At 33.8% G+C, this 144,179-nt stretch overlaps 1 protein-coding gene across 2 annotated transcripts; it reads right to left on the bottom strand.

The window, feature by feature from the left end:
• Positions 1 to 60,929: 60,929 nt before the first annotated feature.
• LOC149580166 (metal tolerance protein 5-like) lies at positions 60,930 to 111,499 on the bottom strand. Of its 2 annotated transcripts, XM_089812991.1 has the most exons (7): positions 111,240 to 111,499; positions 110,940 to 111,121; positions 104,089 to 104,198; positions 103,726 to 103,971; positions 63,250 to 63,330; positions 62,322 to 62,555; positions 60,930 to 61,586 (listed from the first exon to the last, which is right to left on the bottom strand). In XM_089812991.1, exons 2-7 carry the CDS (start codon positions 111,100 to 111,102, stop codon positions 61,239 to 61,241), a joined length of 1,182 nt encoding a protein of 393 aa, XP_089669117.1. In that variant the 5' UTR covers positions 111,103 to 111,121; positions 111,240 to 111,499; the 3' UTR covers positions 60,930 to 61,238. The 2 variants fall into 2 exon arrangements, with proteins under 2 accessions (XP_089669117.1, XP_089669109.1); XM_089812983.1 differs by lacking the exon at positions 111,240 to 111,499 and having other exon boundaries at positions 110,940 to 111,235.
• Between the last annotated feature and the right edge of the window lie 32,680 nt (positions 111,500 to 144,179).

The raw sequence follows: 144,179 nt of genomic DNA, 5'->3' as shown, positions 1-144,179 counted from the left end.
TTAACCAACAATGCAACACCATCCCATGTTAATGAGCGACCATTTTTTTGAGACTATTCAATCCATACTATCATCCAATCAAGATTGTTTGCAATATACAAGTGTGGTGCATCCCACTCACAACCAACTATAAAGAAGAAAATTACACCAGTTAGAAATAACTTATATATATATATATATATATATATATATATATATATATATTGATGATGGATAAGAATTATTAAATTACAAAAAGAAACTTATAATTACCTCTCACCCTCCTCAATCTACCTCTCCCTATCAAGTACTCCCCTTTGAATTTGTCATTACAGTTGGGATCCCACATGTGATCTACATGGATATCTACTATAAACTTTGGAATATATTCACTAATGTACACCATGGTCTAGTATATCATATATCCCTCTATCATAGAACCCTTAGGATGTGCTCTCTGTCAAACCAAGCCCTTCATAAATTTTAAGTGTCTCTCAACCATCCACATTGATCTATCTTGTACAGGTCCACACAATTCAATCTCCTCAACTTGATGTATGAGGTAGTGTTCTTGAGCATTGAAAAATGTTGGAGGTAAACACTTTTGCATTTCACACATAAGCTATGAAATTTTTCTCTTCCAATATTTTATATCTTTTTTATCAATTTATTTAGATGATAACCACCTAAAAGAGATTCAACACATAAAAACACATAAACTAGATTTCAAATAAAATTATACAATAGATTTCAGATAAAAAGCTATAAATCTAAGAAAAAACACTTCTAGCCTCATGTATTTTCCAAGATCATATATAACTTGTTTAATACTATTGTCAAACTATTGTGGAAGGGATAGAGGTAGGACGAACTACAATCATTAAAAAATGATCATTTCAATATATTATTAAATAATGCAATTGGTACTACATTCAATCTTACAAATATATTATATATAGAGAACATGACTTACCTTGACGAAGGTATGCCAATCATATGTTTTCAACCCTAGCCCAAAATCACCTTTCTTTGATAGAAGAGTGCTTATATTTGCAACAAATCCTGTTGGAAATTTTTCTATTTTTATGACTTATTTTAATGCATCACTTTGTTGCTCCGTTTACAACCAAGGAATGACACTTGTATTTATGCAGCCTCCATTGCTATTTGATTCAATGAAAACTTTTAGTGCATGATTGGATTCATGAATGTTAGTACAAATTTTGGCAATTTTTTCTTTAGCATGCCTTCCATCTAACATTTTTCATAGTGTCTCTATTACATTCTTTCCAATATGCATAGCATCAAACAAATGCGCGATTGGGAGATCCTTGTAGTATGGTAACCTACTAAATTGAGTAGGATAACTTTTCATTCCTCTAGGAAGTTGGTCATTGATGCCTTGACAACCTTCATGAGCATCAATTACAACTTTAGTAAATATAAGACAATATCAAAATAAAAATTTTAAACTTCAGACGACAAATTGGACATTACCTCAACGATTTAGTCGATCGTATTCCAACTTCCATAAATGAGGTGTCATTCTTCATGGCCTTGATGATGTCTCTTCTTTCCCATTTAAAATATATTTTTTGGCAATTCGATACATATGATTATTGTGGAGAAAGTGTCTAAACTCATCAAAAACCTACTTTCTTAAACTTCTTGAATGACAAGATTTCATCTTTGGACCACAAACTAGACATGCAAATTTTTCCTTTATCTAAAGACCTAAAAGATCATGTATAATTGGGTCATGTACAATTATCATGCACAAATTAAGCATTTGATAGTAATGTGTAAACACTATAATAGACCAAAAATATGTGATCTTAACAATATAACATATGGCAAAAATGAGTTAGCCCAAGGGCATCATGTATTGTCTATACAAGCATTACATGGAATTGAAATTGTCGATGTCCTATCCGTCTAGAGATGTCATACATAGTGATGCCATTCCATAACTTCAACAACTCATCAATTAGGGGCTCAATATACACATTCATATCTTTAACTTGGTATTTACCTAGAAATTTAATGAACATAAACATTACATAATTATTATGACCATTTTCATGCACTCTTTATAAATTAATTTAGATAACTATAAAATGAAAACATACCTAGCACAATCATTGATAGCATTATGTGCTCCCTCTTTATGGACATCCAAGGAGGAATCTTATTGTTAATAACAAAAATAGGCCACACTGAGTAAACAGATCTCATATCTCCATATGAATTGACACCATCTGCCACCAATGAAAGCTTCAGATTACGAGGTTCTTCTTTAAAGTGTGACCATGTTTCTTCTATCTCTTTAAATGTAGAACCATCGGCAGGCATTTGCATAATGTCATCTTGACTTCCATTGCGTGCATGGTAATTCATAAATTGTGCCAAGCTAGCACACTTGAATAACCATTGAAGATGTAGAATAATGGGAATGTACCGAAGAACCTTGTGAGGCACTTTTTTTTTATTTGATCTAATTGATATCTACTAACATGACAATCAAGGCATTCTATTGCAAATTCATATTGCTTATGATATAGAATGTGATCATTGGGACATGCATGTATTGTCTGATACTTCATTCCAACTTGATCCATAATGTTAGATAATTCTCAGTATAAATGAGAAAAAATGTTTGATGGTCATTACAAAAACTCACTAATCAACCTACAACAAAAAATATGCATTGTTAATATAATGAATAGTAATTGTATGCTAACATTGAAGATGACAAAAATGACATACCTTAGCATACACGAAATTGCTACATTGGATATACCATTCATAACCTTTAAGTTCACCAACAACACTATAGTCAAGAGTAGAGTTGTTTGGGAGACTTCATATAAGGGCTCATGTGCCTTCTCAAGTAAAGGTATATCAAGACCATCTTCATCATCATTATTAGATTCACTAGTACCATCATTATGAGCCTCTTCATCACCTATTGCAATAACATCTTCTTCAATCATGTCCTTTAGCACATTATCATCTTTTTCCATGGGAGTGTTATCCTCAGCTTAGATATTCACACCTCCATGTTCCTCTAGTAGGAAATCCACATTTAGCAATGGACAAAAATCATGGCCCCCTTCAACATGACCATGTTTCCTACAATGACTCTGGGCTATTGTGATTTGAATTCTTCAATTCTTTAAGCCCTTACACTTTTTGCGAGGACAATAACATTTATCAAGTTTTCTTCAAAACTAAGCCCACAATGTAGCCATTGCCTCATTATTTTGTTTTGAGTTCATATTGTTAGGCGTGGTCTTTCTTTGCAGGAAAATATACCTGCAAATAAATTGAACATGTAGTTAATGTTTATATCTGCACATATGGAAATTGTTCATTAATGTTTTCAAATGTAACTAAAATGATCCTATAATTTCTAGAAGGCCTAGATGTTTGCAAAATGTGGATTTATAGACAATGTATCTTAGTTATTTACAAAATGTCTCAAAGAGATGTCACAAGGTGAAAATTACTTAGGTGCTAACAGCAGCATGTCATGACTAATCCTAATAGTGATGACTAATGTGATTAATGCATCAACTAATGAAGATGACTAAAAGATTGAAACATATTAATGCAATCTTCAATCAAGAACATGTGAGCTCAAAAGATGGGTAAATTTCAAAAACTCATGAGCCTAAGATCATTACAATTTCAGCCATGAAATAATTGTAATTGAAATTTGCTGACAAATAGGCCTGAGTGGGTTGGCCTAAGGGTCAAAAGAAGAATTCAGATTTTACTTAATTACAAATAAATTAGCTTATGCAAGTTTGGCCTCATGATGGTTGTACAATTTTAAAAAACTTAATCCTTAGACCATTTGGGCCTAACATAAAGGGACATGAATTTAGGACTCAAATGTCTATAAAGGTTGGATGTTGAAATTCTTTGGAACATCCAAAACAATTCCATAAGCATATAAGAATAGCAGATTGTCAAGTTTCACCTTGGAGGATGATTTTGGAAAAGAAATTAGAGATCAAGATATCTAAACTCAAATGGATTTAGTATTAAACTTAGAGTTTATAAAGGAATATTATATTTGGAGGGTTCAAATGCTTGTAGATCTGAGTTTAGAAATGCAGCATTTTGTTACAAGCAACAAGGTAAGTGTTGATAAATATTTTGTGGGAATCCATAAATGAGAAATGAGCTATTAGATATCTTCTTTAAGGAGAAAACAAACTGGATGAATTTTGTGATTAAGTGTTCTAATTGAAATTCTCATTTTGTCTAGAAACCATAGAATACAAATTGTATTTAAAGAATATATATTATACTCATAGAAATCATCTAAGTAGGATATCTTCATTGGATTTTACTTCTTAGCATTTTGATTTTAGATGAAATATAAAACCCAAATGTTTGACAAGTGGTGTTGTCTTGTAGTTTAAAGATGTCGAGAGCTAAAGGTGGAATTATTTCAAGGTAGGAAAGAAAGCTCCAATAATTCCTCTTTAGAATTGCAGCTAGAGTCCTAAGCATTCCAATCCAAATGATTGTGTATCAATAAGATTTAACACAAAATAATCCTAAGAACATTAAGTAAGTTAAGCTGAAACATATAAGAAAATGAATACATGTTCCTACAATCGAATAATGATTATCCAAGATTCACTAGTTCTGGGTCAATCAAGACTAAAATATAGATGAGCATAAACTTTGAACATGAACTATTTTGGAATTTTTCTTAAGGTCGATCCTTCCAATGTTTTAGACTATGTCTAGTGAAAGGGGATGTTCTAGGCATAGGGATAGGACATCCTCCTTCTTGCCCCTAGGGGATGTCTCCTAGGAATCATCCTCATTGGGAAATCCCAAGGGGATGCAAGCCCATCCCCAACATCCCCGTGCTATCTCAGAGATGTCCTAAAGTCCCCTGCAGCAAAAAACTTTCAACATGAAAAAAAGGAAAACTTTAAAATTTTATCAAAAAAACCCATGTTCCCATACCCTCTTAAAGCTAAGCAGCAAAGTTTCTTGGTATTTCAAGGTTTGAGCTATGAATCCCCATCAAAGTTTTACTAAACATGCAAGCATTTAAGGGTAAGCTCATGCTAGTGACCTCAAACCTCAAGTCTCAAGAACAAATAACTCTAGGCACTGACACTCAAATTTTCTAGTTAATGATATGCAAATCCTTAGTAAAGCTCGTGAGAATAAAAGCTTGAAGTTTCAAAAGTTCAAATTTTTCAATTCTCTTAGAAATTTAATTGTTTGATTCTCTTTGACCATGGATTATTTTATCAAAAGACCTATCTTTGTTTCCATGAAGAATTGGATTTTAAAAATAGGTTAGAACTCAAAGGAAAATATTGTAAAATACATCAAATTCCTCGCATTTTAGTCCAAATGCACTAGATCCTTATGTTGAATCTCAACTTGTATATAAATGCCAAAAATAAATTCTAAAAGCATTCACAAAACTTAAAATACAGCCAAGCATACTCCCAAAAATTTCAAGGAGGTGTTATCCATAATCAAAACAAATTCATCAAATCTTGCAGAGTCTTCATAGGTATTAGTTTCCCTCTGCATGGATTGATATAATCCCTGCAACAATACAATTATGAGATTTTTGAAAATCAACAATTTACTTGTATTACCACCAAAACAATTATCTTCTTGTCACTCCCAAGATTCAAAATTCAAACATCAATAGCATTGTTCATCTTCCTAATGTATCCCATTATGCATTTCAATTTGCTAGCATGCATAGAAGTATTCACTGAATACCATCTTGCAAAAAATTTTGACTAGATTGATCAAAATTTACAAAGTAAAATAAAAAATAATATTTAAAATTTAAAATCAAAGAATTTCTTGTTAGTCATATTAATTTTTAAGATGAAATCCCACAAAAGCATGCAAAACTAGTTTATAAAATTCAAGAACATGTTCTCAAGATGTAATCAACAAATAAAGATCCTCTAGCCATTACTTTCAATTAACATCTATTATAGTAAAATGATCAACCATCGTCCAATTTCACAATAACCTCAACTCACCATATAGTGAATCACAACAACATTCCAAGAATCAGAAGAAAGCCAAGCATGTAGACTCTCACAGAATAATTTGATAAGTGAAAGGAATGGAACATGGTTTTCATCAAAGGGGATTACTTCAACTCGACCATGAAAGTACCCTAGATCATAAGTTTCTTCTACACAAAGATTATAAACCTATAAACAATACTATAGTCAAAAATCTTAAACAGAATCTGAAAAATCAACTAGCCTGCCTCAGATTCTATCAAGTAATCAATCAAAAACACAACAAATTTCCACAAGACTCTGCTATTGGAGTGAAACTAAATAGTTCCAATATAAGGAATCCCTAATCATCCTTTGAAACCTCTTGTTTACCTGGAAATTTTATCCTTTTCATTTTCACATAAGGTATTTTTTATATTTACAAGAACTCTTCCACTCATATCAAATTTACACAAAGAAAAAAAAATGTAGGTATAATCGATCTGTTTCCGCAATAAATAAAAATGTTCTTTGCATACTTCTCTATAATTGCCCTTGGAATTCTATCTCTTTATTTCATATTAATCTGAAAACCTTTAATCACTCGTTGAGGACTCCGTTCCACTTTAATTTCCATCTATTACGCATCATAGAGGAGGATAATCAACAATTAGGTCACATTGTGTTGTGGGCAGCCTACTGTGAAATTCCATGCATATTAGCATTCCTTTAGAAGAAATCAAGTGAGATTCATTAGTACTCCTGATCAAAAGAGTCAACAATTATGAATATAACATCAAGGTCCACACAAAAGTTGATGTCTAAGCTCCAGGTTTTAGAATTTTATGCATTCTCAATTAATCCTACTGTTCATATTTAATTTCAACTTCTTAGGTTTAAAATCAGGCACTTGAATTCATCACAATCCCTTGGACTATGTGGATATTGAAAATATTCATCTTGAATGAAAGTATCTCCATATTTAAATTAAAAGTTAGAAAGAATTTTCTCAATCATAGTTTTAAAAATTAGAAATAATAAAGTTCTTGAAAGGATAAAGAAATAATCACCTATTATTGATCCCATTCTAGCTTAGCTGATTTACTATCCACATCAGTCTCTTTTCCAATTATTTGCAAAGGTGCATCAAGTTGAGGGGGTTCTTGAGTCATAACACATCAAATGCATTACATCTTAGTCATAGCTTATTACAAAATTTAAATTACACTAAGGGCATCTGGTTTAACAAAAAGTTCATGTTGTAGGCATCTAGATGGTGCTCAGTTCAAATGTTCTTCAATAATTCAAAACTAATTTAAAAAATTGCCACATATTTTATCCTAAATTTCACCATCTCCGTAAAATTATAAATAAAATCAAAAATTTCAATCATTGTTTATGATGTCATTGGTCATAAGGCTCATAATAAGTTTATGGCAAATGATTATAATCAAATGCACCATAAGTAGCATTCAATTCTTTTACCCTTTCCAGTTCATCAAATTTAGAAACCTAATAAGATAGGAGCATGTTCAATAATTGGAATTATTTTGTGAAGGAAATCTTAGTGAATTGGTTGTTTAACATCTAAAATGAAGAATGGTGGTACACTATATGAAAAGATTCTAGAACAAATAATGATAAACAATTTTTAGAGTTACTATCATTTTACTGATCTGTTATACTTATACATACGTGTCAACTATACACCTTGATATCATTCCATGGTTATATAGTTTGGTTAGTCCTAGACCTAATAATATGTACGTAGTTAGAACATGCACATAGATATATCTTTTCAAATATTAATAGACAGTAGGATATGTTCAAATTTGGTGGATGAACTACATCATTTGGCAATTTCTCGATGAATATAAATAAGAATATTTTTGACAAGCATATAATTTCTCTATAAAACTTCAACAAGTAGGTATCTTGTTAATCATAGACCACCACTATTTTGTGAAGAGCAGATTTAGCTATAAGATATAGAACAGCCCTGAAATTGTAGACTCTAAGCCTTAATTGTGTAATAAATTTGTTTGTTCAATCTTGTTTGAATTTGAATAGCCTTTTTTTTTTTTTTTTAGTTTTTTCATGGTTCAAAGTCATCTCAACTTGGTTGTCAACATATTAATGATAATAAAGTAATTTCTACATGACCTATTAACTCCCTATGAATGATTGCTACTACTTCAATGGGCCCTAAGTTCCTTTCTACAATACAATCAATGTTTAGTTTATTCTAATCTATTAGACAAGAAGTTCATGACATTGAACCTAAACTATGAATATTGGCAACTTATAGTGGAAAGGGAGATTCAAACTGCATGCTTTCAAAATAATCTTAAGACTTTTGGATGGCAAAGAGTTTTCACATATTCTTCCATTTACTCCCTACAAAGAGTCCAGAGGAGAAATTCTGTTAACATTTTTTTAATATATAGAAAATATTTGTATTAACTTAAAAGATCATTAAAAGATCAAGTGGAGAAAACCCTTAGAGATGACAGAGGGCTGATTACAAGCCCTGGAGGCCAAATTTATGTCAAATAGTCAAACTACTAGACACTATGTTGTAGAATATTCTCCCAAAAAAATGAAAAAGGCAGTACTACACATAATGTATAAAGAAGAGATTATATCACAATCATATTTGTTTATTAAGCAAAAAGACATAACGTCTTGGAAAGTCAGAAGATATTGTGAATTGCTACAATGTCTTTCCCTATAGTTGAACTAGTAGGGGTCTCTTGATTCCATATAAATTTAGGTTGGATTATCCACAGTTTCCATGAAGCATGTGTCGTTGGATGATGACAGTAAGATACTCATTAAAGGATGCTAATTTGAAGTTATTTTCTCTTTTGTTGTTGGACACCTTTGTTTTCTCTATTGGATATATCAGCACTGAGAATGCATTCTACAAAATTAGCTCTATTTTGAGCAATCTCATAATCATGACTCAAAATGGATAAATATTCTTGTTTATGCAAGTAGCTAATTATGCCCTTTGATTGTTTTTAATTCTTGTAATTTTTGAATTAACAACTTGTGATTGTCCTAATTGAGGGGCCGGTACTTGTATTAGGCCTCCATGACACTAATTAAGCCATTTTTGTTAGAAAGAACCATGTCAATAGTTTCCTTAGATAGGGAAGATGCATTAGCAGGCTAGATATCAGGGATTTTGGTTGATGTCCTTGATATAAGTAGGAAAAGCACACTCAGTGTGTGAGGAAAGTTCACAAGGATCACATTTGAGCCTATCTTCATAAAACATGAAGGAAAAGTGTGTGGAAAGGGTCCATCCAAGGAGGGTTGATAATTCTATAAGTGGTAAAATGGGAGGCAAGAGTGACAAGACTGGGGCATACAATGTTTTTTCACTTATTAAATCAGTAGGGCTTGAAACCCTTAGAGGCCACACAATCAAGGAACTTAGCCTATTGGTTAAAGGAGTAAAAGTAAAGTTGTCATAAGAAGTAATCTTATTCTTACCATTATTAACACTGATAGTCTTGTTCAAATCCTCCTGATAAGGATCAGCAATACAAAAGAGAGTCTTGGTGTATCTGATTTTCTTCTTCAAAATAATAGTCACCTCGATATGGAAGACATAAAATTTAGAGGCACAAAAATCATTATGATAGGGACTAAAAATCTGTAACACTCAATAGTCACCTTTCCATCATTGGTAGGCATATGAGAGTTTGTTTTAGCAGAAGCAATTGTAGGACAACAACTTGATCTATCTTCCTATTTTTGATATTAAGTTTTACATGCTAGTGTTGGAATACAAACACTTGCTATCAAAAGATTGTATGTCTAAATTTACCAATCTCTCTAGCAGTCTAGAACTCCTACCCTCCATATAGGGGATTAAATTAAATTCCAACTAGCCATGTGAGAATCTAGAGTTCTTTCTAAATTTCCCACATTTATGATACAAGAACAAGGTAATACAAACTCCCAACAGTTTTGTAAAAGGACACAAATAGTCAAAGCCCTTATTATATTGCCTATCCTAAATTAAATTTCTTAGCTAATAATAAGTGGCATTCAAATACACTTGTGTGCTAACATAAGAATTAATATAGAGCTCATCATTGTGGTCAATTACAATCCATCTTTCACTGAGATCCATGATATCAAGGTGGATGGGAAGTTGGATCCTACAAGCAAAGTGATTGTGGCAATAAGAGAAAGAATTCTCAAAATCTTATGAATTTATGAGGTGATTGAATTAGAAAATCTGTGCATTAAACATACATAGGGTGAGTTTAAATTGCTTTTAAAATAGACAAATTTTATGGCAAACACCACATTATCATGCCATTTGAAGAGGGGTAAACATGTATGCCTGGAGCTAGATATCCAAGGCTTCACATCCTTTTTGAAAGGTATTGAGTTTGAATTTGAACAAAGTGAGGACTTTGCAAGTGAGTCTAAAAAAATGCAAGAACTAAGTTTAGATCCACATAAGAGTCGATAGCTCATTTATGTGGTCACTTTCAATCTGTCCTTTGGTTCATCTAGTGTGGTCATCGTGTACCATTTTTTTACCTAATGCTGTGGAAGGTGAACCAATTTACCTAGCAATTACGAGCCATATTGAAACATCTTTGATGGTGGTTTCAAAGCCCCAAAAGCGAAACAAATGCATTCCTAATAGATGATCTTGGTGGCCATAAACTACAAGGTGGTTGATTCTTACCTCCTTTCTCCTCTCCTATTGACCTAGCGCCAAACTCCCACCCGCTATAGTCGTGCATGCAAAAAAAAATGAACACTACCTTGCCCTTTTTTATTATCACGTCATATGTTCAGAAGGTCAAAATTTTGACTATCAATTTAAAAAATTGTCAAAATTTTGACAATATTGGGCCCATTTTTTTAAAAAAATGAATTTAACAACCCAAATAGGCCTTTGGTCAAAAATGGGGGCCTAATGTACTAGCATGTGTATTGTGTGGGAGACAGCTGCTAGGGAGATTGGTTTAATGGTAAAATTTGAAATCACATTTCAATGTAGACTTAATTTTGTTCTAATATTTACAAACACACTATTGGTGATGGTGATTCTAATTTTAGTAATGAAATGACCATTTTGTTGTAAAGAACAATTATGATCATGGAGACTAAATATTTTATAATTTTGTATATAAACGATGAGAAAATTTTACTAATTTGAAAAGTATATTATTGTATATAACATTTTTATGTTTATATCCATTCATTTATAAAATCTTGAAATTAATTAATTTCATTGGATAAAATAGAATTAAAATTTTTATTTTCTTTACTAATAAGTTGAAATAATTAACCAAATCCATTCATTTATAAATTTTTATTTTTTTTTTTGAATCATTAAATGGCCAAGGCCATGATATTATATTATTCATAATAAAATAATTACAATAGCATTCCACCATTCAAACAGGGACTGGTAGGAAAGAATGGGGAAAGAAAATCTCTAATCTAGCCAGGGACCTCAGTCCTATATTATTATAGAATAAAAGGGGCATACCCTAGTCAAAAAATTCTAATTTTCCCTTACATTAGAAATATTTGATTAATAGATAATCAGATACATCACTCTGTGAAGCCACCAATCCAAGGATTCCAATATTTCCTTTTAATTATCCAAAGAAACCAAATGCGCTCAACCCTATCTAACTATCTTGCAATCAAACTGGTTAATAATAAATATTAAGAGAGAAATCCTTCAAAGGCAAGTTTGTGCTTAAATCGTAATAAAATAATAAAGATATCAACATAAGATGCAAAAAAAAATCTCTTCTATAAATCCAAATCATAAAACTAAAATAGCTAGAAATAATGAGGGTGAGGTGGTTTTTCTTTTCTCCATCTATAAGGGTCAGCACTCTAATAATTTGATGGAGGCATTGGCCATTAAGTCTGCTGTTGAGAGAGGATGCTCTTTAGGCTGGAAGAAGATCATTTGTGAGTCAGATTCTCAGATTGTAGTTGATATGCTAAATAACCAGAGGTTAGAGAATGTTAATTGGGAGCTAGCCTCTTTGGTTAGACAGATTTTATATCTGTGTTCTGCCTTGGAGTCTATCTCCTTTCGTCATATTCCTCATGAATGGAATCATGTGGCAGATTGTTTGGCAAAGTAGGCTTCAGAAAATGTGGATAGGTGGGATATTAGTGGTAGGGATGGATTACCCCCTAATTATTGTGGGATTATTGACCAGCTGTTATTGGAGGATAGGCATATGTAGTGCTTATGTGGGCCTTAGGCCTTTACTTTGTAATCTAAAGTTGATTGAATAAATTTTTACCCCTTTTAAAAAAAAAAAAAAACTCAAAATGCCTAACCAAACATGACATTAAAAAGTGAATTAAAGCCAAAATTCAAGATCATGTCAATCACAAAGCCAAAATATGGCTTTAGATGTGAATGCTCACTTCCAACAAGCAAGACTGGACATATTCATCACTAGTTCCTTTTACCATTCTCTGGCCAACACCACACAACTCCAAGTCCAACTTTCAAAACCAACACAAAGATGCCTTACTAAATAGAAATAGTAACATAATAAGTGTAGAAACTAGATAGTAGCAGGGTGATGAAAGCATAAACTAGAGACCATCTAGGGATAGAGGCAAATAGTCGAACGCAATTACATTAAGTACAATACATTATAAATTCCACTAATTAGGTCGAACACGTGTGAGTAACATGTGAAGTACTTTGTTATGAAAATCTCATTGCAACCATCCCTCTTTTTCTTCAAAATTCGGATTGACCATAAACAAACAAAGTACCTTCCTTTAACCAAAATCACAAGAAGATCATTTCATTTTAAAAATGTTGAAATAAATTAATTTCTTATTAATTTCATTGACTAAAATAGAATTAAAAATTTTATTTTCTTTACAATAAGTTGAAATAATTAACCAAATATAATAATATATTAAAATAAATAAAATATATTAAAATAGAAATTTAACTGTGTTCGAATTCCAATTTTGTACAACCAAACAAGGGAGTAACACATTCCCAATTAAATAATAGGCAGACCAAACAAGAATGGGATTACTCTTTTCCATTCCCATTCCTCATTTCCATTCCTATTCCACATTTGCATTCTAATTTTCTATCCCTATTCTTGCAACCAAATGAGCCCTAAGTTTTGCAAATTACACTAGATTTTTGCACGAGATTTCATCTTCTTATGCGAGCTTGCACATTTTCACGTGAGGAATCACATTCTCATGCGAGAAAGCTCAAAATGACCCACAAAATAACCACCTTGTGGGTGTTTTGTGCAAGAGATAGGTATTACTGTTGGTCTAATTTTTTACATATTAATTTTTCTTAGAATCATGGTGAAAAAATCAGATGTGAGTTCTTTTGTTAGGTCCTAGGGTTTCAGGTTTTGGTCTCATATTTTTTATATCTTTTAAAAAAATTTGTAAAACCCTAGGTCTTGCCTTTTAAATTTTATCTTGGTGCGAAAGTTTTTCTTTTTAAAAAGGATAAGCGAATATTATCTTCTCGCCTACTTTGAGGTCTTTGTTGAGTCCTTTTGAAAAGGGTTTTATCATGTCATTGGATCTTATTTGAATCTATGGTTGTCGCATATTCTCTATAGAAAGATGCTCAAAGATTATGCATAGTGAGGTAGCGACCATTGAAGAACTATGTGTGATACTAAAAAGTGAAGTCCAACACTAAGAAATGTGTTAACATGAAGACATTATGACCACATACTATGTCCCAGGCTTTTCAGTTTTAAGAAGAAACGCATGTGAAAAAACTCGCAAATGGGGTCATCAAAGTTCAAGTTTCTCTAGCAATTCGCTAAGTCGCTATCAAAAAATCCATGCGACTTGTTGGTGGCGACATAGCAAGTGCTCGAATTTTGCAAAAGGCAGTGTTCTTTTAAAGGTTGATGTGACCACAAAAATTCCCATGTAGACTTGTAAATATGCACGACCACCTTTACTGACACCAATATTAATTGGTGAAGTTTCAATCAATGTATCGTTGTTTTTCATCACCAAAATTGTGAATCCGTCAAAGGTCACTATATCACTAGCTAGGAAAACACCAATTTTCTAGTAGTGACATAGCGAGGGCCCAGTCATTGTAAAAGACATCATTCTTTTAAAATATGAAATGATTTTGAGGATCCCAAGGAAAATATTGTGCAAGATTTGCTTTTATTTTTGTGCAAGTTGTGTCACTCATAGTTTCATTTCTCGGCGTCAGTTTTGATGGTTACCAGAAAGTTGCTATATCGCTAGCTCGATAGTTGGTAATTTTGCCAATAGCAATGTAGCGACTGGCTGGAAGGTTGTGATGTAACAGAAAATCCTCAAAGGTGGGCCCCGAATGAGTGACTTGACAAAGCTGAGCTATGCAGAGAAAATGACATAGTGGTATCCTACTGAGCATCTATGAGTTGGAAATTTTGAATTCATCAGAACTTGCTATATTGCTAGCCAAATAGTTAGTAATTTTGTTGGTAGCGATGTAGTGACCTGCTTGAAAGTAACAAACACGAAAAGGCCAAGGATGTGTGATGTCACTAAATTTTTAAAACAATATATATATATGTGATTACATGTTAAACCAACTCAGCGCTAGTGGTAACCTGGACCCACTCGCCATGTATAAAACATGCAAAGAATTTTGATCATTAGATCAAACTAGAATCAACAGTCCTCGCTATCTCACTATGGAAAGTTGCAAGTTATTTACTCTATGCGACATAACGAGTATGGGACCCACCATTCTTCAAGTTACTTTGTACAGTTTCTCTACCTTTGATTTGGTCTTGGATCAATGATGCTCATTAACTCACTATGGAAAGATGTGTGAAGATTATGTATAGCAACTTAGAAAATGAGGGACCCACCATTGTTCTCTTAAAAGATGTTTCAAATATCTGCCACATGATCAAAGCAAAATCAATGGTTGTCGCATACTTGCTATAGCAAGATGCTTGAAAGTTATGCATAGCGAGGTAGCGACTTGATGACACATGTCCCCAGTCATCAATGGGCCCAAGATGAAATGCTAGCATTGAAGGAAAGATACAGATGGAGGTAGTTTATTGGTTTGACTACCAACGTGCTAAGAAGAAAAGTGAGTCAACCTAGTTCTCATTCCTGGATCATAGGATTTTTCAAGGATCAACAACACAAATTTAAAAGGAAGTGCGGTGCCACTCTATTTTTCTGTTCTGTGCATTTATGATGAATGAAAGCTTCGCATGTAGGAGAAATAGAGTATAATACAGGAGATTTACATTAGTTCTAGTCCCATGCAAACAAAGATTTCACATTTTTTGAGCACAAGAACCTGTTGATCATATTTTGTTGGGCCTGGTACGAACATGAACTAATTCCTCATCTATTCAAGAGTAATTGCAGAGGTTCAGAGAAGAACAAGTTTGGCAAATCAAGTAAGTACTCATATTTCAACCTCTGTAGCATTCTAGTTCCTATTATTACGATCAAGATGCCTCCTAAGAAAGCATTTTCTGGACAAGTTAATTACATGGATAGGAATGTTCATGACAATCTGTTAGAATTACTCCCAGAATCCACCACTGAACTTCCACAAGTTAAAAAATTGATTTCCTTAAACCTTAGGCTTAAAATTGTTGATGGCTTATATGACAAAGGGAACTGGGTTAGGGATGCAACAACTACACAAACTAGTCTTGTCTTGTTTAAAAAGTGGTTTTCAGAAAGGAATTTGTTTGCCCCGCATGCTAATGTCTGGAATTTTGATTTGGGAACGCTAGTAGTACCAAGTGTTTTCCTGGATTATGATTTTCTTAAAGCCATTTCCAAGAATTATGACCAAGCTATTAGGGTGGTGAGAAGAAATGATGGTGTGCCTCTGATCTCAATTAGTCCTGAAGAAATTAGAGAGGTTTTTCACCTAGAACCATTGTCAGATTACCATGTGCCAATCAATTTGCCAAAATTAGAAAATAAATACAAAGCAAAGAAGGATGTGATTAGGAGAGGTGCACTGAGGGCACATATTGGTACAATAGGAACTCTGCCAGTAATTACTATAGCCTCTAAAGAACCTTTTAAGAAGAGTCTTTTCACTTCCCAGGCTGTAGAGATATATAGGACCCTGTGTTGTGTTTTTGGTGAAGATGAGCAGGATTTCATACCCATTGGCCTTATGTATATGATGGTTCAAATTGTTTCTTTTGGTGTAGATGTTATCTTTGATTTTGCCTCCTTTTTTATTGAAGAAATTCATACTAGTTTAGTTGGAATTGCAAAAGGGAAGATAGAGAAAACTTTTGGACACTATTCTCTACTGATGCACATGTTCTTGTTCAAAGGGGTGACTTATTTTGGTAAAGAGATGGATTTGAACGGAGAAGAGAATAGGGAAGCACTACCAGTCCAGTTGTGGAGTGTAGATATGACATGGGATGCAAATAATGCCAATTTTGTCAAATTTGATAGGTATTTTGCTTCTAAATTGAGATGTATCATATTAAGAGACAATCCCAAAATCCCTAAGGTATTAATGGACCTCCTCATACCTATGGACAAACCCCATAACTTGAAAGTTTCACACAATTGGGGAGATATCATTCCTTACCCTATTTCTGCGATTTTCAGAATCTATGGGTTTAAAGGGAGTCCTCATGTCTTGCCTTACCAAGTACCTTTGAAGGTAGGAATGGCTGAAGTTTTGTGGCAGTTAGGAGGAGTAGAAGAAATGTTTCTATTGAAAAGGCAATCAGGGTCAATTTTCCCTACCTACATAGTGGCTCATCAGTTTGTGATTACCAAAGGGGGTTGGCTCTTTTTGCATAAAATTTTGGATCAGTATATGATGGTTGTCTCTCATCCCTATTTTTGTGATTCTAAGGGATTTTTTAATTAGACCTTGAGGCATAGAATTAAGCTGGGATAGGTTAAACATGATTCATATTTTATAGAGGACATTATAAAGAATGAATTCTCATTGCAGGAATAGGAAACTAAGAAGGAAAAATGGAGAGTTTATTCCTGAGTCTTAGAATTCATTCATTGTTTTGATCATAAATATAGTCCTTTAGATAATGCTAATATAGAGGCTAGCAAAATAAATAAGCTCATGATGTAGTGCCTCTCGTGTTTACAGTCTGTACCTTGTCTATTTTTTATTCAAGAGATACTTGATACTCTTTTGATATTTGTGTCTTGAGACGACCTGAGGGTCGAATGTTATATTTTAATTTTTGTACCATAGATGCTTTATTGCTATGTTGTTCAGTTTATCATATTTGCATGTTGATGCTATTTTGAGATGATAGTAGATCTATGATATCTAATTATCTAGTTATACGATGTATTGGTCACATCTGTGATTTTTGTGATGTGATGGACCTTATGCTTTGGTTAGTTACTTCATTCTTTCCTTTTATGATTAATGTGAACGTGAGTGGTGTAAATGGATTAATGAGTTATTTGACGCTTTAATTGCTTTGGCTATTATGTTATATGCAATTGCACTTGATCGTGTGTTTTAGTGTGCAGGAATTATATCCCTGGTAGTGGCCTATGCAGTTAGTGATCCAGCTGTTCATATTTTGCCAATGTCGCTCCTATATGGTCGACGTATCCTTATTTAGTTGTTTTATGTTAAAAACTTTCGGTGATTAGTAATTCCGAACTCATTGCATTATGTAATTAGACTAGTGAACATGTCTGTGCATTTAGAAGTTCGCATTTGTCGCGAAAGTGTTAAGTGATTTTCTATAATTTTGGGTTTTCAGGTTTTAAATCATTTTGGATTTAATTTCTGGCAGCTTTGCCTTAGGTGAATTTCCATTACAGATAATAACCTATTTTTGTTTGGGTTGTTTCGAAGTTTAATTACTCCAGCTAGCTATTTCCATAATGAACTATTCACTCAAAAATGAATAAATATTAGAAAAGTGAATTCATTATTGACTTCTCACATTTTGGAAAATTGAATTCGGAGAGCAAATTTGGAAATCCTCTTCTGAAGGATTATTTTTTTGCTTGTTGTGGGAGTTGTGAGTGTGGGATCTTTGCAAGGTTGGTCTCGTTGGATTCAACTCGAGGAGTTCTCACTTTGTCGTCAATTTTAGCAGTTTCGGTGAAGTATTTATTTTATTCTATGGGTTTCAGTTTCGGCCCATTTTGCTGTCAAGTAGGGCCTTCCCGTTTTAATTTTTTGCTCTATTTTTGCTTCTGTTTCTTGTAACATTATGTTAGGAGGCAGTGAACTAGTGTTCCCCTCTGTTTCTGTGTGCTAATTCTGTCCGGTTGGTCGAGTATGATCGTTTTACCTATTTTTGAAATGGGGGTTTGGGTTTTTGGGCCGTTATGCTGGCCATTTTTGCATATGGTGTCCTTTTTCAATTATTTTTGGATTTTTGAGGTTTTTGAACCCAAAGGCCAAATGGGTTTTAATTTTGGAATTTTTCCAAAATTTTAGATTTTTACCTCGTTTTGTGCACTGCCCTATTTTCTTGATTCTCAGCACATTGTGGTTCGTGGACCTGGATGATCTATTTGGATACCAGTCGGAACACTTTTGCATCTTTTGTTGCATTGGGATGCATGTAGCATCCGTCATCCCGATTATGTTTTCGGTTGATTGACTTTTATTTGCATTCTCATCCTGTCCTTGTGTATGATCTCTGTGATGGTGGTGTGCCACACACATGTATATTGTCGGTGACCTACGAGGCCCAATCTTCTGTGGTACTTTCAAAAGTTGTGATCATTGGGGTTGGGTTGGGATTTTGCATGCCTACGAGCACTCATCGTTGGATGAGCATGGGTAGGGTAGGGTAGCATATGGAGGGGGCTTCTATCTCGTAGCCTGGTGACCTTAGTCCCATAGGGTTGGAAAATGAAGTTTTAAGTAAGTGATAATTAAATAAACATTGGGTGGTAATAACATTAAAGAAAATGAAATGGTACTTTTGTGTATTGGCCTTATGTTGAGGGAGTTGAGCTACATAGTGTATTGGCCTTCTGTTGAGGGAGTTGAGCTACACAGATCCGAGCTTGGGCTTTCGATGCCAAGCAACTCTCCATGATCTCAGTCCCTACATAGTATCCCATAGAGGTGTCTAACCAGGACCTATAGTTTATGCATTGTCTATGTCTTGGATTCAATCATCATGTTGCTTGGCATGTGTGTTAGCCATGGTTGTTGTTTTGTGTGTGTGTGGTTGGATCATTATATCCATCAGCATGGTGGGTGTGGACCTATAGGTGCCACATGGTTGGGAGGCATAGCTACCTTCACCACTGCTAGGGACCAGTGTATAGAGATGATCTATTGTTCTAGCATGATCATTGTTGGATGTATCGCTTGGTACTTCGATTTGCAGAGTATGCTTTTTAGTGATTTATGCTTTCATTGGGATTTTTTTCCCATGTTTACATGATGTTGGTTTTATGCATTCCTTATTATGATGTTTAGCATTTAGTAGATGATGTTATTTGATTACAAGGTTATCTTATGCTTTCTACTAGCATGTTAGATTTCATTTACTTATATTGTAGCATGTTTAGTAGTGATGTCCCTATCACAACAGCATCGATGATCTAATCAGTGGCTTGGGATGTTACACACGGTGGACGGCTAGGGCCCACGATGGTCTTATGATGCCATTGATGGTTGGGAGGAACCGCGTACTTGTGGTTGTTTTGTTCATTGCGATGTTATTGCAGTTGTGGTGATGTTTCTTTTCTATATTGTTCCTTTTCTATTTGTTAGATGTTAGATTCTATTTTCTATATTTCAGTTACTCACAACTGGTTCGAGTGTTCTAGCCTCGAAAGGTGGATCTAGTACTCCCCGATGTGGAGGTTATTTTGTTAGTTTTTCCCTATTTTTGAGTTTGGTAGTGTTTTTTTTTTGTATGGGCGACATTTTTTTAGCAATGTGCGATATTTAAAAAGTGTTGCACACCCATACAAAATGTATCATACAATTTTGTAAAGTGTCGCACACCTCTTTGAGAAGTGTCACATGACACTTTCCAGTATCTCATGCCTCTTAGAGTTGTGTCGCGTGACATTGTTAAAGTGTCACATGCCTTAAGGAAAAGAAACACCCAGTCCCTAAAAGTGTCGCACTCCTTCTTAAGAAATGTCATGCAACACTTTTCTATGCTGCATTAAAGTATTGCACAGTTTTTGTAAAAACCTGTGCAGGTGGATAGCAGGCACTTTTTGTCATGATCCAAACTTTTTAAGAGTTGATCTAGACACCCTTTTGGGCGTTCTTCCACCTTATATTGTTGCATTTTGATTTTTGATGGTTTTTCTTGAAATTTAGCTTTTGGGTTTCTGTTTTAGTCCTTCGGGGTTTAAAATATATCATTTAAGTATATGTTGACATATATTTAAGATATATTTTAATATATGCGACGATTCTTTTGAGATGGGTTTCAAACCTCTACGGGCTAAGATTAAGATTCTAGGAAATTTTAGGGCTTCAGATTTCAGACTTAGCCAATTTTTGAGAGTCTATTTTGGTCTTTTAGCTTGGTCGATCCCTTATGTTTTCTTGCTTGTGTTTTGGTTAGTGGTGACGTTTGGAGATCCATTGGGTGTCAGGATGGTCGTTAAGTCTTCCGTTGTGATCTGTATGATCTATAAGTCCTTCTTATACTTAAGATATATTTTAATATATGCGACGATTCTTTTGAGATGGGTTTCAAACCTCTACGGGCTAAGATTAAGATTCTAGGAAATTTCAGGGCTTCAGATTTTAGACTTAGCCAATTTTTGAGAGTCTATTTTGGTCTTTTAGCTTGGTCGATCTCTTATGTTTTCTTGCTTGTGTTTTGGTTAGTGGTGACGTTTGGAGATCCATTGGGTTTCAGGATGGTCGTTAAGTCTTCCGTTGTGATCTGTATGATCTATGTATGTTGTTGTCATGTGCACTTACACTTGTTTTTAAAAAAGAAAAAATTTGGCTTGTTTTCATCCTTGTTTCCAAGGATCTTCGGGCGGGGCATTACACATGAGAAACTTCCCTAAAATAATGGAAGCTATGAATGAGAAGAAATGATTTTTTATTGATTCTTATCCTTATAAGGCTAGAGAATTCATGAGGAGGTTGGCTTTCACTCCTAATATAGGAGCTGGTCAAATAATTGTACAAAAGAAGCCTAGTTACACTATAATTCAAAATAAAAGGGCTCTTGTAGATAAGGGCAAGAAAATAATGGGATCCACCAGTACAGCCCTAGAGGAGAGACCTGATGAACCTAGTCCTAAGAGGCAGAAGGTAATGAAAGAAGAGAGACCTCAAGTTGAGGAATATTCACCCACTCAATCCCCTTTGAGGATTGGAGAAGAACAGCTCACAGGTGAGCAAATTGAGCAGATGGGATCACAGGGAGGTATTTTTATTACTCAAGTGGAATTAGATGAGGGCAACCCTCTAGAACCTCTCCTTCCAAGTTTGGACATGAAAATAGCTGACTATAGAGGTAGGGAATTGGACCCTGTGTTAGAATAGGCAAGTCATAAATTTTTGGTTGATGATAACTTTGTGAAATCTAGGGCTTTTCAGCAATTTGCATGGAGGGAAAACATGAATATTTTTGAGGAAAGATGTAAAAGGTTGAAAACAGAGCATCTAGAAATGGATGAAGTTTCCATCCAGAACCAAACAAAAGAAGAAATGATAAAAGAATTTTAGAATATAAAACCTGAGGATGGAAGGAAAATGGTGAAGGCATCTAACATTTTATTGTTACCAAATTGGGATATTGTTGATGCCTTAGTTTTCATTTATATTTCAAACAAACTGCTTTGCAAGATCAAAATAAAGAGGACTTTCAAGGCATTGCATTCATTGAAGATCAAGTTGCATTGGTCAGTTGGACATTGAGAAGGGGATCTAGAGCCACATCATCACAACCAAATGAGTCTAGATTGATGGGAAGCATAATTGTGATAAGAGTTGCTGATACCTCACATGTGCAAGTAGCACACTGGAATGTGGATTCTTCCAAGTTTCTTTTGGCCACTGCTAAGAAGGAGGAACATGCTATGTTTGAGTTACTGAATAAATATGAAATAGTTCTTGAGGCCTATAATAAGGAGGTAAAAAGGAGAATTGAGCTTCAAGACAAGCTAATGGGGAAGTCCACTAAGCCAAGAATAACATACCCCCATCCTCCAGTGGAACCTTTTAAATCCACCCCCCTTGTAGAAATACCATACATACCTCACAGGCTAGAATATTACATAGCTGAGGATTTTGAAGAAGAGAAAAGCAAGCTATGGGCCTTACATGTAGAGTTAAATATGCAATATGAGGATAAGCTTAGAAAGGCTCTAATGTATTTAGTAGATAAAATTGAATGGCCCTTATTGTATGATCAGTTGGCAAGAGTAAGAAGTATATGGGAGGAACTAAAACCCCATGATGAAACCCTTAAGCCTATTATTAATAAGTGGGGAAAAAGGGAGAAAGAAATCACCCGTTTATGTTATTCAGTTGTAAGGTCTTCCCATGACCGTATTGAAAAAATGTATGATGTTGCTAATGACCTGTCAAATTTTGATAACAGGAGAATTGCTCTGCAACTAAAAATTGTTTCTTATTTAAGTAGATACAAGAATCAAAAATTTGATTTTTTTCCTTGTGCCTTGGATAGAAAGAATAAATCGAAAAATAAGGATGAATGGAGTAAAGAATTGGATGACCTTTTTTGCATAAGGATAAATAAAGTTATAAACAAGAAGGGGCATGCTTGGTGGGCCATCACGATAGAAGAATTGGTTAAAGTACAATTTTTTTTAATTCTTTGAGACAATAGTTTGTTGGTCTTCAAAATGAGGCTTAGTACATATTAAAAAAGCAAGATGATATCCTGCAATTCAGCTAGCCTGATGATGCACAGTTTAACACTTGGATAGTAGATATTCCTTTTGATGAGTAGTTAGAAGAAGGCGATATAGATGATGACAAGGACCTAAAAGGTGAGGTGTAGATCATTGACACATCAGCACCAGATCTAAAAAAAGAAGGTGAAAAATAAATATTGCCTGCTCAAGGTGAAAGCAGTGAAAACTCGCAAGAAAAATTGATTTGGAGGCATCACAAAATAACCCTTCATTGGCCAGTTTGGTAGCCACGTATTCTAAAGATCTAGAATAGTGAGGGACAAATCAAAAGTTGATGATTTGTAGCAATAACAAAAATGGGCCTACCCAAAGAAATTTTGATGTGCTTGGCATTCTATTGTGCTCGTTTTTATCTCTTGTATGGTGTTTTGTTTCTTGTTTGGAAGGACACTTTTCTATCACAATTTCCCTTTGCTTGTTGCAACTCATGTTATATAAATGAGTTTTCAAGGCATTGTGCTGGTCTGAAACTTGTAGAATTTTTTGTTTTCTTTCAAGAAAAGTACATTTAGTCAATCCAATAGTATGTGGTTGTTTTGAGTTTTCTTCCAATGGTACTCTCTGATAACATATTGAAATGACAAAAAAAAAAATTGTTATGGGCTTTCAATTGATTTCTATTGGTCATTGTATTAGTCATCTGAAAAGATAATACAAAGGGGTATTTACACTATATTTGTGTCATCAATTTCTGTCTCCATTTTAAGGGTTGTCTACTTTGAAGTTATTTTAAATAATTTTTAATTTGGCTAAATGCAATCTGGATAGGTTGTCTATTGATTTCACTATTGCTTTTAATTCAAGGAATTATAGAAATGCTTCAATGAATCAGCAGGGTTTGTGAGTTTATAAAAGGATACTTCGTAAGAATGGAAATGAGTGATTACAATTGATTAATTCATTTACAAGTTATTTGAATTATATCTCCTACCAATAGTTAATTTTCTACCCAATGGATAAGGCACAGGTCACATAAGTCAAAAGTGAGTAAGGGTGAATTTTGCTGCTACATATCAAATCATTTTTTAAAAAATCAAAACCATTTCATTCCATTTTGTTCAAAGTTACAAATTTTGGTTACCACTTGTTTGCATATAGTTTTTTGAGTCTTAGATAGCCACTAATTCCAAAAATACTTGTAAACCATAGGAGATTTATAACCATATCTGCTTATAGGGGATGTGTATAGATTTGAGAAACTTTTTAGAGAAAATTGATGAACTGTATATGTGCCTGAGGGTAAAAGATGAGAATCAGAATGAAACTAAGATAATTTCATACCATAGTTTGCATTAGAATCATCCCTAGGTATACTTGCCTTGGTTAAGAAGAGCCTAAAGAGTAGAAAACCATTTTTTATTTTGTTGAACTTGGGTCAAAGTGGTTTATTTGTGTAATTGCTACTAGGAATTGGCTAATCCTTATATTGTGTGAGTAATTTCACTGTGATATTGAGCATTTTGTTCCTCAGTAGTTTCAAACACCAACATCTTCCACGTGAAAAAACCCACAATACCCCACAATGAAGTCCTGGCTTGGTACTTCTTCACATGAAAGGAGATTGGGGTCACATAAGGAACGACATCCTCGCACGAGATTTGATGGTGCAAATTTTTTTAAAACCCTAAAAACATGCTAAAATGACTTGAAATGCATGAAATTTGAATTACATAACAAGATTATCAATGAGTCACTGGAGGTATGTAGTCTTCCAGTCAGTTATGTCGCTTGGATCACTCAAATCAATGCATACACATAGGGACAACCATCTTTCTCCTCAGAGCTCTCTTCTTCACAAAAGACAAAAGCACAAATGAATTGAAAATGACCCTTTAGGCCCTTATATAGGTTTTGACCTAATTTTTCAAAGTGCTCTGATTAGCGTGAAAATTTCCCTTGGCTAATTTGGTTGCTCTAAACCCATTTATGGGATCCGATTTGAAATCTGACACAATTAAATAGCTAAAAATCACATTTTAAAATTTTGGGATTGATGCTATAGAATGCTAGTGTAGTCCATTTTTCTAATACTTTTCTTATCTTTGTGAATATTTTCAAATAACATTTTCTTGAAATTTTTAACAATTTCTAGAAAAAGTCAACCCTAGTCAACTTTGGTCAACCAAAGTCAAACTTGGTCTTTTGGGACCTCAAAATCACTCTTAATCGACTTCAAATTTTCTTCAAATCTTTTTTATCTCTTCTATATTCTTCTAATCCTCATATTTCTTTAGTATCTCTCAATATATTGTTCTGGTGTGTCATCTTTCGATTTCACTCTCAAAGGGGACAAAATGATTACATCATTAAAACTTTCAAAACTAACTTCAACTCAATCTAAATCTTATGTCCTCATCACTCAGGGCATCTCATTACTCAGGGCATCTTGTTCTCTCTATCTTATCTTTTGATCAACTGATCAATCTTATAACAATCCTTATCAGAGTTTGATGGACAGGTATCAAGATAGTCTAACCCTAACTCCTAAGGATCAAGCCTCATTTTGGGGGTGATTCTACAACTCATGATAGGTCTTTCTATCTCTTTTTATGGACCAGTATTTGGGTGTTCTATTTGGACTCTGGGGGATTAATCTCCATTCTAGAGATAATTTCAAATTCTTGCTAAGGATTAAGCTTCATTCTAGAGATGATTGTACCTCTTGCTGAGAACTAAGCTTCATTTGGAGATAATTCTAAGCTCTTTCTTTCAATCACTATTCAATGGACAGGTATCGAGACAGTCTAACCATGATACTGAGGATTAAGCATCATTCTAGGGATAACTTTATGAATTGTGATTAATCTTGTCATCTTCTAATGAATAGGTACTGGGATAGTCTAACCCCAACTCTTGAGAATTGAGTCTCATTCTAGGAACAATTCTGTGAAGTTTGACAATCTTTGTTCTATCAATCTTGGTATCTAGGTTTTCTATCTAGATTCCCTAAGGTTAAGATTTGTTCTAGAGATAACCTTAAAAAGTTTATCAATCTCAATATCTAGGTGTTCTATCTAGATTCCCTATGGTTAAGCTTTGTGCTGGAGATAACCTTAAAAAACTTATCAATATAGGTATCTAGGTGTTCTATCTAGATTCTCTAAAGTTAAGCTTTGTTCTAGAGCTAACCTTTAAAATCTTATAAATTGGTCTCTATATCATCAATTTTAGAACCAATCTCATATCTTGATCTATGCTTAATACTTTTGATTTCTTTGAATCGAATGTGCTGCTCACACATTCTTTCAAAGAGGGGCAAATGTAATAACCCAAAATTGGCACATAGCCATGCCAAACCAATTCTATTATATTTAATCAATCCTAAGTCCTATTTTACAAGGCAATTCTAATTCTGATAATCTCTACTCAACCTAAGTGTCAAATGTAGAAAATCATTAATCTATATTAATCACTTTAATTAATTCCTGAATATTCATTGAATTGGTTAAATCAACCTTTTAATTGAATTAATTTAATTAAAGTCCTAGTACTTTAATTCAATTAAATTCAGCCTTTTATCTAATATACATGAAGAATTAAATATATTTGATTTAATTAAATATCCTCATTCTAATTGTTGAATTTAATTATTCAATTTAGAATACTCAACTATGAGGTCATATTTAATTTCTTTAAATCAAATATCTTCTCCAATATTCTCTCTTCAGTTCAGAAATGGAAACTCTGAGTGGATTGAAATCAAAAAATGAATTAAATCAATTAACTCCTTATTCCACTCAAAAGCAAATCAGTTAACTCCCTTTTCATAAGGAAATTTTCCATTCTAACTGATTCTTCTTCAAATTTTAGTCTAACTGATTCTTCTTCAAATTTTAGTCATTCATTTAATTTGATCTCAACCATTGATCAAGTTCCAAGATTCTATTTAAGAAGCCCTCAATCCTTATTATAGGTGTTAACAATTGATTTGCATTGAACTTATGCTAAATTGTTGACTCAAGAATTCTCACATTCTTATCTTACATTTTCATATTACTTTAATATAGATTAATATGCATACATATAGATTGATGTAGGAGCATCTTGGATTTACTTGGTGACTACTTTGGAGTTCATTCAGCTCGGCATCGTCTAGGGAGCTCGGCATGGTCTATGCAGCTTGGCATGGTCTTGGGAGCTTGGCATGGTCTATGGAACTCGGCATGGTCTAGGGAACTCAGCATGGTCTATGGAGCTTGGCATGGTTTGGAATCTAGGCATGGTCTTTGGTTGCCCGGCATGGTCTTTAGAACTTGACATGGTCTTTGGTTGCTTGTAATGCCCCACAAAGAGATCCAAATAATTAACCTAAAGTTTTACTAAGTTTGGTAGCATTTTATATATTTTTTAAACATGAAAATAAATCCATTTACATCATTCACATGATAGTGGAAGCATTATCATCAATTCAAGTAAACATAACATACATAACAAGTTACATTCTTTAAAGATCCCTTAACATTGAATCACATCTAACATAACTAATTATGTTTCCATCTAATACTACATCCACATAATAATGAAAAGTCCAACGTTCTTAAATTACATTTTCAAATGCTCAATCATCCACTGCACATGTCACAGGGTATGAAAGGCTTAAAAGAATAAACATCCGTTTAAATAAACTACATCATCATACTAACTCTAATCCATGATGCAATAACATAAATGAAACCACAAATCATACATGATACATCATCATAGGAGATATAAACATTCATCATAAAAGATAACCATATATCATCAAATATAATTAACTAAGTGCACGGTTCCTCCCAACTGTAAATAGCATCATTAGACCATCATGGATCCTAGCCATCCCTCCATGCGTAACATCCCAAAGCACCGAAGAGATCATCGAATATTAACATAGTAGGAATGTCACTCCTAAAACATCCTACATCATATGCAAAAAGAAATCTAACATGCAAGTAAAGCATAAGATAACATCATCTAACATACGCAAATCATCAATGTAAGAAACATACCAGTATATACATCCATCATAAGGTATATCATCTATCATAATGATCCAAGAACAGAATGAAGATAAATACCAACCAAGAATGCTCCAACGATGGTGTCTCGGACGGATCTCAAATGGTAAGAGTGAAAAAGCACTACCACCTGACCGCGTGGAACCTAAATGGTCCACTCCCACCATGCTGAGGAGATAATCTCAAGTCCCAAATAGGCTATCCAACTCACATAGCATAAAACTCTATAATTCAAGGAATCCTAAAAGTATACTACTCAAGGTTCCAATCACAAAAACTGACATCTAATGCCCAGAGGCACACAATGACATGTAGGAAACCTACTATGCAAGCAAAAAAGTTTCATCGCATATATCATGTAGAAGTTACCCTGGCAGTTAGTTTACAACTCCACGACTCCCTACTGATCCTCATGTGGCCACTAGTATCCTCTCATACTGACAAGGCATACTATGGAATGCAAAGTCGCAACCAAGTGTTCTCTCTACCCCCATCCTAGTATGTACAAGCACTCGAGGCATGGGCGAGAACATCAACAATTATCTTTTTAGGTTCATTTAATTCCCATTTAGTGTAAATGTTATCACTTATTAACAAAACTTACAATCAGTTACCCTAGCAGCCACTTAGGGCCCCGGCCCCCATTGCAAGCCACTTCTGGACACTACAAGTAGATAACCTACCCTAAGCTCATAGAATCATAAAATCACCCCAGTCCTATACAAGTGACTGGAAAGAAATACCAAAAGATAATCCACAATAAGAATCATCAAATATCCACAATAAAAGCATCAAATCTCCATGAGCATCTGAAAAGCATCCATAGATAATCATGACCACAACAGTTCTCTATTGGCAACTGAAGGTATCACTAATAATCAAAAGTATGTATTGGTTCTCAATAACCAAAATATATCTCAAAATCATATTGATCAAAGACTCCAAAATGGTTGAGTCAAAACATGTCACAACATGACATCATCAAGAAAATAAGTCAACACTTCAGTCCCATCATGGCAACTGAAAAGTAATCCAAGGATAACTGATCGATGACTCAAAAATGGTTAAGTCAAGTGTCTCAGATACACATACATCTCAGCTTCACACAGGAAGACTGATGAGCAATAACAATAAGTAAATACAAACATCTCATAGAGCATGCCATCACATTACCATGGTTGGGTTTAGAAAGATCGAGATCAAATAACATCAACATGCCATCACAATCATAACCCCCAAGCCTCTAGTAGACATCCTATAACTGGTCAACACCAGTCAACCCAAAAACCCAAAACAAGAAGCATAGAGAAAAAGTAATGCAAACATATGTTTGAGTTTACTAAATTACATAGTTGAATTGAGTATGGAGGTTTTAGTTTCTGTTTGCAAGTATACTACAAGTATATAAGATTTATCATTTGACCTACAAGTCAACCTGTTTATTCCCTCGATAACATTATCCTTCCATTATTTAAATTTACTTTCTAAGAATAACTTAAGGGTAAATACTTACTCATTAAAGCATTTGACACTTAATAAAATCATTCACTTTATTTTGCTAAGATCAATGTTATTAATTCAACTTTTCGACATAATCAAAGGATCATTATTCATTTAAATATAAGAAAGCCAGTTATCAATCTTTGAATAAGAAGATTATAACTTTATTAAAATGATCAATTAAATCAATCAATTAACATCAGTACACAATCCATGACCCTATATCATTTAATTAAAACTCAATTAAATATTGCTAAATCTTAAGTCTCTTAATTTAATCATTAAAATAATTAAATCATCACTAATAACCATTAAAATATCTAAAGTCATTATTCAAGTCATTAGAATAAGACTTATCAACTTCGATGTAGATAATTCACATCTTCACTAGAAGGATCGATATTAGCATATCAATTAAAACTTTATTACATATCTTAATTATTAATTAAATTTAATTAACTCTAATTAATTAATTTAATTAATAATTACATAACCATACCAACAACCCAATAAATATCAGTTGATTAATAACTAACTATAATTCAGTACAGAAATATTCATATTCATAGTTCAATAATAATAGCTTGTTAATATTTAATAACAAGCTATATTGGGAATCTTATTAATAAATCTATAATGACCACATTCGTCACTCTTTTCAATGAATCAAAATTCATATTAATGATAAGCATTTAGACCATTATGCTATTATTTGTTAATAATTTATTAGACCCAACAAACATTAATAGATAATAAACTCATCAAAACTATAAATAATCGATCTAGAGAACCTTCCATAAACCTCATTAGTTAATATTTAACTAGCTCTTAACACGGTTAAGGTATATCAATAAGTTATTTAATAATACATAACGTATTAATAATAACATAACAATTCAAATTATAGCAATGTTATTAAATGTTAAAATATTGACAATGACCCCTTGTCAATTAAATCTTAATCCAATATCATTTAAAGTTCTTAATTTACATTGTTATAATAATCATCATTAAACATCTTTACATGATATAAATTACCATCTCTTAATTATTTAATATATATTAAATAGTATTTAATATATATTAAATAGTATTTAATATATATTAAATAGTATTTAATATATATTAAATAGTATTTAATATACATTAAATAAAATTAATATTAAATACTATAAATTCTATACAAACTAAATTACATATAAATTAAACTTTATAAACATATGTATTAAACTTTGGTTAAGAATTCACGTTTTCTAAAATAAACCTAAAAACAAATTCGATTTTTTTTTTTTCCAAATTATAAAATGGCATGAGACAAGTGTTTTGGGCGATTAATAATTCGTTGTTTCACATACATATGAAACATATACGTTTTTTTGTAAAAATGTAATCAAATTTTAAAACAACTCAAAATGCAATTTAAAGATCGTTGCAGGCCTTCGCTATTACGAGGTCTGCTTGATTGCAAGTACCCTGCGATGATGCAGGTACTCTACAATCATGCAGACCTACGCCATCAATGTCGTCAAAAAAAAAGGACGGGGTGCGAAGGGTATACATCCCGTCGACCCAAAGTAATATATATACAAACATTTTTTTTTTAATAAACACCACTCAAAAGCGAATTTGCATTTCTCAAAAGCGATTTCGCATTTTCAAATAATCCAATTCGGATTTTATATATATAATTACCACTGCGATTAAAAATAAGTGTTTCAATAAATATATGTATGTATGTATGTATGTATGTATGTATGTATGTATGTATGTATGTATGTATGTATGTATATATGTATGTATATATATGTATATATATATATACACAGAGATTTATTAAGCACTGCGACATTTTTTTAATAATAAACATATATATATGTATGTATGTATGTACGTATGTATGTATGTATGCATGTATGTATGCAGATTCATATATTTAAAAAGAGGACATATAGCCTTTAAACAAAAAGGACTTTCTAAATCATAAGAATTTTCCTTTTAGATAATGGTTCTCTAAATTTACTCATTAATTCCATCTAATAGGTTTGACTATAAATTTTGAAACCCTTTTTTAATCTATTTCTCAATTCGTTTCTAATTCGGACCCAAGCCCAATTTAGATCTAGTTCCTTCCTAAATTGAAACTAGGGTTTTTCTATTGTTTTCTTTGCAACCAAATAACATACATATCTAGATTCCAATTTCAAGATTAAGGATTCATTCATGGAGTATATTCAGACACATATAATAGACACGATGAAGACAGGAAGAGAAAGAGTGCAAATAAAATATGCGAAAATCACAAGTGCACCTGGACACTAATGCTAATTTTCCATGCCTCAGAAGTCCATAGAAAATCCCTTCCTTCTCCAACATTCGCAATTCCTCCAAGATCCAAGCCAACCGAAATCCACAAGTGACTAGAAGTGCTTGTAGAAGCATATGAGCATGTAGAAGCATATGAGCTTCTCAAATGCATGTAAGCTTTGAAGCTTGATCAAACACACTAGGAGAGCCTCTATTTAAAGGCCTCTAAGATGCATCTAGAATTTCTCTAGAAACAACTAGAAGATAAGCATGACAACTAAGCATGAGTCTACTCCAACCTTCTAGATGAGTCATAAGGTTGTAGACACCAGGTGCTCAAATAATATGCTAACTCCTAAGTGTAGACAACGTGTGCATACTTAGAGTGCAAACTTCTGTGTTGTCTACATAACAACTCCCGAGAATTTGCAAACTCCCAAATATTAAAATAATGCACATTAATTAATTTAATATTCACTTTACTCTTTTCAATTTAATTTATTAATTTTTAAATCTTATGCACTCACTTTAATAACTCCACTTGTTTAATCTTAATATATTTATATTTAATCACATGCACACATCATGCAATCTAGAATCTTTTAATAATTTTAATATCTTTTCCACTTTTACATTTTTTTTTTAACTTAATTGATAAATAAATATTATCACATTCCAACTTTAAAATTATAACTTTTATCTTCAAATTTAATTATTTTATTTAATTAATTTCCCGATTAATTAAATAAAATAAATATTAAAATATCATATTAATTTTCTATTAAATTAAACCATTAATTAGGCTTAATTAATAGAAAATACACTAAAAATTCATAAAGGTAAAATACAAAAACCCACTACAGCAAAACACATACAAAATCAAACCAAAGGGGTTAATATCATGAGTCACGTCATTCGACATATTCGGAGCGTACTCAACTCAGATACTTGTCCTAATTTCCAATTAGGACAAATGGCTTAAAGGGTTGGGATTTGGACTTGAGAATTTATCTCCTCTCTTACCATTGAGATAATGTGATAGGGTACGCTCATCCTGGCAATTTAGGGAAGTCGATACCTGGTACTTGCAACCTGCATAAAAACCATGCATGTACATACAATATATATATATGCTAAGCTAAATAGGCAATGGTAGGAACTGGTGCATCGTGTAGATCTCGACTAGCAAGTGACTATGACTCCCTTCGTTAACCACATCAAAAATGCCATATAGAAAGAAAACAAGCACGCACACCATACACATGCAAGTATGGGGTAAGTATCCATAAGAAAACACATATGATAATAAATCATCTTACTAATTATCATTAATAACTATAAACACTATAATAATCATCATACATACATGAAATATAAAGTACCAAGTAATCACATCATATATCAATTGAATCTGAAACAATATCTGATAATCTCAAAACAGTGCTGCTAACCATCAACATAAAACTAGTCCAAAAAGAGTTCGACAGTGATAGCAAAAATGCGAACTAGGGGCAGGCACTACATTGCTCGACATGGTCTAAGAATTTGGTGTCTATTTCAGGCTGTATAACTAATTTTCAACATTGATTTAAAGGATGAAACTTTCAAATAATTAAGAGGGCCTAGACTTCTACCTATGGTTCGAAGCTCAAGTTCTAATTCATTCAGAGCAAGGAGATATCGCAATTTTACTAAGACATCAATTTTGAAAATTTAATTGTTGTAGGAGGCCGACTTTGGCATTTAATTTATGTATTTTGTGTTTTGGGCTGACTTGTGGCTTAGATTGGTATAATTAGGGGTTTTGGGGAAGTATTTAGTCATTATTCATTCACTCAAAAGAGGAGTGGGTGTGGGAAGTAGCTGAAGAGCAATTTTTCCTGAGTCTATGAATAGAGCACCGAATGTGAGGCAGTTTACAGTAGGATTGTGATGGAGTTGTGAATGTGTGGATAGAGTGTTGAATGTGAGGTAGTTTACACTTGGATGAAGTTGGAGTAGAGCTCGTAGTTGTGGCTTGGAAAATAAGGAGATAGCTTGGTGGGCTTGCGAGCACAAGTTGAGATCTCCCTTGTGGGTTTCTACCAGAGTGTGGATCTAGACTAGCTAGTGTTTGGGATTGGATCTTGTAGAACTATTACTTGCTTTGTATTTGGCCATAACCAGGAAGGCCTTACAGCCTGACACATTGCATGTAATCAATTATATTTTATGAATATATGATTATTATCTAGTAGCAGATCTTGCATTGTTATTGCTTCCTGTTATTATGTTTTCACTGTGTGGTTTTATTGCACTGCATCATAGATTAATTGTTCTTTCTTATTTCTAGATTATTACTTGCATCTCATTTAGCTATACAAAATCCTTCATTCTAGATGTTTGGTTGCTAGCTTCTTAGTCTGAGAGCAAGAGCATAATCATTCTAGTTAGGATGCAACAAATCAACCTGTTGATTATTTTGGATGAACAGTCCAATGTTCATTCCAAGATGATTCTCCAAATAAGGATCATGTTGAAGTGTGTGTGAATATAGAGGCCCACATGTGCAAACTTAAGGAGTTCCCCAAGTTTATCTTGTTTTAAATTTTTCAAATATGATACACTAGACAACGATGATAGAAATAAAATTGAGGAGGCTATGGTAGAAATGATCTCAAATTTCAAACTAGCTCCTAGTGAAATAGAGAAGAAGATACCTCAAGACTTATATCATAGATTGAACATAAGATGGGAATAGGAAGAGAAGGAAGAGAAAAAGATAAAGACTGACACATTAGTCAAAGTAATGCCTGACTTATCCCAGGAGCAAAAGGATGCATTTTTGAAAAAACATAGGAGTGGATTTGTTCAAAAATATAGAACATTTTTTATCTTACTAATTAAAGAGGAAGTTGTACAACAACAAAGTGGATTTATATGGAAGAAAAATTTTGGGCTAACACCAAAGACAAGAGTAACAGACACTGTAAACATTGAACATGATTACAATAGTGGAGAAAGATCAAGTGTGTCAAGTCTGCAAGACAACATGTCCACTATGCATGCCAACACCCTTGACACTCTAGAGGTTGAGCAATCAAGGCTCACAGATGTAGAGGTAGATGGTGAGGAGAAGGAAACAAGTGCAAATATTAAGATTGTTCCAACATCTTGCATTGAAGAAGGAAAAGAATCAAATGAAGCTAAATTTAGTGTAACTATTGTTCTCTCGAGGATAGATGCACAAGCAAGACCAAGTGGTGACACCTATTCACCAACTCTCAAGGTAGTGTCAAGCAAAAACACTTCTTCACCTAGTAGAAAGAGGAAAGTAATAAAAGATGTTTCACTAGATATTGTTTAGTAGTATGGATGAAATCATTAAGATGCCACAATTGGACCTAGAAAATCTCACCTTGGAGCAAACTATTTTGTTGCAAGAATTTTTACCAAAGAAGAAAAGGAAAGAAGAGCTCCGAAAAGAGCACAAGTATAACTAGGTACTACATGATGCCAAGCATATTATTGTTGATTCTTTTAGCATTCAGAATTTTGATGAAGACTCACCAATCATCAACTAGCTTGTAACTATAGTTGATCAAATGAATACTAGAAATGTGGAATTAAATGAGAAGTTAATGGATTGGTCTACAAGAAGATTTAAAACCAAGGTTGTGGACAAAGTTTCCATGACCATTTTCAAGAAAAAAGAGCAACTACATGAGAAATTACATGTTATGATTGAATTAATTCAAAAGGTACAACATTTGTACACAATTTTTTCAAATGTGCCAAGATTCACTCACAATGATCAAGCATAAATAAATCAAATTCAAGCTAAGATGAAGAGATCCAACAGTATTATTTCTGAGTCAATAGAATCAAGCATCGATCATTTCAACAATTTACTAAATGGTCAAGGTACACCGGCTGAGCTTCAAGTAGCAGACATCAACATGAGATCCAAATTGATCTCTATTTAGGAAATGATGATACCTCATTTGGAGTTCATGCAAAGATGATGCAAGGAGGGAAAGAAGAACTAGGGACAAAGGCACACCCATCAATTGAAACCAACCTTTCAAAGTTAACACAATGAAAGAAAACACACAAAGAGAACAACACCACAGAGAGAGAGAGAGAGAGAGAGAGAGAGAGAGAGAGAGAGAGAGAGAGAGAGAGAGAGAGAGAGAGAGAGAGAGAGAGAGAGAGAGAGAGAACTATACTCTTTTATTGATTCATCAAATGATCAGCATACATGCCCAGCTATAAGGCCTTTTGGGTTATAGCTAGATACAAATACATTCAAGATCCAAGATCTAGCTTCAAATTTGCACTCCCAACACATATGCAATAGAATTTCTTAGTCCTCTAAAATCTCTAAGTTCTACTCCCAAAACCATTGCCTAACTCTAAGCCAAAACACCTTATTTATGCTTGCCAAAATGGCTTACAGAAGATTCTAGAACATCACAAAACATAAAAGCCAACTCTAAAATAGTCTTCACATATCCCAAGACAAAATATTATCATAAATGTCATGATTGAAATTAATCCTACAAGTCAACTCACATCAAAAATGCAAAAAACTTGTCCAAAATGCTAACACTTAGCATTAATAGGAACACTTAGCACATGAAGGATCACTCAGAATATGAAAGATCACTCGACACATGAAGGATAGCTTGATGAAAACTACAAAGTGAGATAGAATAACACACTAACTTGAGTTTTCAAATGACATGGGATAACTTCAACTTGGCAGATACTGCAAAATTACTAGTATTCAACAATTGTTGCAACTCGGTAATGACTATAACTCATAAACAACTGATAGAATGAACACAAATGAGTAGGATAACATGTCAACCTAGGATGCTCTTGCATCAGACAACTAGCATAGAAAGAAATGATTCTCCTGAATCATTGAGATGTCACAACTTGAGTTGAATCGAACTCAGACTGAGAAATCCATATAGCATCTTCAATAGGTTTGTTCTTCTACTTCACCAAATATTCATAATAGTCTTTTCCTCTTGTTCTTTTACCAACTCTCTAATCCAATATTTGTTCAACCTCTTCAATCTACTTCTTAAAATAATCATCAGGTACAACAACTTCATCATTTGACTTGATCCGGTGGACAATCTTAGTGAAATTTGAAGTGTCTTCAAATCTCCAAATTTTTGCACCATTAGAAAGATCTCAGCATCCTGATTCTAACGCAACTTGAACGGAGCGGAAAGGAGTTCATTTGTGCAAGTTATGCGTGGTCAAAGTTTTGGTCAACAGGCAAACCAGAGGGCTAGATAGGAGGCAAAATCAGACCATCTCGAAAGTGGTCAACAATGGATTTCAAAATAAAGAGCTTGATGAGAGCTTTCCAATGGTATTTTTTTCATAAAAAATGGAGCTTGTATGAAGAAGTTACGGCAGTTTGAATTTTGGAGGTAAAAGTGTCATTTGAATTTTGGTGACATCATCATAATGTCATGGGGCAGTTTTAAAAAGAATAAAATAAAAAGTGTTTTAATGAGATTTGAACCTGTGACCTTTACTTCCAAGCCCAAAGGTGGCAGCCATTGCAGCACATGTGACTTTTAAGATATGGTTGCACAAAATTTTATATAACTTAAATGATGTCGCAAGCCCTCATAAAAAAGAAGGCCGTCGGTGGGTTTGGAACCCCCGACCAGTGGCCAGCCTAAAATTGAGCCTGTCGTTGCGCTATTTGCATAACTAAAGATATAAAAGTGAGATATTTTATTTAAACCTTATCGTGAGAACCGTCCACTTTAGAAAATAGTTAATTTGTTATGGGTAGTTCCCATTTTTAAACCCCAATTTGTTATAGCCGAATCTTGTAAAATGGCTAAGGGGTATTTTCAGAGGGTAAGGTCCTAAAAATAAAATAATTTGTTTTAGCCTATTATAGGCTAATTTCATGTATAAAAAGGGGGTTTAGGAAACTCTTAGGATATTCAGGTGGTGAGAATAGGAGAATGTTTAAGAGATTTTTGAAGACTATTCTGCACGTCGAGGGCATGCTATGCTGATGTGTTTAAGGGAATAATCTTGGTGCATTTGTAATTTATTTTGAAGATTAATTGGATCGGTCATACTCTATTGGAGCCGACTCAGAGATGTAGTCACGTTTGTGGCGAACTCCGAAATCAAACTCTGTTTGCATCTTCTTATCTTCTCTCTCAATTCTGTTTCTCATCTTAAGTTTTGATTTCATTGATAGTAAATGAATTAAGACTTTTGCTAAGTTGTGATTTATTTAATTTGATTTTATTAAGCATTCATTACTGCAAATAGTCTAGATCCGTTCATCAGATCAAGTGGTACCAGAGCCCAGTTGACTATTATTGCAATTATTTTCTTGAATGCTAACAAGATCCAGGATTAAGAAGGGTGAAGGCAAGCTTGAAGAATTTAATCCTGAGATCGGGAAGCAAAGAACATTTCCAAAGATATCTATTTCTGGAATGGAGGTTCCTGATGAGATTAGTGAGCAGGAATTCCGAAGAGCATTCCTCGAGATGAAGGCTAAGGTGGACATTCTTTTTCAGGAGAGGCAAGAGCAGAAAGAACGTGAAGACAAGAAAGGGAAACATAATGGAGATGGTGACAAGAAACCAGATCCACCCTCTTCTTCTTCTCCTCCCTCTTCTCCTTCTTCTCCATCTTCTCCTCATTCTACTTCTTCTAATCCTTTCAAGAGTGGGTATAAGCCTAAGATCAAACTGGATGTAAAATTTGACTTGCCTAAGTATTGTGGTGAACTTAATGCTGAAAAATTGGATGATTGGATTCAACAAGTAGAAGTCTACTGTAGAGTCCAGAACCTATTAGATGATGTTGATAGGATTCAATTAGCTACTCTTAGGTTAGGGGGTACAGCTTTAACCTGGTGGGAGAGTAAGACTAAGGCAGAAGTTTCATAGCATGGTAGAGTCAGTTTAACTTGGGCAGAGTTTGTTAATGCTCTTAAGAAGCAGTTTTATCCCCTAGGACACATGCAATAGTTAATGATGAACTGGCAAATGTTTAGGCAAGGGAAAGGGCAAACTGTACAAGAGTACACCCATGAATTTAGGAAAAGAGCTATTTCTTTGAATGTTCCTTTGTACACCTAGGATACTTTGTTGAAGTACATAGAAGGTCTTCATTCCTACCTTAGACATTCTATTTTGGTATTAAACCCTTGTAATTTGGATGAAGTGTCAGTTCAAGCTACGCACTTAGAGTCAAGGGGTAAAGGATATTTTATTGATAGGTTTGATGATGATAACTCTGTAAAGAAATCTTCTAAGAATGCAGAGATAGAGAAAGGAAAGAAGGCAGCTATAGTTAAGAAGGATGAGAAACTTTCTTGCACTCATTGTGACAGGAAGGGTCATGATGAAGAACATTGTTGGAAGTTGCATCCCAAATTGAAGCCTAAGTGGGCTCAAAGACAGAATCAGAAAAAAAAAGGTAAGGAGAAAGCCACAAATGTTGTTATGGATCTTGGTTCAGATTCAAATGATGAGACTAAGATAACAGCTATGGGTGTAAAAGGTAAAGCTCCTATCTCTGGTGTTTATGTTCATAGTTGCGCTTCTTCATCTAAAGTTAATGATTTCCCTGAAGATAAAAAAAGGAATGAGTTGTTTCATTTAAGGGTTGTTTCTAAGAACACTAAAATTAATGCACTCATAGATAGTGGTTCTCAAGTGAACTTGATTTCTGAAAGTGTTGTAAGAAACTTGGGATTAAAAACTACATTACATAAGAAACCTTATCCACTAGGCTGGATTTGTGAAAATGATAAGTTGCAAGTAACAAGACAATGCACCTTAAGATTCACAATCACTAGTAAGTTTGTGGATGAAGTACAATTTGATGTTGTTCCATTGGATATCTGTGGGATAGTGCTTGGTAGCCCTTATCTTTATGATCGAAAAGCAATTTTCTACAAAGAAAAGAATCATTATCACTTATTTAAAGATGGCATTCAGTATATTGTACATTCTCACAAGATTAAGACTGATCATTCTTTTGCAAATACAGAGCAGTTAAAGAGGGTAATTAATGCAAGTAAAGAGTTAACTCTTATGTCTATCAGTACAGGTGGTTCTACACTTGAACTTGGAGTAGCTAACCAGGGTCAGATGTTGCAGGATGCACCTGCAGTACAACATGAGGGAATGATGATTGAAAGCATTGATGGTTCCTTGGGTAAAGATGTTCCTATTGTTAAGGATCGATATATTGTTGACTTATTCATTTTCATTTCTGCATTATTGTTTAGCTTGATGCTAGTCAATGTTTGTTGGTTAGTGGCTACGGCAACTGATGTAGATGCTTATGGAAGTGATAGAATAATGTTTATGATCAACAATGTTGTTGTAGTCTTCATTGTGCTTGTGAGCCAGGTATTCAAATGTACAGATGATACAGGACAAGTGGGGAGGCCAAGTTCTCACTTTATGTCAGAATAAATGTCACTTTTGGAGGTCCAAAAGGTCTTCAGTGGGGAGGCTTGATCCGGTGGACAATCTTAGTGAAATTTGAAGTGTCTTCAAATCTCCAAATTTTTGCACCATTAGAAAGATCTTAGCATCCTGATTCTAACGCAACTTGAACGGAGCGGAAAGGAGTCCGTTTGTGCAAGTTATGCATGGTCAAAGTTTTGGTCAACAGGCAAACCAGAGGGCTAGATAGGAGGCAAAATTAGACCATCTCGAAAGTGGTCAACAATGGATTTCAAAATAAAGAGCTTGATGAGAGCTTTCCAATGGTATTTTTTTCATAAAAAACGGAGCTCGTATGAAGAAGTTACAGAAGTTTGAATTTTGGAGGTAGAAGTGTCATTTGAATTTTGGTGACGTCATCATAACGTCATGGGGCAGTTTTAAAAAGAATAAAATAAAAACGGATTTTAATGAGATTCGAACCTGTGACTTTTACTTCCAAGCCCAAAGGTGGCAACCGTTGCACCACATGTGACTTTTAAGATATGGTTGCACGAAATTTTATATAACTTAAATGATGCCGCAAGCCCTCATAAAAAAGAAGGCCGCCAGTGAGTTTGGAACCCCCGACCAGCAGCCAGCCTAAAATTGAGCCTGCCGTTGCGCTATTTGCATAACTAAAGATATAAAAGCGAGATATTTTATTTAAACCTTATCGTGAGAACCGTCCACTTTAGAAAATAGTTAATTTGTTATGGGTAGTTCCCATTTTTAAACCCCAATTTGTTATAGCCGAATCTTGTAAAATGGCTAAGGGGTATTTTTAGAGGGTAAGGTCCTAAAAATAAAATAATTTGTTTTAGCCTATTATAGGCTAATTTCATGTATAAAAAGGGGGTTTAGGAAACTCTTAGGATATTCAGGTGGTGAGAATAGGAGAATGTTTAAGAGATTTTTGAAGACTATTCTGCACGTCGATGGCATGCTATGCTGATGTGTTTAAAGGAATAATCTTGGTGCATTTGTAATTTATTTTGGAGATTAATCGGATCGGTCGTACTCTATTGGAGCCGACCCAAAGACGTAGTCACGTTTGTGGCAAACTCTGAAATCAAACTCTGTTTGCATCTTCTTATCTTCTCTTTCAATTCTGTTTCTCATCTTAAGTTTTGATTTCATTGATAGTAAATGAATTAAAACTTCCGCTAAGTTGTGATTTATTTAATTTGATTTTATTAAGCATTCATTACTGCAAATAGTCTAGATCCATTCATTAGATCATGACTCGTGATACTTATATAGATCAAAAATATTGAATATAGAAGATATATCCATGCCATTAGGTAACTCAAATTCATAAGCAACTCCACTACCAAAATTCTTCAAGATCTTACAAGTTCCAAACTTCTTCATCTTCAACTTACTGTATGTTCCAACTGGAAATCTTCCTTTCTTCAAATGTACCATCACCTCATCACCAACTGCAAAAACATGATGTCTTATAGACTTATCAGCATTCTCCTTGTACTTCTGATTACTTTGTTCCAACTCTAACTTCACTTCCTTATGCAAAGACTCCATAAAATCAAAAAATTCTTCTTTTGCAGCACTTCTTTTCTCTTCACCAACATCATCCTTTAAATTTGATACTCCTCTAGGCTTCATTCCAGTAACAATCCCAAAAGGTGTTTTTCCTGCACTTCTATTCACATAATTATTATATGCAAACATAGCTTGTGCTAATACCATTTCCTTCATCTCTAACTAAGCATCTCAACAAATTACCCAAGCTTATATTCAAAACCTCTATCTATCCATTAGCCTATGGATGGAATATAGAACTAAACTTCAACTTAGTACCCATCTTCTTCCACAAAGTTCTCCAAAAATAACCAACAAATTTATTGTCTCTATTAGAAATAATACTTCTTGGTAATCCATGCAATCCAACAATCTCTTTGAAGAAAATTTGAGCAACATGCTTAGCATCTAATGTCTTCTTACATGGTATAAAATGAGTCATTTTAGAAAATCTATCTACAACAAAAAATATAGAGTCATACCCCTTTGTTGTCTTAGGGAATCCAAGAACAAAATCCATACCAAATTCACTCCAAGGTTTATTAGGAATAAAAATAGGTGTATACAATCCAATATTATAACTTACTCCTTTTGCAACTTGACAAACTCCACAACTCTTCACAAACTTCTAAACATCCATATACATCTATGGCCAATAATACTTCTCCTTCAGCAAGCTTAATGTCTTATCAATTCCAAAATGTCTAGTTGATACACCACTATGATTTTCCTTAATCAAATTAACTCTCATAGAAATTCTAGGGATACACAATTGAATACCTTTGAACAACATACCTTCTTGAATAAAATATTTACCATACTTACTCGTGTGATCTGTTAGATTTGGTGCTATGCACTCTCTCCATGCCTTAGAAAAATCAAGATCAGTATCATGCAACTCTTTCATCTCATAACAACCAAGAACTTCAACCTTCATTTCAATCAACAAAGAACATCTTTTGCTCAATGCATCAGCAACTCTATTACTAACTCCACTCTCATGCTTAATCACAAATGTAAAACTCTACAAATACTCAACCCACTTCACATGTCTTTGATTCAATTTTTGTTGACTTCCCAAGTATTGTAAAGCTTTATGATCAGTATAAAACACAAACTCCTTAGAAATCAAATAATGTCTCCACTTCTCCAAAGCTTGAATAATAACATAAAACTCTTGACCATAGAAAAAAAACTTCCTTTTAGCATCATTCAACTTCTCACTAAAGAAAGCAACAAGTTTACCTTCTAGACTTAATACAACTCCTATTGCACTACCACTTGCATCACATTCAACTTGAAATACCTTATTGAAATCAAGCAAAGCTAATATAGGTAACTCAACAACCTTTTTTTTTGATGTCTCAAAACTCTTCTCAACTCCATATGTCTACTTGAATTCCTTTTTATCTCCTCTCATTATCTAAGTCATAGCATTACAAACAGCACTGAAATTCTTTATAAACTTCATGTAAAAACTAGCCAAACTATGAAATGATCTTACCTCACCCATATTCTCAGGTGTAGGCCATTCCAAAAAAAATTTAACCTTCTTAGGATCCATTCTCAAGCCATCAGTTGAAATAAAAAATTCCAAATACACAATATCTTCTTGCATAAAATAACACTTTTTCTGATTAATCATCAACTTCTTCTCTTTCAATCCCTGCAGTACTTGTCTAACATGCTCAAGATGTTCTTCCTTAGTCTTATTGAATATCAGAAGATCATCCAAATAAATAATCACAAACTTACCCAAAAATATTTTCATAACTTCATTCGTCAACCTCATAAAAGTACTAGGTACATTAGTCAAACTAAAAGGCATAACCAACCATTCATACAAACCATCTTTTATCTTGAAAGTAGTCTTCCATTCATCACCTTCTATGATTATGATTTGATGATAGCCACTCTTCAAATCAATCTTGGTAAAATACTTTGCTCCACTCCAATAATCCATTATGCCATCCATCCTCAGCATAGGAAACCTATATTTCACTATGATCTTGTTAATAGCTCTGGAATCAGTATACATCCTCCATTCTCCTTTCTTCTTAGGTGCTAATATAGTAGGTACAACACATGGACTCAAACTTTCTCTGATCAAAACTTTCTATAGTAATTCATACACTTGTCTATTAAGTTCTTCATTCTCTATATGTGTCAATCTATATGGTGCTTTGTTCAACAAACTAGCTCTAGGAATTAGATCCATACAATGACTTATACTTCTTACTGGAGGTAAACTATCAGGAATATCCTCAACAAAAATATCCTTATACTCATTTAACAATTGTGTAATTTCTACTGGTACTTGGTCAATCTCACCAGTTTTTGCTATCACTCGGCCATTACCAATTTTTTTTGCTTGGTCATTACTACCAATACTCGGTCCTCTAGGAACTATAGCAAAACAAACTTGATTCTTCTTCACTTCTTTTTCAAATCGCTTTCCATTAACCATGCAAATTCTCATAGTGGTACACTTAACCTCATCTGGACTTTCAATCAAAGGTAGTAATATTTGCTTCTTCCCATTCACCCAAAGGGTATACTGATTTTATCTTCTATCATGTACAACATATCTATCATATTGCCAAGGTCTACCCAACAAAATATGACAAAAATCCATAAGCATAATATCACACAACACTTCATCAAAGTAATATCTAATCTTGAACTTCAAAATGCATTTCTCACTTACCAATATCTTATGCTCATCTTTGATCCATGAAACATGATAGAGTTTGGGATGCTTCATCCTTTGCAACTACAACTTTGTAACCAGCTCTCTTGATGCCAAATTTTTAGAACTTCCACTATCAATGATCACCTTGTAGCATTTTTCAGCCATCTTACATCCGGTCATGAAAAGGCTTCTTCTAAAGATAAGTTCCTCATCACTTCCCTTATTACATAAGGTTCTTCTCACCATTAAATTTTCTCCAACCTTAGGTCCACTTGATGAACTCTCAATGTCTCCTTGAGTTATAGCATTTCTATTACCTTGCCCACTTTTAGATGATCTACATTCAAAAGATATATGCCCTTCTTTACCACATATGGAACAATTACCATGGAAACCACCTCTAGAATAAGAATTACCTCTTCCTCAATAAGAACCAGAACCTCCTCAGTATAAACTACCACCTTTTCACTTGGTCTTGTCTTCGTCATTATTCTTTCATTTAGATTTGCCCTTATCTTGTACAGAACTGTCAGCTCTACTACTTTCACCATAAGATCTTCCTCTGCCTCTCTGGAATATACCACCTCTACCTCTTTGTCTTTGTTCATACTTCTTTGTCAAGATCTCCTTAGCTTTCAATGCATATTGATATGATTTTTCCACACTTTTCAATTTCAAAAAACATATCTCATCTTGAATTTCAAATCGCAATCCATTTAGATATCTTGCAATTTTCTCAATGTCATCATCCGCATGTCTAGATTTGATGTCCAATCTATAGAATTTCTTAGTATACTCTTTCAGAGTCATGTCTCTTTGTCTCAAATTTTGCATCTTTCTCAACAAGCTAACTCGGTAATCAGTAGGAAGGAATTTGTTCTTTACCTTATTCATCATCTTTGGCGAAGTCTTGATCTTCTCCTTTCCTCTCCTTGTCTGTCAATTTGTAAATGCTCCCACCATAGTGAAGCATGACCTTTCAACCTATTAACTACAAGTTTCACCTTCCTATTATCAAGAGTATTTTCATACTCAAAAAACTTCTCCATATCAGAGAGCCAATCCAACACAATATTGGTGTCTAATTTTTCATCATAAGGAACAATTTCTATAGTAGGCTTTGAATGTGCCCTAGACAATACACTTAGCAATCTTTCCTCATCTTGATCTTTCTCAGGTTTTAGATTAGGGTTTGGTGCTACTAATTTATCATCACTCACATCCTTAAGATGTGCTCCTCTCTTATGGGTTATCTCTATAGCATCTAATCTGGTTTCAATCTATCTCAATGTATCCAATATGGCATTATCGACATTTCTTCTACTTTGAACCATCTTTTAAAAATAGGTTCTTGCAAGATCGTAACCCTCTACAAGTTATAGGTCAAATCCTCAAATCTGAAACCCTACAACCAAATCTAAATCAGGGTTCTACACAATCCAATCTCCACAAGGACAAACCTTATAAGGCTTTGATACCACCTAATGCAAGGAGGGTGAGAAGAACTAGGGCCAAAGGCACACCCAACAATCCAAACCAACCTTGTAGAGTTAACACAATGGAAGAAAACACACAAAGAGAATAGCACCAGAGAGAGAGAGAGAGAGAGAGAGAGAGAGAGAGAGAGAGAACAATATTCTTTTTATTGATTCATCAAATAATCAAAAGACATGCCCAGCTATAAGGCCTTCTAGGTAACAGGTAGATACAAATACATTCAAGATCCAAGGTCCAGCTTCAAATTCACACTCCTAGACACATATGTGACAAACTTTCTTAGTCCTCCAAAATCTCTAAGTTCTACTCCCAAAACCATTGCCTAACTCTAAGCCAAAACACCCTATGTATGCTTGCCAAAATGGCTTACAAAAGATTCTAGAACATTACAAAACATAAAGGCCAACCCTAAAATGGTTTGCACAAATCCTAAGACAAGATCTTATCATAAATATCATGATTAGAATTAATCTCACAAATTGGATCCCATAAAAAATGCATAAAACTCATCCAAAATGCTGACACTCAGCATCAATAGGAACACTCGGCAAATGAAAGATCACTCAGCACATGAAGGATAGCTTGGCACACCATGCAAAGTGAGATGGGATAACATGCTAACTTAAGTGTTAACATAACGTGGGATAACTTCAACTCGACAGTTGTTAACCTTGGAGAGTTTCTTGGCAACAAATATTGTGTTATGTGTTTTATTTTCATGCACATGATTGACCATATTTATGTGTTATAGCAGATTCACATTATAAGTTTTACATGCACAAGTTATTGATAGGTATGAAAGAATTGATGAAAATTTCAAATGTTTAAGATTTTGATTCAACCCCACCTGCCCCCCTCTCCCAATATCTTGTTTATATCATGTTTGGACTTCCATTAGTCTATAGTCATACCCACCTCAAACATAACTATACACAAAAAATCAAACACATCTATAATCAAACATAATACTACCTCTAAAGTCCATGATCAATAGAATCTAAGTGCCCACAAAACTAGTAAAAAGAGGAAAGTAGCCCTATTTTTATATTAAAAAAATAAATCCTAAAGGAATTGATAAACTAATCATACTGAAGCTCAACTTTAGTATACAGAACCCTATCGACTCATCTATATACAAATCTCATTTCGAACAATTATAAGAAGATCAAAACCCTATATCAGATATACCTAAAGGTCTACTAGACCCCCACCAAACACACGCCTCCTTCAGCCCCTGAGATTAATCAAGCAGACTCAAAAATTTTGTACCCAAGCTAACTATGAGGGATTAACAGCGAAAGCTCTATTGTATATTTGGAACTAACCAAGCCTTAAAAAAATACTAAACAATTCATAAGAAGGATCGGTAGAGAATGATATTAAAGAGGCTTAATCATCATAATAAGTTTATAGATATAGTTGACATGGAATAACAACTAGGATAAATAGAAGATGACTAGAAAATAAGAAAATCAATACAAATATATGAATATAAACCTATGAATATAAAAGAAAAAGAAAAGCATACATAAGACACACACACACACGCACGCACGTACATGCAGTACATGTACATATACATATATATGTGTGTGTATGTATATATTTGAATATATGTGCATGTGTGTATATATATACATACACACATATATTATATACATGTGTATATAATATATGTGTGTGTATGTGTATGTAGTAGATACACATATGTATAGTATGTGTGTATGTGTGAATATATATACACACACATATACATATATATACATACACATACATATACACACACATATATACATATATATTTACATACACATACATAGACACACACATGTATGTGCATGTACACATACATATATGTGTGTGTATATGTATATACACACACACACATATATGTGTATGTGTACATGTACATATACATATACATATATATGTGTGTGTAAGCATGTGCATCTATATATGTATGTGTGTGTGTACACACACACACACACACACACACACACACACACACACACACGTATGTATGTTTGTATATGTGTAAGTTTATGCCAACAGACATTCTATACAATGGTCATACAAATCTCAATTCAAGCATAGGAATATGTCAAAAAAGATTTTCCATTAGCAAAAGAAATGTGAGCAGTTACAAAAAATAGACCCAAAAAAATAGGCCTAAAAATAAGGCACAAAATAATAGGACTCCAAAAATAGGCACATTTTTTTTAAATATTCAAATATGAAACATTTTTTTCTTTGTTAAAATATTTTTGCATGCATGCTCATGTTTATTTTTTTAAGGAGAGTGGGTGAATTTAAAACAACTTTGGGGGGGTATGAGGAGCCTCTAACAAGTTATAAAATAGAGGCTCCTCATTTTATTTTTATTTATTGTTTATGCATGGAGGAAGAGATGGAGAGTTTTGGAGAAGTAGATTAGAGTTTTTGAAGAGTAGAGTAATGTTTTGGAGTAAGTTTTTTGCAAGTGATATTTTTTTTAAAAAAATTATTTAAATTTAATTATTAATTTACATTTACATTTAGTTGTGTATTTAAATTTAGATGTAGATTTAATTTCAAAATTAATTGTAATTTTGTACTTTGATTTAGATTTCAATTCCAATTAGTCTAATTTAGATTTCAAATTACATTCAAAATCTATTTGATTTATATGCTTGATAATACTTCTTATTTGCATGTTTTTATATAACATGTTTCAAATTAGTTTTAGATTGTGCATGTTTCATATTAGTTTTAGATTTCTCAAATTTTAAATTAGTTTTAGTTTGCATATTTTAGATTTTGATGTTTTACAATACTTTTACATATTTTTTCAAAAATATTTATAATTGCATGTTTCATATTTAATCTTATCATTAATATGGATGAAAACATGGGAATGTTAATAAAAAAATTTAAAGTTAATGATTTGTTTGAAATATAATAATCATATATTTAGTTTATATTTTGATATAATTTAATTAGTTTGGGTGTATTTTATTAAGTGTTTATATATATATATATATATATATATATATATATATATATATATATATATATATATATATATATATATATATATAAAGTTAATGATATATATAAAGTTAATGATTTGTTTGAAATAGAATAACCATATATTTTACCCGATAGGCTATTTGTGAGAACTTTGTTCCAGAAATTAAATTTTTGATGGAAAATTTGCAAGAGTTTCGCCGAAAAATTAAAAATTCTTCCCATTAATTATTTATCGGCCAGTTTTTATCTCTCTCCACTTTTAACTCTTGTTTGGATATTTATTAGTTGTTATCTCCACTTTTAACTATTATTTTTCTTTTTCTATTTATTAGTTGTGATCTCCACATTAGCTCATGTTATGATCTATTTTATGTAATTTATTTAGTCAATAGAATATTTATTAGACATATTATTTTTTTGTATTTCTCTAATTAATTTTTTATAATAGATTTTTTGATGGGTTTTTAATTTTTTTTTTTTTTTTTCATATTTGATAAATTTAATTTAAATAAATAATATTTATTAATCCATTTAAAAGATTTTAATAAATATTCTATTATTTAAATTAAAAATTATTAATAATCTAATTTATTCACATAAGATTATAATTTAAATATTCACTTTTAACTATTTATTTTTTCTTATTTATTTAAAAAATAATTACTTGTGATCTCCACTTTTTTTTAAAATATTTTTTTGATCAGTAAACGACCGAAGCTTAGATCAATTATTATTTGTTGGAATTAATTATTATTATGTGTTAAGTGAAGTTAGATTCGAACCCAAGACCTCCCACATGAGAGGCTCGCAAGCTACCGTTGCATTGTAGACTTTTACCTTAGTTGTGATCTCCACATTAGATTATGTTGTGATCTCTATTTATTAAACTTTTGATTTTTAAATTGATTTAGGTTTTAGTTTTTAAATAACTTTAAATAACTTTTTTATATTAGTTTAGTTTTTTTTTTTAATATTATTTTTTCAGTTTCTATAATTTATTTAGTCAATAGAATATTTGTTAGAGATGTCGTTATTTTTCATATTATTATTTTTGTACTTCTCTTATTAATTTTTTGTAATAATTTTTTTGATGGTTTTTTTTTAATGATTTATTTTTCATATTTGATAAATTGAATTTAATTGTAAAATATTGAAATTATTGAACACGTTTCTTAAGCAATATTCAAATTTCTTAAATATTGTAAATTTTATATCTATCTTTTAATCTTCAACTTTTTAATTTTTATATTTTCATTTTTAAAAAAACTTATATTTACATTAGTTAATGTTCATTCTACATTTTTCTCTTAAATATCATCTCCTATCGATGCACTCATTGCTTGTACAAAAACATGCGACTTCTAGTTTAGCCGATAGGCTATTTGTGGAAACTTTGTTCCCATAAATTAAATTTTTGACGAAAAATTTGCAAGAGTTTGGCCAAAAAATTGAAAATCCTTCCTCTTAATTATTTACCGGCCAATTTTTATCTCCCTCCACTTTTAACTCTTGTTTTGATATTTATTAGTTGTTGTCTTCACTTTTAACTATTGTTTTTCTTTTTCTATTTATTAGTTGTAATCTCCACATTAGCTCATGTTGTGATCTATTCAATTAACTTTTGATTTTTAAAATTGATTTAGATTTTAGTTTTTAAATTATTTTAATTTATTTTTTATATTAGTTTAATATTTTCTTTAAATATTATTTTTTATTTTCTATAATTTATTTAGTCAATAGAATATTTATTAGACATATTTATTTTTTGCATAGAGTTTTTTTATGGATTTTTTAAATAATTTATTTTTCAAATTTGATAAATTTAATTTAAATAAATAATATTCATTAATCTTAAAAGATTTTAGTAAATATTATGTTATTTAAATTAAAAATTATTAATAATTTAATTTTTTCACATAAGATTATAATTTAAATATCCACTTTTAACTATTTTTTTATTTTCTTATTTATTTAAAATTTAATTACTTGTGGTCTCCACATTAGATTATGTTGTGATCTCTATTTATTAAACTTTTAATTTTTTAAATTGATTTAAGTTTTAATTCTTAAATTACTTTAAATTAATTTTTTATATTAGTTTAATTTTTTCTTTAAATATTATTTTTTCAGTTTCTATAATTTATTTAGTCAATAGAATATTTGTTCGAGATGTCGCTATTTTTCATATTATTATTTTTGTATTTCTCTTATCAATTTTTCATAATAATTTTTTTGATGGTTTATTTTTTTAAATGATTTTTTTTCATATTTGATAAATTGAATTTGATTGTAAAATATTGAAATTGTTGAACACATTTCTTAAGCAATATTCAAATTTCCTAAATATTGTAAATTTTATATCTACATTTTAATCTTTAAATTTTTTATTTTTTTATTTTAATTTTAAAAAAACTTATATTTATATTATTTAATGTTCATTCTACATTTTTTTCTTAAATCTCATCTCCTATTAGAGCACTCGTTGCATGTACAAAAGCATGTGACTGCTAGTTAGTTTATATTTTGATATAATTTAATTAGATTGAATGTGTATTTTATTAAATATTTTTTGGTGTGTATATGTATATGTATATGTATATGTATATGTATATGTATATATATATATATATATATATATATATATATATATATATATATATATATGTTTGATAAGTGGCAAATGATATGTTTCAAATATCACAATATAAATATTCCATTTAAAACAATTTTATTTTTATTTTAGCTTATTTTGAGCACTATTCATTTCAAAATATATATGCTAATTACTAAAAAAAATTATTCTAATTATTTGTAATTAAATATTATAAAGTTTGAGAAAACTTAACATTGTCATTTGACTATGTTGAAGAAATTGAAATAATACACATGATGGAAGATGTTGCAAAATATATGTATGACACTATACAAAATTTGGTGTCGACAATTTGTCAAAAGCATTAATGCAACACACAAATGCTTCTAGATGTTGAAACGTCAAAACATGTGCCCTAGAAAAGATAAAATACATTACATAACGTTTTTGAAATAAGATTTAAAAAACGCCAAAAAAGATCTCAAACATCTATCATGGGATGACAAAATTGCATGGAAAAACTCCAGGATAAATGCAAGCTTCAGTTGACACGAGGTCAAACTCTGAAACAAGTTTAAAATATCACAATTCAAGCTCGTTCTAGGAATTCAAACTTGTGCTATTGAAAATGAAACTAGCAAAACAGAAGGAAATTCACGTATTGGTTTGTCTAAAACATTTTACAAGTTAAAATATATAAAACTTCTATTAAGTTTCCATACAATTGATGCAATTATTCTTTTACAAACACAAGAATCTAAAGAAAGATTTTACTTGTAATGATAAGTACAAAATCAAATGATAAGCACAAAATCAGAAACAAATAATTTTATCCTTTTTATATTTTTTTGATGAATAGGTCATTTCTACTATATAAATAATTTAAATTATACCATTCACAAAAAAATTAAAGAATATGAAATTATTTGACAAGAGCCCTCATAGTTCAAGCTTTAGAAACCAAACAACATCAAAGCAAATCTAGTGCTAGCAAAAAGAGGAGGATCAAAGTCATCCCATTTACCTCCTAATCATTTACTCCACATCTTTCTTTTTCTTTATTCTCTTTCCTTAAGGGCCTGTTTGGTGAGCGGAATAGGAATACGTATTCTGAAATAGAATGTATTCTTGTTCTCCGTTTGGTTCAGTCAATATTTGATGGGAATTCGCGGACCTGAAAATTTATGTTTTTTAAAATAAATAAAAACGGAATAAGAATACGTATTCCAATAACACCTATTTGGGTGGAATTGCAAAACCCTATTTTTTGGCCAAAATTGGAATACGTATTCTTATTTTACTTCATATTCCAATCTTATTTTGGTGCATCCAAACAAAGAATTCAAAATTTTTGAAATACGTATTCCTATTCCACTCGCCAAACGGATCCTAAAGAAAAAATTGTCAAAGCCATCCACACAACTCCCTGAAGTTAGTGGGCTAGATAGAAGGAAGTGCCAATGTCATTTAATATGTATAACTTATGTTTTGGGTTTGAGTGATGACATAACAAGTCTATAACTTTTTCAAATGACATGTTTCAAGTCAATACTAGCATTTTGGACTTAAAAAGAAACATAGTAAAATATATAACTTGGCAAAAAGATATTTAAGTTGCGTTAGGAGTTTACAATAATACTTCGTAAGTTTTTCATGAAACTTAATCTTTATTTCCTGTTTTGGAAACTAACAAGTTGTAATGAAAAAATAGAGGTTAACTGTAATGACTATAAAAAGACCCTCAAAATGACTTTAAAATACCAACTCAAAATAAAAACTTAACCAAACATAAGACGCCTAGCCAAAATCAGATCTTAAAATTCTCTTACAAATGCAAGTAATAAAAACTTGCCACTTCTACTTATAATAACAATTATTTTCATTTTTCATAAAATCCATTTCTCAGGTTTGACTCCCATCTGAGATTAAGAGTGGGGACTGCAGACTATGGATCCTCCAGGTGCTTGGTCTCACCTCTGCCCATCCCTTCCTGGACCCCTATCCAAGGTAAGGCAGGGCGTAGCAAGAGAAAAAAAAAACAGTTGCTTCGAATTATAGGCCAGATATCCTACATTGAAGAAAAACTTGCAGCCTCTGGATTCGAAAGTAAAACCAACTTTTAGACGTGAAACTTGACAAAAATTTAGGGGAATGACTTGGATTCCTCAGAGGATGCCAAGGTGATAGAAACATGCCTTGAGAAATGTGTCTAAAGCCTTAAAACGTTAGAATTTCGACGGATTATCCCTTTTTTTACAAGTCAAAAATTAGGGTCAGCACAACGGAGGCACCTTGGCTCTAAAATCCATAATCAACAAAATGCTACTCTTGGATGTCTATCCATCTAGATGAATCCCTATAGAGAATCAAATGTATAGCTGATAATTGCTTCTTTCTCAATTAGAATCTTAAATTCGTCTCAAGAGCTAATAGCGCCATCTTTCTTGAAACAAAGAATCATTAGTTTTTCAATCAAGAGCACACTTCATATTAAAAAATAAAATGAGAAAGTTACTTCTTGGTTATAGGATTCTGTAGAGAAAGCAGGAAATAATCCTCCTCCGATGTCACGTATCTCCTCTATTAACAGGTGCAGGTATTATGATGTGTAATGCTCCTTACTCTTATCATCCAACCTTTGGACTCTCTTGCTGGTAAGGAAAACTCTAACTTTCCAATTGAACTTGCTGATCTAATAATGGGTATAAATCCATGTAATGATCACGGAAACAAACATCAAATGAAAAAAGAAAACACTCATACAATTCTGACTTGTAATTAGTGCAGATAGTCCATTGCATGACACGGATCTTATTTTTAACTCAAAAATACAACGAGATAAAGTTGTTAATCCCATTCAAACCTCAAAATACACTGAAAGGTAAAGTTGTTCTATGCAAATTATAGAAAACAGTCCCCATATACGCTTTTGTAATGTCAAGTATAAATAATGTGAAGAATAAGCATATACAACCACTTAGAGAGCATAGAGCACTTAGAGAAATGAGAAATACAAAAACAATTTACCTAGAGAACCTCAAATTGCAAGCAGAAGAGTGCATCTCATCAAACCACTATCTCAGGAGTTATTTCAGTAGTTTACAATCTTCTACATGTCTTCATGTACTACTCCCGCACAAACAATAATGACCAAACACAAGAAGCTTTAAAACTTCTCAGTTCACTAATTTCAACTTCTGTTAAGACTTACAAGCCGAAGCTACATTCATTTCGCCCAGTTTGCCAAGAAACACCACAGAGAACTTGTTTACAACGGCCTTTGTTAGAGCCTAGAGGTATTTATGAATGAGTTACAATGCGGCAAATAAAAGCCCAAGAGTCCTCAATAACTGAAACTTTTGATTTTAAGCATTTCAACATCATTGAAAGCCCACAAATTTGTCTTTTATCTTCTATGATGGTTTATTCTCTGACCGAAACCACCTCTGATGAGTCTCACTGCATAGTGATGCATTTGACACAAGCCAAATTGTCTACTTAAGCACTTGTTTCATCACAACCTTGACATCTGTAGCATTCAGATTATGCAGAGTACCGTTGTCTTTGTTCTACACCGATGATTCGATCTCAAAAGACCTTTTCATATGAAATCTGTAACGCCCCGCCAAGGGACCCAAAAGAATTCACCTAAATTTCTACTAAGTTTGCCAAACAATTTTTTTTTTAAAACATGAAAGATAAACCATTCATATCAAACATGTAGTAGCGGAAGCAATAACATACGTTCAACTAAAGCATACATAACAGGTTACATTCCTTAAGGATCCCTGGATGTTGAGTCACACTTAAATTAAATTAAAACTAAGTCTAACAACCACCACATCCATATAAATTATAGAAAGTCCAAAGTCGATAATATTCATTTGTTCTGAATGCATCTTGGCAAATCAATTCTGAATGCTCAATCATCTACTGAACATGTCACATGGTATGAACAGCTCAAAAGGATATAAAAATGCAAAGATAATGATTCATCAACCTTATTAAATCCATGGTACAAGTACATTCAAGTAAATGAAACTAATATCATACATGATACATCCATTCATCACTAAGGATATAACAATCATCGTAAAAGATAACCATCTATCATAAAACACAATTAATCTAAGTGCGCGGTTCCTCCCAACCGTCAATAGCATCATTAGACCATCGTGGGCGCCCTAGCCATCCCTCCACGCGTAACATCCCAAGTCACCGAAGAGATCATCGTCATTATCGTAGTAGGGATGTCACTCCTAAAACATACTACAACATATGCAAAAGGAAATCTAACATGCTACAACATAAGAAATCTAATCATGCAAAATAAAGCATAAGATATAACATCCATCATAATGATCCAAGAACAGAATGAAGGTAAAAGCCAACAAAGAATGCGCTAGAGGAGATAGGCTCAAGTCAAAATCCACATGTCAAGAGTACATCAACCAAAATCGCCAATCATCATCAATGAAAGTACATAACCCCAATAAACACATTCAACAATAAGTACACCACCAGAAGTACACACAAACTCTACAGAGGAGACTTAGGCTACATTCTAAGGAGTGTCATCACATGGTTGCTTGAGTTACCCTGGACTGGTCTCTCAATAGACCTCGGACCTTCAAGCGTTGAGTTACCTTGGATTGGTTACCCTGAGCCTTGGACCCTCAACGTGGCACATGTGGAACCAGAAAGCCCTCTCATGAAGACGAGGCAATCATCCCATTTCCATCCTTAGTCTATACAAGCACTCAAGGTATGGGCGGGTCGAATATCTCTAACTTATCTTTTAGTGTTTTCCCCAAAATTATTAATTACTAGATTATCACTTATTACTTAACTTGCAATAGGTTACCCTGGTACTGACCACTTTGGGCTCCGGACCCCTACTGCAAGCCACTCCCAAAGACATGTACCTAGACAACCTCTCAAGAACATAAAGCACCGTTGTGTGCCATACCACAACATTCACAATAATCAAACTTGGTTCCTTAATAGGCAACCTAAAACTAAGTTGGTACTTCCACCCAAATACACATTAATGCTCCACAAAGTAAATATCATAAATATAACTTTTAATTTAAATCATAGGACATATCATGACATCCATCCATATAAATAGTATAATACAAATCTTAGAAAACCTCTGGTGTATAGCCTAGTTTGGCCAAGTTTCATGAAAATCACAAGTCAAAGAGCCATATAAAATCATCTCAATACTAAACAAATGACTGGAAAACATCAAAGATAATCCACAATATTCGCATCAGCTCTCCATGAGTAACTGGAAAGCAACAAAAGATAATCTTAATAAGTCACAACATGACATTATCAAGAACGATTCATTTAGAACACCTTAGCTTCTCACAAGGAACTGGAAAACGATGACAACAATAATTCATATACATTATAGAGCATGCCATTGCATTACCATGAATCAGGTTTTAAAAAGATCGAGATTAAGATACATAGCATCTCCACCACACAACCCCAAGTCTCTGGTAACAACTCAAAGTGGTCAGCATCTAACCAACCCCAAACACCACAAATAAAAGAGCAGTCTTATAGTTTGGGTTTACCTTTGAATCACGTGGCTAAGATACACATGAGGCTTCAGTTTTCATTTCACATGATTGGATTAAAGACTAAGGGTTTCAGTTTGGTTCTAGTATATGTTTTGAGTAAGTAATCTTATAGCTCACTCTTATAATTAATCCATTCTTGTTTCCAAAACAATCACAAATTACCTCTATTCAATTTGGGTCAATTTCCAAAGCAATCAAAGAGTAGAAATTTACTATAATACCTGCCATTTTCAATGAAATAATCTATGACTTCATTTAAAAAGTCAGTATTAAATAAATTTAACACTTATTTGAACATTGCTTATTATTAATTAATTCTAATTAAATTGTATTTAATTAAATTAATTGATATATCTATTATTCATATCAATACCAAATAATTTACTTTAATAACAATTTAAATCATAATATAAAACATTATTAATAACACTCATTAACATTTAATAATTTAAAAACTGAATTAACACATATTAACAATATTAAATGACATATTTAATGTTTAATAGCTATATTATCAAATAGAACTATTAACAAAACTTTTAATATTAAAACTTAATAACATTAAGAAAAAGAAAACTTTAATAGTGATTTAAATATTGCTGCCAACCTTAGTAGGCGTATGACTATCTCTGCACATTGCAAGTGCTGTGCAATACAGCAACCCGCGGATCAAATCAGAGTTTCCTCGGGTGGCCACCGACCTACAGCAATCCCGAACTCCCGTGCTTGGTGGAGAAGAAGCAAACAAAGTGCTGCCTCCTTCCTCTGCCGATGAAAAGCGAGCACTACACATTCTCTATCCCCTTCTTGCCCATATGACCAGATGCCAGAAAGGCCTACCAAGGCCAGTCAACGAGTAACTAAAAGAATATATCGCCGCTTAAAAGAACATAACGCCCTCAACAACTTCAACGGTACCACCGTAGATTACCGCTTGGTACAGCTGTTCATCTATCTCATAACACATGCTACCTACAAAGATAATTTGCCATTAAAGGCGAGGGGGGAAAAACGGAGCTGATGCAAGTTTTCAACTGGTGCATGATCTGCATTGTGGGCATCTTTTCTCCGCGTTTCACTACAATTATATACCACTAGTTTAAGTTTAAGCAGGGCAAGACAAGCGATTGCTTCTTTCTTCTTCAACGAAGGAAGCGTTATGAGTAATATATATATATGGGTTTCGATGAGTGCCATCTGTTAGAGTCCTTAGGATCATCGATAGAACACACCATTTTAAAGTCTGTTCAATGGAAGTGAATGCAATTAATATTGAGGTATTGACGGGATGCATATTTCTTTCTCTACAGCAATTGTAACTGCCATGTCAGAGCCCGACATTACTCCTAGAACGACTTTTAAGTCGAATCATTCTTCAAATGACATCAGGGTCCGATCTAAGCAGGTAACATGACTTGATTTCCTAATGTGTAATGGGGATACCATTCTGTATGGAGACTAAGTCTCTCCAGCCCGATAAAAAAATATGTGAAAGTTTCCAAAGAACAATCACGGTGGAATAAAGATGGCATCCAAGAATAGAACCCTTCTATGTGCGTACATTCTGAGGAGAAAGCTGCCAAGTGTAGACATGAGGATACTAAAACTAATGTGCTACTCTATCCACTACACAAAGACTATATTGGCAGTCCATATGGAGGAGAATCGAAGGTTGAATGAAACATATCTCACATAGCAAGACATTTTTGGACATCGACTGCATCTTTGTCGCATAATTATGAGCAGCCTAAGAACGTCTTCTTGTAACTTTGATAACATGATTATAATCATAAGCATTTTGGCCTAAGTGACAGTGCCATCTTTGAAACTGGATCAAAACACGAATGGCACAAAAACAAGCTACTGAGTTGAAAATCACATGATGTGGTCAGTCAGATTTCAGATATTTGATGTACTCTCAAATAATTAGCGTAATGACATACTTAAGACAGACATCTGAACCTCACCACTTACAAATAGATCTAATCAAAATTAATCTACAAAGAGATATAATCAGTCCAAGGTAAATAGCCTCAGATTTTCAAAGTCTAATCGAAGGTTTACTCATTCGTCGTTACTTGGATTGGAACCCATCCTTTCACTCTTGATGCTGTTGGTTCACTAATATCGTTAATTCATACACATAAAAAGTATCATTATTGCTCTTATAGCTGCTGACAGTTTCGATTGGGCATTTTGGGAAGATATCCAGTTCATGTGCCATCTGTGGATGTCTATGAATGGATGAGCTTAGAGAATACAAAGATAGATGAGACACAGCAGTAAATTCCTTTTCATCATTTGAAAAGTTCTAAATGGATCATCCAAGCAAAAGTACGTATTTTTCAAAATAGCAAGAGCATAGAAAGAAAGATTTGTGAAGGAAGGTAGTATTGGATTTCATACGAGTGGCTTTCAAGAGAAATTTGGGATCAATCTTATGAATGGCTTGTGCACCGACTAAGTGTATCACTTGAGCAACGAGATACTCTAAATCTGCCTTCAACCGATCCCCCCCTTCCTCCTCCAACATTCGCAGCTCCTCCAAGAACCGAACCGACCCCCAGCTACTAGGAGTGCTTGTAAAAGCATATGAGGATGTCCATATACGCTAGGAGAGCCTCTATATAAAGGCCTCTAAGATGCATCTAGAATGTGTCTAGAAAGAACTAAGAGATAAGCATTGAAAACTTAGCGCAAACCTTATCTCACCTTCTAGGTAACGGAATAAGAATAACAAGGTTGTAGACATCATGTGCTTAATTAGTGCACTAACTCTCGTGTCATAGACAACTCGTGCATAAAAGAGGTGTGCATACTTCTAAGTGAATAATTATTAAAATAATTCACATTACTTTATTTAATATTTACTTGACCCTTTTTTAATTAATTTTATTAATTTTTTTAAAATCTTATGCACTTATCATGCAATCATGACATTTTTAATAAAAAAATTTATTTTCCACTTTAAAGTTTATTTTTGGAAACTTAATTTAATAAAATATTCATTAACTTAAATAATAATATTATTTAACATTTATTTAAAAATGGACACTAAACATATTATTATTAAGTTAAATAAACATTACGACATTCCAACTTCGAACTTATAATTTTCATCTCCAAATTTAATTCTTTTTATTTAATTAATTTCCCGATTAATTAAAAAATTAAATAATAAAATATCATATTAATTTTCCATTTAATTAAGTCATTAATTAAATCTTTTAATTAGACCTAATTAATAGAAAATACACCAAGGATTTACAAAGTAAAATACGAACATCCATCATAGTGAAATGCAAACTAGGGTAGGCACTACAAAATCTTGCTGAAATATTCATGAAAGCATCTGCTACGAGTGAGACTAGTGACTAAGCTAGCTAAATTCAATAACTTGAGAAATTAATTTTGGATCTGAGTGAAAGACTGGAAACTATAATATTTCAAATCTTGGCATGTCATTTTTCTTGTTTTGCATGCTGCAGGTACAATCAGCCAATCGTTGTTTTAATAATTGAAACTGTCAGACCATCTCTCCATAATGTGTACCTAACATGTTTTCTTTTAAAGATGCAGATACCATAAATGTTTTTATTTTCTTCTATTGTGATCCATGACGAGAAAAATGATATAAGCAACATACAGGGAGTTCTCCCTTGCATATGTCATGGTGAATTTCTATAAAACAGAGAGACATTAGGATTTATGAATGTGGCACTGGACATTCAACCATCAGCATGGTAAGTGATGAAAAGATCAACTAAAGCTTCACTGCACAAAATTATCACATAGCTAGGAAAACATGTATTTAAGAAAATCAGCATTCAAGATTTCCAGAAAAGGACATAGTTTGGAGCTTGTGCCAATAATTTTTACAGTAGAACAAGTTGCCAAGAAACTACAACACAAATTCCTAGAAGATTTTTGTCAACTGCGCAAATCCTTTGAAACAAAAACTGCGATTAAAAATAGATGGGGGAGCTAAAAATAACCAAGCATTGATAGTGGTTACATATAATGTTGCAAGAAATATACTGGTTGACCATAATAGGTTTATAAAAAGGGTGGAAGAGGCTGGGAAAGTTAGTTAAAGTATACAACCTATCATAGACATCTAGGAATTTCCGTTCCCATGCTCAGGTCTGTGAGAATATTCATAGTCTAGATGCACAAAAGCCCGTTCTATGTCAGGAAGAGATTCCAATTTTTCTTGAAGTGCTTCTCCAATGTCATGAGCATCCTGCAAGGGCATATCACTGGGTAGCACAATGTCAACTTCAACAAAGAAATGAGACCCAAATGTGTAAGCTCTGACAGTATCAATATGCCGTATGTCTTTGTGATGATTCCAACAGAGATATGTCAATTTCTGCAAATAATCAGGCGACGCTGTTTTCCCCACCAAAGAATTCACATTCTCCAAAACTGTGCTCGACCATGTCCTGATTGTATAGAGTGCTAACTGCACAAAAGACCCACTCTCAGCTTTAGTATTTCAAATTATACGCATTAATATAAACGTGAAGCATACTTGGCATTGGCTTGGAGGAAGCCTGGTAATCTGTATTTTGGCTTTAGTGATCACAAGATTATACATCCTTCTTGCTACCACCACCACACAAATATCTTGATAGACACTAATGGTCAAGTTTAAATCAAAAAGAATACATCCTCTTCGTTATTGTGCATGCCTGCAGCTGTTAATACTCACTAGCATTCTAAATGCTTCCAAGAATCTAAACTTAGGATCTAGTGTGATTGTTATCAGTGTTACCATCTATAAAGACAAAAGTCTGTATCCCTATATGTACATACAAAGAGAGGTTAGATATGGTAATCCTGAAGGAGCCAACTGGTATTATCTGCAGTCATGTGTTCTAAACACATTGTATACATACACATGCCTTGCAGTAGTCGTTACTATCATCTCTGAGGAAACAAATCCCCAATACTGTTCTAAACAAATAAAATCTCCAGAATCAAGTAATGCAAATGGTCACATGTAATTGGACTGTTTAAAACAACTACTAATTAGTGGAAAGTGGAAACATATTCTATGTTTGATGTGGGTTATACGAGCTAGCTAGGAGCACATATATAGACATTACTTGTATTTATTAACTATGTAGGCATTATTGTAGAAAATGTGAAGTATCATATGTTACAGTGTAAAGTAAAAGGTCAGAGAAGTGCTTACCACTATTGCTCCAGCTGGATCAATCCACCAGTAAAATTTACTTCCAAGAACTGCAGCGACAAGACCAATTGAATTGGTGATGACATCAAAGAAATGATCTTGGGCATATGCCTTTACTATCTCATTTGTAAAAGTCCGGCAATAGATTACAAGGACCAACTTCACAACAGTAACTGAAACCATAATTCCAACAACCCAGAACCACCTATCTCCTTCTAACAATACACCTCGGTTCTGCATAATTTAGGAATGAAGTTGATGTAAGAGTATTACTTATATGTAATATGCAAAAGTAGCTCATTTAAAAGACAATACACTAATGATGGAACAGATAAAAAAGAGCAGAACAAAAGCATACTCCATATCACATTTAAGCTCAATATTTTACAGCTCCAAAATAATGATCAGAATAAACAAGTATAAAACTCGGCTTTTAGGACAAGGAAGTAGGCCTTCATTTTGTTCACTTTTGCATCACTGGCAAACCATGTAAATCAATGAGTATTTTCATTTGTATCCACTTACAGAATTTTGGTAAAAACGGAAAGCCAGAGCTCAAGCCACTTATACCGTGTAATTCCTTCAAAAATGGTGAAGGGGGTTTACTAATCCAAAATATTAACAATCACCTGATGATGTTGTATTTAAGAACAGACATATGGCCTCCAACACTTGAATATTATTTTAACTTCGCAAAACCATGTTGTTTAAAGGATTCAAATCACAATCACAAAATTGTATCTATGGTTGTAATTATGTCCAATAAAATATACTGTATTTGCAGTAATGGGATACAAAGCTAAACAAGTAACCAAAAAAGCATATAATATATCTTGCATGTTCATGAAAATATAAAATCATCATGAGAACCATTAGGCGGAAATAGATATCTTGTTCTTAAAGGTATATCCTTGAATGGGAAATTTACCTTTGAAACAAGTTGTCGAATAGACTCTAACACGATCTGCAGTCCCAATGTAGCCATAACTGAAGCAAAAACTAGAATTCCCTGCACATGGAACATTTTATTATGAATCAATGCTAAATTAGTGTTGGACAACTCACAATGCTCATGCTTTGAGCAATGAATACAGATCATGACAAAAAGAATATGAGCATTCACACATCAATGAGTAACCATAGTAATAGAAAACCCAAACTACAATGAACAATCTAAAACAATTTCTTACACTAATCAAGAATAGAATTCATCTTCAGTTATATTGATATCTGCCATGAAATTACTCAAAGATCTTAATGAGTCTCATGCTAATCTTATTCTTAAATTAAAATGAAACCCCCATTACTAAGGATGCAGGGTAGCACATAAATGCAATTTGAAACAATAAAACATCAAGTTGCAAAGCTTAAGGTTAAAAAACAGTAACATCTTTGGATTTTGGATCTTTGAAATGAAAAAGTTTCCCATACGGATGCTTTCCTGTTACATGGGATCTCTTATCAAATCTCAAATAAGAAACCAAAGGATAAGAAGTCAAAAGGCCATGAGAAGAGCATAAAGTACATAATATATAACAAGCACAACTAACAAGTGGAGAACCTAATTAATAACCATCAAAGTTGCATAAGTTTTAGGTGATGATATTTAAATACCTGACCTTTTCAGGAAGCGTCTATCCAGCTGACAAAATTCTCCAAATAAACCATTTTCACTATTTAATAATTTACTTTAATAATTATTCTATAATGGTTTTCTGTTTTTTTATTTAATAAACAAATTGCAATAAAGGGGATTTTGTTGGCTAGTTATCCACTGGCATCATTTCATAGATCAGAAAGGAATCCTAGGTATCATCTTACATTCGTTAAAACATGATATGGCAGAGTTATTCCACAAATTTATAATTAATGAAAATCTCTGTCTTTATGAAATCTTTATTAAAGACCCTTTTCTCATCCGAGGCAAAATTACTAACACACTTTGAGCTTTGCTATCCTTCCCATGTAAGAAATTTACTTTAGCTGCATTCAAAAAACAAAAGATGAAACGGAGGAGGAAGAAAAGGAGACAAGTTAAATTCCCAAAAACGAAGCAATGTTAAAAGCCAATCCAGACAGCAGAAAGATTGGTACAGGATCAAAATGGAAAACTAATGACATTATCCAGCACAGAACTATTAGGTTTTCCCTGAATCCAAAACCATCTTTGTGATAGGATAGAAACCTTTATCCAGCATTGCAAAACACTTTCCAACCAAAACGTCTTCCAGAAACGTTTCTGGCAGTTTCCATCTACTCAGGAATTTCAGGACATTTCTATCACTGGAGCTCTGCCCCATGGTTATTTGGAAAAGTTTCCAATACCCATTTCCAAGCCAGGATTTCTGCCATTTCTGAAAGCTCCTGCAGTGCACTTAAGAAATCTGCTTCAAAGATCATGTTATTTCTAACCTACCCACCTGCCTTCAATCCCCAGGTAACTAGAGCTCCCAAGGACCAGTTTCTGATTCTTGGTGCAAGTTAAGTCTTCCAGTTTCCACAGAGAAGCAGGAAATGTTATTTAGATTGGGAAGAAAATTCGATACTATATTTTGTTTTACCTCATTCCTATCTTTAGTCATTCATCATGGTTCAGTCTGCTGAACAGGCCAAATAACTGAAGGGGGCGGGGATGAATCAGTTACAATCAAACGATTTCCTAAACCCTAATTAATTTGGTGAATACTAAAAGCAATCAGAAACTTATTGCAGAAATGAACATGAAAGCACAAGACATCAAACACCATGAACACCAAAATTAACATAGAAACCCAAGATGAGAAAAACCATAGAGACTGATTTTCATGAATAGAAGACTGGTTAAGGTGATTTTAGAAAAGGGCTCACTGTCAATAGGCTCACTACCTATTGGATTAACTACCCATAAATGACGAGGCTCACAGCCAGAATTAATAAATGAAAAGAATTCACCACTGAAATCTGTCACCATGAATCGACAACACAAGAATGATATTACAGTCTGCCATCAGTTGCATAGACTCGCATATTCATCAATACACAGATCTTCCCTTATCAGATTCACATTCACTTCACGTGTGTTCACATACAAGCATCATGCCACAATGAGTAGAATCATTTCTTTCTTATACTATGTCATGCCAACAACTAGGTGGGCCTGATACAATTTGAAATAGGTCACATCAAAGCATCTGTTCACTGGCAAGGAATGAAACGTGGACCATCTCACTCAATACAACACTCCTTGCACATAACAACATGCTCCACAATCGCAGAGATCATCGGAACCAACAGTAGGTTTTGTACGTTACAATTCAAACATTTGAACCTAAACACAACAACCACTTTCCAGATAGGACAGAACCTAAACAAATGAATCACAATATGTTGCAAGATAAATGGGACTAGCACAAACACTGCTAAAGGAAAATCTTTAAGGAAAATCATCTGGAGTACACTCTACCAAATCATCAAAGCATCTAATCCATCTCTAAGCATAGGATATGTTGACATCAATGATTTGCATCAGCAACATGATCCAATACTCTACCCCTTTCTCATTGATGGAAGCATTCATCAATAAAAAAGCAAACAACTTGTTGTCAGAAGACATCAGCATAAAAACCTCAATTCTCCTCCTTTATTCTTCTCTTTTCTTCTCCCCTTTGACAACAATAACAAAGGGCCAAAACTCTCTCTTACAAACTAACTCTTCTCCCCATGAGAGGAAGCTGTCAAGCATTGATCTAGAAAAGGGATAAGCATGAAATGCACTAGACCAGTGCACACACCAATGCATTTACTGAGCACTGGGAAGGGGCAGAACCCCTAACTTCTGTCTGAGATTCTCAAAAGTATCTTTGCACAATAATTTTGTAAAGATGTTTGCAATCTACTCCTCTGTAGATACACATTCAAGTGCGACCTTGTTTTTCCACACCTTCTCTCTTAAGAAATTATATCTGATAGGTATGTGCTTTGTTTTGGAATGTTGTACTAGATTCTTAGAAATATTTATAGCATTGCTATTATCACATAATATTGAGATCAGTTCATCAAAGGCTATACCTATATCCTTCAAAGTTCATTTCATCCATAACACTTGTACAACATGAATTTGTTGCAATGTATTATGATTCAGTAGTAGATAATGTTACAGTATTGTTTTTTCTTGATCAAGCAACTAACTGGGAGACAAGAAAATAAGCTCCACCCCTAGTACTCTGTCAGTTGTCAAGACATCTGGTTGAATCAACATCAGTATAAGTTGTTAAATTGAAATCTGAACCCTTTGGATCCCATAATCTAATATTTTATATACCCTTCAAATATCTAAAGATCCTTTTTACATCCATAACATGTGACTCTTTTGGATCTTGTTGAAATCTGGCGCCTAAGCATACATCATGCATAATATCTAGTCTAGTAGCAGTCAAATACTATAGTCTTCCAATCATCAATCTATACGTGCATCGGCTTTCGATGAATCATCTTCTTTAGTCAACTTGCATCCAGTAACAATAGGTGTACATACTAGTTTAGAATTTTCCAACCCAAACTTTTTCAATAACTCTCTGGTATATTTGACTGAAATGAAAATTCATTTACTGTTCTAATTTATGATTTATCTGCAATTCAATGAAAAAAAATCAGCTCAACAATCATACACATCTCAAATTTCTACATCTCTTCTACAAATTTCATGTACATATCTTCTTTTCCTCCAAAATACATGTCATCAATATAAACCAAAATCTTTGTCCAATAGGACACTTATTCAATCTGACATACCAGGCTTTAGGTGCCTTCAATGTATACAAAGATTTCTTCAACCTGCAACAGACATTTGGATCCTTTCCAGACTTGACTTCCTCCATTTTTTCATTGTAGACTTCTTTCAGTTCTCCATTCTAGAATGTTGACTTAACATCCATTTGATAAACTTTAAAATCTTTAAATGCTACAAATTGTGAGAATATTTGTATTGCCTCCACCCAGATAATAGGAGTGTAGTATATCCCTTGTAAACCAATATTACCTTGTTTCTCATTACCTTTCCATTTTTCGTTCAACTTGTTTTGGAACACCCACTTTGTATCAATCACATTCATGTTGGTCGGTCTAGGAATAAGTTTCCAAGTCTGATTTTTCTCTATCTGATCAAGTTCCTCTTCCATTGCATTTACCCAATTTTGATCATTACATGTTTCTTTCATAGTTTTTGGCTCAATCTCTTAAAGTAAACATGATAAAACTTGCTCGAGTTGCTCTGCTTCTTGCAATGATACCTTTATTATCTCCTAGAATTTGATTCTTTGAATGATGCATACCTTGGGACCTTAGTTGTAGAAGTCGGAGCTTGTTTTGTCTCTTCATTCTTTTCTTGTCTTCCTTTTCCCTATCTTTTGTGTCGGATTCATATTCAAGATGTTTTTCAGGAGTTTTTTGAATTTCCACCTTCAGATTCACACTTTTAATTATCTCGTTCAGTTTTTTGTCATAATACCAGTATGCTCTGCCCTTTGTAGAATATCTTATAAATATATCTTTATCATCTCTGTTGGCAAACTTGCCAAGATTGTCTTCATCTCTCTGAATGTAGCATCTTCTTCCAAAAATCTTGAAGTATTTGATTGTAGGTACCCTTCCACATCATAGCTCATATGATGTCTTTCCATATTTCTCCCAGTAGAGGACTATGTTAAGAGTATAAACTAGTTTATAAATTGCTTCTCTCTAGTAGACTTCCAGTAAACCTTCTTCTATGATTATTGTCCTTTCTGCTTCCTGCACTGTCCTACTCATCCTTTTTACTACACCTTTCTGCTATGGTGTTCTACAGATTGAACACTGTATTTTAATGTCATGATTCTCACATAAATTGTTAAATTTATTAGAAATAAACTCTCCTCTATAGATCTCAAAATTTTAATTTTTCTACCAACTTCATTCTCTATTCTTTCTTTAAATATTTTGAATTTCTCAAACACTTCTGATTTTTCTCTAAAATATGCAACCCAATATAATTTCGAATAATCATCAATGAAAAGTATGAAATGTCTCTCACCTTCTAAGATTCATGTTCTAGTATGAAATTTTTCTCACCTTGTAAGCTTCTTGTTTTGGTAGAACCACATATATCAGTACGCATGAGATACGACAAACTAATATAGATGAATAATCTTTTTCCTTGAATGATTCTCTTGTTTGCTCTTCTTCCTAGCATCCCTTGCAAATAATGTTGTTTGGTTTACAATCTTGGTAAATCTCTTACTATACTTGGTAGACTTATTCTTACCAAGTTGTCAAAATTGGTGTGACTTTATATGCCAAACACAACTGTCATTGGACCGAGAAAACAAACAACTCTCTATAGCTACTTCAAACTGATACATGTTCCTTCCTATTCTATTGCCAATTGCAATAACAATATCAGACTTTTTCCGAATCTCATAACCCTCATTCTTGAATACAGCCTCATAGCCATTCTCACACATTTTTCCAACACTCAAAAGTTTATGACACAAACCCTTCACATAGTATACCTTGTTAGTGTTATGTTTTCCATAAAAGTAAGAGAAACAATTTTAACAGTATATGTTGCCTTATCATCACCATATCTAACAGGACATCCATCAAATTTCTCAAATTTCATTTTTTTTTAAATTACCAGTCATATGATTTGAACATCTACTATCAATAAACTATTCATTCTTATTCCTTCTAACAAACAATGCAGTCTCAGTATTATCATGAAGTTCCAAGAAAATGTTAGAAATATCAAATCATGGATTTTCTTGTCCTTCCAAAACTAAACAATCCTCTTGGTCTGGTTCTTCATCTGATATACTAGCATCCTCATTAAAATAGTAGGCCCTCTTATTGAACTTCTTAAACTTCCACTTTGGTCCTTTCTCTACACACCTAGTAACTAAATGACCAATCTTTCCACTAATGATGACAGGTCAGCAAAGGTGAATATTTGTATGTGAGAATCGATATGCTATTAAATACAATTGGATAGAGCAAAATTTATGATCCCTATTCCTAAATTGTTTCCTTATAATTCTGTGTTGAATGAATTATGATCTGATTGTGTATAAAAGAAAGTCTTTATTTCTGATTGCTCTGTCTGAATATGTGTGTTATAACCCTATGGTTCATTTGACATTGTCCCTGGTTATTAGGCTCTATGTGCATCCCTAACATTGTGGATGGTGGAAGATATATCATCCCCTATTGGCTGTTCAAAGGCTTCTTATGAGCACTTCCAGGTCTGAGTTCCAAGAAACTAAAAACAAAAAAATCTTCCGTGTCTTTACATCTACTCCCCCACATCCTCTTATATTCCGCCGTAGGGCAATTCCTTATAGAGACTCCTTATTTCATTAATAGTCACAACCCAAGGATGGGTCATATCCTTTTACTAATTGCTACTTACTTCCTTTGTTAAGTGGTTTGTATCTTTAACAAGTTGATCGCCTCTTATCAACTGATCGTTGCATTGTTAATAAAAAGTGGTTTGATACAAAGATCATTTTAAATAGGTCAATGTTCTTTTTTCTTCATTTATGTGTCTTGTTATGATATTGGGGACACTAAATAGATCAGAGATATATCCATTGCATCAATACTATACTTGATGTTAGAATTAAACCACGGTCAGAAATAACAATTACATGCAAATATAAACAATATCAGAAAATAATAGATCACACAGAAAAGAACACAAGACACCAATATTTAACGTGGTTCACCCAATCCCTGGGCCACGTCCACCAAACAACAAGTCCAATATTATTACAATCCAGTGATTACAACCTAATTACAATCCGTAATCCCTTACAGCTCAATACTGCCGCAAGAACCAATTTTCGCATCACAACTAATGAAACAATCCCTAACCCTAAGACCTTTTATACAAGTATTTTTATGCCGCTTTAGGTTTACAACATATTGGCCATATGTCGGCCATATGTCGACCATGGCTTAAAAATAATTTTTGGCCCCGAACCCCAAAGAATTTGTGAAGTATGTACAATACTTCCCTGATCAATCACCACAAATTAACAATCTCCCACTTGGGGACTGATCAGACTCCACACTAGACAACAATATCCCACTTGGAGACTGATCCTGTAGCAAGACCACTACCACATGGGGCTCCCACTGGATCAAACCGCCCTGGATGCTGCTATTCGTTTATTCCTATTCAGTCTAGAAGACCAACCGAAGCTGAAGAGGAATTCAGCTTCTCCCTTGTCACTACTTTTGTAAACATATCTGCTAGATTTTCATCTGTATGTATCTTATCCAACTTCAACTATCCATCATCCAAAATTGACCGAATGAAATGGTACCACAACTAAATGTGTTGTCTTTGAATGTAGAGCTAAATTCTTGGCAAGATGAATGGCACTCTGGCTATCAGTAAACAAATAATTATCCCTCTAAGGGTGTCCCAATTCTTCCAAGAAGAACTGAAATCATATCATCTCCTTGACTGCCTCTATAGCAACAACATACTCTGCCTCTGTAGTGGATAACGCATTAACCCTCTGTAACCTAGAAACCTAGCTCATAGCTGCCCCACCAACAGTATATACATAACCTGTAGTACTTCACCTGGTATCAATATCCTTTGCCAAATCTGAATCAACATAGCCCTGTAAATCAATAGTAGAGCCCCCAAAGTGTAAACACTCATTGGATGTTCCTCTCAAATATCTGAGAATCCATTTGACTGCATTCCAATGCTCAATTCCTGGATGACTCATATACCTGCTAACGACTCTCACTGCATGTGCAATATCTGGCCTTGTACATACCATAGCATACATCAAGCTTTCTGCAACTGAAGCCTTGGACATCTTATCCTCCTCTTCTTGTGTCTTGGGACACATTTCCTTAGTCAACTTCAAATGACCAGGTAAAGGTGTGCTGATAGCTTTAGCATTCTCCATAGAGAAACGTTGCAACACCTTCTCAACATAATCAGCCTGAGATAGCGTCAATTTTCTATTCTTCCTATTTCTGCAAATCTCATACCAAGGATTTGTTTCGCTTTCTCCAAATCCTTCATAGCAAATGGATGTGCTAACTGGCATTTCAACCCCTTCATATGATCCATGTTAGATGCAGCTACAAGAATATCAACAACATATAAACATAAAATAATGTAGCTGTCATCATCCAACCTCTTAAAATAAACACAAAAATTTGAATGACACCTACTATATCCATGTTCATGCATAAAACTATCAAATTTCAGATACCATTGCCGAGGTGCTTGCTTCAAGCCATATAAATTTTTCTTCAATTTGCACACTAAGTTCTCCTCACCTTTGACCTCAAATCCCTATGGCTGAGCCATATATATCTCTTCATCGAAATCACCATGAAAGAAGGTTTTTTTAACATCAAGCTACTCTAAATGCAAATCTTTAGTACTCACAATACTTAAAATAGTACGAATAGAAGTCATTTTAACAACAAAAAAGAATATCTCATCAAAATCAATGCCCTATTTCTGTGCAAATCCCTTTACAACTAACCTAGTTTTAAATCTTTTCTTGCCTTCATCTTCTTCTTTCAACCTATAAACCCACTTATTCTGTAAAGCCCTTTTACCTGCAGGCAATTGGCATAAATCCCAAGTCTTATTTTTCAGCAAAGAGTCCATTTCGTCTTTCATGGCAGACTCCCATTGAATCTTAGTATCCACCTACACAACTTCATCATAACATTCAGGTTCACCAGCATCTATTAGTAAAATAGAATACAAAGAGGGTGAAAATATTTGTAGAGGTCTAATTAGCCTTGTTGGCCATCTAACATTCACTGGTGTGTGTGGCATTTGTTGTTGCAGTTGTTGCATATCATGAGAAATGGCTGGAACATCATCTTTTGGAATATCATCCAGCACTACATAATCATTTTCTTTTTTCTCATGTTGCTGCAACAAATTTTTGTACAACACTTTCTCATTGAATTTGACATCCCTGCTTCTTGCAATTTTACAATTTTCAAAATCCCAAAGCCTATAACCAAATTCATTAATGCCATATCAAAAAAATACACATTTCTTTGACTTAGCTTCCAACTTGGTTCTATTTTCAGAATCTATATGAGCAAAAGCTTCACAACCGAAGGTTTTGAGAAAAGAATAACTCACCTTCTTACCAGTCCATGCTTCCTTTGGAATACCAAAACCCAAAGGAGTAGAGGAACCTCTATCAATCAAATTTACAACAGTATTAACAACCTCTGCCCACATGTATAAGGGCAACCCAACATGCAACCTCATGCTCCTTGCACATTCCATTATAGTCCTGTTCATGTGTTCAACCACTCCATTTTCATGTGGAGTCCTTGGAAAAATTTTCTGTCTATGAATACCATTAGTGGAGCAATAATCTTCAAATTCATGACTGCAATATTCACCACTATTATCAGATCCGAGACATTTTAATTTCTTACCAGTCTCATTTTCAACCAAGCATTTCCATTTCTTAAAAGTTTGAAATATATCAAATTTCTGTCTAAAAAAATAAACCCATACTTTTTTAGTTGCGTCATCAATAAATGTAACATAATAATGAGAGCCACCAAGGGAAGATACCTGAGCCGGTCCCCATACATCTATATGCACAAGCTCTAATTTCTCTCTTGTATTTTTCTTTCCAGTCTTCACAAAACTCACTCTTTTGTTTTTCATACACACAACTTTCATAGAAATCCATATTAACACATTTCAGGCCTGGTAAAACTTTCTTTAAATAAAGTACTTTCATACCTTTCTCACTCATGTGCCCAAGTCTGTTGTGCCACAACGCTATATCAGAATTTACAACAGTTATTTGTTCTCCCTGTTGAATTGCAGAAACTATTCCTAAACATTCTTTTTTCTCTGAAACAATTAAAGTAGAAGGAACAATATGACCTCTACAAAGATATAAGGTGCCTACTTTCACACCTTTTGCTATTACAAGGGAACTTTTTGAAACCTTCCAAATTTAATCATTAAAAGTAACTACACAACCCTCATCACCAAGTTGCTCTGCTGAAATTAAATTCTTACTCAATCTTGGAACATGTCTTATCTCATGTAGTAGCCAATGATTCCCATTTTGCAACTTGATCGTAACTTTTCTCTTTCCAACAATCTGACAGGGTTCATTATCCCCCAAATAAACAAATCCAAAATCCCTTTGGACATAATCAATGAAATAACCTCTATGAGGTGTAGCATGAAATGAAGCACTAAAATCTAAAACCCATGAATCATCAACACTTTCTAAAGACAAAAGCAAAGCATCCTCTTCGGATTTGTTATTTACCACATTTGCCTCCTTGTCTCCATCTAGTTTATCTCCTTCATTTTTCTTTCAAGTCCAACAATCTTTCTTTTTATGCCCTAATTTTCCACAATACCAGTAGTCCTTCAATCCTCTCAATTGAGACCTCCTCCCCTTTGACTTTCCTCTTGATTTCCCATGATTTCTGGAATTACTTCCTCTTTCAGTCGTTTTGTCTTTTCTTTGTGCATTCAAAGCACTTCCTAATGTAGATCCACCTGAGGATTTCCTATGAGTTTTCTCACTCAAAATAACACCAATCACATTATCATATTTTAGGGTACTAGATCTAGGAACAGAATTACTCACAGCTATTACCAAGCCATTCCAGCTTTTAGGCAAAGAACACAAAATCAAGAGAGCCCTGATTTCTTCATCAAAATTGATACCCACGAAAGATAACTAACTGTTAATAGTATTAAACTCATTTAAATGATCCGCAACAGATCCACCTTCTACCATTTTCATATTAAATAAACGCTTCATGAGAAATACCTTGTTTGAAGCAAAGGGCTTTTCATATAGTTTCGCTAGGGTTTGCATTAACTCTTCCGTCATCTTCGCTTTTGTAATATTAAATGCCACTGATGGTGCCAAGCATAATCAAATGCTTTCAAGTGCCTTTCTATCTAAAAGATCTCAATCGTCATTTGACATAAATCCCTGATTCTTGACTTTGCCTTACAACGGCTTCCATAAATTCTTTTGATAAAGATAGTCTTCCATTTGCATCTTCCATAACTGAAAGTTCTGCCCATTAAACCTGTCAACCCTCAGCTTATCCTCGTCTGCCATCGCTCCCACTCAACCATGAGAGTTTCCTGTAGAGGATAACTGAAAAAACACAACCTCGCTCTGATACCACTTGTTAAGATTAAACCACGGGCAAAAATAACAATTACATGCAAATATAAACAATATCAAAAAATAATAGCTCACACAAAAAGGAACACAAGAGACCAATATTTAATGTGGTTCACCCAATCCCTAGGCTACGTCCACCAAACAGCAAGTCCAATATTATTATGATTCAGTGATTACAACCTAATTACAATCCATAATCCCTTACAGCTCAATACCGCCACAAAAACCAATTTTCGCATCACAACTAATGAAATAATCCCTAACCCTAAAACCTTTTATACATGTATTTTTATGCCACTTTAGGGTTACAACATGTCGGCCATATGTCAGTCATACGTCGACCATGGCCTAAAAATTTTTTTTGGGCCAATGCCCTGAACCCCAAAGAATTTATGAAGTATGCACAATACTTCCCTGATCAGTCACCACAAACTAACATTTGATCATGTTTCTACTGAAAATTTTTACTTATAAAATAAAATGAAATAATTTGCAGTAATTAGATTGTTGACACCAATTGTATTATTATGAAAATCTTAAACAATTGGCTTAACTGATGTATACCAAACTTGGATGTACAAGGCAGATTTGAACTATGATATCTCTATGAATCTCAAACCATACAATATTCAAGTATTGTATTGATGCAATGGATATCTATTCTTAAATAGACCAACTCATGCATTACCCTTTGGTCTCCCATTTGTCCTCCCTTGATATTGGGGACACTCGTAGGCTCTATGTCCTCCCCATTGGAAAAATGTTTCATAGAAACTTCCCCTTCCCTGTCTTCATCCTCTTCATCTTCTTCTTTGATCTCCATTATTTAGATCACGAGGACAATATGAATTATTCTGCTTTGGGTTATGACTATCACTAGATTCTTCATTCTTCTTTTGATCTTCATTTCAGCCTCCATAAGATTGTCCACCAATCCTTCCACTACAACCTCTTCCATATTTATTTCTCTCCATTTTTTTGTTTATCTTAAATTCTACCCTCAAAGCAAATTGATATGCATCTTCAATGTTGACATTTTTATAAAACTCAACTATTCATGGATATTATGCTTCAACAATTTATATAATGGGCAATTTTCTCGTTATTGGCCTCAAATTGGTCTATTCTAATCAAGATGCAAGAGAACTCTTTTGCATATTCTTTGACAGATTTTTGTCCTTGCTTCAACCATTCATTTTCATCAACAAATCAAGCTCATAGTCAACAGTAATGAATTGTCTGTTCAATTTTCCCACCATCTAATCCCATCTTGTTATTTTCTCCTTCCCTCTTTGTATTTTTCTCAATTTGATTTTTTCCACCAAATTTTAGCATGACCTTTTAGCTTGGCCTTTGTAAACTTGACCATCTCAAGGTCATCTACTTCATACACAAAATATTCTTTCATATCATTGATCCAACTCATCAACTCTTCTAGATTAAGATTTCCAAAAAATGTGTTAGCTTAAATCTTTGGCCTTTTTCCAATCTTGGAAATGGTCCTAAAAAACCCAGCCTCATCAAGATTTCTGATTGCTTCTTGCTCTTCTTCAAAATGACCTTCAAATTCATCATTACCTTTATTGCTTCCCCTAATATCAACTTCTCTTTGCAGTTCCTCTTGCAATGATTGAGCTTGTATTTGGGGGGCTCTAAAACCCTCTTTTGTCACACCAACAATTCTTCTTTTGGGCTGGTTCTTTCTCATTATTTAGCAGGATTGTTCTAGTAATAAAAGGATCTCTTTCAGCATCTTCAAAATGTGAAGACTCAACATCCTCATTTACATGTACAACTTGTGTGTTACCCTCTAGTCTTTTATTTTTCCTCCCTTCATGTTGGGGATGCTCATAGGCTCTATGTCCTCATCATTGAAAACATGTTCAATGAGAACGTCCTCATGTCTTTCCTTATTTGTAATGTCCCCATTCCTAAACTCATAATACTAGAGAAAATTAGTACTCTTTGATCAAGGGGTGGAAATCCTTAAACACCAATAACTAATAAAAATTACTAGTAATAGTTAGAAGTAGTTGTGCTTAAATGTTAGTAGAAGAAAAAAGATATTGGAAAACTGTGAAATCATACAAATAAGATGGTTTCCAACTTACATTATGAGGAATAAGGATTGGTTCAAGTTGATGAACACCTTCAAGAAGGATGATGAAGATTATGTCAAACATATATCTCAATTATCATGAAGCAATCTATATTGTATTGATCAACCATTGAAAATAGAACTCAATATGACATCTTCAAGTTAGCCATCAAGCAAAGCAATAACAAGATCAAATGGAAAAGGATCCTCAAAGCATGAAAACTAGTATTGATCAATCAACCGTAGATGAAGAAAAGCAAGCATGTCAAGAGAACCATAAAACTATTCATCACACAAGATCGATTTCAATCCGCACCATGAAGAAGAAAATAAAAACAAGTCAATGAACCGATTATTAGATCAATAATGTTACACAAAGAAAAATGAGGAATCAATAATATACTTCCAAGTGCCAAAAAAAAAAAAGTTTCTATGAAGACTAAAATCTAACCAATGATCATCAGTCATACTTAGGGTCAACACAAATCAATATAGTAACAAGAGTAAGAAGATTAATGGATAATGCAATGTATCCATGTACAAGAATCCTTCAAAGTTCAAACCATCACAAACACCAATTAACAATATTGACCAAGGAAAGAGCACTAACTGATATTTGTTATGAGGAAACACAATAATAATCTAGCTACAAAATCATGAGTAAACTGCCATAAAGCCAATTATGGAAGAAGGATGATTGGTGTCAGAAAGATTAACAACATGGTTACGGGAAGACCTGTCTACCCCCTAAACATGTCTTTCACATCTCCAAAGACCTCAAAAAAGGTTGGAGACTTCATGACGAAGTCTTCTCGTCTCCTAATCCAAAAAGTGAAGTCTCCCCGAAGTCTCTAATATAATATACATGTAAAATATAATTTTATATATTTTAGCCCTCATTTTAATGTTTTTGATGCAAAAAATAAGACCAATGAGATAAAATATTGTGATTATGTGAGTTTTTAAATATTTGACTCTATATTAATGTGACCTTACTATTATTATTTACTTTCGTCTTTTAGTTTTATAGTATGAGTATTTTCAAATTTTGTATTTAGTATTAGACTCTTTAAACTATTAAAAAAAAATTGCCGTCTCCAAGTATCCCTGTCATCTATTTTTGAAAAATTGTCGTACCGATACAAGTACTAGTACAAGAGCCCTCCAAGTCTCCTTGTCTCCCAGTGACCTTGATTAACAACTAGTTGTTAACAAAAAATTTAGATCGAACAAAAACAATCCTTGTCAATGACAATAAGGAGTAACCATAATATGATCATTGTGAAGGAATAACCATTATGTTTAAGAAAGAAGTCGACTAGTTACTAATTAGTTATGTCACATCCCTTCATAGTGACATTTTTATTTTATAACTATAGTATCTAATTCCTACAAAATGTGACTATGGGGTTTTTAAAAAATTAATTAAATGCAGTTATGTGAATCTAAACAAGAATGAGAATGTTAAGTTCTATTAATTTTGGTTATGTGGATTTCCATGTATACATTGTCATGAGAGATATTAATTTTTTTGTAAATGTAAAATAGGAAATGAATTGTTGATACAATTTAAAACTATTTGGTGGTTGAGTTTATTTCCATGACATGGATATCTAATCCACTTGTGTTAGTGGATGCAGGAGGAGAATCATCCCATGAGCGGGGAAGGAGTATCATGAGCGTAGGAGTGATGAGTAAAGGTAAACGTCAGGAATGTTGTACTAGCAAGAACCAAATCCGAGTGATTTGAGGTTAAATGGTCCCTAGTGTTTGGTTGCCTTATCAATTTGAAAAGCCTTAGTAATTTTACTAATTAACTATCCTTGTATTTCAGATTTATTTGATTTTTATTTTACTCGTTTGTGTATATATATATAAAATGTCCAAGTATGTATACATGTACACACACACATGTACAAGATATATATACATATATATTTTTGCTATTTAATCTAATGTTGCACTTATTATTTCCTCGTGGGTCACTATGATTTTGTGATATCATGCCACCACCAAGAAAAAAAGGCTTGGTAGATGGCAAGGGGGATTCATTCTTGCTTCTTGTTTTTTGAAAGTAGAGCTTCTTTATGGAGAAAAGCATCATTCTAGTCTTTCTTCTTGTTGGTTTCCATTGCAGACATGGCTTGGTCCGTGAGAGCTTTTGAAGCTTGATCTCTAGCATCATTTGATTTTCGAGCAGGCATGTGAATATTTTTTATTTTTTGATGGAAACATGTTCTCATTATAATTATCGAATGATTTGATTGTTTCTTTATGTGAACAAGTTGCTTGAAATTATAGATGCATGTCTACAATTCGAATACTTATATTTGTGGCATGGAGATATAATTATATGCGTTTAAACTTGTTACAAGCTAGGGTTGTCGTTGCACCAAAAGATCGACATGTCAATGTCTGATACAACCACTAGACTTCTAGAACACAAGAGGCAATAAAGCCATGTCATAAATCCCAAAGGGGAACATTGGCGGTTAGTCCAACAATCTCCCCCTCAATGTTACCCAAGGAAATTTGAACCTATTACCAACCTCTGATACCACTTGTTACAAGCTAGAGTCATTGTTGCACCAAAAACTCGACCTAATACAACAATACACCTAAATACCTAATACAACAACTAGATTTATACAAAGTAGGAAATGGTTAAGCCATGTCACGAATCCCAAAGGGGAACACTGGCAATTAGTCCAACAAAACATATTCATCGTTGGATTTTATATCAACATCTAAGTCTTGCCACATGAATTGCAACCAAATGATCTGCATCGAGATATTATTAGGGAGCATCATAGTTTCATTTTGTTTTTAAATCTACAACATAATAAGACTAGTCGTGTTATGGCAACTCACTTAGCGTTGAGTTCTTTTAGCTTCCATATGACATCTCTTTCAACATTGAGATTCTTATCAATTGCATTATGGCATTATAAGTTGCATCATAATAGTTCATCTAAGAATATATCTTTGTTGCATGTTATCATTGTTAAGTTTCAGGATTTGCACCCTTTACTGAATGGGAAAACATTCAGTAACCCTTACTTAGCATGGGATTCACTTCACTATGTAGGACTGGACAGTGAGATGAAACCTCCGGATTCTAGGCCGGCTCCTATTGAATCTCTCAGTGGTAACCTCTTGAAACTTAAAGAAAACTTGAGGGAAAAGGGGAAGAAGTTACTGAAAACCAAAAAAACTAAACCTTAAGTCTTAAAATAAGGAAGTGATACACCAAAGAGGGGTATGGAAATGTAACCCACATGTGACAGAGAGGATAATGTAACTTTATGAAACACAGATGAAGCACAACTTCCTGTAAAGGCTTGCACAAATGATTTATAATAAGGTTTTTTTTCACTGAAACTACAAAAAGAAAGACAAACTAATACCTCCCTTTGACTAATTTCACCCAAAAACACATGTTATAACCTGCAAACAAACTTACTGTTCTACACAGAGGTGCTGAAATGAGACAGAAAACAGGGAATAATGAAAAATTCACAAGTTAACCTATCCAATCATTTTGAAATGCACACAGAAATTGTAGAAAGGAAAAGGGCTCACTGATAACTTCACCAAGCATAATCACACTGCTACAACCTGTATTATATCTCTAGAAATGTATTACAGACTCTGCAAAATAAAGTCCAGGACTTAGAGAAAAAGCCACAAAACCTCTATCCACACAAATCAGAACCCCCTCCAAATGAGCCTTCAACTCATACTTAACATCTTTTTTCAACTGCATCTTACCAAAAACCATAAATGCTGGGTCGGATTCAACCCCAAAGGCCAACTTGAGTCCTTGACAAGACTTCAAAAAGGTGTACCAAATAGCCCAAAAGGCATGGTCTGATAATATCACCAACTGCCCCTCGTAAATGCAACCATATCCCCTCCAAAAGTCCTCAGAAAACAATAACTTCCCAACTGCAAACCTTTTAGATATTTTTGATTGACTTTCTAATCTCTGAAGATTATGACATAAGCAGTGACTCATTTTTATTTTTTCTTTTGCACCTAAAAATAGGAAAATATTTAATGATATATAAATATTATTAAATATTTCCTTACAATTTATTAAATGCAAAAAAAAAAATTAAATTAAATTAAATTAAAAAAAACTACTATGAAAAACCTCTCACCTAAAACAACCTAAGGCATAACATACTACCCCCCCCCCCCCCCCCCCCCCCGCTCACTCACACTTAACAAAATTTGAAAAGGGATAAAAATCCCAAGACAAATCCGTGGACTTCAAATAGCAATATAATATGGAAAAGGGGGCGGATATAATGAGAATACCCTAAAAAAGTTCTCATTTTACATTTTGCACATCGAGAAGCATCTGAAGGGTCGAGAGGAAGATGAAGGGTTTACTGTTTTTCTTGTGGCCGCCATGACTTGCTTCACTGAAGATTTTTGGTCGATTCCCCCTCTTCTTTTCGAGAGTATCCCGAGCTATGAGCCGTCATGAGATTTCACTAGTTTTTTTTGCATTATTCTGATCTTTCTCCTTTTGACATACCTGTAGGTTGTATTCGGAAAGAGAAAATCGATTTCTCACTGCTATTGAAAAAGTCTGTAAGGTAGCTCGATGCATTTGATTATTTAATTGTTCCCTGTTGGTCGCCATTGATGAACACAAAGGGCATCAAAGCATTTTCCTTTCCAACATCTTCATGTTTCTAAAGAAAGAAATAGCTGTTGTTGTTTTTCTCTAAATCTGCCATGAGATTATAGAAGGTAGCTTGATTCAAATTTTTTTTTTGGCTAAAAAATGACTTCATTGAGCCATTTGCTGTAGACACATAACTTGATATGGAACCCTTGCTACGATTTAATTTCTTTTACTGCTGTAATATGCCGCTAGTTCGTGCATGCCTACACCTGTTAGCTCTATGGAGAAATGAGTATGGCTATTATGCGTTTGAGAGACCTGCCGATTTTCCATATCACTTGCTGGTTCTTAGAGTATGAGATGTGAAAACCATTTTCTTTTTATTTGCTCAATCTGTCGTAGCTTGCAAATGGTCACAAGAAACTTTAGATGCTGAAAATTGTTTACCGTACAGGTAAAGAAGTCAACACATACAGACAATAATAGCAAAATAACAGAATTATATTCGCAATAGTAGATGAATGATGATTTACAATGATCCCGGACGGGATATAAATACTACTGCCGAACCTTCCCGAAGGATTCCGTCGGCCACAATTATTTTATCCGTTACAAACTATTTACCGCCGGACCGTCGGCTACAGAAACACCGCCGGACCGTCAGCTACAGAACATCGCCGGACTGTCGGCTACAGAAACATCGCCGGACCGTCGGCTACAAAATAAAAAATACCGCCGGAACCATCCAGTCGGCTAACACCAATCATCCGAACACTCATTGTCTCTGTTGTCTCTGTATGCTGAAATGAAGTTCTCATGGCTGTTTGGATACTCTGATCTGCATCATATCTTTCGATGTTCATTAGCATTTTTAGAAATTCTTCAGACTTGCATTGTGTTGACTACTAAATCTCTGCTGTTTGAAACACAAGGTAAATGAAAGAAAACAAGTTGATTGTCTAACATCTTTCATTTTCTCCGTTTTGTGAGGATTTTCTGCTTCAAACTGTAATAACCGTGATATTCCATTTGCCTTGGTTCCATCATGTTGTGTTGTTTAAGCACTTGCCGTTTACACATGTTTTAGTGAATCTGAAGCTTCATAATACAGATTTGTTAGTCTGTTCATTTTTTCCTTCCTTGTTTTTTGGTGGTTTATAAGGTTCGAGCATGGGCTCGTGACACTCACAAATGGTTTTATTTCTTTTTAACATTAAATGTCAATATCACTGCCTGTTTTCCTTCATGACGGAATGCATTGACAGATAGAAAATATAGTCGTAGAGGTAGGTAGTCATTGCTTAGATCCCTCGGGATCTAACATCAGTTGCTTTATGTTTTTGCAGTTTTTTGGAGAGCGTGGAGCTCGGAGTTGGACAAGTGCGGCAGGAAAAGAAACCATAACCAGTCAAAGCAACAGGCAATGACTGGTTATCTCTATTCCTATTTCTTTCATGCATATATTTATCTGTTAGTGTATTTCTTGATGAAAGAAAATTAATCAGTTATCCTCACGGCTTGTGTGAGATTTTCTCCATTCAACAAATTAATTCATTTTATATTGTAAAAAATGAAAATTGTACGTATCAGTGATGATCTATACAATGAACATTTGTATCTCTTTTGCGCATGGTTTCATAAATGATTGCAAAATGATAAAAATGAATAGAAATGAATACTTTCTTTTGCAATGTTTTCAGTGATGTTACTTCTTAGTAAAATTCAGCATGTGTGAAATTTTGGTAACAATCATGTGAATGCTTCTTGAATAATAGAGATAATGTGGATATATTTTTTATCTGAACCACGGTTTTTCTATGCAACTTTATTGGATTTTGGCCATGTGAATTATTAGGTGAATTGTGCTCTTTTAGGAAATAATGGATTTGATTAAGGAAATGAAACCTGTGAAAAATTCTATTAGGAAAGATTCTTAAAGATTAAAATAACATGCATACAGTTCTAGCTATGGTCAACTATTGGGTCCTTTAGATCCTTTTGTATTGTTCCTCTAGGTCAAATTTGATTTCTACAAGAACCTGCAACATGACTTTAGGTTGAACCTTTGAAGCTCTTATTCATATTTATCTAAGACAAACTAGGGATGTATAGAATATTGTCTTCCTAGAGAGTTACCAACTTAGAGGTTTATCCCATTTGGATGTGTTATCCTATGAAACGGATTAGGAGGTTGTGACATTAATTGCATAGAATATGTGCTTGTACTTACAAAACCTTGGCTAAGATGGTACGATGCTACAAGTAGTATTTTAGAACTTAGAAATAACAATGCACCACACACCACTTACAATGGGGGGGATGAATCAATTGTAAGAAAATCAAATCATTCAACCATCCACTACTTAATAGATCTAAGTCGCTAAATGCAATGTAAAGAGAATAACACCATAAGATATAACACAAATATTTTGTTTTCAAGGAAAACCTAGTTAAGAAGAAAACCCCAGAAGGGATCAAACCCACAAGATGATGCACTAGCACATATAAAACCTTGTTAGAGGAACAATGGGAAATGCACATGCATTCAAGCACTCACTTGGAGCTCACTGCTCTAATACAAGGGCAACAACCCTACTTGGACAAAAATCTACTTACAATAAGGACAACAACCTAAAGAGTGAACACCGATTTTCTTTGGACAAAAATCCACTTAAATCAACTAACCGAAAGCATCAACTATACCAATAAAGTTCCTTTGAAGCACAACTTCAAATTCCACTAATACCTCTTGTCAAACCAATCCAATCTCTGCCATGATTGAATACTAAGATCAACAATTTCACATCATCATGATCTCATCAATACACATCGAATTCACAAATGAATTCACTTATGTATACAAGTCTCAAAATACATATTAGGTCGGCTCAATATGAGACCAAATACCAAAATAAATCACATTAACCAATGCAATCCCATAAGTATCAACTAGAAGACATATAGAATACTTTACAAATATAATCAACATGCATCCACTCAATACATAATCCCCATAATCCAAGCAACACGTATTCTGACTAAATCGGCCAGGTAATAAATTCCTTTTCTTTGTCCAATGAACAAACTAACTTCCATGCAAATAATTCTCAAGAAAATCTGTAGAAACATAATAATAGATTTCTCCATGGAGTATCCTAAATTGATGATTTCAAATCTGCTCCACCAAACCAAAAACCAGACCACTATCTAAAATAGTTCACCAATAAATACTAGTAGTAACCAATCTGCATTAAATCCCCTGTAACTTTAGAAAAACAGCTCACCACCATATGTGATGGAAAACATAGCATATCAACTCTGTGAACATCAATCCATAATGATCACAAGCAGAGGTGAATCAAATTGTATCACAACCAAACCAATCTCTACACAAAACAATAACAGATACTTTGTCTGATAAATGGCTATGTTGACATTATTATCTCTAAAAGTTGCACCTTGACTGAGTCCTAAAACTCAATCACTCTGAGAAACATGGAAACACTCCTAGGTAGTGGGTATATCACAAAAAGGAGTGAATCTCTAGATTCTAGGCCAGTTCCTATTGGATAATCACCTAAGTTCTCGTAACTTAAAATGAACTGAACGTGATAGGAAAAGGGAGAAAGATGCAGAAAGAAACCTAAAATTGAAACTAGCTAAAAGGTGATACACCAAAAACTTATGACTACTGAAGATATAACTGTTAACAAAACGGTGAAACTCCCCTTTTTGACCCACACTTAGATCCTATACTGGCTTGCCTTAATACTTCATAATAAGGTCTTGATAATGAGAGTTAAGGAAAATATGAAAACATTCACATAACAGTCTCAAAATGGAAGAACACAAATTATAACCAGCAAACAAAAGTACAAACTACAACTAGGTGACAACTGAGATAGAATGATAAGGAATCCTAAAACTCACATAACATTTTATCAATCAAATATTACTCACAAGGTAACATAAAAGATTAAGGTTGGATATGCAAAGTCAGAGACTATCACTAAATGACTTAGTACATATATCAAGTATCTCAGAACTGAATCACAAAAGATGCAGAAAATACCAAGGACACAAGAATATGCCACAAAAATCTCCTCTGCATAATCAAAACTCTGGAACCTCCTTTGATTGAATTTTGCTTTGCCTTTTCTTTCAATTCTGTCTTTAGATGGTCCTAAAGTTGTACTCATCACACTTCTTGGTTACTGCTGACTATTATCTTCTCTGTTGTATAAATGTTGAGGCCTGAAATTGAGCAATCTCATATGTCTTATTTCTAATGAGTACACCAAGCTCAAAAACCCTTGTGGGAGCCTCCTGTTATATCTATGTATCTACTAGAAACAAGATGTTGCACAGTGAACAAGCATATTAGTAATAAAGAGTTTGATATGATTGCTTGCTTCCTTTACTGTCAGTATGCGTTCTTATTTCATGAAAATGTGTAGCATCTTAGTAATTTGAAAGTGATGGAAAGGCAAGATGCTAGTTTTGATTAGATCCATTGGATCTAACATTTTCCCTGTTGTCATGCAGGATTTGGAAGTTTGGAAGGAACGTGATGCGAGACAACAATCAAGCGGAAAAGAGAAGACACAACTCGACTAGTCATTACAAGCAATGACTGGTGCCCATGACCCTTTCCTTGCTCTTTAATTCTATCATGTCATTTATTTTCAAAAAGTAGGAACTCGTAGCAGTAGTCTAGAGGCTACTCTCGCAGCCAATTGTGTGAGAGACATTTTACTTTTAGCTTTTAAATCATTTCATTGTTCAATGATTGTATATATCAATTGTATTGTTATGACGAATAATACAAGGACATTATCTATTCTTTTGGAACTGAATTAAAATGTAAAATGTTTATGTAATTGTATAAAACCTTTGTAATCAAAACTAAATTTCAGCATGTACAAATTTAGTAACATTTTTGGCAATATCTGCTAAATGTTTGTCTGCTAAACATCAAAACCAGTAGCCTTAAACAATCCATTGGCCTATAGAGTCAACTCAAGTATGGGAGAATGAGTAATTGTTTCATTGAGCTCACTGTGATTTGCATTACTTGTAATGATAAGGAAAGAATTCTTCATCATTATGGGTTATGTTCATGACACTGAGCTGAAAGGAATGGTTGTGTACTCTCACATAGCTGAAACACAAAACACGACATAGATAGGAAAAAATAGAGTAGTGTTGGATGTGTGTAGGTGTTGTAGCCAAGTATTCATGCTTGGATGTATGCATTTGGACTTGTATATGGACTACAAAATGGCTATGAAATCTGAGGATACTATTGCATCTGCATATGTGTAAGCATGTGCAAGTGGTTATGGCGTTTGCATGCGTAAATCATTACCTTGCTTTATCTAGCTCTTATTAAACTTGGGAACTCTTTATTGAAAGTAGGAATCACTAAAACTAAAGCAAACCTATGTTGGAACAACACTTAGGGAACACAAAACAACAAACTAGTGCAACGACACTTATTGGAAGCATGAAACCTAACCTATTTATATACAAGATGAGACCGATACATCATACCTCAAAGCCAGGCTTGAGGTGTATCCTATTTATCAAGATAGGTTGAACATCTCCATTCATTGTTGAAAGTTGAAACGCATTATGTTCTTTGCACTCTATGATGATGAATGGACCACTCCAAAAGGCATCAAATTTGGAATGTTTACCTGGCCTACTCTTGGGTTTGTCCCACTTGAGTACTAGATCTCCAACTTTGAAAAATCTTGACTTTGCCTTCTTATCAAAGGCCCTCTTAGTTTGCAACTGTTGGTATTCCATAATTTGCATCGCTGTGCTTCTAATTTCTTCCAACTCCAAAAGTTGGGCATATCTTACTGTCATAGGATCGCCTGGTTCAAATAGGACCAGCTAGCTAGCAAGATCTAATGCTGGCAGTGCAGTAGATATCGATAGTCATGCTTCTCTCCCATATACCAACATATAAGGGGAATTCCCAATCGCCCTTTTAGGGGTAACTCTATCAGCCCATAATGCAGCTTTCAATTTTGAATGCCAGTCTCATTGATTGTCCTGCAAGGTTCTTTTAATGATCCTTATCAGATTTTTATTGGTGGATTCTACCAATCTATTCCCTTGAGGATAGTAATTGAAAGAAGTGTTAAGGTAAATACCATTTTTTACTACCCAATTACTTACTTTCAACCCTATAAATGTAAGGGCATTATCTGATATAATGGAATCAGGTACCCCAAATCTGCAAACAATATCTTCATAAAAACCAAGGACAGCTGATTCATTAGCCTCATTAAAGGCTATTGCTTCCGTCCAGCAAGTAAACTAATCCATCATAGTTGGGACCCACTTGTGCCTTGCACTTGAGGGTGGATTAATTGCTCCAATAAAATCTATTCCCCACTTTATAAAGGGCTATTGTACCTGAATGGGTTGTAATGGTAAAGCTGGCAGTTTTTCTTTTCCAACGAACATGGCACATTTAACACATTTTCTTACCCAAGCATGGGCATCCTTAAACAAACTTGGCCAATAATAGCCAGCCCTCATAACTTAATTGATCATTATCTACACATCTTAATAGCATAACATTGTGATCCTTCCTAAACAGAATATCACCAATTAATACAAATGGAACAGATTGTAATCTGAAATACCTTCTCTTGGCTTTGTCAAGATCAAGGGGACACTCTCCAATTTGAAGAAAGTGAGCGATTTCTTTTAACCAGCTTACTAGAGTTGTTTCTGTTATCTCCTTGTCTTCCATAACAATTACATCAGCAATCTGCTCACAAAGATCCTTTCCTCTAACCAGCTTAGTAATTTGGATATCCATGTCATACTCCACCTTAGTAATCCACCTGGCCCTCTTTTTATTCAAATCTTTACTTAGTAAGAACTCTTTGATGCTAGGATGGGTTACCATGATATGTACCTTGTTATGAGACAACATATGCTTGAATTTCTTCAAATTCTTTACAACAACCAATACATGCTTCTCAACAAAGGTGTATCTTTTTTCATAATCCTCAAGGCCTTTACCAAAGAAGGCAATAGGTTATTCAAAACCTTCTAAATTCTATTGTACTAAAATTGCAGAAATAACATCATGGCTGCCATAAGCATATAATTTGAAATCCTTCTTAAAATCGGGATTTACCAGAGTTGGAGCTGATGCTAAGGCCTCTTTGATTTGCTTGAAAATTGCTCTTTCCTTCCTTAGTCCAGCTAAAAACTGCATTTTTCTTCAACATTGCTATTAATGGCTTTAAAAAGGTAGTTATATTAGATAGGAAGCATCTAACAAAATTTATTCTTCCTATGAAACTTTGCAGCCCTTTCTTATGATGAGGTAAGGGAAGCTCTAAGATAGCTACAACTCGTTCCAGGTCTACTATTATACCTTGCTTAGACACCACATAGCGCAATAACTTAGCTTCATATACGGAAAATACACATTTCTTAGGATTAAGGGATATACCTAACTCTCTACATCTCTGAAAAATTTGTGTAAGATGACCAATATGATTTGCAACATTTTTTGAATAAACTATGATATCATCAAGATAAACCAGCATGAATTTGTACATCAGATAATGAAAAGCCATGTCCATGGCTTTTGGAATGTTGCTTCTACATTGGACAAACCAAAAGACATCCTTCTATATGTCATTGTACCCTACTTTGTGGTAAATGCAGTCTTAAATTGATCTTCCTCTTTAACCAAAACTTGGTTATATCATGAATAACCATCAAGAAGCGAAAAACAATCTGAACAAGAAACAAATTGGAGTATTTTCTCCATGGATGGTAAAAGGTGACGGTCTTTTAATGATGCTCTGTTGAGGTCGTTGAAAACAACACCTTAGTTCCCCATTCTTTTTCCTAACGAGAACAAGGTTTGATACCCAGCTAGTATGTTTGATAGGAAAATTATACCTCTCAATAAGCTTGAATACTTCTTTTTGCATTAAAGGTTCAAGTTTTGGGTTGACTGCTCTTTGCTTCTGTTTACCGTACTGGTAAAGAAATCAACACATATAGACAATGGAACAGAATAGCAGAATTATATTCACATATGCCAAATATTACATTATGCTTGATAAGATAAGATCCATAATAGAAGATGATGATTTACAATGATCCCAGACGGGATATAAATACTACCGTTGAACCTTCCCGAAGGAGTTCGTTGGCCACAACATTACATCCGTTACAAACTATTTACCCGTCGGCTACAAAATACAAAACACCGACGACCATCATTTCGTCGACTATAGAAACACCGCCGGAACCATCCAGTCGGCTGACAGCTTCTACCTTATAGGCTTCGAGTTTGGCTCTAAATCAATGGTGTGTTAGGCAAGTTGTGGATCAAAACCCTTAAGATTTGCATACTCCCATGCAAAAATATCATTAAACTCTTGAAAAAGTTGAACAAAAGACTTTTTTCTTCTACAAAAATTACCTTTTCGAACTTTAAGTTTTTTCCCTTAGCAATTTCAAAGTCTTCATAATGATCTTGTTGGACCAGCAAGCTGGTTTTTTTCTTTCTGGCTTGATCATCAGTATTGAAGATAGATTCAAGGGTAACCAATCCCTTGGGCAGCTTATTGGACTTTAGTTGTATAATTTGATCACCATATTGCTGCTCCAGCTTATGCTGATTGGATGCTGAAAACGCATCTTCTTCAAGCAAAAAATTCAGAATCTACTCATCACTGTCAAACACTTGCCAGTTAACATCATTATCAGGTATAGAAGGCCTAACCACAATTTTGATATGTTGTCGTACATTTTCCTTATTAATATTTTCATCTATATCGAATTGTGCTCCTACAGCAGCCAACCTATCAACATGCTAGTTTAATTCTCTAGGGACAGCAATAAGGTTAAAAGCATCAAAATTTTCAATTTCGTCCCAAACTCTATGCTGGTAGCTCTTCAATGTGTCATTTTTGGTCACATGCAGTTCTCTAACCTGATTGACAATTAATTCTCTATCTCCAAATGCTTTCAAGCATTTAACACCCCTCATTCTAGCCCATTCTAGCACATGCAAAACTGAATCGAAAAGTTGCATAGTATTTATCTCCTTGAGGAGATATTAACATTAATCTCTGCCTGAACCATTCTTGCTTCTAGAGCCATCGAAGTACAACTCCCAGACCTTATCTTGCTCATCATTAAACTCATTTGAACTTTTAACGAGGTTCGGTATAACTGAGCCAACTTCTTGGAATATATAATTTCCTAAACCAACATCTAAAATAGTGTTGTTTTAATTTCTCAATGCATTTTTTGTTGCCCACTCATCAAGGAGAATATCGGGAATGTTTTCTATTTGGGTGCTTTCTTCTAAAATAGCAGGGTTTTCATTTTGATCAAATGCAACACAATTCACATTGATCACGTTGGGTATATATGGCTCAATGTGGTTCTTTGCAAGTCCCTCTAATTTGATGGTCACTTTGGTCCCATAACGGGTTCTAAACAACATGTGAGACCAATCTGAGGATAGGTATCCTCCTATTTTTTTCATAAATTCTCTTGATAAACAAAGAGCAAAATATGAAGGAAGATCAATTACAAAGATATCTTGAGGGATGGAGAAGTTGGGGCATGCATGGAGTGTCAAATTGGCATCCTCAACAACTCCTAAAGTGTTAACAGTGGAACTATCCAACTGCACTACCCCCTTCTCTAGAGGTTGATAAACCAAACTCAACTGATCAACAATCTTCTTTGGTATTACAGAACTAGTAACTCCACTATCTACCATACAGTTATGCACTAACTTATTTCCAATGATCAAAGATACGTAAAAAAGAGGTGGTTTCACGTTCTTACCTTGAATTTTATTGTTGTCTTGAGAAGCAACCTCTGGAACAACATTTGTCAAAACCACCTTGGGGTTTTCATCAGCCACCTGCATAGGATCTTTCTCTTCAAACATAAGTCTCTTTAGCAAATCACTTTGTCCCAGGATTGCCAAAGAATCCTACATAGACATTATGACATTAAACTTTTTCATGTTGTCCACTATGTTGTAAGGCATAGGTGGAAGTATCTTGGGATACGCCTTGACATTAGCCTGGTTTGATTGTGGCTAGGGCTTCTCTTTAGTTGGGACGATAGGATTGTTTTGTGACACATGTGCTTAGTTGAATGGTGCCTCATTGATTGCAGTTTCTTTACATTTATTTGCAGCTTGCTCTGTTTCTAAAGCTCTTTTCTTTGCTTTGGTATAAGTTGCAATTGGTGTATCACCATTCAGCCTACAAAAGTCCTCTCTTTGCCAATTAACAAAAGCAATATTAGTTAGAGTTGAATCACATTGTTGTTTCGTTGCATCTCCAGCTACTTCCGGTTGTGTACTTGCAGCATTTTGGACCATCAATGCTTGATTGATGACCCCATTAGATCATGTTGCCTGGTTATGCGGTTGATTACACGAATAGCGCCATTCATATTCAACAGCTAAATTATTCTGGGCTGGTACTATGTCCTTGAAAACATTCAAAGGTGCTGGTGCATATGTTTGAAAAGGCCTTGGGTTCACATTCTGTCTGTTCCCTTGATAGTTATTCTAATAAGGTGGCCTCACACCTTGATTTTGTTGTTGTTGTCCTCCTAACTATTGTTGGTAATATGGATTTCCACCTTGATTCTGTTGTTGGTAAGGTGGTCATCCTTGGTATTGTTGCCTCTTGATGCCTACCAACTCATTCCGTATAGTCTGCAAAATATTTTCCATCTTTTGCTGACTATTTTTAATCTCTTGTAGCTCTTGAGATGGCCCTGCAGTAGTTGAATCACTTGTCGCAGCAATTTGTAATGCTTGAACAACAGTAATGTTGCAAAAGGAGGAATGATGAGTGGCATATTTGGCTAAATATCAGGAAAGTATGGCATAGGAGGTCTAGGAGCTATCTTTCCTACTTGAATTAGGCAATTTTCTACCCTCACAGCTAAGCCATATGATTGTGGCAGTGAGATTCCTCCCATAGACTAAATTAAAACTAATATATCACTGTCAGGCTCTTTAGATAATACAAAAAGGCATGTTCAACTAATGGCCTAAGGTGAATTGGAATTCTATTCCAAGTCCTTTGAAATCTCATGTTGAAATCGGTCATTTGTTCTTGAGGGGCTCTTTTGATAATAGTCAACTACTCCACTAAGGACAAATAGTCTGACTTATCTTCAAAATATCTACTCAAGCATCTTCTAAGTCATCCCATGTGGTGATAGAACCCACATTTAGTCCTTTGAACCATTGAAGTGCTTTCCCCCTCAAAGAAGTTTCTAGCAATCTTACTGCTACATTATCTTGCGTCATAACATAGGGTTGCCACATCTCTAATATGCTTTAATGTTGTGGTTTTCCCTTCTCCCGTATATTCTGGTAAACTTTTTAATGCTGCTAGGGGAATATCATCATATTGAGCAAGATTTAAGGGGCTGCCTTGATTAAAGGGCACAAAGGCAAACTGCCTTGCCATTGCTGCTAGTGGTACAAGTACCTGCTGATTTGAAACTCTTCCAATAGTACTTGTTGAATGTGTAATATTTTGTATTTCTGAAAAAGATGCAGAAAATAAAGACAAGGACCTTGTTCTTAAAGATGGTGAGGCTGAATGCCTTCTAACCTCTTTGTTTGAATGCTTCCTTCTTCTTCCGTAGGACAACAACAGTCTATCTCCTATACCAGGTGGCATAGACTGATTTCTCTTTGAAGGAGGAGTTCTCTGAAGTGTTCTCCCTCTTTTTTTTGTGAAGAAATCTCTAAATACTCAAAATATTTTGAGCTTCTAGTCTCAATTTGTCTTATACAACACTACTCTTCATAATCATGAGACTGAATCGCCAGATATGCAGCAAAATAACCTCTATACAGGTCTGTTTTTCACTGACAACATATCAGAATCAGCAAAAATATCAATAGAACTCTTGTAAAATCAATTCTAAAAGTGTTTAGTGAAAAGAACTATCCCACTGGGCGTGCCAAAATTGTTCTCTAAAATTTGCACCTTTACTAAGTCCCAAAACTCAGTCACTCTAAGAAACATGGAAACACTCTTGGGTAGTGGGTATACCAGAAAAATGAGTGTATCTTTGGGTTCTAGGCTGGTTCCTATTGGATAATCACCTAACCTCTCGTAACTTAAAATGAACTGAACTTGATAGGAAAAGGGAGAAAGATGCAGAACGAAACCTAAAACTGAAACTAGCTAAAAGATGATACACCAAAAACTTATGAATACTGAAGATATGACTGTTAACAAAATAGTGAAACTCCCTTTGTTGACCCACACTTAGATCCTATACTAGCTTGCATTAATACTTCATAATAAGGTCCTAATAATGAGAGTTAAGGAAAACATGAAAATATTCACATAATAGTCTCAAAACGGAAGAACACAAATTATAACTTGCAAACAAAAGTACAAACTACAACTAGGTGACAACTAAGACAGAATGATAAGGAATCCTAAAATTCACATAACATTTTATCAATCAGATATTACTCACACACAGTACCAAAAAGGATTAAGGATGGATATCCAAAGTTAGAGACTATCACTAAATGACTCAGTACATATATCAAGTATCTCAGAATTGAATCACAAAACATGTAGAAAATACCAAGGACACAAGAATATGTCACGAAAATCTCCTCTGCATAATAAAAAATCTAGAGCCTCCTTTCTTTGAATTTTTCTTTGCCCTTTCTTTCAAATCTGTCTTTAGATGGTCCTGAAGCTATATTCATCACATTTCTTGGTTACTACTGATTGCTATCTTCTCTGCTATATAAATGTTGAGGCCTGAAATTGAGCAGTCTCATGTCTTGTTTCTAATGAGTGTGGGAGCCTACTATTATATCCGCATATCTATTAGAAATAGGACGCCGCACAGTGAACAAACATGTTAGTAATAAAGAGTTTGATATGATTGCTTACTTCCTTTCCTATCGGTATGCGTTCTTATTTCATGAAAATGCATAGCATCTTAGGAATTTGAAAGTGATGGAAAGGTAAGATGCTAGCATTGGTTAGATCCATTGGATCTAACATTTTCCCTCTTATCATGCAAGATTTGGAAGCTTGGAGGGAACATGATGCGGGACAACAATCAAGTAGGAAAGAGAAGACACAACTCAACCAGTCATTATAGGCAATGACCAGTGCCTGTGACCCTTTCCTTGCTCTTTAATTCTATCATGTTATTTATTTTCCAAAAATAGGAACCCCTAGACTGTTGCTATGAGGGGCTACTCTCACAGCCAATTGTGTGAGACATTTTACTTTCAGCTATTAAATCATTTCATTGTTCAATGATTGTAAATATCAATTGTATTGTTATGATGAATAATACAAGGACATTATCTATTCTTTTTGCAGATAATGAATATGATCTCAATATGCATGAATTGAATTAAGATGTAAAATGTTTATGTAATTGTATGAAACCTATATAATCAGAACTAAATTTCAGCATGTAGAAATTTAGTAACAGACATCAATGACAAAACATTAATGCCAAATATAACCAGCAAAAATTCCACTCTAAAACTATCTCCATCATTAACAGTCTCTCAACATTGTATATGTTATACGTCACTAGAACTAGTAGTGCAATGTCTAGCTAGAAGGTCGCCTATTAGACAAGGATGTCTTTAGGCTGACTAGCTATGACGATTATGGGTTCTACACCAAGTCTCAAATGAAAAGGAAATGGGTATTGCTCTCTTGTACCCTCAGGAAGGACTAAGCTACTTCCAATGGAAGTTGTGCGAGTGACAGATTTTCATGATAGAAAAACCCATGGCTGGGTAGTAAAAACCCCTAATGATACTCTTTCCCCCATGGAGGACAAAACACCAATAAAGAACAACCAAAAAGGAAACAACTCAAATCATGTTTTGTAATGTAATTAATTTGATGAATATTTCAGTTCCATTCATCTTTGAACGACGATAGAAAGTTAATTTTCAGTTGTATTGAAACAAGTCCATTATCTTTTAGTTTCATGTGGACGCATTTACTAAGCATAATTGAATGTTAATTGTCATTTTTTTCATGCTCTTGTGAAATTGAAAGTAGTTATAAATTAGTTTTGTTATCCACAATTAGTATATAAAAAATTATTTTGTTTTGTTCTTGGAGTTTTGGATGTTACAAGCTCATCTGTAGGAAGAATATTATTATCATTCTGAAGACTAATTAAGTATCAAAGGGAAGAATGCAAAGCTACTAACTAAAAGGTGTGTTAGTAATACAAACCACATAATGAAGAGTTATTAATGTTAACCAATCTGACTATGGGAAGAGGTACAATTAGCAAAGGATGTGAAGGGAAATGACAAATGACTCATCCATAAAATGCAGCTCCTTGGATATCCATAAAATGAAACTTCTCATTCAAGGAAGACAATACAAGAAGGCATTCTCATTGGTCATTCAAGGCATAATTAGAACCTTTTATCTCTTAAACTTCCATATTCAGATCTTCTCAATTGAGCATCTGCCATTCATCATTTATAGGTTGCAAGAATAATGCAGATTAGAGACGGCATCAGTGATTGTAGACATAGATAGTGCATATCAGAAACAACATCAATTGTTAAGTTGCAAGCTTACAAGTCAAAATCTGAAACAGAAACAAATCGCTCAAAGTAATACAACCATATTTGCATAATTACATTGTCATATCAGACTCAGCAAACACATTTCTACAAGCAATACCATATCTATTACATATATATGTTTTTTATATCCGAAATAGCATCATTGTACATAATTCTATATCAGAAGCAGAAAATCTCTATGAAGATTTTACTTCATAGCATATTTCATATCGATATATTAGAAATTTCCATTAATCATGTTAATTCCCAAAACAGCAGATTGGAATCCTATGAGCCTTGCCAACTCGATGCTAGGATATCCAACCAGTTATGGCCAACTTGATGGGACTAATCGATGAAATCCAAATCCTCTACGCTTCTAGCTCTGCAAGGCCAAGGCGGGTGCACCTAATCTTGGACAACAACTTAGATACAGGATCTTTATAGCAAATTGGTTAGAGTACGAATGCAATGAAAGTTTTCCAAATGGCAAGAATTATAGAAAGCTTTTAACTTGCAAATTATGAATTAAGAATAATGAATATATGAGTGTTTTAAATAAAAGTAATTATTATAGATGATTGCAACAAATGAATATATTAATTCTTCAAATGAAAGATATAAAATAATTGCCAACATACGGATTGCGAATTATGAAAAATATAAAGACCAATGCCGAAGGGCAATAGAGTCAATATTATGAATTTAAAACATACAACTTTATAAAATTCTACACACATCAATTATAAACATTTTAGTAATCAAGATGCGACAAATCAAATATATGGACGCAATTTTGAAATAGTCTAGAATGTATTTTAACTCCTGTGGTTCGGAGACAAACTGAACATAGATTCTAAAAATAATTAAATATTTCTCAATATTATGATGTTCAATTTTAAAATGCTATAATTGATCGTGTCCACTTATCTATTATATAAATTATTAATAAAATTAAAACTAATAATTATAAAGGGCGAAGCTATATAATATTTTAACTCTAAAGATTCATGCAAATAAAATAAATATTTATTACTGATCATGCCGGAAATAAAATTGCACTGGAGACACTCCTTACGGATGATCCATCTAATGCAATTTGACTCCAGAATCACATGTAAATATCATTCAATAATCCAAAATCCACAAGCTTAGTTCAAAAATTCATTCCTTTACCTATGAAAGAATATAATATATCATAGTGCATATAGTATGCAAAAATTAGGAAGAGTCTATATGAATTGTGTCAACTTTAGAATCATTAGGCATGTTATCTTCGTGATAGTGCTGATATATTTGACTGCATAAAAGATCTTCTTCAAACAATGAATTCAAGAAAGCAACCTTGGGATTATCTTTATGAGAACTTTCATCTAAAACCTCTTTATATTCATATGTTGTCTTGGATGTACTTTCTTCCTCTTCATGAATGTTCTCATTCTCCTCAAGATCTATAAGTGTACAGGAGCTATATTCTTCATTCCTTTCTGCTAATATGTCATATATGGGATCTGAAACTTCTTTGAAATTGTATCCAAATAGATCTCTTTCTATACTTAGACCACAATGCACATCTTCAACAAATATGTCATCCTCCTAAGAGTTGTATACTCCTTCTGGTTCATTGGTATCCTGCTCATTAAAGTGATTTGGATTTGACAAGATGAATGAATATTCTTGTTTACTGAATGTTTCATAGGACACATTTATTGTCTCATTAATCTTCTTTAATCTTCTTTTCTTTGTGTATGGGAAGAAAAATTTGACCACCCTTTTCAATATATTTATGATATTCCATGTCTAACAACGTTGAAATCTCATCCACACTCAAAGAATCCTCTTCATCATTTCCAAATTCTTCACAGTATAATTCTTACCGATCTCATCATGATCATGTTCTTCTTCAATGGGATCCAAAATTTCTTCTATAGTTGAATCTCAAACATCACTTAATTCATATGCATCTTCAATCTTGCATTTATTCTCTTCTGTTGAGGCAAATAGCTTTTGTTCAGAAAATTGCACTGATCTCATGAGACCATATATATATATATACATATATATATATACATATATATATATATATATATGTATATATATGTACATATACATATACATATATGTATATGTATATGTATATATATATACATATATACATACATATACATATACATATACATACATATATATATATATATATATATATATATATATATGTCGATATGCAGAATATCGATATGTATATGTACATGAATATCATCTGAATATTTTAATGAAGATCGTAGCGTTCAGAACTGCCAATGCATGTTATTATTGAAGTACTATCTCAAATTTGAATTTTAGAAACAATTGTATTTATACTGATTGTTATCAATTGCAAATAGACTTAGTTAAAGTCCTAAATGAAATTAGTTCTTGTTATGACTAATCATCGGATGTGACCATTCCACCGATTGGGCACATTGGTGAATGGACATGTCTCCAAATGGAGACATGGCCATTCACCCATGTACCAGTCCACATCATATATAATGTATATGCTGCCCGATATTGCAACATAGTAATTGATTAATGTGTGCAGATTGAAGGCATCTTAGACGCCGATCTTGAATAATATTTATCATCATTTTGCATTGAATTTTTATATATACTGTACAACACTTGTATACTTCATTGGCATTGACTGTACTTGCAAGAAATAGACATAATTCAGCAGCAAAAAAGAAATCTGCAAGTAAACTTTACATCTTCTTTAACATGATTGCTAGTTTACTTCTGAACATCATACTGCTTCGATGACACAATTATCTTAGAATGAACCTGAACAAGCGACTTCTGGAAACATTCTCCCACGTGCTAACCAAGACATGACATGGATTCTAACGTGCTCCTTTGTATTGTCATTAACAGATCGATTGGTCATTTCCATGGATGAGGAAATGACCCTTTTGCACATCGTAAACATCCAGTCCTTGAACAATGATTTCCATCTGATCTCCACGCACGTCATTTCTATCCAAGTGCCAATACTAGTAGTAACCAATCACTAGATTGGTATATCTCCAATATTAATAAGGGAACATCAGGGTTTTACATGTTTGAGAAGCAATTTTTTACTTTGCCAAGTTTTGGAGAGTTCAATTTCTTCATCATGATTACATCTATCGATTCCCTCTTGTTCATGGTTTGATGTTTCCTCTGCCTTCTTACCGTCAAGGCCTTCAATATTTGTTATCGTTGTTAATTGGTATTAAATATTTATCTATCTCCACTTCACCGTTCCAAATCTTCAATTCCCTTGTTTATTGTGGTGAATGGATGTTGGGTATAGTGATTTTGCTAGAGATATATGATGAAAATATGCATTCAAGCATGCTTTGATGGGTATCAACACCGTTTGAATAACTTCATTTGAATGCAAACAAGGAACAATCATCGATGGTGTAATTTTGGTTGATATCATTCTATATCCTTTTATCACTACCTTCGAGTGTTGTTGCTTATTTTTCTCAATCGATGATCTCTCTCACTATTCACATTTGATAACAATCTTCTACTACTGTAATTCCCTAAGAGTCTAAGGTCATCATTTGTATGGGGTTTTACATTAGTGGCCAAAAGCAACTGACTTAGTTCAATACTCTATCTGCGTTAGGCTTCATGTCAAACTCATCATCCCTTTCAACATATTCTTCATTCTCCTCAAGCCCCTTCAAGATAAGCAAAGTGTATGAAACAAAATAGATTCCTCAATACTGTAGATGATTTCTAGAATACTGAAGCAGACGGTAGTATATTTTCATTCAGGTATATATGGTGAGAGATCCATCAAAATGACTTTTTTAGGCATCCTCTGGTTTTCAAGACTATCAATTCTACTTCTACGAATAGGGCACTGGTCTGATCCTTGTATTGGTGTCTGATATCAAGGCCTCAAAAGCAATAGAATTGTTGTTTCTCACGTGGTCATATAATCTTGTAACATTACTTTGATGCTTTTCAATGACTATATCCTTTATCATACAGAAGAGAGATATTACATTCAGTCCTAAAGATAGCTGTTGTATTTTTTGTAACTAATGAATGAATGATTTGTCTTGTAAATGCCTGCTTAGCTGAATGGAGAAATGCCAAACACGGTTTAGAAATGATTTGTCTTGTAAAATGCCTACTTAGCTGAATGGAGAAATGCCAAATACAGTTTAGAACAGGGAGGAACTATATATACTCATAATATTAGCAGCCCGGTTTGGTAATTAAAAGAGGAAACATGGTTGAAAAGAGGCATTTGTTAGGTAGATTGTAATGTCCCCATTTTTGTCAATGTCAGAGCTTCAGGGATTAACCTATTATCTTAATCCTCGTAGGCTAATTATTGTGGATAAAAGGTCTTTTGAGGTAGTGGCTTGGCTTAGGAGGGCGTTATCTTCTCCACAATTCAGTAAGCTACAAGTTGGTCTTCGTTTGACTTAGATTGGACTTCGTTCGGGCTTAGTTCGGTGTACTTACTATTTGTGGTAAGTGGGTGTTGATAGAGATGGACCCTTTCTATTTTTGGAAAGTGCATTTGGTCACATGGAGAAATAATAGGTATGACTCCTATTTCAAACGACATATTTAAATGATGAGTTATTATAATTTTAGTGGCCAAATTATAATTAATTTATTAAATGGCTTATTATAAAGTTATAAATTAACTTTATAATTTCACTTAAGTTGAGAGTTGAGTTATCATTGGAAAGAGTTATTTATTAATCAGTTAAGCCAAGTCAAGTGAAAGAATCTTATGGAAGCTTCTAATTAATGTTGTGTGGTGAAGCTTCTTGAGTGAAGTTACATTTTGGCAACAAAAAAGGCATATGAAGGTTATAAATACAAGCCCATTTGTTGAGAAAAGCATGCTTAGATATTTTATTTTATTTTGTTGCCTTCGTGGCTTTTTCTAATGCTCTGAATTTTGTGCCCTTGCTGATGTATAAGGGTTTGACCTAAGGTTTTTCTCCATTGCTGAAGTATAGTGGAGATTGGTTTCTTGTGAATTCTAAATTTTTCATGGTGGCTTCTCATACTATCTTTCCTGTAGCTAAGAAGCAAAGTGTTGCTAAAAAATTTGTTATTGGGAGTCTGAAAATTGAGCATCATTCCTACTGTATTTTTTGTGATTGGGTGAGTGAATCAGTGTGGAGAAGTGGATGTTTGTGGGGCCTATTTAGAGGCCCGTGGCTATACAGCCACGAAAATGCACTTCCTTTACATTGCTTTTTCTAACTTTTCAAAAAAAATTCTAAGTCCTCTCCTTCGTAAGAAAGTGCATTTTCGTGGCTGTATAGACGTTGCCTATTTAGAGTGCCATTTATATCTGCCAATTGATAGGGTTTATCTCTGCTATTTGGGTTGTTCAAATTGCATTCTAGAGCGGTATTATTTCTGAATCTGAATACCATAAATCTCTACTCTAGGCATGTAACTCTCTGGATTTTAAATGACAATATTGTGCTGCTGTGCATTATTTATTTCTGCATATCTCAGCTGCTGTGGATACATTTTCAGAGCCTGCAATTAATTAAAGGAAGCTATTTCCAAGTTCCTCACACTAGTCTCATTTTTATATATTGTACCAGCATTAGCTTGAATTAATAATCGGTATTGGTTGTTGTTAAGAAATGTCAATTCGATATTCAGTATTTGGGAAATTGGTAAATCATTAAGAATCCCAATCTCATTTCCAGTTGTGAAGCCATAATTTGAGAATTCTTTACTTGCAAAATCTGATTACAATATTAGTAGAGGTTCATCGGATTAGAGGAAATTGGCTCTAATTCTTTAATAATTAAGGGTGAAATTTCTTGGAAACAAAAGTTGCAGTTGTGAAGCATCTAGTTACGAATTTCCTTAGTTCTATTTGTGTGAGCTTGATTGGGGTTATTACATAGACAAAATTGGAGGTGATAGAGGTTGGAAATGAAGAACTTAATGCTGCCCCTATGCTGTACTCTTCAAATTAGAATGGAGACTCAAGAATTTAGCCTCCATGAAATCATATTGATACCTATATCATTTTGCATGCACATATTATTGATCAAATTTGAAATAGCAGTGGCTATCTTGTATAATCTCCATTACTTAGTCCAGGTGCAAAAATTTGATAAAGTATGAGAAGTTGTAGTGATTGTCCCATCAAATCTAGGGAGATCAATCATCATCTACCTATTCTTCTCTCAGCACCATTATTTTGATAACAGGGATGGTATGAATTATTTCGCTTTTGATTATGACTGCTACTACATTTTCATTCTTCTTTTAATCTTCATTTCAACCTCCATAAGATCATCCATCAGCCCTTCTACCACAACCTTTTGCATTTTGCTAGCTCTCAAATATTTTGTTTAGGTTCTCTTCTACCTTCAAAGCAAACTGATATGCATATTCAAAGGTATACATTCTTCCCAAACACAACTCTTCTTCAAATGCTCAGCTTCAACCCATTTATGTAGTGGGCAACTTTCTCCTTGTTGGCCTATTCTGATCAGGACTTGATAGAACTATTATGTATAATCTTTTGAAAAGTTATCTTGCTTTCTTTAACCCTTGCATATACTTCAGAAAATCAAGCTCACAATCAATAGAAATGAATTGTCTCTTCAATTTGTCCACCATCCAATTCCATCTTGTTATTTTCTCCTTCCAACTTGTATCTCTCTAGCATAACTTTCCACTAAATTTTAACATGACCTTCCAACTTATCCTTTACAAACCTAACCCTCTCCATATCTTCTACATCTTCACACTCAAAATACTCTTCCATATCAATGATCAATCAACATTTCTAGATTAAGATTTCCAAAAAAATGTGCAACTTTAATTTTTGGCCTTTATCCAATCTTTAAAATGACCCTAAAAAACCTAGCCTTGTCAGGATTTTTAGTCATTTATTGTCCTTCAAATTATTCCTCTTCAAACTCATCCTCACTTTAGGCTCATGCCCTAATATCAACTCCTTTGCGTAGCTCCTCTTTCAGTGCTTGAACTTGTCTCTGGAGGGCTCTAAAACACTTTTGTTACACCATCAATTCTTCCACCACAATTTCTTCATAAAGAAATTTTTTTCTTCTCTCAAATGCACAACCATAGTCCTTGTGCAAATTGCCTTACATTCAAAAATCTACTTACACACTCAGTATCTTCTTCTCTAATGCCACTTGATGAAGGGTACTCCCTTTACAAAACAACATACAAAATCATCAACAATAGTATAGAAACAATAAAAAATGCAAGAAAGAAGAGCTTACTTTTTATTATCACAATCCCAAATTACAACATTCAAAAAAAATAAAATGCTACAGCCATGTGGGATCAAATCATTTCAAAGAAAACCAACTCCTTATGAGAACCCTACAATCTAGAGCCACAGTTTGCACGAATGGACATGTCACTTTAAACCTCAATTTCACCTCTTCATCTAACAGTTAATACCAATAAGAATGTTCTACAAAATTGTAACTTTTCTTCTTTTACCATCCAATGGTCCAATGGTTCATTTTCCTGCCCAAGTTGACTTTTTATCATATATTATTTAATAACACATTATTTATTTACACAGTATTTAATGACAAGTGAATTCTTTAATAACATGATTAGCATCTTCAAATTGAAAGATTTGTTGAAAAATTCTATTACAAACAAACATCCACCTCAGAGACGACAAAAATTGCAAACAAGGAGACCCTAGATTTGACCACTCACTAGAATTTTGGTTGAGTAAAGTTGGGCATGGTTGCATATGATAGGTTTGGAAAAATATTCAAATAAAAGAAATACAGAAGACTAACCAATGGTTGCATGCGCTTTTTCCCTATTGGGTAGAGATAGGGATTTGGCTTTCGCATCTTATGTGCAGTAAACCAAAGAATAAATCCTGATAGGAGATCCAAGAGTGAGTCAAGGGTTGAAGCAATTATAGCTAATGAACCACTCCTTATTGATGCATATATCTTTGCAGCAAAAAGTACAACATTTGCCAAGTTGGACAGCAGAATTGCAGTCCTCTCACTTTTTGCAACCTTCTCACGATCTTCCTGAAAGAAATTGAGCATAAGGTATTATTATTTTGAATGATAAAATGCCCCTTCAGTAAAATATGGTCCACCAATGCATTGATGAATGTGCATATCAAAAAAAGGAAAAAATCAAACCTTGGACATGCCAGGCAAGAATCCACACTCAGCAACAGCATCCATTTCTGTAAAACCATTGAGCATTTCCTCTTGCTGCTGATAATATTCAGCCACCCCATCACCGGAACCTGCCAAGGAACATGAAGAAATAGCTAAAAACTAGTAGAGGTATACATCTTAAACAAAAATTTCAGTAACTTTTCAATATATTACTCTAAGTATTAAAGGTATATGTACTTTCTATGTATCTCAATATAGTTAAACAAGTCATTTAAAATTACAGGATTCATAAATTCTTGTGACTCTATATGCACATTCATATCTTCTCCTGCAAATTAAAAGGTGAGCTTCCGTACTAGTAGACAGAAATATTCAGCATGGGGTTTAAATCTTGATACTTCACTGCTGAGCAGAATAACACATCTGAAGTAATCATGAATGGGAGTTGTGAGAAAGCTTGCATACATTCAGATTCTGGAATCCTTTATTAGTTCAAGTTAAAACGTGAATTTCCCTATTAGTAGCAAGATGCATTTAGCATAGGGTTTAAATCTCGATATGTCACCACTGAGAAGAATAACATGTCTGAAGTAATCTTGAATGGGAGTTGTTAGTAATGCTTGCATACAATCAGATTGCGGAATCCTCTTTAGTTCAAGTTCAAACCACGTGCTGCACATACTTTCTAAGCACTGATATATTTTCTTACTGAAAGAGACACTTCAATTATTAGTTTTATTTTATCTTTCTTCTTTTTAACGGAGATGATTACTAATGACTACTGTGGATAATCTTTTCCACTTACGTCAACCGTCTCCATAGAGATCCTACTTCTTTCAATCATGACACATTTAAGGAGAATGACTTCACTAAGTTATCACATTTCTTTGACTGTAACATATCTGCTCACAAGTTTGCACAATGCTATTTGATGTTTAGTAGATATCACAGATCATTGAACACACAGATAACTAAAACTCAAGAAAACAAAAAAAAATTACTGCTAAAATTTATTGCCAAAAACCAAGACCACTTGTAGGTGTGGAGTTGTAGCCCGTATTGATGCAGGCATCTACAGATAAAAAGAATAAGATTATGACCTACATTTTAATGGAAACATATTTTAGAATCTTGCCGCGAAAGGCAAGTCATGTGCTCATCAAATAGATAAATGTCAAATTTATAGCCCATAAACCTATTGTGTGCATCGATATCTAAGATAAAAAGAAACAAAACGTTATATATGTATTGAAAAAGAAAGACCTCAGCAAACAGTTTCTAGATTTCACAAATTATACATCTAGACAAACTGATGTGAAGTGATTTATCTAGGGAGCAACCAAACTTAAATACTTCAAAGCTCAAAGAAAAACATGCCTTGTTATTGGATTTGTGCCCGAGAGGCTGGATTTGGATCCAGATCCGATTTGGATCTGGATTCATCCAGATCCGAGTAGGATCCGTGTTTTGGATTGTGGATCCATCTGGATCTGCGGACCGTGAATCTAAACAAATTCACAAGGTCAAATTTGGACCCTACATGAATCCACGCATATCCTTATGAATCCAACACAAATCCATCACAAATCTGTCATGAATCCGCGGATCCAAACAGATCCACAAGGTCAAATCCAGACCTTGCACGAATTCACGCAGATCCCTCACAAATCCATACAAATCTGTCATGAATCCCCAAGCACCCACATGCCAAACTTGGAATACACACACACACACACACACTCACTCACGAATCCTCACAAATCATAATGGGAAAAATAAAAAATCATGAATCCACAAATCCAATTCACATGCCTAAATCGAATTCGTATCCTGAATTGGTAACTAAGTAAACATGTAACTAGGAATACTCTACAACAAGTCATTGTACACATTAAGTCTCCTATTGCAAAATAGTTTAGTAAATAGACCAAACTCATACTTGTGCACCATTGGCAACCAATTGAAATTAACGGATACTTGCAGACTTTAACACTGGAGATATGGTGTAAGAAAACTCCTGTATTATTTCCAGTGAATTTATCTCATAACTTTCACTTGATTAAAAACAAAGACTATTTCCACACCATACTGCTACTTAGCAAGAATTGAATTCATTATACCCCATTTTCCTACTGCTAATAACAAATCACAAGACTTCCTTTGTATTAGCTATCAAAATATCCTTTGTTTCTACCAATGCTAAGTTGCCAGTTTGAGTTCGTGTTTGAAGAACCGGTTTGGTGGTACAGTAAAACTTTGAAATGGAGTTTGGGTTCGTTTGGGTTCATTCGTACAAAAACATGTCAGAATTTTACGTGTGTGTGTGTGTATGCTCCACGGAGTTTTTGGGATAGGGACAGTTTACAGGACGGGGACATGGATCAAGGCCAAAATTTAGAGGACGGGACCTGAGGGGACGACGATTAAAAACATAGGGGATTTTTTCTATATAGAGACAAAATACAAATATGCATATCATAACATTGATAAACCATTCAACATAGACATTTTACAAGATCAATACATGGAAAATTATCAAATGACAAACACTAAGTACTTCCATTATAACAATATCACATGCATAAATAGCAAAATTCAAAATGCTTAAAGGCTCCAAGTATCATGCATGAAATCAGAATGAAATAAAGAGAAGTCTAACTAAAATAGTAAGTAGTAAATACTAATTGCAATCTTTCCTCACTGCTGCTGCTGCTCTATGTTTTTTATTCTTCCTCTTATCAAGTATGTCAAATCTAAAAATGAGGAGAAGAGTTAGTGTTTTAGTGTTTTAGTGGACCAAATATGGTTTGCATATTTTTATTATGTCTTTAAGACAACTAGGGGCCTGCACAAACAGAAAAAAACTATAAAAATTAAAAATTTGGGAGTGCTTTGTCTTTACCCAACTGGCTGGAAAAAGGAGATGGCCAGCAGTTTTGGGGACGGCTGGAGGGGATGGCTAGAAGTTTCAGGGATGATTGGGGAATGGCAAAGTCGTCCTTGATACTGCTAGGCGTCCCCAAGTTTCCTACGAAAAAAATTGTTGTTTCAAGGACGTTTCCAATTTGGCAAAAAGGGAATGGCTCTGGGGATGGCAAAAACCCATCCCCGGGACGGGAACGACCCCAAAATCATAAGGGAAGCATCCCCGTGGAACACTAATAAATATGCAGCCTAGAAGAATGAATTAAGATTAGAATTGGGGGATTTTGGCAAATTTCGAACCAGTCCCTAGTCTTGGTCCTGGTTCCCTTTTTGGTTCTACTTAGGTCCGAACCCAGGTAGGCTGGTTCCTCCAGGCTGAACCTAGGTTGAACCAGGTCAGACCCAGGCAGACCAAATGCAAGACTCTGTGTTAATGCAAATGTTGATAAGGAATTGCATATTTTTATCAATTTGTCTTCAGAGTAGAGCAGCTGGGTCCAAAGGAATGAGTATGAGAGCTACTCATATCTTTGTTATATCTGTCAATCTAGCCACTTTGCTATTTTTAACCTGGCCAAAAAGTGTTTCTAATTTTCAGGAGAAAGAAGGATCAGTAGAAACAAAGTTTGATGCAGAAAGGAAAAGAAACGATTGTGAAGGCTCCAATGAGGGAGAATATAAAATGTAATGACAACAAATTTTACTATAGCCAAAATGTTGAAAAAAAAAAGGTGGATCTCATTGCTTTATCCTGATCCGAAAAGTTGATGATAAAAACACACGCAATTGAATCTAGAAATCTATGAAAATAAAATTAAAAATGTGGAACCAAGGATTATCCTAGAGACGACGTAAGAGGTTAAATGGTGGGACCTACCATGGAAAAAGGAGATTTGAGTCACAAGCTCAGGGATCTACCTTTTTATAGTTCTCATTTCCCAAACAGTGCCCTAAGAAAAAGGAACGAATCAAGATCTAGAGGTGGCAATGCAGAAAGGTTAGTATCTAATAATATAGAGCTAGACATTGAAAGATTTTCTCCCTTTTCAATTGGACCAATCAGACTAGTCCCTTGCACGCTCCCTTCTAAATTTGCAGCAAGATAAGCATATGACTACAAGTTCTAAGAAAATTGCAGATTTAGGAGTGATAACAAAGAAAGTGAGATCAAATATGAGTGATATTTACAACAAGGAGACTGAGAGAAATTGCTAATAGAAGTCAGAGCACCCTAGATCTTAGTGGATCCAAACTGCCTATTAGGAATGCAGGTCATATGGTAAATTACGCCAGTGGCTAACTAGCCGATGGAATTGCATATATTGGAAATTTTTCCATAAATTACAACGGAGCTGTTGGGCCAAAACAACAGAATTTAATCACAGAGACACGCAGTTAGCCACCTGCTATTTTTGTTGCTAGTTTAGTGTCTTTGCTGTTAGTTTTCCACCTTGGCCCTGTTGGACTCATTTTTAACTCAACACAAATTTTTTTCTTGTTTGATGGGCTTCATTTCTGAATCTGTAATAATCGTTGTACATAGGTTTGGGCCCTTTCAGAAACCCACATTTATCGTCTCACCAAATAAGTATTCATATGATGTCTCTGAACATTAAAAGAGGCACTGAATGTAGGTTAGGGATACAATCAGATTGCATAAGGTTAAATCGTATAAAAAAAACCTCTGTTGACTAGATAGAATCGTAGAACAACTGAGGTTTCTTCAATACATACACATTGCAGTCTAGAAAGGCCTTTTGAACAATGTGTTTCGTCAGTGTGTTCAGCAGCAACCTGACTGAGCATGGTGAATTGGCTCATAAAGACCCCCTCATCGGGTATGTTTGGTTGACATGTTTGCAAGTTTTTGGATTCTTAATCATGTTGAAATAGTCTCAATATCACTAGAAGCATTAACTGATACTAGAAGCATTAACTGATACCAGAAGCAAGGCCTATCCAACATGAGGATAGAGAAGAGTGAGGTCTGCTTCTTTGGATTTCACCATGACTGATCTTTTCATTCTGTAATTAATGAAAATAGGTAAAGTCTAGGCAGTAAAGTCAAAACCAAAATACATTTGTTATTAATCTGCTTTGTTAGAGGTTTCTGCTTTTTAATTTGTTTTGAAGAGCAATAAAGATTTATCTCTTCAAAATTATATAAGCAAGTTTCAAAATGATATTCTCACGCAATCTTCACAACAATTTAGGCAAGGTCACTAGTATAAAGTTCAATTCCTACTCCACTAGACCATCAAGTCATCATCATTAAATTACAACCCAAAAAACACCCAAATGTTCTTTTGCAAACGGCTCTTCTGCTCCATTACACCCACAACACATCATTATTAAAACCACCTAAAAAATCAACCCAGATGTTCCATAACAGAGAACAATAACGCTTATGGTTTTTGTAAATATTATCTGCCACTCACTTGAAAATTCCTAATGCTCAATCTACTAGTTCTGGAAGTCTGAAAAATAGCACGTCTCTGAAAAGCGAAATTCAGAGAGCTAACATGAATATGATAGAACATTTCTTGTTCCCACTCAATCAGAAAAATGGTGCCTAAGAAACTGCATATTTCTACAGATTTATGAACTGGGTCTACATTTTTAAATATTTCTGAAAATAAACACACATATATATACACAAAGGAAGGGCCATCAGCAAGAAAGCTGTCAGTCTAACAAAATATCGTCAACAGAATTGAGTCCAAAAAACTCATTATTACGAAAGCTAAAGACAACAATCTCATTCCTCTGATAAGAATTACTGATCTTATGAATCAGTTATTGAAAGAAACTTACGAATCAATCGTTTAACATTGAAGCAACAATGGATTTTTATTTATTGAACTGCGTATTTCTAAAAAACCAAGAAGTGGATCTGCTTTATTGACTCCATAAATCCATGTACAAGGCTCAGATTCAGTGAAACTGCACATATATAGCTGAGTTTGCATTATTAAAACTGCATATTTCTAAAATACTGACAAACAAACCCAAAAATATGATGATATATCCTATCAAAATTAATAATCTATGAGGTGGGTCTGCTTCATGGAAGCTACATTATGGTAGAAATATGTCACGCGTATCTAAAAAATGTATTGCGTTAGATTGCTTGGTTTCAGCACTGAATCACCCTAATAATGAAAGAACCCCCCCAGGCCCCATTCCCCAAGGAGGAAAAGTTAATGGTGGCAGGAAAATTGATGAAGAAGCACGTACCAGGTACTAAATGCAAGCAATTATGAATTTCTCTTCGATGAAACTCGGTATATCTAAAAATCCATGAATTGGGTCTGCTTCAATAGAATTGTATGAAGTGAATCTCCTCTGTTGAAACGGAACATTTCTTAAAACAGAATTCAAAATAGATACAACAACAATTGTAAGAAATTCGCTGAAAAATCTTTACGATTGTGGTACGTGAATAGAAAAAGAAACGTGTACACTAATTGTAAACAGTGAAGCAGTCATGGGTTGTTCTTTAGTGTACTTCGTATTTCTTAAAAAATATGGTCTGTTACATTGACTCCACAAATCCATGTACGTGGGCCAGCTTCGTTGAAACTATATATTTCTACATGAAGTGGGTGTGCCTGATTGAACCTTCATGTTTCTGAAATCCTTCTCATTCAGTTTGGTTGATTTCAGCACAGAACAACAAAATTAATTATAAGCAAACCCAAATATATGAAGAAAAACAAACCAAGCATTGTAGTGAAGCAATCATGGACTACTCTGTGAGGCCTATCACCCCTTTCTAGGGAAGCTGCATATTTCTAAAATCTATAAGTTGTTATTATGCATTGAAAGTGGGCATTTCTAAAACTCTATCAAATGGGTAATGCTTATTTTAGGACAAAACCAAAAAAGGATCTCAAGTTGATTTGTTTTACGAAATTTCAAAGGTGGTGGAAACAAGCACAAACCGAGCACTACGGTAAAGTAATCATGGAGTTTTCTCTGAGGCCTATCATCCGTTCCAGGCCTTGGAATCCTGTTGAATTTGAGCCTCCATGAATTGTCCATGCTCTCAACCTGATCACCAGCCTGTAGTAAAATCTCATTTCTCTCCCCCAATCGATCTACCATGGCTGATTGATCACTATGTCTGAAAAAGAAAATGAGTATGAATCTGTCTGAAAAATGAAAATGAATATGTCTGAAATATGGCGGGTGGAGTTTAATTCAGAATCTCGCTTCTATTCCATCCAAAAAGGCGGGACTACCTTTGTTTTTACACATAATGTCCAAAGATTCGTGGAAAACGCACCAACTGAGAAATGGGCCCGCCAAAACATGGTTCCAGACGCCACTCATGATTTTGTTCTTTTTGTAATTGTGTAAAGGCGCTGAAATTAGGCAGATGTTTCTCTATCTTAATCTTCGTATCTCAATCTTGATTTCTTTAAAACAAAAAGAAAATGACAGAGCACAGCCAAATAAGAAATCTGAAAGTACAATTTAAATTGAATACAAATAAACGTTACACGGCGAAAGAAAATCTTGACATTTGTTATCGTTGGTACTGGTAGTCCAGCCACACGAATGAAAGAAGATTATCATCCAGCAAAATAATAATGGGACCAGCAAAATATACATTGAATATATTATGTGACCGTTATTGTAATATACTCAATGGAAGATTGAATTTCCATCGTAAGACATCTGGATTAAGATACAATAGGTGGCTATTGCTTTCAGCTTAAGGTAATAAAGATTATGCTTTTTTTTATTGTTTGCTTAATAATCTTTTAAGCAGTTAGAGTGGATGACTGGTAAAGATTTTATGTGCGAATGATGAATTTTAAATAAACAAATATCTCTGCTCGTTCGTTTTAGTTTTTTAGTTCCTGCCCATGGCAGGAATATCTATGCTAATGCATTCATGTAAGTGCTAATATGATATTAAAACTAATCAATTAAATCAAAGAATTTAAAAGATTACATGAAATTTCAAATGTTTATATTTTTCTTAATTTTTCATTATTTTATAAATCACATTTTTCATTGTCCACATTTTTGGTGGGGGAATTTTCCCCAACAAAAATATCAATATTTTCTAACAACTTCATCATACATTATGTATTAATTACAACTTTATCTTTTCCACATTTGTGACAAGGGAATAAGATTGTTTTTTTCAATTGTTTTTTTCTTCCACCTCACACAACACAACATGTCTAATCAATATTAATTTTCAATAGCAATATAATTTCAATATGTTATATCTTTGTATTTGAATTTTTAATTTTTTTAAAATTTTGATTTTTTAATAAAAATAGTTAAATTATTACTATTATTTTACTTTTATAAAAATAAATTAAACAATATTATTTTTTAATTATTTTTTATAATAGTGTTTGTAATATGTATAATTGATAAGTGTTACAATTTATAAATTATATCATTTATTATTATTAATATTTTGTATTTAAACAATTTATCATTTAGTTTAAATAAATTTAAAACTTAAATATATATTTTAATATTAAATTAATAATTATATTTTATATCAAAAAAATACTAAAGGAAATAACCACAAACAAGAAATAATTCAATTCTAAAAGATATATAAATTATTATTAAGTTTTTATAAACTATGTATTAAAATTAAATAGTTATATTCTATTTCTTATTCATTACATCATATTTATTCATCAATATTATATTTATATGTATTACATCTATTTATTATTTACAAATTACATATTAAATTATATAGACATTATTTCATAATTAAAAATTACTTAATTTTATGAAAAATTTGGAAATACAAAACATTAAATAGTAAACCTTCTCTAATTGTATAAAATTAAACAATTAATTTTACTTATAAAATATTTCTATAGTTCAATACATTTCATTTTTTCTTATACAAATGTGAGTTTTAATATAAAAATTAAATTCTTAGTTTTTGAAATTAAAAGCGACCAAAAAAAGGGGGTTGACCCATACAAGAAAAAAGTTGGTAACCAGCACATTACCAGCAAAAACCACCAACAGTCAAAAAACTAACTAAACATCAACATAGTTTCAAATGTCTGCAAAAAAACCAACAGAGTTTAAGAGCAACTAAGCTAAAACCAAACAGAGATAGCTAGCAAACTACAAAAGTTCAACATAACCAAAATTAGCATAACAGGCCAACCCGAGTCTTAATAATAGTTGTACACTAGAAAAACCTTAACCAACAATAAGACATAAAAAGTCTTGGATCCAAGGATCCCAGTAAACTAAGAAACATAATTATCTTTTTTCCCCTTCCCTTTCGCATCCAGCAGGATCTGAGCCTAGTCATCTACAAGGAACTTAAAGAGCAACTTGTGGTCCTCCATATCCATACACGTGTCCTCCTTTTCCTGTGCCAGCAACTAGAGGATGGTAGCCGCAGCATGTGTGACTTTGAGGCCAAATTTGGAGAAGTTTAAAAACCCTTCCTCCAGAGTTTTAACCCTCATTTCCATATTAGCATACCAGTCTTGCAGCACCTCAGTCCCTTCTTTAGTCTCGACTTCCACCTTTAGTGCTTCCTCCTTGGCTTTATGCACCTGGATATCATCCTACAAAACCCTTGGGTTAGAGAAAACCTTAGAATTATCCTTAACCAGGGAGGAAATAGTTATGGGGGAGGTGTCCATCTTGCTGCTCTCTTCACAAAAGGTAATGGGTTTGAGGGAAAAACTAGTAGACACATGGGTGATCTATGTATTCATAGCATTACTAACAGACGCCTGGGTCTGAGTATTATCCACCGAATTATCCTCCAAATTAAAACTTTTCTCTCCCTCCTCCTTTCCATCATCCTTCTTGGAGTTGGAAATATCTTCCTCCTCCCTTCCTTCATTATTGTTTTCAGAAGTATCTTCCTCACCCAGATTTCTGATAGATTTCTGTTTGCATCTAGCTTGAGATTGTGCAAGCCTACTAGATCTCCTCCTAGCCTTATCCCTAGTCTCCTCCTTCGAATCCTCTCCATCAACCTCAACCAGTTTTTCAATTTTTATCTTCTTGTTTCCCTTTTGTTCCACTGTTATATCATATTTTTTCTTTTTCTTGTTTTCCCTACCAGGGAAGGGTCGAGGGGTGTGAATTTTAGTGCCCATACTAGAGTCAAAGGTGAATTCTGGCAGTGGCACTGGTTATCCACCACCACCACCCTAGGGGGCACAAGGAAAGGTGAAACTGATAGAGGTGGAAGATTAAACCTTGATGAATTATGGTAAAATTTAAACCTTTACTCCTTTTTTCTCTAACATCAACAACCATATCCTCAAGAGAATGTAGAAGATAAAAAGGGATAGAAATGAAATCCCTATTCCTAAAATGATTTAACAAAGGGAAATGATAGTAATAGCATACATTGAACCTGCCCTCCAGCATCAAATACCTCATAAGGACCAGGTACACATCGTCCCGTGGGGCATGCAGCTTGTCTCTTTTAAACCCTCCTCGGTAACGAATGGGCTCCTCATCTTCTGCAAAGAAGCTATTCATAATGGCCTCATCAGAAAATTTGGTAACCTTTCTCCATTTTTTCCCTTTCATTGAGAGGCCAGTCGCCATGGCAATCACTTCCTCAATGACTTGGAAGGTGATTCCATTAATGGTGACCTTTCTATCATTCCATCCATTAACAAACTGGAGCACATAGTTCTCCTCATACCCCACCATCGACTGCATGTAGGGCAAAAAACCCCCTTCCTTCAAAAGAATCCAGGTGGCCATCCTATCTTTAAAATTCTCCATTTTTGTGGGTTCCAGCCTATTCAAGTCCCCACCCATCTCTAATTCACCAATTTCCAGCTCCCCTTCTTCAGTAATACACATCTGAACTTTCCCAATTACAAACTCTCTACAACTACTCTCCACCTTAAACCCTTTAACAACAAGCAAATAAAATTTGCAGACCCATGCTTGATAAGCTCCAAAATCCCATGCAAGATAATTATGAGATTCGTGAATGTATAAAATCATAATTTTCATGCCCCGATGTTTTCTGACAGCCTGATTAATGATATCTTTCATACTTCCAATTGGGAAGTAATTTGAAACTCGCAATGGGTTACCATAATTGTGAATTGACATCTCTCTTAATTTGTAATCACTTTGATTACCATTTGTACGACCACATCTTCCTTTTATTTCCTAAAAGCCATTGTTAAATTTAGCAAAAATTATCACCATGTTGCCAAATTTGGTCCTACTTTTAAAATTTATAGTAATCATCATATTTTATTCATGCCTCTTTCCTTGATTACCAATGACTTGATATCTTCATTGAGATCAACCCAATTCCTCCAACATGTGATAGCCATAGTATTAAACCCCATGGCAGTCATTGTGTCTGCCACCTTATTACCTTCCTTGTAGATGTACTGCAGGTGGACACTTTCCATTCCATTCAAGACTTTCTTGATGTCCATAATGGTGTTTTGAATATTCCATCCTTGTCTAGCCACTTCGTTAACTAAGTCAATGATTAAATTGGAGTCCCCCTCAATGGTTAGCTCCTTAATTTGCATTTCTCTAGTCAACTAAAGGCCCCATAATAGCGTCATGGCCTCAGCCAAGTTATTGCTTCCATTTCCCACCTTTCCTACATACACCAACAACACATCACCATTCCTGTCCTGCAGCACTCCTCCCGCTGCTCCTAAACCTCCTTTAGCAGCACCATCGAAGTTTAGTTTATATTGCGTTAGGGTGGGGGGTCTCCATCTCATCTTCTATCTCATTATCATTTTTGAGTTATCAAAGAGAAAAAAATCCTCATGTGACAACCCCATCTTTTAGCAACTAAGACTTCATGTCTAATTGGTTCCTCCTTTGGCATTTTACATTTAGCCACTCTTAAATTTTCCTTCAACAATTTGTCCATAATTCCAAAAACCACTTCCTTCGGTTTACTCTCCTCCCTAAATAATTTTTTATTTCTTTCTTTCCATATGTGCCAGCAAACATATGGTGGAACAATTTTCCATAGAATAACTAATCTAGGGTGATAAAAGGGACAACACCAATTCTCCACAAACTATCCCAGATTATCTTTCATAACCCAATCCAATCCAAATATTTCCCAGACCTTAGTCCAAATCCCTAAAGCATACTGGCATTCTAAGAAGAGGTGGGAGATACTTTCTTCCTTTTCTTTACAAAAACAACAACGATTTGTTATATAAAAAACCCTTCTTTTCAAGTTGTCCAAAGTTAAGATTTTACCATGTTGAGCCATCCACCAAAAGAAATTAGTTTTAGGAATAAGGTTAGTAATCCATACCTTATGCCATAATGTTGGGTAGGGGTCCTTAATAAACATGAATGCATATATTGATTTGATAGTGAAGTTACCACTTGGAGTTAGGTCCCAAGCCATAGTGTCCTCCTGAGGTAGTAAGGAGAGTCTTTGTTCCTTAATCAACTCTTCCAATTTCTTAAGGAGAAGAATATCCTCTTGGGAGTAATCTTCCTTATAAAGCATCTTCCACCTCTTCCCCTAATCAATATAATCTCTGAATTTTTTCTCCACATCTTCTTTAAGAAATTCCATTAATCTTCTGAATTTACTGAAGACCAACGATTTCCCACCCATCCACCTGTCTTCCCAAAATCTGATATTGAACCCATTCACCACAATCCACCTCAAACCTTCTCTTAATAAACCTCTATTTTTAACAATATTTTGCTAGATTTTTGAACCTCCTAGGAGGTCATTACTAAATAGATTCCACTTAAAGGAGGTATTAGACAAATATTTAGCTTTCATAATATTGCCCCAATCCGTATCCTCCTTAGCCAGTCTCCAGCCAACTTTCGTAAGGAGAGCTTTGTTAAGGTCCTGAAGCCTTCTTACACCCAACCCCCCCTTATTCTTTGGTTTACACACCTCCTCCCAATTAACTAAGCTCAATTTATTTTTCTCCTCTGTCCCTGACCAAAGGAAATTCCTTTGTATTCTCTCAATTTTCTCTGCCATAATTTGATTAATTTTGAAAATGAATAAGAAGTAAATAGGGATTCCATAAAAAGCAGCAGAGAACAGTTGTAATTCTCTAGCATTGCTTAATATCTTCCCTTTCCACCCTGCAAGCTTCCTCTGAATTCTCTCCACTATCGTATTCCAAAAGTCATTAGTCACTTCCTTAGCGGTAAGTGGTAATCCAAGATAAGTATCTGGGAGGTTAGCATATTAGTATTCCAGAATTTTCCTTATCCTCCTTTGTAATGAGACTTCAGTATTAAAGAAATAAATCTTACTCTTGTGGTAATTTACTCGTTTTCCTGAACTTTCTTCATAATTATGTAATATCATCTTCCAAGCTTCTGCCTCCATTATTGAAAATTCTCCAAATAGGAAAGTGTCATCAACAAACTGCTAAATGACCTCAGTTTTAGCAGTAGTAGTAGGTTTAACCCCTTTGACACAACCCATACTCACTAATTTATGGAATGACCTCCCTAAGACTTGAACGACCATTATAAAGAGGTAAGGGGAAAGTGGATTACCCTATCTTAACCCTTTCTCCACAACAAAGTTGCCCCAGGGGGAACCATTAAGCAGGATAGAATATTGCATTGAGCCAACCATCATCATGATCAAGTTTATAATCTTATTATTAAATCCCACTCTTTCCAACACATCCTAAAGGAAGTCCCAATTGACCTTATCATACGCTTTGGAAATATCCAATTTAAATGTCATCCCCAATTTTTTGTTTTTCTCCATAGATTGAATAACCTCATGTGTGGTTATAGCCGCATCCAATATTTGTCTTCCCAGGACAAATCCTTTCTGAGGGCTACCAATACTTTTTACCAAGAAAGGCTTAATTCTGTTCACCAAGACTTTGGTAAATATCTTATAAATAGTATTACATAAGCTTATAGATCTAAAGTCAAGCAGGCTCAAAGGAGTAGGGATTTTAGGAACTAAAGAAATAAAGGTTTTGTTGATCCTCCTTAGCATCTTTCTTGTTCTGAAAAAATCCCTAGTGGCCCAAATCAATTCCAATTTAACAACCTCCTAGAAATGCTGGAAAAATGCCAGAGGAAATCCATCCGAGCTCGAAGCCTTATAAGCTTTCATAGAAAATACTACACTTTTCACCTTCTCCTCAATGATATTGCCAAGTATCTAGTTATTCTCCTCCACACCAAGTATCTGTGGAACTAAATTAATCAAGCTTCTTCTAATAACTAAGTTCCCTACAAAATTTTCATTAACAAAAGCTTTACTAAAGTGTTCCACCACATGTCTTCCCATCTCCGCCTGCTCTTTTAAGGCCCTTCCTCCTTCATCATTCAACCTATTGATTGTGTTTCTTCTTTTATGGTTTGAGGTTGACCTGTGATAGAAAGTAGTGTTCTTATCCCCTTCCTTAAGCCACTGAATTCTTGATCTTTGTTTCCAAAAATTTTTCTCCCTCAGTAAGATATCCTGCCACTTTTTTCTATACTCCTCCTCTTCTTGAGTTGCACTTTCTAAGTTGATCCCTTTTGCAATTTCTCCTTGGATTTTTTTGAGCTTTTCCTCCACTTCACCTTTAATTCTGAACAAGTCACCAAATGAACTCAAAGCCTAGACCTTGACATTCCTCCTAATATTATCCAATTTTTGAGTAAGCTTGTACATTGTGGTACCATCTATCTTTATATTCCACCAATCCTGAACTCTCTCTTTGAATTCTTGATGAGACTGCCACATAATTTCATATCTGAAAGGTTTCTATCCACCCTTAAAATCCTCCCAATGGAATAATATAGGGGAGTGGTCTGAAACAATTCTAGTGAGGTTCTCAAGGTGGATGTTCCCTAATCTATTCCAGTTCCCTGACACCAATAATCTATCCAGCTTAACCTAAATAAGGTCCTCCCATTTCCTATTATTAGTCCAAGTATACGGGTTTCCTCTCAACTCCACATCCATAAAGTTCAACCTATTCATGAAGTCGTTGAGATCTTGCAAACTTTTTGAGCATTCTCTATTACCACCTAGCTTCTTTGAATGGTAAAGGGGGGTATTAAAGTCTCCCATACACATCAATTGCTCACCCTTTATAGTTTCTACAATCTTAGCCAGTTTATCATACGTACCCTTCCTCCCAAGTATGATATTAGAGGCATAGATATTGATCAACCCCCAACATTGGCTGCTAGACTGGAAATTAGTAATGATAGAAAAAATTTCCTTCTAGACCTCAGTACCCTTCATAGAGTTTGGATTCCACATAGTGGTGATATCCTCCGAAGCTCCATCAACATCCATATGTAAATACCTAGTCCTCAGCCAAATATAACTGGTTATTTTATCAAAACTAGCACAAGACATTTTAGTCTCCTATATTAAGACACAATCAACTTTTTCTTGAAAAATATATTGTTTTAGAGCATATTGCTTCTGGGGATTGTTTAACCTCCTCAAATTCCAAGAAAGGAATTTCATTTCTTACCTCTAGTAATTGTCTCCAGTGTAAGTTGCTTACCACTGGCCAAATCCCTAGTTGTTTTTTTTGTCCTGGTTGCTCTACTAGATGGTCTTCTTGGTTGTCCCAAAAATACCAACATCTATTTCCCCCCCCCCCCCTCCTCTTCTTCTTCTTGAGCTCCCATTCCCCATTATCCTCCTCCTGAGGTGAGGTAGGGATAACCTCCATTTCCACCTTTGTAATACTTTCTAGTACTTTTGCCATGATCTCTATTGGGGAAGCTTTAACCAACCTCAAAGGGGTACAAACGTTTTCCATAATATCACAGCCTATGGATATAATTTCCTGGTGGCTATCACCCATCTAGGTTGTTGGGGATCCCAGGAATGGGTGGGACACATCTATTTCACCCTCCTCTAGTAACCCACCAACAATAGGCCCCTACTTAGGTGAGCATAGTAATTCCTCTAAATCCCTTCTGGAAGGGTATTCCTCCGAGTTCATCTTGTCCTCCAAAACTACTTCCCCCCCAGGGTCCAAAATTTTTTCTAGAGTGGGAGTAGCCTTAGGAGGAGTCTCTGCCACTTTTTTTGGTATTTCTGAAGGTTCACCCAAGGATTCAATAACAATCCCTAGAGAACCCTCTTTTTTTTTGTCTTTTTGCATTTGGGCTTTACAATCCACAAGGAGGTGTCCAAACTGCCCACATCTTTGGTAGAATAGGCCAGCATTCTCATATTTTATAGGCTGATTTTTCTCACCCCATTTAGTTTTCAATGTGACTACAGTGGGGAGTGCTCTATTCAGGGCTACATTCACACAGAACCTTGCATAAACCAGCTGTGTTTTTTGCATAGTCACTTTATCAGCCATGACAAAATGACCAAAAGAATTTCCCACCCACCTTAAGATTTTCTCATCCCAAAATTCTAGGGGTAGTCTAGGTAACCTAACCCAAACTGGGGCAAGTTTGTTTAACTCCACACTAGCATCAAAGCCTGGATGCCATCTTGTTAAGGCAAGACAATGTTTCCCATAATACCAAGTACTAGAAAGAATGGAGTTGAAATCCTCCTCAATGGTAAATTTGAAACAAAAGAGACCACTAGGCATAGTAGAAACACTTACGCTCCCTTTGACCGTCCATTTATGACTCACCCACTTACGTACCATTTCAATAGTGGGATGGAATGCAACAAATCTTTCAACAACACAAAGTTTGAGGCCTGAGGTTACATTGACCACCACACTATTAGGGAGGGAAATCACAGGACCCTCTTGGCCATGGGTAATCTTGGGATTTTTTGTTGGGAAACTAGCCATCGAGGTGCCAACAAGCACATTCGTCGACCCCAACAATGATCTATCATCCATCTTTTGGCCAGCCTCAAGTGGACAACCAATAGGGCTTCCACTACCCACAACAACAGTGTTAGCATAAGTCAACCTGTCAACCCCAGTGGACCCACAACCATCCTGCAAGTCCTCCAAGTCCCTACGCATTGCAAGCATGAGTTGCAGATCTAGGCACGATGGTGGATCTGGAGGCTTAGGGCACGCCATCATTCAAAATTCAAACTTCAAATTTGAAAAGAGTGGCAAGATTGTAGAGCAACAATGCTATGTAATTAAATTCTTAGTTACATTAATTAAAATATAATATATTTTAATTTTTTATTATAACCATGATTTTATTTTGACTATTTGTTTTATTAGGAAAAATAATTATATTTAATTCTCTCTCACACACACACAACTTATGTTGGTACCACTCTATCTTACTATTGTATCTCTCTTCCTCTTCCTCCTCTATATTATCTATCCTTTTTTCCTCTGAATATATGTTTATGTTGTTATTGTTCTATATTGCTATTTATCTCTATCTAATGATTAAAAATAGTGTGACTTCCATTTGATAATCAATATGAGAATAATACATAGTTGGGGGAGTTTTTCCAACTACTTATGGTTCTCTAGTAGCATGCATAACATGCTTAAACATATAATGTGATACTCCAAATGCTTCATCACTTCTTCAAGTTCTATAATTCAAATATTGGTATGGATATCTTTCCTCATTGCACATATTTTAAGTTGTCAATGTAGAAGGTGCAAATTTGTCTAAAGCATATGTATTGATCGTAGTATGATATTAAGTACTTAGTGCCATATTGGGGACTTTGGGCTCTTATTCTTGGGCTTAAATGCCCAAATATATAATAATATAACGTGAGAACTTAACAACAAAATATGAGCCATCCTATCAAATCACAAGTGCATTTCTAGGATTAGAATTTAACAACAAAATATGAGTCATCCTATCAGCTCACAAGTGCATTTCTAGGCAAAAATTAATGCATTCACAATATTAATTTAGAACTATTTAACCTTATTCTCACTCATCTACACCTTTACAACCATTATGTGTTAGGTAGGAACTATGATGCATTGTGTCTCTTGTTTATTCATGGAACTTTTAAAGAGATTTATCCTTAATTTAAGGATGGTGTTGTTTGAATTGTTAGTGTTCAAAAAATGTGATATTATTCTTTATAAAAGTATAATGTGTTCAGTAGTTTGATTAATTTATAATCTAATGCTATTATTAATTTGGACTATAATAAAAAAATTATAATCTTCTTCAATTTAAGAAATTAAATTTCTATGAGTATTATTCTCATTATTATTTCATAAAGGTTAAAAAGTGATCTAAAGAAAGTGTTTGATATTTGAATTCTATATACCAATAATTATTCATTCAATCATCAATAGTGGTTCTAATAGTACTTTACAAAATAAATCTCCACTGGTGGTTCACAAATACATCAAAAGACCAAATTACAAAGCATGTGTGAGAACATTAAATCCTGAACTTCAACATTCCTTAAAGTATCTTGGAACAACTAGTATTTAATCTTGTTCATCTAATTACTAAACTTCCCATGATCTTTGAGATTGGTAGGGATTTGGTCACTATATCGCTTTTAAGATTAAGTCCTAAAATAACTTCTTTCCAACATAAAGGACGACCAAAAATCATTGGAATATAATGAAAAACAACATTCCATTTTTGTTTGGACTTGGCTTTAGATCCAGAACACCAAATCTGAGAACTCAATTTTCTCCATGTTCTTTCCTTAAACTTGTAGTGACATTTTAAATTCAGCCTCAAATTCAAAGACAAAACATGCATCAACCTTAAATAAGTTTTTTAAAGAGGAAAATGGAAGAATTGATGAGAAGACAACCAAGACCAATTTTTTGAGAAATTGAAGACATTTTCATGTTGAGCTCAATGGGAACCAATGATTTTGCAAATGTGTTAAACTCTAAGTTAAAATCTCATAAATCATTGAATTGACATACTCACTTTTCGGAGAGATAATAAGAATGTCTTTTTAAAGAAATAGAAAGAGGTTGACCATGATATTGAACTAATTGGTTCCACCAAATTGAAGAATGACTAAAGTTGAAATGGTGTTGTAAAGAAAAGTTTTTCCAAACCAAAAACCAAGTGGTGCATGTTGTTTTATACACTAAACTTGTAAAGAGATTTATCCTTTCTTTGAGGACAATGTTGCTTGAATTGTTCTTTATAAAAGTATAATGTTTTGCTTCAATAGTTTGATTAATTTTATAATCCTATGTGATTGTTAATTTGAACTATAATGGAGAAAAATTATAATCTTATTCAAAAAATAAATTAAATCTCTAATGTTGAATGAGTATTGTTCTCACTAATAATAATGCATTTCAAAAAGGTCAAAAAGTGGTCACAAAGAAAGTGTTTGATTCTTGACTTCTATTGTACCAATAATTATTCATTCAATCACCAATAGGGGTTCACAAAATGTCTAGTAGTGCTTCACAAAACATATCTCCACTAGTAGTTTAGAAATATTCAATACTGATTTATAAATCACTAGTAGTGGTGCACAAATGAGCCAATCATAGATCAGAAAGAACAAAAAACAACCAACTATTAGTTTATAAATGACCCCAATTCACCACTAGATATCTTCCCCTATTAATACTTGTTAAATTTTGTTATAATAGTCAATAGACACTAGAATGGTGGTGAATGAACTTACCAAGGATACCCCTAAGCTTTTGATCCTTGATTATGTTAAGAGGGCATATTCTAAAAAGCTCTAACCAATTTTTTTTAGGTATAATAGTTCTTATCTTCTACCTCCTTGTACATGTACATAGAAATTTTATACATTAAAAATCTATATTTCATTATTTTTATCAATACTACTTATTTCAACTAACACTAAATTAATAAAAAAATTGAATTAACTGAAAATTATTAAAATGATTTTTAATTTTTAACACTCAATTGTAGAAGATTAGAATTGAGAAATAAATAAATAAATTATTACTTTTAATTTTTAAATAAATAAATATTTTATTCAATTGTGATTTTCCAAAGCCATTTCCTAAAAGGTCTACCAAAAAAATTATACAAAGTCATTCTTTAAATAAGAGACGCAATGCATGAATATAAAAATTTATAGATAGAAATGAAGGATAGAAAGAGAGAGCTAAAAGAGACAATGATATTTTATTATAAGGAAAAGTAAAGGTAGAATGATAGAGAGAGTTGAAGGGAATTTTAAAATATTAATAATTGTATTATTTTAAGAAATATATAAATAATAATAGAAATTATATTATATGAATGAACTACTCATTTCTACCAATTCAATTATAAGTTGAAATATTTAATTTAAAAAAATAAATTGTCAATTACTTAATTCAAACTACCAAAATATCTAGTAAGTTTGAGGGGTAGTATTAGTTTTAAAATTTGTAAAATGGTATAAAAAAATTCAGAGCATCATTTTAAAGTATTAGCTAGTAAAATATAGTGTAAACTTAAAAAAATAGCATTTCACAATTGGTAAAAATGAACATCAATGTAAAACTAATAAATATATTTAAAATAAAAAATATAGAACATTTAACTCTATATTTGAAATTGGTAAGAAAAATAAATTGTGATAATTAATTTATTGATTAGACATTCATTTTTTTCGAAGGTGGTGTGAGGTAGAAGATAAAAATATTACTTTTTTGAAAATCTAAACAACTTGTCACAAAGGTAGAAAAGATAAAGTTGTAATTAATGCATTCATAGAGTTGTTAGAAAATATTTGTATTTTTGTTTAAGAAAATTGAATTTTCTCCCTCCCTAAAATAGTATGGTCCAATAGAATGAATAAAAAATGTGATTTATAAAATAATGAAAAAGTAGAAAAACATATAAACATTTGAAGTTTCTTTTAATCTTTTAAATTCTATGAGTTGATTGGTTAGTTGAACTGAATGAAAGCAATAGTATCCTGCCTTTGGTAGGAACTAATAATGAAAAAAAGGACAATTTCTTTGTGTTTACTATAGTTTTCCACCTCTTTTGTTCTTTTTTAAAAGAAACACAAAACTGGAAATTTTAAAGTGAAGATATTTTTGTTTTGGAAAAGATGTGAACTAAAAATTCCTATGTTTGAAAGACGGTGAAGAATATAGGTACGTATGCATGCACTTGCAAAATTAAAGAGCTCAATGCATGTCATACATACAAAAATTATATGTATCCTCACCTACTTTGGCATAGGTTTTTTTTAAAAATAAGTATTTATTAATTTTATGTTAATGAGCATTTTTGTTTATTTTTAAATTGGGGTGGTTTAGCTATTATAGAAAAATATGTTCACTCATTTTGGTTAGCATAAAGGGTGGGGGTTGGTGGGTTCTCTAATTGGATCAATTGATCATCACATTGAATCTATAATTCGATATACATTTCCCTCTACCACTTGACTTGGAACAATGAGGGTGGGGGCGAATTATACTAATTAGTGTAAAATATAGAAAATAAATGAATTAAATGTATTGATATTTGGTTATATTTTTTGATACACAAGTATTTGTTCAATTGTCACAAATCTTTTCATTAATGTTTTGATTGATTTTTTTTTAAATTTTCTATTTAGAAATGTGTTTCCATAATATTTGGACATGGAATATGTGATAGTAAATATTATTGGTGATCTCCACGAGAGTAGATTTGATCTTATTTAGAACAAAAACTTGCCAGGCTGGTCCATGTATTCATAGACACAAAACATTTATTTGTTTTCATGTATCCAAATACACACTAAGAAAATGGCGTTCACAACTAACTTTGGGAAATCTAGGGTTGATATACTTGGGAAAAATAGGTTGATATACAAGGGTCATACTCTCTTTGATTGAATCCCTAATGGATTTATTTCAAGGCTCTAAGTGGAATATTAAAAAGAGAAAATGTAATCGTGAAGAATATGCTAGATTAAGATGATGATATAATGCTATTATAATCTATTTACAATCCATTCACAAGTATGTTCTCCAATTATACCATGTCAGGATAGGTGCTAGATGATTTATTTCCAATTATGTTGTACGACAACATCAACACATGTAAGTCATCATATAACATAAAACCTAAAAACTTACAAGTCAGTAAAATATGCACAAACTCTTCATACAAGGACTTTTTATTAATGAATATCCCCCAAATCTTAGTATCCTCACTTGATGATTTATCATAAAAGAGAGCTTGTCTTTCAATCCAATAAGTTAACTCTTTTAAATTCATAATGGGATCTTACCCTTACACCATATGAACTTGATAGTACTTAAGGACTTTGTTAAAGAATTTGTATTGTTCACAAATTTATATGAGTATCAATAATGTATTATCCCTTTTTGAAATTAGTTTTATCATATTTGAAAACTAATAAAAATCATTTAAATTATCTATCTCAATCAACTAAATTTTGAGTAAACTAGTTTCACAAAATGTACATTGAACATAAATAAACTTAACCAAACTTCTTGAAATTGACATTTAAGCTATATTATAGGTCATTGTCAAGAAAAAAAATATTATTTGTTGTCATTAATTTTTTCTAACAACAACCATACAATCCAAAGATTTGCATATAAAATGAAGCCCATCATGAAACATAAATTTACTACTAATTACATTGTTGCATTGATAACTTTGTGATCTTCACAAATGAGTTTGATATGATGAATAACAAATGAATACATGGTATTTGTAGAAAACCCATGAACTCAAGGTTGTCTTAGAATTTTTCTACAAACAATACACTTGAGCCCCAAAAATTGAACTATAAAACTTAAGAAATCCTTAACAAATTGGTGCAAATATAACATCTAAATGAGATTAGTCTATGGTAATTATTAAATCTCATTTTAGATCATGTGGTGATCATCTAACTGTTGTCCCTAGATCACTCAAAAACTTTCAAACATCTCATTATATTGCTTCCTTCTCTACTAGTTTATCAACCATTGAAAAATGAGCAAATGCAACAACAAAAAACTTTGATAATCAATAAAAGACAATAAAGGTTACTACAAAACAATCAATTACTAAAGACAATGTAACCATTACCTTCTCTAAGAATGATTTTACTTTATTCTATATTATATCATATAATTCAACCTTAAAGGTGGTGATGTGTTGGATTTATAAAGTGCCAAAACTAGTGGTTGTGTTCCAGAGTTCAAGAACTCGTCTTAAAAGATAGATAAAATACACATCAACATTTTTTTAAAATTCCAAACACGATAGTTTTTTTTTTCAAATTATGCTTAAAAATGCAATCACTACATAAGATCATCTTATTTAGAACAAAAACTTGCCAGGCTGGTCTATGTATTCATAGACACATAAAATTTATTTGTTTACATGTATCCAAATACACGCTAAGAAAATGACATTCACAACTAACTTTGGGAAATCTAGGGTTGATATACATGGGAAATCTAGGTTGATATACAAGGGTCATACTCTCTTTGATTGAATCCCTAATGGATTGATTTCAAGGCCCTAAGTGGAATATTAAAGAGAGAAAATGTAATCATGAAGAATATGCTAAATTAAGATGATGATGTAATTCTATTGTAATCTATTTACAATCCATTCACAAGTATGTTCTCAAATTATACCATGTTAGGATAGGTGCTAGATGATTTATTTCTAGTTATGTTGTACAACAACATCAACACATGTAAGTCATCATATAACATAAAACCTAAAAACTTACAAGTCAGTACAAAATGCACAAACTCTTCATACAAGGACTCTTTGTTAATGAATATCCCCCAAATCTTAGTATCCTCACTTGATGATTTATCATAAAAGAGAGGTTGACTTTCAATCCAAGAAGTTAACTCTTTTAAATTCATAATGGGATAATCTCATCTTACCCTTGCACCGCATGAACTTGATGGTACTAAGGACTTTGTTAAATAATTTGTATTTTTTACAACTTTATATGAGTATCAATTATGTATTATCCCTTTTTGAAATTAGTTTGATCATATTTGAAAAATAATAAAACTCATTTAAATTGTATCTCTCAATCAACTACATTTTGAGTAAACTAGTTTCACAAAATGTACATTGAACATACAATAAACTTAACCAAACTTCTTGAAATTGAAATTTAAGGTATATTATAGGTCATTGTCAAGAAAAAACATATTATTTTTTATCATTAATTTTTTCTAACAACAACTATACAATCCAAAGATTTGCATACAAAATGAAGCCCAACATGAAACATAAATTTACTACTAATTACATTGTTGCATTGATAACTTTGTGAGCTTCACAAATGAGTTCAATATGATGAATAACAAATAAATACATGGTATTTGTAGAAAACCCATGACCTCAAGGTTGCCTTAGAATTTTTCTACAAACAATGCACTTGAGCCCCAAAAATTGAACTATAAAATGTAAGAAATCCTTAACAAATTGGTGCAAATATAACATCTAAATGAGATTATTCTATGGTAATTATTAAATCTCATTTTAGATTATGTGGTGATCATCTAACTTTTGTCCCTAGATCACTCAAAAACTTTCAAACATCTCATTATATTGCTTCCTTCTCTACTAGTTCATCAACCATTGAAAAATGAGCAAATGCAACAACAAAAAACTTTGATAATCAATATAAGACAATAAAGGTTACTACAAAACAATCAATTAATAAAGACAATATAACCATTACCTTCTCTAAGAATGATTGTACTTTATTCTATATTATATCATATAATTCAACCTTAAAGGTGGTGATGTGTTGGATTTATAAGGTACCAAAACCAATGGTTGTGTTCTAGAGTTCAAGAACTCATCTTAAAAGATAGATAAAATACACATCAACAATTTTTTTAAAATTCCAAACACGATAGTTTTTTTTTCAAATTATGCTTAAAAAATGCAATCACTACATAAGATCATCTTATTTAGAACAGAAACTTGCCAGGCTGGTCCATGTATTCATAGACACATAAAATTTATTTGTTTTCATGCATCCAAATACACGCTAAGAAAATGACATTCACAACTAACTTTGGGAAATATAGGGTTGATATACATGGGAAATCTAGGTTCATATACAAGGGTCGTACTCTCTTTGATTGAATCCCTAATGGATTGGTTTCAATGCTCTAAGTGGAATATTAAAGAGAGAAAATGTAATCATGAAGAACATGCTAAATTAAGATGATGATGTAATGATATTGTAATCTATTTACAATCCATTCACAAGTATGTTCTCCAATTAAACCATGTTAGGCTAAGTGCTAGATGATTTATTTCCAATTATGTTGTACGACAACATCAACATATATAAGTCATCATATAACATAAAACCTAAAAACTTACAAGTCAGTATAATATGCACAAACTCTTCATACAATGACTCTTTGTCAATGAATATCCCCCAAATCTTAGTATCCTCACTTGATGATTTATCATAAAAGAGAGGTTGACTTTTAATCCAAGAAGTTAACTCTTTTAAATTCATAATGGGATAATCTCATCTTACCCTTGCACCGCATGAACTTGATAGTACTAAGGACTTTGTTAAAGAATTTGTATTGTTGACAACTTTATATGAGTATCAATTATGTATTATCCCTTTTTGAAATTAGTTTTATCATATTTGAAAACTAATAAAACTCATTTAAATTATCTCTCTCTATCAACTACATTTTGAGTAAACTAGTTTCACAAAATGTACATTGAACATACAATAAACTTAACCAAACTTCTTGAAATTGACATTTAAGGTATATTATAGGTCATTTTCAAGAAAAAACATATTATTTTTTGTCCTTAATTTTTTCTAAAATAACCATACAATCCAAAGATTTGCATACAAAATGATGCCGATCATGAAACATAAATTTACTACTAATTACATTGTTGCATTGATAACTTTGTGAGCTTCACAAATGAGTTCAATATGATGAATAACAAATAAATACATGGTATTTGTAGAAAACCCATGACCTCAAGGTTGTCTTAGAATTTTTCTACAAACAATACACTTGAGCCCCAAAAATTGAACTATAAAACTTAAGAAATCCTTAACAAATTGGTGCAAATATAACATCTAAATGAGATTATTCTATGGCAATTATTAAATCTTATTTTAGATCATTTGGTGATCATCTAAGTATTGTCCCTTGATCATCTAAAAACTTTCAAACATCTCATTATATTGCTTCCTTCTCTACTAGTTTATCAACCATTGAAAAATGAGCAAATGCAACAACAAAAAACTTTGATAATCAATCAAAGACAATAGAGGTTACTACAAAACAATCAATTACTAAAGATTTGTGCAGTCTCGCCCCGACCCATCCTAGCATTAATGATACATTATTATTTTGATACTCATGACTCGATATGTTAGAACATTATTTGATGCACTAAACATTATTATGCTATTTATGATGTGTGATGCTTTACTTTTAGATATTTGTTTCCGTCATTTAATGCTTTATGAACATGTATGATGATGAAGTGAATGAATGCAAAACTAACCCTTTGAATTTTTCCAATTTTAATAAATAAAATAAGATGAATAATTGAATTGTAGAAAAATGGATGTTTTAAATTACATGAATTTCTTGATGCGTAGTTTTATCTATGTGTGTGTGTGTGTGTGTGTGTGTGTGTTGCTCAAACTACTGATGTGTGCAATGAGTGTGCAAGAAGTTTAGCCGGGAAATCAAATGGAAAGACAAAATTGAACACCTTGTTCATTTGTGCTACATTTGCATTGTCTATCTTTTAAAGATTGTTATTTGGTTTTATTATTGTCCTAGCTTTTATTTGTTCCTATTAAGTCTTTAAGGCTTAAAAACATTAAATTTAAGTACCCTAGGGGTAAGGATGTGGGTGGGGAGCACTTTCCAACCCCTTAGTCTCTTTGGTTGACTTTTAGGGTCACTCAAAAACCCTATTTTTGGTTGATTGCGAAAATTGATTGTCTCCCTCTTGAGTTGGTGACTCAAACTCCATCTTGAGGTTACTTGAAGTCTAGTTGAGTTAAGGATCATACTTAGAGGCATTTTGGAAGAGTTTTGGGGTTGTTTCCCAATCTCTAATTTTGGAGAAAGTTTGAAGATTGAAGGAAGAGAAGGGAAAAGCTCTTCTCAAACCACCATTTTGCCATAACTCCTTTGGCGAAGGTAGAAGTTCCTCACTTTTTTGAATTTTTTTCTTCATTTGTCATGCTTGAATCTTGTTTCAATCATGCATAAGGCATTGTGTTGTTTTTGTATTGCTTTCTTGGGTGTTGGGGTTGATTGGGAGGGATCTTAACTTGTTTTCTTTTGATGTTATTCTCATGCTTGCTTTGATGTTTTGTGTTTTTGAGGGGATATCATGGGGATTGTTTTGGCATCACTCACCCTTGGATAAGGAAGAAGTGGCCATGTTTGGGGGAAGGGCCTTAGTTGGACCTCAATAGTGTAGAGTCTCCTCTCATGGTGAGAGGAGGGAATGAGGGTAGGGTGTATGGGCCCCTACTTGTCATCCCATACCTTGTATGAAAATTTGAATTCTTGAAGAAGGGAAGGAATGAATATCCTTGATATATTGGCCCCAAAAGGGCATTTGTAGAAGAATGGAAGTTCTTGAATGTTGGCCTCAAAAGCGCTATGTTATGGTATGGTGATTGGCATCTCCTATTGATAAAATCCACCTCCCCCCTATTTTGGTTCATTGTTGGACCTATTGTGCAAATTGGGTTGGGAATGCATGCTTGAATTGTTCATCTTATTGTGTTGTTTAACTTCCATGTTGGTTCTTATCTCTCCCATGGTTCCCTTGATGCATTGAAGACATTGGAAAAGTTCTCTTGGGAAAGCCTTTGAAGAGAATCCATTTGAATTGCAATATTATGTAAAATGTATTTGAATTTTGATGTATTGGCAAAGACATCGAGTTTTCTTATTGTTTCTTTCCCGATGGAGCCTTGAACCAGGATGAATAATAGAGGGGAAAAAAAAAGATTATGAAAACCTCCTTGTATTGCTCTCATGTGATTTCAAATTTTGCATATGTATGTAAGAAAATAGAATGATAGATAAGGTCTTGAATTATGAATTGTCAAGTTTTCAATTAAGTTAATGAAAAGCAATTTGATATGTTGAAGTTCCCAATTTGATGTTTAAGTATTAAGAGGAAATAAAAATCCTACATTGTGATCACAAAGTTATCTCTCTTCTTGTTAAAATTCATAATTGACACAATCAAAATTTGATTAATAATTATGCATCACCATGAATTTTGGTTATAAAGGAACATATACCTTGCTATGTGATGATTTATAAAACACAAATAATAGGAAAGAAAGACAAAATATAACATTGTGCACTTCCTTGTATTGGTATGTTTGTTGAAGGAATCAATGTGGTCATTTGGTTAGAAGTCATTCTTAGTATAACAAAAAAAAATAAAAAATGGCAAGAAACAAACCATGTCAACACTTAGACAAAATTGGCTTCTAATGAAAACTGTGTATCTCTAGGAGTTAAAAACCATCTTTGGAAAATGTATGGAGAAAAATTTTAATTCCCCTAGTCACAAAGAATATTCTCTGCATTATTCCCCTTTGAATCTCAACTAAAATTATTTGGCAATTCTTTATGCAATATAAATTAAATAAACTCAATATAAAAACATATAAATGCATATCTCAATGCAAATCTTATGGCCTTCTCTCAACAACAAAACTTTTGGCATTTACTCCTATGGCTATCTAGCCATCACTAAATCTAGCTCCAAAACCTCTCCTGCCAAATTTGGCCACAGTCCCCATTAGAATTAAACTCCATATAGCTATAGGGCAAGGTACTAGCCTAGGGTTTGCTACCTATCAATTTTTTTATAGATCAAAAAAAATAAAAATATCAAAGCAACCCACTACATTACCTTGCCCCATTCTCTTACTTTATTTGTTTTACCTATCCCATTTAAGGCCTAAGCATGAGCAAGGGTACTGGTGCCATATCATGTCACTGTTGACATGTCATATCATGGTAGGGGGGGGTGGGGGATGTAAAAAAGAACTTTTTAAAAGAAAATCATTATCTCTTCACCTTCCACCTACCCCACATACCTTTTTCCTCTCATGTGCATGTTGTTTGGTTGAATTCCAACTCACGCAAGGTCAAGGAGGGGACAGGTCTGCACTGATAGACCCAGGTCAGCGTGGAAGTACCTCGGGCAGCATGGGATAAGATGGGAGGGAGCCAAGTGGTGGCTAGGCCACTTGGCTAGTAAGTGTTGTAGGTTAGTTTAGGTAGTTGGTAGCTTAGGATAGTATTAAGATTTGTTTGGTTAATTTAATGTTAGGAGTTGTCATTACTTATTGAGTTAGTTTTAAGCTAATTTAGTAAGTAATATGCATTTTCAATAAATTGTTAGTAACTCAATGCATGTGCTAGTTTTTTTTGGTTAGTAGATTTGTTATTTTTTTTAAACTTAAGAGTGTCATTGAATCCATAATTAGATTAGTAGTTGTTGATAATGTTAGGAAGAAATACAATGTTTTAGTGTTAGTAAAAATGTTAGAAATAGTTTTAGCAAGTGGTTTTGTGTTATTTCAAGATAGTTATAAATTAGTTAGTTTTATTTTAGTTTTTTAAAAATTTATAGATGAATTTTCATTTTATGTTACTAATTAGTGTCATATAATGGTGAGATTATTAGATTGATTTTACTTTTATATTGGCGATATTAATGTGGACCTAAATTCTATAATAGTTTAAAACAAAGTTTAGATTTACCTATAGGTTTAATTGAAATTATCCTAGCCTTTGATTATAATTGCAAATGATAAATTAATAAATAAGATTGTTATAAGTATGTTGGAGGAAATTATAAATTAAAATATAGATAGTATAATCGATAACAAAGTTGCCCCTATTGTATGTTTTTATCTAAGATTAGTCTAGATGATGGATTAAAGTCAAAAAAAAAAAAAAAAAGTTAGCATGGTTGAATAGTTAAATTTAATTGACCTCCTAGAGTTTTCAGAGTCTCTTAAAATTAAATGAATTTGTCATTTAAATTAAATAAATAAATTTTCTAAGGAACATTAAGTCCATCCAAACAATCTATTTTATGTTATGTTTCAATTGAGTTGTCACCTCTCTATACTTATGTGAACTTGCTTCTATCTTCTAGTACCTTCAATTATCTTAATTTCAATCTCCTTGAACAATTAGTTCCATTATAATCAATCATTTGAACCTTGTCAAATTTATTATCTTAATTAATTCTTATTAAAAAAAAATTTGTCATTTGTTTTGCCATATACTTTTGGCATGACATTTTCGTATCAGAGCCCGTGTTTCAACACTAGGAACCTTAAACCATTATGCTTCTGAACTTAACTAAAGCTTTAATTGTGTAGGATGCCTCCTGTTACTTGGAGCAACCGACGAGGCAGAGGTCATAGGGCGAGAGGTGGTAGAGCAAGACAAGAGGATAGACCACCTCCACCACCACCACCTCCACCACCGAATTTGAATCAGGATATTTTGGATGCCCTCTAGGCATTGATTGGCATAGTCTAGTAGAGAGTAGCACCTATAGTACAACCAGGGTAGCAGATTCCCAAAGGGGAAGCACAGGTTACCGGAGGAGGTGGGCTGGAGATAGAGAGAGGAGTAGAAATCCTCCATTGAGGCAGGTCGAGGGTTAGGGTGAGCATGAGGGTGAGTCGATACATCAAAGAGGACCACCACTCGATAGACATCCTAGGCATATGGAAGATGATATCAGAGAGCTGATACAACTAGGACCACCACACTTTACCAGTTCCACAGAGGGGACAGTAGCAGAGGCCTGGTTAGAGAGTCTTCAGCAAAGCTTTGGATTACGTCCTTATGGGAGTAATCTGAAGGTATGTCTTGTAGTTCATCAGTTGAGGGGAGATGCCTCCAATTGGTGGCATCAGGAGGAGACTATAGGAGTGTGCATGGATACCCTCACATGGGAGTCATTCTTAGAGAGATTCAGGGAGAGATACCTATCCGAGCACTTTAGATAGAAGTATATTGAGGAGTTTCACTCTCTACATCAGAGGGGTCTCACCGTAGCTCAGTATGAGAGTAGATTTATCAAGCTCCTTCCTTATGTCGAGTACATGAAGGACAATAAACTACGAGTGCATTGATTTATCATGGGCCTGAATTTCTCCCTTCAGGGTCCAGTTCGTATGGCCTTTCCTACTACCTTTAGACAGGTAGTTGAGGTTGCACTGGTTGTAGAGGATACTCGGGGTAGATAAGAGTCATGGGATCGGTCTCAAAACTGAAACTCTACCCAGCAGAAACCCCCTTGGAAAGGGAATCAGAACTACATAGTAGGATCCTCTAAGGGCCAACAGTCTCAGTAGCAAACACCTCAGTAGCAGCAACAGAAACCCTCTCAGGGTTATCAGGGCTCCAAGCCCCAGCAGTGGCATTCACAAGGTCTGAGGTAGGATCAGAAAGTATAGACCCCATAGTCACAGCCAGTGAAGACTCAACAGTCTTTTAGGGGTGGTTTCAGTGGATCTAGCAGGTCAGGAGGCCCATAACAGTCTGGATCACAGGGTACACGATCTTCCACATAAGGACCATGTTACACTTGTGGTGGCATGGGTCACATAGCTAGAGAGTGTCGTCAGGGACAATCCTCTAGTGGTCAGAGAGGGGCATTTTTAGAGCTGACAGTTGGTAATTTAGGCAGATCCCACAGAGTTTGCAGTAGTTGATAATCGCCAGGCTGAGCATCAAGCTACAGTTATTGAGGCTATAGGTAGTATACAGGGTAGCATGGTTACTATTTTATTTGATTCTGGAGCTACTGACTCATTTATATCTCCCTTTTTTGTGGAGCATTACGAGCTAGTGGCAGTTAGACAAGATGTCAGTTGGGAGGTAGAGTTAGCCTCAGGAGCTAGGGTGTTAGTTAGTTCCATGGTACATAGTTGCCCGATTCAGATTGGAGACATGTCCACGATGTTTGATCTATGCATTACCCCTCTAGGTTCTTATGATGTTGTTCTTGGCATGGATTGGCTTTATGCCCACAACACCAAGATGGATTATCGACAGAAGAGGGTGGAATGTATGGATGTGGATGGTATCACTAGAGTGATCCTTGGGGTTAAGAGACCCATATCGCTTCATATGATTTCTATTATGTAGCTTAGATGCTGCATGCAAAAGGGATGTAAGTTGTTCACTATCACCATCAATGATAGGGAGGAAGATTTAGAGGGGGAGTCATCCCTCAATGATTTTCTTATATTTCAGGAGTTTGTAGATGTTTTTCCTTCAGAGCTCCCTAGTAGGCCTCCACCTAGAGCAATGGATTTTCATATTGATCTTGTGCCAGGAGCAGCACTAGTGTTGAGAGTGCCTTACAGGATGACTACTCATGAGCTTAGTGAACTAAAGATTCAGTTGGAGGAACTCTTAGAGAAGGGGCATATTCGACCTAGTGTGTCACCTTGGGGTGCACCAGTGATCTTCCTTAAGAAGAAGGATGGATCACTTAGATTGTGTATCGATTATTGGCAATTGAAAAAAGTAACCATCAAGAACTAATACCCTCTTCTTAGGATTGATGACCTCTTCGATCAGTTGCAGGGTGCTCAAGTGTTTTCAAAGATTGATCTCAAGTAAGGTTATCATCAATTGAGGATTCTGGATAGTGATATCCCTAAGACTACATTTCGTACTATGTATGGTCACTACAAGTTCATCATGGTACTGTTTGGCCTCACAAATGCTCTAGCTGTATTCATGAGCCTCATGAATGGAGTATTTTGTACCTTTTTGGATAATTTTTTGGTTGTTTTCCTAGATGACATCTTGATATATTCTCGTGATGAGAAGGAGCACAAATATTACTTGAGACAGGTATTGCAGAAGTTGAGGGAGAATCAGTTGTTTGGTAGCTTGTCGAAGTCTGCATTCTTTAGACCTGAGATACATTATTTGGGTCATGTCATATCAGGTGATGGTGTCTCACTAAACCCATCAAAGATTAGGGCCATCATGGATTGGCTAGCACCCACCAGTGTCACTGAGGTGAGTAGCTTTATGGGACTAGCAGGCTATTATCGACGCTTCATTGCAGGATTCTCTAGATTGGTACACCCCATCACATCTCTTTAGAAGAAGGGAAAGAAGTATGAGTGGACAGAGAAGTGTGATAGAGCTTTCCAAGAGCTCAAAAGATCCCTCATGAGTGCACTGATTCTCACAGTACCTGATCCATCTGCAGATTTTGTGGTGTGCACTGATGCATCTTTGGATGCTATAGGGGCAGTTCTTATGCAGGAAGGCCAACCTATTTCCTTTGAGTCTAGGAATTTAAAGACTCATGAACTCAATTATCCTACTCACGACCTAGAACTTGCAGTAGTGGTTCATGCTTTAGTGAGGTGGCAACACTTCCTACTAGGTCATAGATTTGAGCTTCATTTCGATCACCAGAGCTTACAGTACATATTCACACAGCCGAACCTTAATGCTAGATAGAGAAGGTGGATGGAGTTCCTCTGTGAGTATGATTTTGATGTTCATTACATCAAGGGGAAAGAGAATTTAGTTGTAGATGCCTTAAGTAGAAGATGCCATGAGTTATCATCTATGACTACTAGTACTGATTTGAGAGAGAAGATTCTTTAGCATTTGCCATCAGATGTGCTTTATGCAGAGGTTAGTCAGGTGGTACATGCTCAGAGGCCCTTAGAAGGGAAGTATTCAGAGTATTCCTTGGAGTTCGATGGAATCTTGCATCATAAAGGACGTATGTATGTACCTTCCATTGGGGGTTTGCAAGAGTTCATTATACTTGAGGCTCACAGAGCACCTTATGTAGATCACCCCACTGTTAAGAAGTTACATGTAAATTTGAGACAGTTATATCATTGACCAGGCATGAGAGTCTAGATTGCTAACATAGTTGCGAGATGCCTCGAGTGCCAGATGGTGAAGGCAGAGCATCATCATCCTGGTGGGCTCCTTTAACCTCATGAGATTGCAGAATGGAAGTGGGATATTATATCTATGGACTTTATTGTTGGTCTCCCCTTGTCATCTCATCGCCATGATGCCATTTTGGTGATAGTTGACACGTTGACCAAGGTTGCCCACTTCTCTCCCATGCATACTAAATATACAACATAGAACATAGCTTAGGTGTTTCTATAGGATATTGTCAGACTTCATTGCGTTCCCCATAAGATCATCTCTGATAGGGACTCACTATTCACCTCATCGTTTTGGAGAGAGTTGCAGATAGCATTGGGTACTAGGCTCAATTTTAGTAAAGTGTACCATCCTCAGATCGATGAGCAGATGGAGCGAGTGAATCAAGTTTTGGAGGACATGTTGCATATGTACGTGATGGACCATCAGGTCAAGTGGGAGAAATACCTACACCTTGTTGAGTTTTCCTATGACAGTGGGCACCATTCCTCCATAGGTATGCCACCTTATGAGGCCTTGTATGGAAGACCTTGTAGGATTCCTTTGAGTTGGGATAGGATCGAGGATTGAGTATCTATTGGCCCTTAGTTATTTAAGGAGATGGAGCAGCAGGTGACTCTGATTCAACAACGCCTAAGAGAGGCATAGGATTGGCAAAAGAAGTATGCTAATGCGAAGAGGATAGATCAAGAGTATCAGGTTGGGGATAGAGTTTTCTTGAGGGTGCAGCCACACAAGAGTCTGATTTGATTCGAAAAGGGCTCTAAGTTGGCACCCCAGTTCATTGGACCGTTCGAGACCCTAGAGAGCATAGGACCAATTGCCTACCATTTAGCCTTGCCACCTAGCCTATCACACATCCATGATATGTTTCACATTTTAGTACTTAGAGGATACATTTATGATGAGTCTCATATTATAGATTGGGATTCTTTACAGGTGGAGTTAGACGGCCAATTAGCACTGGAGCCTATTCGTATTATTGCCCGACGGACCCTAGCACTTCGAGGTCGAGAGCTAGATAGGTTAGGATCTAGTGGGATTGCTATGATGAGGTTACAACTTCATGGGAGGATGTGGCACATATGCGATCTCAGTACCCATATCTTTTTTATGATCTCTAGGAGGAAGTTCATGCCTAGTGGGGGAGGATGTGAGGCCTCACCCTGACACATCCTAGCATCGATGATACATTATTATTTTGATACTCATGACTTGATATGTTAGAACATTATTTGATGCACTAAAAATTATTATGCTATTTATGATGTACATGATGCTTTACTTTTAAATATTTGTTTCGATCATTTAATGCTTTATGAACATGTATGATGATGAAGTGAATGAATGCAAAACTAACCCTTTGAATTCTTCCAATTTTAATGAATAAAATAAGATGAATAATTGAATTATAGAAAAATGGATGTTTTAAATTACATGAATTTCTTGATGCGTAGTTTTATCTATCTATGTGTGTGTGTGTGTGTGTCTCAAACTACAGATGTGTGCAATGAGTGTGCAGGAAGTTTAGCCGAGAAATCCAATGGAAAGATAGAACTGAACACCTTGTTCATTTGTGCTATATTTGCATTGTCTATCTTTAAAAGATTGTTATTTGGTTTTATTATTCTCCTAGCTTTTATTTGTTCCTATTAAGTCTTTAAGGCTTAAAAATGTTAAATTTAAGTACCCTAGGAGTAAGGATGTGGGTGGGGAGCACTTTCCAACCCCTTAGTCTCTTTGGTTGACTTTTAGGATCACTCAAAAATCCTATTTTTGGTTGATTGCGAAAATTGATTATCTCCCTCTTGAGTTGGTGACTCAAACTCCATCTTGAGGTTACTTGAAGTCTAGTTGAGTTGAGGATCATACTTAGAGGCATTTTGGAGGATTTTTGGGGTTGTTACCCAATCTTTAGTTTTGAAGAAAGTTTGAAGATTGAAGGAAGAGAAGGGAAAAGCTCTTCTCAAACCACCATTTTGCCATAACTCGTTTGGTGAAGGTAGGAGTTCCTCACTTATTTGAATTGTTTTCTTCATTTGTCATGCTTGAATCTTGTTTGAATCATGCATAAGGAATTGTGTTGTTTTTGTATTGCTTGCTTGGGTGTTGGGGTTGATTGGGAGGGATCTTAACTTGTTTTCTTTTGATGTTATTCTCATGCTTGCTTTGATGTTTTGTGTTTTTGAGGGGATATCATGGGGATTGTTTTGGCATCACTCACCTTTAGATAAGGAAGAAGTGGCCATGTTTGGGGGAAGGGCCTTAGTTGGACCTCAATAGTGTAGAGTCTCCTCTCATGGTGAGAGGAGGGAAGAAGGGTAGGGTGTATGGGCCCCTACTTGTCATCCCATACCTTGTATGAAAATTTGAATTCTTGAAGAAGGGAAGGAATGAATACTCTTGATATATTGGCCTCGAAAGGGCATTTTTAGAAGAATGGAAGTTCTTGAATGTTGGCCCCGAAAGGGCTATGTTATGGTATGGTGATTGACATCTTCTATTGAGAAAATCCACCTCCCCCCTATTTTGGTTCATTGTTGGACCTATTGTGTAAATTGAGTTGGGAATGCATGCTTGAATTGTTCATCTTATTGTATTGTTTTACTTCTATGTTTGTTCTTATCTCTCCCATGGTTCCCTTGATGCATTGAAGACATTGGAAAAGTTCTCCTGGGAAAGCCCTTGAAGAGAATCTATTTGAATTGTAATATTATGTAAAATATATTTGAATTTTGATGTATTGGCAAAGACATCAGGTTTTCTTACTGGTTCTTTCCTGATGGAGCCTTGAACCAGGATGAATAATAGAGAAAAAAAAAGATTATGAAAACCTCCTTGTATTGCTCTCATGTGATTTCAAATTTTGCATATGTATGTAAGAAAATAGAATGATATGTAATGTCTTGAATTATGAATTTTCAAGTTTTCAATTACATTAATGAAAAGCAATTTGATATGTTGAAGTTCCCAATTTGATGTTTAAGTATTAAGAGGAAATAAAAATCCTACATTGTGATCACAAAGCTATCTCTCTTCTTGTTAAAATTTGTAATTGATACAATCAAAATTTGATTAAGAATTATGCATCACCATGAATTTTGGTTATAAAGGAACATATACCTTGCTATGTGATGATTTATAAAACACAAATAATAGGAGAGAAAGATAAAATATAACCGTATGCACTTCCTTGTATTGGTATGTTTGTTGAAGGAATCAATGTGGTCATTTGGTTAGTAGTCACTCTTAGTATAACAAAAAAATAAAAAATTAAAAAAAAAAATAAAAAAAAAATAAAAAATATATATATATATATATATGGCAAGAAACAAACCATGTCGACACTTAGACAAAATTGGCTTCTAATGAAAAATGTGTATCTCCAGGAGTTAAAAACCCTCTCTAGAAAATGTATGGAGAAAAGTTTATATTCCCCTAGTCACAGAGAATATTCTCTGAGTTATTCCCCTTTGAATCTCAACTAAAATCATTTGGTAATTCTTTATGCAATATAAATTAAATAAACTCAATATAAAAACATATAAATGCATATGTCAATGCAAATCTTATGGCCTTCTCTCAACAACAAAACTTTTGGCATTTACTCCTATTGCTATCTAGCCATCACTAAATCTAGCTCCAAATCCTCTCCTACCAAATTTGGGCATAGTGCCCATTAGCATTAAACTCCATATAACTATAGGGCAAGGTACTAGTCTAGAGTTTGCTACCTATCAATTTTTTTTATAAATAAATTAAAAAAAATATCAAATCTACCCACTACATTGCCTTGCCCCATTCTCTTACTTTATTAGTTTTATCTATCCCATTTAAGGCCTAAGTGTGAGCAAGGGTACTCGCGCCATATCATTTCACTGTTGACATGTCATATCATGGAAGGGGGGGTTGCAAAAAAGATTTTTTTTTTTTTTAAATCATTAAATCTTCACCTTCCACCTACCCCCCATACCTTTTTCTTCTCATGCACATGTTGTTTGGTTGAATCGCAACTCATGCAAGGGCAAGGAGGAGACAGGTCTGAGCTGACAGACCCAAGTCAGCGTGGAAGTACCTCGGGCAACATGGGATAAGATGGGAGGGAGCCAAGTGGTGGCTAGGCTACTTGGCTAGTAAGTGTTGTAGGTTAGTTTAGGTAGTTGGTAGCTTAGGATAGTATTAAGATTTGTTTGGTTAATTTAATGTTAGGAGTTGTCATTACTTATTTTGTTAGTTTTAAGTTAATTTAGTAAGTAATATGCATTTTCAATAAATTGTTAGTAACTCAATGCATGAGCTAGTTTTTTTTAGTTAGTAGATTTGTTATTTTTTTAAAAATTAATAGTGTCATTGAATCCATAATTAGATTAGTAGTTGTTGATAATGTTAGGAAGAAATATAATATTTTAGTGTTAGTAAAAATGTTAGAAATAGTTTTAGAAAGTGGTTTTGTGTTATTTTAAGATAGTTATAAATTAGTTAGTTTTATTTTAGTTTTTTTTAAATTTATAGATGAATTTTCATTTTATGTTACTAATTAGTGTCATATAATGGTGAGATTATTAGATTGATTTTTTTTTTTTTTATATTGGCGATATTAATGTGGACCTAAATTCTATAATAGTTTAAAAAAAGTTTAGATTTACCTATAGGTTTAATTGAAATTATCCTAGCCTTCGATTTTAATTGCAAATGATAAATTAATAAATAAGATTGTTATAAGTATGTTGGAGGAAATTATAAATTAAAATATAAATACTATAATCGATAAAAAAGTTGCCCCTATTGTACGTGTTTATCTAAGATTAGTCTAGATGTTGGATTAAAGTTGAAAAAAAAAAAAAAAAAAAAGTTAGCATGGTTGAATAGTTAAATTTAATTGACCTCCTAGAGTTTTCAGAGTCTCTTAATGTTAAATGAATTTGTCGTTTAAATTAAATAAATAAATTTTCTAAGGAACATTAAGTCCATACAAACCATCTATTTTTTGTTATGTTTCAACTGAGTTGTCACCTCTGTATACCTATGTGAACTTGCTTCTATCTTCTAGTACCTTTGGTTATCTTAATTTCAATCTCCTTGAACAATTAGTTCCATTATAATTAATCATTTGAACCTTGTCGACTTTATTATCTTAATTAATTCTTAATAATAAAAAAATTGTTGTGTGTTTTGCCATATATTTTGGGCATGACAAGATTATGTAACCATTACCTTCTCTAAGAATGAGTGTACTTTATTCTATATTATATCATATAATTTGACCTTAAAGGTGGTGATGTGTTGGATTTATAAAGTACCAAAACTAGTGGTTGTGTTCCAGAATTCAAGAGCTCATCTTAAAAGATAGATAAAATACACATCAACATATTTTTTAAATTCCAAACACTAGAGTTTTTTTTTCATATTATGCTTAAAATATGCAATCACTACATAAGATCAAATGAAACTATACAAATATTCTTCAATAGTTATAATAGAACTATTAAATTTTCCAATCAAATATGTTTTCTAGTCTAATGTGATTCTTGTCACTGCTATTTTAAGGTGCATTTATATAGTATTATTTTCAATTTTTACCCAACTATTCCAAACATAAACAAGTTTAAATTGATTAATTACTCATTTGAAAAAAATATCCCATGTATATGCTTTGGAAAGTCAAATAAAAAATTTAGAATAGTAATTATATAAAATAAAATTTGAATTTGAATATTAGAAAAATGAAAATATATACTTGTTTTTAATCAATTTATTGAAGTTCCAACATTGAATTTGAATTTTGTTAATATGACAATATTGTCTAAGGTAATATAATGAAAAATATAATGTGTTCTATTTTTAATTCAAATACATGAGGTTATAATGAGACATTAATTTAACATATTATATTGCTCTTATAAAATTAACTAAGGAAATGAACAATCTGTAGTCCCTTTTATTTTTTGAGACAAGTATTATTTCCAAACTTTGAATAACATTTGTTATGTTCCAACCCATAACATATTGAGTAATCAACTCAACATTATTTACAAATTGTACAAACTCCATCAAAGTAAGGAATAAATTGTATCCTAAAACAAAATTGCCTAGGTCAAGAATTTATATTGTACAATTAGATAAATCCCTATGCTCCAACTATAATATATGTTCTACACAAGAAGAAGAATATATATTTTTAAATGAAAAGCATATTCTACAATAACAATATTTCATGTTTCATGGCGAAAGAAAAACATATTTGATGTTCATTTTTATGAAATGTGAACTTTTTAATTTATAATTTCCACTATCATGCTACTTACATTAAAAATGGTCAACTTGGTTCTAAGTCAAGTATTTATATTGTACAACCAAATA

The sequence above is a fragment of the Cupressus sempervirens genome, chromosome 1, assembly GCF_028749045.1.
Source record: "Cupressus sempervirens isolate cs-2001-9-10 chromosome 1, ASM2874904v1, whole genome shotgun sequence".
NCBI lineage: Eukaryota > Viridiplantae > Streptophyta > Pinopsida > Cupressales > Cupressaceae > Cupressus > Cupressus sempervirens.
Note: the sequence above shows the minus strand (reverse complement) of the source record. Positions and strands in the feature narration are given on the sequence as shown.

Excerpts from the sequence above, each read along its gene's own strand:
- LOC149580166 (XM_089812991.1), bottom strand. The coding sequence starts at position 111,102 with ATGGTAGATCGATTGGGGGAGAGAAATGAGATTTTACTACAGGCTGGT. Across the intron at positions 103,972-104,088 it reads TCTTGCCTGGCATGTCCAAG|GAAGATCGTGAGAAGGTTGC; the intron begins GTTTGATTTTTT and ends AATTTCTTTCAG. Across the intron at positions 63,331-103,725 it reads AAAAGCGCATGCAACCATTG|GGAATTCTAGTTTTTGCTTC; the intron begins GTTAGTCTTCTG and ends TTCCATGTGCAG.